General features: G+C 48.8%; 1 protein-coding gene across 1 annotated transcript; it reads left to right on the forward strand.

Moving 5' to 3' along the window:
* The first annotated feature begins 58812 nt into the window (after positions 1 to 58812).
* LOC147107866 (ATP-binding cassette sub-family G member 1) lies at positions 58813 to 115019 on the forward strand. The gene is made up of 15 exons (XM_086007233.1): positions 58813 to 59117; positions 60609 to 60849; positions 84837 to 84954; positions 87864 to 87996; positions 89508 to 89558; positions 91430 to 91575; positions 92477 to 92600; positions 98611 to 98725; positions 100329 to 100477; positions 101441 to 101542; positions 108807 to 108975; positions 109588 to 109688; positions 111284 to 111442; positions 113100 to 113218; positions 114360 to 115019. The coding sequence occupies exons 2-15, from the start codon at positions 60630 to 60632 to the stop codon at positions 114586 to 114588; spliced, it is 1935 nt and encodes a 644-aa protein (XP_085863359.1). The 5' UTR covers positions 58813 to 59117; positions 60609 to 60629; the 3' UTR covers positions 114589 to 115019.
* Positions 115020 to 144179: the final 29160 nt, after the last annotated feature.

Raw genomic sequence — 144179 nt, forward strand, 5'->3', positions numbered from 1 at the left:
TTGGGAAAGGTAGAAAAATAGGCGTTCAGGGTCCACGCCTGAAACAGGTGTTAAACCCTTTGCATATGCAAATAAGTAGCTTAACGCCAGTTCATGATTGGCTTGCCCTGAGGGGCAGTCAGTAAAACCAAACCTTGAGACCGCCTGCGATCTACAAGATAAGTTTTCACATTTACTGCCCTGAATGTGGAGCCTGGAAGAGCTGGAGTGCTCCTCCTGACTCTACATTGAAAGGAAGCTCACCACCTGCTCCCAGTCCCTCCGATCATCGCTGCTTCCGACCCCCTCCTGCCCCCAATCCCAGCCACCTCTCCAAAACCCCAACCCCGCTCCCGATCCCAGCCACCTCTCCCGAATCCCATCCCCCGACCCCGATCCCAGCCACTTCTCCCGAATCCGATCCCCCACCCCCGATGCCAGCCACCTCTCCGGACACCTCCCCCTACTCCCAATCACAGCCACCTCTCCCGACCCCCAATCCTCCAACACCCGGCTCCTGATCCTCCAACCGGAGGCCTCCGATCTCACCCTTCTGACGCTCCTAATCCTCCCAACCTAGCCTGCAGCTGTGTGATGAAATATTCCATTCATCACTCATTGGTATTCTCTGCCTGTGACTGTGGTTGGTTTCAGTTTCATTTCCCTTACCTCAGTTCCGTTTCCTCACCATTGTATTGTACTGTGTGTAGGGCTCCGCCCATACCTGGCCCCTATGTAAGCTGGCCCAGCCTGCATCACATCCAGTACGGCAGACCTCTGGATGGAAGATACCTCTCCTCTGTGTGTTACCTTCTAAGTCAATAAAAGCCTTGTTTTGTTTCGCTAACATCGAGTCTCGGATTTATTGAGGCACATCAAGCTGATCTGTATCCCAACTCCATTTACCTGCCTTGGCTCTATGGCTGAGAAATTTGTCTTGACACAAAATGGGCGTATCGGATCGGCCGCCCGTTATATGCAGCACCAGGTCCATTGCAGTCAACATGGAACTGAATATCAGGTGCTGCGTATAATGGGCGGCCGATTTGATACCACATGTTTCACGCCACCACCCGAGACAAATTTCATGATCCTTTAATACTCTTGGAATGGTTCAGTAAACTTGCAGAGAATGCAGTTATGCATCAGCACTGTGTTCTAACCATTTATTTTCTGCGTTCATAACCATTTGTATTCTGAATTGCCAACTCACCCCATTAGATTGGAGTGATTCAGTATGTCTGGCCTGTGGACAGACTCGATAGGCCATTATTACTCCAGTGATCAACCTTCAGCGATGTGCTTCTGCTGCCCCCTTGTGGATTAACAAGATTAGAAGAAAATGTACTTTTCCCCTTTCGTGAAAATCATAGAATCATAGAATCATAGAAAGTTACAGCACAGAAGGAGGCCATTTCGACCCATCGTGTCCGCGCCAGCCAACAAAGAGCTGTGCAGCCTAATCCCACTTCCCAGCTCTTGATCCATAGCCCTGCAGGTTACAGTATCCCAAGTACACATCCAAGTACTTTTTAAATGTGGTTAGGGTTTCTGCCTCCACCACCCTTTCAGGCAGTGAGTTCCAGACCCCCACAACCCTCTGGGTGAAGAAATTTCCCCTCAAATCCCCTCTAAACCTTCCACCAATTACTTTAAATCTGTGTCCCCTGGTTTTTGACCCTTCTGCTAACGGAAATAGGTCCTTTCTATCCACTTTATCTAGGCCCCTCATAATTTTATACATCTCAATAAGGTCTCCCCTCAGCCTCCTCTGTTCCAAGGAAAACAGACCCAGCCTATCCAGTCTTTCCTCATAGCTAAGATTCTCTACTCCCGGCAACATCCTTGTAAATCTCCTCTGTACCCTCTCTAGTGCAATCACATCTTCCCTGTAATGTGGTGAACAGAACTGCATGCAGTACTCTAGCAGAGGCCTATATAGTGTTTTATACAGTTGAAGCATAACCCCCCTGCTCTTGTATTCTATGCCACAGCTAATAAAGGCAAACATTCCATATGCCTTCTTAACCACCTTATCTACTTGGCCTGCTACCTTCAGGGATCTGTGGCCATGCACTCCAAGGTCCCTTTGTTCCTCTACACTACTCAGTGTCCTACCATTTAATGTGTATTCCTTTTCCTTGTTAGCCCTCCCCAAATGCATTACTTCACACTTCTCCGGATTGAATTCCATTTGCCACTGTTCTGCCCACCTGACCAATTTATTGATATCTTCCTGCAGTCTACAGCTTCCTTCTTCAGTATCAACCACACAGCCGATTTTAGTATCATCTGCAAACTTCTTAATCATACCCACTATATTCAAGTCTAGATCATTGATATATACCACAAAAAGCAAGGGACCTAGTACTGAGCCCTGTGGAACCCCACTGGAAACAGCCTTCCAGTCACAAAAACAGTCATCAACCATTACACTAAGCTTCCTGTCTCCGAGCCAGTTTTGAATCCAACTTAACACTTTTCCCTGGATCCTATGGGCTTTTAACTTCGTGACCAGTCTGCCATGTGGAACCTTATCAAAAGCCTTGCTAAAGTCCATATACACTACATCAAACACACTACAGGAAACTCTTTTTTATCCGGCACCGACGGGACCGGCGTGGTGCCGGTTTATCAAAAAGTCCGGATTACAGAGAGTTATAGTTAAAAGGTACGAGAGCTCCGTACACAGCAACAAATCCAGGCTTCCCTGTTGCTTAGCAACAGGTGCAAGAAGCCCAGCCACAGACCAAGCGTCCCTGTTGCTTAGCAACAAGTGCAGGAACCCCCGATTACACAGCCAAGAATCAAGAAACGGCCACTAATATGAAGAAAAACTTAACTGAACCTACTCCTGAATTTTGCCAGTTAACCGAGATTTCCAGTTGTTTGGGTGCCGGTAAATCGAGAGTTTCCTGTACCTTCTTCTACCCGCCTTGTTACCTCCTCAAAAAATTCAGTCAAGTTTGTCAGACACAAGTATGATAGCAAAATACTGCAGATGTTGGAAAGAAGGGTCAAACCCGAAACGTCAACTCAAATTTCTCTCCACGGATGTTGCCTGACCTGCTGAGTTTTTCCAGCATTTTCTGTTGTCAGACACAACCTTCCCTTAACAAATCCGTGCTGACTATCCTTGATTAATCCGTGCCTTTCTAAATGAAGATTTATCCTGTCCTTCAGAATTCTTTCCAATAATCTTCCCACCACCGAGGTTATGCTGACTGGCCTGTAATTACTCGGTCTATCCTTTTCTCCCTTTTTAAACAAGGGTATCACATTAGCAGTCCTCCAGTCCTCCGGCACCACATCTGAAGCCAGAAAGGATTGGAAAATGATGGTCAGGGCCTCTGCTATTTCATCTTTTGCTTCGCTTAACAGCCTGGGATACATTTCATCCGGGCCTTGGGATTTATCCACTTTTAAAGCTGCTAAACCCCTTAATACTTCCTCTCTCACTATGTTTATTTCATCTAATATTTCACACTCCTCCTCCCTGATAGCAATGTCTGCTTCGCCCCTCTTCTTTGTGAAAACAGACGCAAAGTATTCATTAAGAACTCTACCAACATCTCCCGCCTCCACACACACATTACCCTCATGATCTCTAATAGGCCCTACCCTTTCTCTTACTCTTAATATATTTATAAAACATCTTTGAGTTTTCCTTGATTTTACATGCCAAGAATTTTTTATGCTCTTGCTTTGCTTTCCTAATATCCTTTTTAATTGCACTCCTGCACTGTCTGTACTCCTCGAAAGATTCTGCCGTATTTAGCCCTTCTTCAATTAAAAATGGTAGAATGCATCCCGAAATAAGTGCCTTGCGGGGGTAGGTGCTGGCAGGTGGCCCCAAAAAAATGGCTGCCTGGCCCTTGTCCTTTAATTATCGCCTCCCGGCCACAAAAACGGGCACCCTGACCCTGTCGGACATAACGTCCGGCGGTAGGTCAGGGGGCCTGAGCCAAGTTTGCGGCCATGATCCTCTTGCGTGCCAATCTTTTGTCCTGGCACCCCGCTCCCTGGTGGTCCAGCAGGACCCTGGTGCGAGCTGCACTAGGCCCCTCCCCTTTAAGCAGGGGGGGAGGCCTGCAGTACCGCGGCGCTACTGCACGTATCGCCATGATATTCAATGGGATCAGCCCAAAGGGAGGGGGAACGATTCCTCCATGCTTGGGACGCTGCCATTGAATTTCGGGCGCGGGGGCGCTAACTTTTTCGGGGCGCTAGAAGTTAGCGCCCCAAAGGGGGCACGAGCCAATATTCATATGAGGAGAGATTGGGTCGACTAGGCCTGTATTCACTAGAGTTTAGAAGAATGAGAGGGGATCTCATTGAAACGTATAAAATTCTGACAGGGCTAGACAGACTGGATGCAGGGAGGAAGTTTCCCCTGGCATGCGGGGGGGGGGCGTCTAGAATGAGGGGTCACAGTCTCCGGATACGGGGTAGGACACTTCGGACTGAGATGAGGAGAAATTTCTTCACTGAGGGTGGAATTCTCTACCACAGAAGGCTGTGGAGGCCAAGTCACTGAATATATTTAAGAAGGAGATCGATAGATTTCTAGACACAAAAGGCATCAAGGGATATGGGGAGAGAGCGGGAATATGGTATTGAGATAGAGGATCAGCCATGGTCATATTGAATGGCGGAGCAGGCTCGAAGGGCTGAATGGCCTACTCCTGCTCCTATTTTTCTATGTTTCCCCCCAAAGACTATAAAAACTTAATACCTAGCTCCTTTATTGCAGTTGGTGAGGACAAACGTGTCCTGGTCTAACACAAAGAAGATTCAACAAACTTCAAGTGTTCGTTGGTTTGGCCACCGGGCACTTGAAAACTCCAGGACAGGTCAAGTTGTGTTTCTTATTTAATTCATGTTTTAGTGGTTAAATAATGGATCTCTGTGAGAAATAGTGTATCTGTGTTTGTTTTCTGTTAAGGCAGATTCAAGTCTACGAACCCCACTCTAACACACAGCATGGGAGGTGTGAAAGTCATAAATAATTCCAACAAGGGCAAGAGCCAGCACAACAAGTCTATAGTCAATGTTTCTCACAAGCTTGTTTTGCAGACAGGAGAGATAAAAACACATGTTTTATTCTCGAAAAGTTTAAATTATAGATCAAAAGTGGCATAATTTACAAGACATAAATATTGGACCCAATTCTCACTTGTTATGTCTGTTATTAATGTGCTAATGGCTTCAAAATGGGGTCGGCTTTACCACCTCGTTAACGTGGGTGACATGACCAACTCCATTTTGAAAGTTTGGGTCGATTTGGAGTGCTCCTCCTGGCCCTATAAGGGTGGCCCACTATTTATTTTAATTTGTTCATGGGATGTGGGCGTCGCTGGTAAGGCCAGCACTTATTGCCCATCCCTAATTGCCCTCCTGAAGTTGGCGGTGAACCGCTGCAGTCCATGTGGAGAAGGTACTCCCACAATGCTGTTATACTTCTTTGTAGCAGTTTGTTACAACTGAGTGGCTTGCTAGGCCACTTCAGAGGGCAGAGGGCAGTTAAGAGTCAACCACATTGCCGTGGGTCTGGAGTCACATGTAGGCCAGACCAGGTAAGGATGGCAGAGTTCCTTCCCTAAAGGACTTTAGTGAACCAGATGGGTTTTTACGACAATCCGGTAGTTTCATGGTCACCATTACTGATGCTAGCTTTTTATTCCAAAGTTATTTAATTAACTGAATTTAACTTCCCCAGCTGCCGTGGTGGAATCCAAACTCATTTCTCATTATTAGTCCAGGCCTCTGGATTACGAGTGCAGTAACATAACCATTATGCTACCGTACCTGATGGTAGGGCTAAATCCAGCGGGCTGGATCATTTTATTCATTCACGGGATGTGGGCGTCGCTGGCAATGCCAGCATTTATTGCCCTTCCCTAGTTGACCTTGAGAAGGTGGTGATGAGCCACTTTCTTGAACCGCTGCAGTCTGTGTGCTGAAGGTAGGGAGTTCAAGGACTTTGACCCAGCGGCAGTGAAGGAACGGCGATATATTTCCAAGTCAGTTTGGTTTGTGACTTGGAGGGGAACTTGGAGGTGGTGGTGTTCCCATGCGCCTGCTGCCCTTGTCCTTCTAGGTGGAAGAGGTCGCAGGTTTGGGAGGTGCTGTCGAAGAAGTCTTAATGTTGCTGCAGTGCATCTTGTAGATGGTACACACTGCAGCCACAGTGTACTGCTGGTGGAGGAATGAATGTTTAAGGTGGTGGATGGGGTGCCAATCAAGTGGGCTGCTTTATCCTGGATGGTGTTGAGCTTTTTGCATGTTGTTGGAGCTGCACTCATCCAGGCAAGTGGAAAGCATTCCATCACACTCCTGACTTGTGCCTTGTAGATGGTAGAAAGGCTTTGGGGAGTCAGGAGTGAAGTTCCCTCTAAGCTGCATGGCTCTCTGCCGGTCCCACGCTGCCTGGGACTGGCTTTTCCAGTGTTAAATTTCGTGCGTGCGCAAAACTGAATGGGCTGCACAGCCCCTTAAAGGGGCCATGCACCCCAAAAAAAATTAGGGGAATATTGATCAGGAGGTGAGTCACACGCTGCAGAATAACCAACCTCTGATCTGCTCTTGTTGCCACGGTATTTATGCGGCTGGTCCAGTTGAGGTTCTGGTCAATGGTGTAAGGGGTTTTCTCTGATACTGGTCCCCCGTTACACACAGTTCTTGGACGTCAGGATTTATAAGAACAAAATACACACGGCACAGGGTTTTGGTTCAACCTTTGATTTGTTTGTTTATTGAACACACACACACACACACACAATTACTTCCCCAGTATAAATCCCTACGATTTATATCAGGCTAACAACCCCAAAATACAAACCCCTACGCAAGGGTCATTTGCATCAACACAATATGATACAGTTAAACCCGTCCGCGATTTGACTGTTACATATAAAGTTACCCAGACTCAGTCACAAAGCCCTTACTGTGATCTGACTGAAACACTCAAACTAACTCAGACTCAATCATAAAAGCCCCCTCTATGATTTGACTGAAACATACAATCACCACTTCCAATCGGGTGTCTCTTGGAGTTGACTTTAGGCCCGAATCTTTCTGTTCGCTATTCTGCCATTGGCATCCCACACCACTGTCTTCAAAGTGCACTTACTTTAAACCAAAACCAACTTGCAGTATTGTGGTAAACCACTTTTATCGTTCACTATCGTTACACTATAGTTATCACTGTTATATCGTTACTCTATGGTTATCACTGTTCACACTGTTGTATCACTATACGAGATCGCCTCTTGCCACGCTGCTATACCTGGGCTGACCACTGCTGACTCCGCCCATGACTCCACCTACCTGCCCAGGTATAAAGGTAGTCGACTGGCTGGCAATCCTCCTTGTTGTATCCGATCACCCACGAGGGTGGGCTCTGTTATTTAGCCAATAAAAACCTATAGTTACTTTCTTAACTCGTCGCTTTTCATTGGATGAATTGATAGGTATATCAATTTTATTGGCTAAATTTTAAAATGTCGACACCTGAGCAGTCAAACGACCAGCCAAGCGACCAGCCAGACGCCCAGCTACAACAGCCACAGCAGCCGGCCTGGCTGCGAGCCCTCAGACCACCGTACCTGGATCTAAACCCACAGGCAGCAAACTCAGCCCTCGACTTCGAACACTGGCTGAGCTGCTTCGAAGCCTACCTGGGAGAATCCGGCGTGCCTCAGAAATCCATGCTAAGAGTTCTGAACGCCCAAGTGAGCCCTAAAGTATTCGCACTCATCCGGGACCTTAAAACATACGAGGACGCCATCAACCGGCTGAAAAGACAGTACCAAACCCCGGTAAATTCCATGTATGTCAGACACCTCCTAAGATCCCGCCCGCAACAGCCAGGAGAGCCCGTGGAGGAATTTTTACGGGTGCTACAAGCACTCGGCAGAGACTGTAACTTTAAAGCGGTAACAGCGGCAGAAAATACTGAAGACAATGTCCGCGATGCCTTCGTGAAAGGCCTGCGGTCCGACTACTCACGGCAAAGACTACTGGAAGCAAGGGACCTCGACCTGGACAAAGCTGCAGCCCTCGCTCTCTCTCTAGAGGTGGCCCATCGGGACCTCGAGGCATACTCAAGGTACTGTAACTCGCGACCCTGGGACTTGGGACCGACCCCGACCGCGATACCCCCCGCAGCAACCCCCCTGGGACCTACCTCAGCATCGGCGTCCCGGACCCGATCGAGACCGCCACCCCCGGTACCGGCTCCGACATCGGACCCCCGCGATCGGGCCGCCGGCTGCTTCTTCTGCGGCCAGGCGAAACACCCGAGGTCGCGCTGCCCAGCCAGGAACTCTACCTGCTCAAACTGCATGAAGAAAGGCCACTTCGCTAAGGCCTGCAGAGGTGGATCATCAGAGGCCAGCAGTGCCTCATGCGAGCTGTGGGGGCGGCCATCTTCCTTCAAGGCAACAGAGGCCAGCATCCCCACATGTGAGTCATGGGGGCGGCCATCTTTGATACAGGCAACCGACACCAGCAGTGCCTCGTGTGAGTTATGGGGGCAGCCATCTTCGCCACCATTTTGTCCAACCTCATGGGAGACGCCATTTTACCCACCACGCCCGACCGCCACCGTGCCTCTGGACCCGACTACCGCCTCAACCGCAGACTACAACAACTCGCTCAGCTATACACTAGCCTCCGTCACACTGGACCAGGCCCGCCCGCATCACCTGTCCAAGTCGATGATGGACATCAAAGTAAACGGCCACGCCACGACCTGCCTGTTCGACAGCGGAAGCACGGAGAGCTTCATCCACCCAGACACGGTGAGCCACTACTCCCTCCCTGTCCTGCCAACGCGCAACCGGATCTCGATGGCATCGAGGTCACACGCCACAGACATCAGCGGCTACTGTGTTGTGACCCTGTCGGTTAAGGGTACGGAGCATAAAAATTTTAAACTCCTCGTCCTGCCCCAGCTATGCGCTGCCGTCCTACTAGGCCTAGACTTCCAATCCCACCTCCAAAGCGTCACGCTAGCATACGGCGGACCCCTCCCCCCACTCACAGTCGACAACCAGCAGATTTTAAACCGCCCACCGCGTAACACCTGCGGCCTATCCACCCTCAAGGTCCCGCCACCTTCCCTGTTCGCTAACCTCACCCCCGACTGCAAACCCGTCGCTACCAAGAGCAGGTGGTACAGCGCCGGGGACAGAGCTTTCATTAGCTCTGAGGTGCAGCGTCTCCTGAAGGAGGGCATCATCGAGGGGAGCACCAGCCCCTGGCGTGCCCAGGTCGTGGTCGTTAAGACCGGCAATAAAAACCGCCTGGTCATCGACTACAGCCAGACCATAAACAGGTACACCCAGCTGGACGCATACCCCCTTCCCCGCATATCTGATATGGTCAATCAGATTGCGCAGTACCGGGTATTCTCCACCATCGACCTTAAGTTGGCCTATCACCAACTCCCTATCCGCCCTGAGGACCGCCAGTATACAGCCTTCGAGGCGAACGGCCGCCTCTACCACTTCCTTAGGGTTCCCTTCGGCGTCACCAACGGGGTTTCGGTCTTCCAAAGGGAGATGGACCGGATGGTTGACCAGAACGGGCTGCACGCCATGTTCCCCTATCTAGATAACGTCACCATCTGCGGCCGCGACCGGCAGGACCACGATGTTAATCTGGAGAGATTCCTCCGTACGGCCCAACGGCTGAACCTCACCTACAATAAGGATAAATGTGTGTTTAACACCTTGCGCCTTGCCATCCTCGGCTGTGTAGTAGAGAACGGAGTCATCGGCCCCGACCCCGAAAGAATGCGCCCCCTCATGGAGCTACCCCTCCCCCACTGTCCAAAGGCACTGAAGAGAACCCTGGGGCTCTTCGCCTACTATGCCCAATGGGTGCCCAATTATGCGGACAAAGCCAGACCCCTCATGAAGTCCACATCCTTCGCCCTTACGGAGGAAGCATGCGCAGCCTTCTCCCTCATTAAGGGAGACATTGCCAAGGCCACTATGCACGCAGTGGATGAGTCCATCCCCTTCCAAGTCGAGAGCGATGCATCTGACTTCACCCTAGCCGCCACCCTTAACCAGGAGGGGAGACCGGTGGCCTTCTTCTCAAGGACCCTACAGGGCCCTGAGATCCGACACTCGTCGGTCGAGAAGGAGGCCCAGGCGATTGTGGAGGCGGTACGATGCTGGAGGCACTACCTGGCAGGCAAACGATTTACCCTCCTTACCGACCAATGTTCGGTCGCTTTTATGTTTAATAACAAGCTGAGGGGCAAAATCAAGAATGACAAGATCTTGAGGTGGAGAATCGAGCTCTCCACCTACGATTATGATATCTTGTACCGGCCAGGTAAGCTGAACGAACCCCCCGATGCTCTGTCACGAATTACATGCGCCAGCGCGCAAAGTGATAGACTTCAGACCCTCCACAACGACCTCTGCCACCCCGGGGTCACCAAACTTTACCACTTCATTAAGGCCCGCAACCTGCCCTACTCCATCGAGGAGGTCAGGACCATGACCAGGAACTGCCAGACCTGTGCCGAGTGCAAACCGCACTTCTTTAGGCCGGACAGAGCAAGCCTGACCAAGGCCACCCGCCCCTTCGAGCGCCTGAGCATCGACTTTAAGGGGCCCCTCCCGTCCTCTGACCGTAATGTGTACTTCCTCAACATTGTTGATGAGTACTCCCGTTTCCCCTTTGCCTTCCCCTGCCCAGACATGACCAGTACCACGGTCATTAAATGCCTGAACGACCTCTTCGCCTTGTTCGGGTTCCCAAACTATATACATAGTGACCGGGGCTCCTCCTTCATGAGCGAGGAACTCCGTCAGTTCCTACTAGCGAGAGGTATTGCTGCAAGCAGGACCACCAGCTACAACCCCCGAGGGAACGGCCAGGTAGAAAGAGAGAACGTGACGGTATGGAAGTCTTAAAGTCTAAGGGCCTCCCAACCTCCCGCTGGCAGGAAGTCCTCCCGGCAGCGCTGCATTCCACCCGGTCACTACTTTGCACTGCCATCAGCGCCACCCCCCATGAACGAATGTTTGCTTTCCCCAGGAAGTCGACTACGGGAACCACGCTACCAACCTGGCTGACCTCCCCGGGGCCCGTCTTGCTGCGAAAGCACGTGAGGGCCCATAAAACGGACCCCCTGGTCGAGAGGGTGGACCTCCTGCACGCCAACCCCCAGTACGCCTATGTGGCATACCCAGACGGGCGGGAGGACACAGTCTCCTTACGAGACCTCGCACCCTCGGGCACTCCGGAGACACCACCTTCACCCCCCCCCACCACCCCCCCAATTCCAGACCAGGTAGACGGCATGCCGGAACCCCACGAGCCTTCGCCGACCACGCAGACACCAGCATTAACACCGGATAATGCAACACCGCCGCTGCGACGATCAGAAAGGCTTACGAGGCCTCCGGACAGACTGACATACCAGAACTGGTAGTACACTTCACCCCGCCGGACTCAAGTCTAAACAAGGGGTGAATGTGGTAAACCACTTTTATCGTTCACTATCGTTACACTATAGTTATCACTGTTATATCGTTACTCTATGGTTATCACTGTTCACACTGTTGTATCACTATACGAGGTCGCCTCTTGTCACGCTGCTATACCTGGGCTGACCACTGCTGACTCCGCCCATGACTCCACCTACCTGCCCAGGTATAAAGATAGTCGACTGGCTGGCATTCCTCCTTGTATCCGATCACCCACGAGGGTGGGCTCTGTTATTTAGCCAATAAAAACCTATAGTTACTTTCTTAACTCGTCGCTTTTCATTGGATGAATTGATAGGTATATCAAGTATCTTGACACACTTTTCTTGGCCCCCTCCCGAGCATACGATGGCTGTTTCAAAATGTGTGAATTATCCCTCATATTGTCCATTGATTCGAGATACCTTTCTGACAATGCAACCTTCCCAAAGTGACTGCATGTGCGAAGTTGTTGGTTTCTGTTAGCATTCGTATTCAAAAAGTTCAAGGCCCAGCCCATTGTCTAGGCCTGCACTGAAACTAGTTATTCAGGGGCCATGGTCTAAGGTGAACAATATAACCCCTTAAGGTACATGAATAGGCGAATGTTCTTGTTCAGATTTTAGATTGTCTGTGATCCAGTTGTAGTTTCAGCTGCAATGTTTGAATTAACCCTTTATTGCCGAGCCCTTTTTGTGGGCTCTGTAGTTCTGGGTTTTTATATTTCATAGTCCAATATTTTTACCAATGGGGGGGAGGAATCGATCCTACAATGGTTACCCCCAGGTTGTTGATGGTGGGGAATTCGATGATGGTAATGCATTGAATGACAACGGGAGGTGGTTAGACTCTATTTTGCTGGAGATGGTCATTGCTCGGCACTTGTGTGGCGCAAGTGTTATTTGCCACTTATCAGCCCAAGCCTGGATGTTGTCCAGGTCTTGTTGATTGCAGGCATGGTCTGCTTCATTATTTAAGGATTTGCGAATGGAACTGAACACTGTGCAATCATCAGTGAACATCCCTACTTCTGACATTATGATGGAGGGAAGGTCATTGATGAAGCAGCTGAAGATGGTTGGGCCAAGGCACTGGCCTGAGGAACTCCTGCAGCGATATCCTGGGGCTGAGTTGGTTGCCCTCCAACAACCATAACCATCTACCATTGTGCTTGGTATGAAACCAGCCAATGGAGAGTTATCCCTCTGATTCCCATTGATTTCAATTTTACTGGAGCTCCTTGGTGCCACACTCGGTCAAATACTACTATTGATGTTTAATCAAAGGCTTGTGAATCTTTGGAGTTCTCTACCCCAGAAGGCTATAGATGCTCAGTTTTTGAGTATATTTAAGAAAGAGATCAATAAATTTTTGGATACTAAGGGAACCAAGGGACATGGGGATAGTGCGGGAAGGTGGAGTTGAGGTAAACGATCAGCCATGATCTTATTGAATGGCGGAGCAGGCTTGAAGGGTCGAATGGCCGACTCCTGCTCCCATTTCTTATGTTCTTATGTCAAGGGCAGTCAATCTCACCTCTGGAATTCAGCTCTTTTGTCCATGTTTAGACCAAAGCCCATAATGAAGTCTGGAGCCGAGTGGTCCTGTCAGAACCCAAACTGAGCATCGGTGAGCAGGTTATTGGTAAGTAAGTGTCGCATGAGAGCACTGTTAACGACACCTTCCATCACTTTGCTTATGATTGCGAGTAGGCTGATGGGGCGGTGATTGGCCAGATTGGATTTGTCCTGCTTTCTGTGGGCAGGACACACCTGGGAAATTTGCCACTTTGTCGGGTAGATGCCAGTATTGTAGCTGTACTGGAACAACTTGGCTAGTTCTCGAGCACAAGTCTTCAGCACTACCGCAGGGATTTTGTCAGGGCCCATGGCCTTTGTTGAACCAAGTGTGCTCAGCTGTTTCTTGATATCACATGGAGTGAATCGAATTGGCTGAAGACTGGCATCTGTGATGGTGGGACCTCAGGTGGAAACTGAGATGAATCATCCATTCGGCATTTCTGGCTGAAGATGGTTGGAAACGCTTCAGCCTTGTCTTTTGCGCTCATGGATTGGTTTCCGCCATCTTTGAAGATGAGGATATTCATGGAGCCTTCTCCTCCCGTTAGTTGTTGAATTGTCCACCACCATTCACAACTGAATGTGGCAGAACTGCAGAGCTTTAATCTGATCTGTTGGTTGTGGGATCGCTCGTCTCTATCTATAGCATCCCATGCCGCTGTTTAGGATGCATGTTGTAGCTTCACCAGGTTGATACCTCATTTTCAGGCACGCCTGGTGCTGCATCTGCCATGCTCTACTATACTCTTCATTGAACCAAGGTTGGTCGCTTGGCTTGATGGTAATGGTAGAAGGAGGGATATGCCAGGCTATACAGATTCTGGTGGAATACTATTCTGCCCCTGCTGGCCCACAGTGCCTCATGGATGTCCACTTTTGAGCTGCTAGATCTGTTCTGAATCTATCCCATTTAGCACGGTGGTAGTGCCACACAACACGATGTAGGGTGTCCTCAGTGTGAAGATGGGACTTCGTCTCCACAAAGACTGTGCAGTGGTCACTGCTATGAATACTCTCGTGGACAGATGCATCTGCGGCAGGTAGATTAATGAGGACGAGGTCAAGGAGGTTTTTCCTGCATGTTGGTTCTCTCACCACCTGCTGCAAGCCCAGTCTGGCAAATATAGCCTTCAGGATTCGCCCAGCTCAGTCAGTAGTGGTGCTACTGAGCTACTTTTGGTGATGGACCGCAAATGTAACACCCCTATTTAAGAAAGGAGGGAGGCAGAAAGCAGGAAACTATAGACCAGTTAGCCTAACATCTGTCGTTGGGAAAATGCTGGAGTCCTTCATTAAGGAAGCAGTAGCAGGGCATTTGGAAAATCATAATGCAGTCAAGCAGAGTCAGCATGGTTTTATGAAAGGGAAATCATGTTTAACAAATTTGCTGGATTTCTTTGAGGAGGTAACGAGCAGGGTGGACAAAGGTGAACCAGTGGATGTGGTGTATTTGGATTTCCAGAAGGCATTTGATAAGGTGCCACATAAAAGGTTACTGCATAAGATAAGAGCTCACGGAATTGGGTCATTTTCCAGTTGGCAAACGGTAACTAGTGGGGTGCCACTGGGATCGGTGCTCGGAGCTCAACTATTTACAATCTACATTAATGACTTGGATGAAGGGACCGAGTGTAATGTAGCCAAGTTTGCGGATGATACAAAGATGGGTGGGAAAGCAAGTTGTGCAGAGGACTCAAAGAACCTGCAAAGGGATATAGACAGGCTAAGTGAATGGGCAAACATTTGGCAGATGGAGTATAATGTGGGAAAGTGCAAAGTTATACACTTTGGCAGGAAAAATAAAAACGCTAATTATTATTTAAATGGAGAGAGATTACATGAAATACAAAAAGTTAGCATGCAGGTACAGCAAATAATTAAAAAGGCAAATGGAATGTTGGCCTTTATTTCAAAGGGGTTGGAGTATAAAAGCAGGGAAGTCCTGCTACAACTGTACAGGGTATTGGTGAGACCACACCTCAAGTACTGTGTTCAGTTTTGGTCTCCTTATTTAAGGAAGAATATACTTGCATTGGAGGCAGTTCAGAGACGATTCACTAGGTTAATTCCAGAGATGAGGGGGTTGACTTATGAGGAAAAGTTGAGCAGGCTGGGCCTATACTCATTGGAATTTAGAAGAATGAGAGGTGATCTTATTGTAACATATAAAATACTGAGGGGGCTCGACAAGGTAGATGCAGAGAGGGTGTTTCCCCTCATGGGGAAATCTAGAACACGGGGGCACAGTTTTAGAATAAAGGGTCGCCCTTTTAGAACTGAGATGAGGAGGAATTTCTTCTCTCAGAGGGTCGTAAATCTGTGGAATTCTCTGCCTCAGAGAGCCATGGAGGCTGGGTCATTAAATACATTTAAGGTGGAGATAGACAGATTTTTGCAAGATAAGGGAGTGAAGGGTTATGGGGAGCCGGTGGGGAAGTGGCTTTGAGCCCAAGATCAGCCATGATCTTATTGAATGGCGGAGCAGGCTCGAGGGGCCAAGTGGCCTATTCCTGCTCCTATTTCTTATGTCCTTATGTGGCTGGTCCAGTTAAGTTTCTGGTCAATGGTGACCCCCCAGGATATTGATGTTGGGGGATTCGGCGATGGTAATGACTTTGAATGTCAAGGGGTGGTGGTTAGACACTCTCTTGTTGGAAATAGTAATTGCCTGGTACTTATGTGGTGCGAATGTTATTTGCCACTTATCAGCCCAAGCCTGAATGTCGTCCAGGTCTTGCTGCATGCGGGCATAGATTGCTTCATTATCTGAAGAGTTGCAAATGGAACTGAACACTGCAATCATCAGCGAACATCCGCACTTCTGACCTTATGGTGGAGGGAAGGTCATTGATGAAGCCGCTGAAGATGGTTTGGCCTAGGACACTGCCCTGAGGAACTCCTGCAGTTGAGATGATTGACCTCCAACAACTACAACCATCTTCCTTTGTGCTATGTATGACTCCAGCCAGTGGAGAGTTTTCCCCCCGATTCCCATTGAATTCAGTTTTATTAGGGATCCTTGAAGCCACACTCGGTCAAATGTTGCTTTGATGTCAAGGGTAGTCACTCTCACCTCACCTCTGGAATTCAACTCTTTTGTCCATATTTGGACCAAGGCTGTAATGAGGTCTGGAGCTGAGTGGTCCTGGCGGAACCCAAACTGAGCATCGATAAGCAGGTTATTGGTGAGTAAGTGCCGCTTGATAGCACTGTCGACAACACCTTCCATCACTTTGCTGATGATTGAGAGTAGACTGATGTGGTAGTAATTGGCTGGATTGGATTTTTTAAAAATTCGTTTATGGGATCAGGGCATCGCTGGCAATGCCAGCGTTTATTGCCCATCCCTAGTTGCCCTTGAGAAGGTGGTGGTGAGCTGCCTTCTCGAACCGCTGCAGTCCTTGTGGTGATGGTACTCTCACAGTGCTGTTAGGTAGGGAGTTCCAGGATTTTGTCCTGTGTTTTGTGGACAGGACCTACCTGGGCAGTTTTCCACATTGTCGGGTAGGAACAGCTTGGCTAGAGGCGTGGCTAGTTCTGGAGCACAAGTCTTTAGCACTATAGCCAGGATATTATCGGGGACCATAGCCTTTGCTGTATCCAGTCCACTCAGCCGTTTCTTAATATCACGTGGAGTGAATCGAATTGACTGAAGGCTGGCTTTTGTGATGGTGGGGTCTTCAGGAGGAGGCCGAGATGGACCATCCACTAGGCACTTCTGGCTGAAGATAGTTGCATATACTTCAGTCTTGTCTTTTGCACTTGCATGCTGTGCTCCGCCATCACTGAGGATGCAGATGTTCATGGAGCCTTCTCCTCCTGTCAGTTGTTTAATGATCCACCACCATTCACAACTGGATGTGTCAGGACTGCAGAGCTTTGATCTGGGATCGCTTAGCTCTGTCTATAGCATGCTGCTTCCGTTGTTTATCATGCATGTAGTCCTGTGTTGCAGCTTCCCCTGGTCGGCACCTCATTTTTAGGTACGCCTGGTGCTGCTACACTCCTCATTGAACCAGCATTGGTCACCTGGCTTGATGTTAATGGTAGAGTGAGGGATATGCCGGGCCATGAGGTTACAGATTGTGGTGGAATACAATTCTGCTGCTGCTGATGGCCCACAGCGCCTCATGGATGCCCAGTTTTGAGCTGCTAGATCTGTTCTGAATCTGTCCCATTTAGCATGGTGGTAGTGCCACACAACACGATGGAGGGTGTCCTCAGTGCGAAGATGGGACTTTATCTCCACAAGGACTTTGTGGTGGTCACTGCTACCAATACTGCCATGGACAGATGCATTTGCGACAGATAGATTGGTGAGGACGAGATCAAGTAGGTTTTTCCCTCATGTTGGTTCTCTCACCACCTGCTGCATCCCAGTCTGGCAGCTATGTCCTTCAGGACTTGGCCAAGTCTGTCAGTAGTGGTGCTACTGAGCCACTCTTGGTGATGGATATTGAAGGCCCCCACACAGAATACATTCTGTGCCCTTATACCCCTCAATGTTTCTTCCAAGTGGTGTTCAACATGAAGGAGTACTGATTCATCAGCTGAGGGAGGGTGGTAGGTGGTAATCAGCAGGTTTCCTTGCCCATATTTGACCTGATGCCATGAGACTTCATGGGGTCCAGAGTCAATGTTGCGGACTCCCAGGGCCACTCCCTCCCAACTGTATACCACTGTACTGCCACCTCTGGCAGGTCTGTCCTGCCGGTGGGACAGGACATACCCAGGGATGGTGATGGAGGAGTCTGGGACATTGGCTAAATGGTATGTATCTGTGAGTATGACGATGTCAGGCTGTTACCTGACTAGTCAGTAGGACAGCTCTCCCAATTTTGGCACAAGTCTCCAGATGTTGCTGAGGATGGTCGACTGGGCTGGGTGTGCCTTTGTTGTGCCCAAAACTGGTGCCGAAATGGTTCGTCCGATTTTATACTTATAGTGGTTTGTTACAACTGAGTGGCTTGCTAGGCCATTTCAGAGGGCAGTTAAAAGTTAACCACATTGCTGTGGTCACATATAGGCCAGCAGGTTTCCTTCCTAAAGGACATTAGTGAACCAGATGGATTTTTATAACAATGCAGTAGTTTGACTGGTCATCATTACTGAGACTAGTGTTTTTTTTCCAGTATTATTTAATTAACTGAATTTAAATTCCCCAGCTGCCGTGGTGGGATTTGAACTCACATCTCTGGATTATTAGTTCAGGCCTCAGGATCACTAGCCTAGTAACATAACCACTATGCTACCATTCCCTAAAATATTCTCACCCACCCTGGCCTGCATTACTGAGGTTGGCGTACATCATGTATTATCACATGGTTTTGTATGAACATGCACAGTTCACTCTGGCCTAGTAAACAAGCACCTTGACATCGGGGGTGATTTTGCCAATGGGGGCGCGTTGGAGGCGGGACTGCTGCTTGTCGGGTTTTAGTCCCGCCTCCATTGACTTGTGGCCAACCCACGCTATTTTCCCTTGATTAACCTTGTTAAGCCCGCCCCGCCCAGCGGGCTTAGCAGGCCAATTAAGGGGAAGCCGGTGACAGAGAACGTCAGTGTATGACGTTTCATCTTCATCTGTCAAAAATTTTTGACAGATGAATTGTCATCGTTTGACAGCTTTGAGAAGCTGTCAAACACTGACACTCGCTGTTGTTTGGTGAGTCCTTGGACTCAAGGCTCACCAAACCATTTTTCTGAGCAGAAAGCAGATGGCTGTTGCATCGGAGAATGCAGCAGCCATTCTGTCATCTCTGCCATTGAGATGCCGGAGCCTCCGGATCCCCAACGATTGAAGCCTGCAGGAAGAAACCTGAAGAGCTTGTTTCTGACAATGGCCCTCAGTTTCGTTCTGCTCTATTCCAAGAGTTCATGAAATGGAACGGTATCAAACACACTCTCGTTCCACCATATCATCCAACTTCAAACGGAGCAGCCGAAAGGTCAGTCAGAATAGTAAAAGAAGCTCTCAAAAAGCAAGTGCACCATCTCTTAATCTCTCTTAATGTCTCTTAATCTCTCCTGCCTTCCATCCTATCACAGACCTTCCCTTTTGTTCTTTCCTCCCCTCCCCCCTTTCTCTGCCCCTGCACTTGCTTAAAAACCTGTTCCATCTCCAGCTTTTTCCAGTTCTGACAAAGGGTCATCGACCTGAAACGTTAACTCTGTTTCTCTCTCCACAGATGCTGCCTGACCTGCTGAGTATTTCCAGTATTTTCTGTTTTTATTTCAGATTTCCAGCATCCGCAGTATTTTGCTTTTGTATAAGTGTTGCAGGGTTGTTCGGGACTCGGCATGAAGCAACATTTAGCAAATTTCTTGCTGAAGTACAGAACTACTCCGCACACTACAACTGGATATACCCCAGCGGAACTCTTGGTGAAGAGGAGATTGAGAACATGACTGAGTCTTGTTCAACCAAGTTTGGCCTCGAGAGTTGAACAGAAACAGTTGATTCAGAAATGTTATTATGACAGCAATCAGAAAGAACGCAGTTTCAAACAAAATGATTGTGTCCGTGTTCTCAGTCCCCCTGGCGAGTCGAGTTCACACAAGTGGGATATAGGAACCACACTAGAGGTTGGTGGAACCAAGAGATATTTGGTTGAAATTGGTGATAACATCCAAAGTGTTCATGTAGCTCAAATGATCTCTGCTAGAGATGAACCAAGATGTGATCTTGAACCACTTGATCATGAACACAGACATAAGTTTGACTCCGTTCAGACTTCAGAAACTGAAGTACCAGGTTCAAACAAATCTGAGATAGAAACAGGATCATCTTTGAGTTTGGAACCAGAATAAACAGCCCGAAAATTGGTTGAACACCAAAAACTTTTGTAAGGAGATCAGGAAGGTTCTGCAAACCTGTTATTAAACTGGATTTGTAGTTCATTTGTAGTTGATTTAAAAGAAAAAAAGCCAGGAGTTTTTGTTATGTGGTACATGTAATGCTGGGAAAGTTGGATCCATAATTTTGCTGTATTTGAGAGGGGAATGTGTAAATTTTTTTAAAGGGTAAAGCAGTGTAATGTATTATCTCATGGTTTGTCACATTGTTTAGCATGAGCATGCTCAGTTCGCTCCGGCCTAATAAACAAACACCTTGACTAGCAGCTCATTGTGTCTCTGTCCTTCATTTGTTCTACCCACATATATTACAGCGTACTTGCAAGTTGGGCCATGTCTTGAAGCTGCTGCACCAAAGTAGGAAGGTGCTGACAGGCCCAGGGAACTTACAGTCCTGTATAGACATCTCTGCTCCCCATCAGTTTATGTGATACAATGAGTTCTTTACTGGAATCTGCAAAAAAAAATAAAGACTTGCATTTATATAGTGCCTTTCACAACCTCCCAAAGCACTTTACAGTCAATGATGTACTTTTGAAGTGTAGTCACTGTTGCAATGTAGGAAATGCTACAGCCAATTTGCACACAGCAAGGTTCCACAAACAGCAATGTGATAATGACCAGAGCATTTGTTTTAGTGATGTTGGTCAGGGATAAATATTGGCTAGGACACCGAGTAGAACCATGCAATGCTTTTCTTTTACATCCAGCGGAGAGAGCAGACAGGGGCCTCAGTTTAAATTCTCATCTGAAAGACGGCACCTCTGACAGTACAGCACTCCCTCAGTACTGCACTGAAGTGTCAGCCTGGATATTATCTCTGGAGTGGAGCTTGAACCCACAACCGTCTGACTCAGAGGCGAGTGAAAAGGGGATGGTGACGAAGGGACCACTTACCCCCATCCAATGACGGAGGTTTTTTTAGAGAGGCTATGCCAAGCAATGATACCCCAGACAATCTATAGTATAACTGCAAGCGAAGGTTGAACAGCTGGAAGTCCTGAGCAGAACCAAATGCAGAAGCTCAATAGGAAGCCCAACCCTTTAAAAAAAAAGTACACAGCCTGAGTTACAAAAAGTTAAATACAATCCAGCATCGAGTTAATAAAATAACAACAGAAAATGCTGGAAAAACTCAGCAGGTCAGGCAACATCCGTGGAGAGAAATTTGAGTTGACGTTTCGGGTTTGACCCTTCTTCAAAACTGGAGAGAAAAGGAACTAGATCGAAGGCAGGGCTGCGATCGGACAAAAGAATAAAAGAACCAAAAGAAGTAAAAGAGATTAGAAGCTAGACGAGATGGTAATAGGCTGGGATTAGGTGTAAAGTGTACTGGCAGGGCAAAAGATAGCTGCCAGGTGTGAGAGAGAAACAAAAGGAAAGGGGGGGGGGAGGAAAGGAGTGGAAAAATATAAGTAAAAATGAAATAGGGGCCGAGGTTATGATCTGAAATTGTTGAACTCGATATTGAGACCGGAAGGCTGCAGAGTGCCTAAGCGGAAGATGAGGTGCTGTTCCTCGAGTTTACGTTGAGCTTCCGTGGAACAGTACAAGAGGCCAAGGACGGTGAGGTCCGAGTGGGAATGGAGCGGTGAATTGAAATGACAGGCGACCGGAAGCTCGGGGTCACCCTTACGGGCTGAACGGAGGTGTTCCGCAAAGCGGTCACCCAATCTGCGTTTGGTCTCCCCAATGTAGAGGAGACCGCATCGTGAGCAGCGAATACAGTATACTAGATTGCGAGAAGTACAAGTAAATCGCTGTTTCACCTGGAAGGGGTGTTTGGGGCCCTGGACAGTGGGGAGGGGGGAGGTATAGGGGCAGGTGTTACACCTCCTCCGCTTGCACGGGAAGGTGCCAGGCGAAGGGGAAGGGCTGTTTGGGGTGATAGAGGAGTGGACTAGGGTGTCTCGGAGAGAGCGGTCCCTGCGGAATGCTGAAAGGGAAGGGGAGGGGAAGATACGTTTGGTGGTGGGATCACTTTGGAGGTAGCGGAAATGCCGGAGGATGATCCGTTGAATGTGGAGGCTGGTGGGGTGAAAGGTGAGGACAAGGGGAACCCTATCGTGGTTCCGGGAGGGAGGGGCAGGGGTGAGGGCAGAGGTGCGGGAGATAGAACTGACACGGTCGAGGGCAGTGTCCACCACGGTAGAGGGGAATCCTCGGTTGCGGAAAAAGGAAGACATGTCTGAAGCACTGGTGTGGAAGGTGGCATCGTCGGAGCAGATACGGCGGAGGCGGAGAAACTGGGAGAATGGAATAGAGTCCTTACAGGAAGCGGGGTGGGAGGAAGTGTAGTCCAGGTAGCTGTGGGAGTCAGTGGGCTTGTAGTAAATATTGGTCGATAACCTATCCCCAGAGATGGAGACGGAGAAGTCGAGGAAGGGAAGGGAAGAGTCAGAGATGGACCATGTGAAGGTGAGGGAAGGGTGGAAATTGGAGGCAAAGTGAATGAAATTGTCAAGTTCGGGGCGAGAGCAGGAAACGGCACCGATACAGTCATCAATGTATCGGAAAAAGAGGTGAGGGAGGGGACCCGAGTAGGACTGGAACAAAGATTGTTCCACATAGCCCACGAAAAGGCAGGCATAGCTAGGACCCATGCGGGTACCCATGGCAACGCCTTTGACTTGGAGGAAATGAGTGGAGTTAAAGGAGAAGTTGTTCAATGTGAGAACAAGTTCAGCCAGGCGGAGGAGGGTCGTGGTGGATGGGGACTGGTCGGGCCTCTGTTCGAGGAAGAAGCGGAGTGCCCTCAGGCCATCCGGGTGGGGGATGGAGGTGTAGAGGGATTGTACGTCCATGGTGAAAAGGAAGCGGTTGGGGCCAGGAAACTGGAAACTGTTAAAGTGGCGGAGGGCGTCCGAAGAGTCGCGGATGTAGGTGGGAAGAGACTGGACAAGGGGAGAAAAGATAGAGTCAAGATAGGAAGAGATAAGTTCCGTAGGGCAAGAACAGGCTGAAACGATGGGTCTACCAGGGCAGTCCTGTTTGTGGATCTTGGGAAGGAGGTAGAAGCGGGCTGTGCGGGGTTGGGGAACTATGAGGTTGGTGGCAGCGGGGGGAAGATCTCCAGAGGAGATGAGGTCAGTGACAGTCTTGGAAACGGTGGTTTGATGTTCGGTAGTGGGGTCATGGTCCAGGTGGAGGTAGGAGGAGGTGTCGGAGAGTTGGCGTTCAGCTTCCGCTAGGTAGAGGTCAGTACGCCAAACAACAACAGCACCACCCTTGTCAGCGGGTTTAATGACAATGTCAGGGTTGGATCTAAGAGAATGGAGTGCTGCAAGTTCAGAGGGAGGTAGGTTGGAGTGAGTGAGGGGAGCAGAGAAATGGAGACGGCCGATGTCACGTCGGCAGTTAGCGATGAAAAGATCTAGAGAGGGTAAGAGGCCAGGGGGAGGGGTCCAGGTAGAATGGGAATTCTGCAAGCGGGAGAAAGGGTCAGTTGTGCGGGGGGAAGACTCCTGGCCAAAGAAGTGGGCACGGAGACGAAGGCGGCGGAAAAAGAGCTCAGCATCGTGCCGAGCTCGAAATTCATTGAGGTGGGGGCGTAAGGGGATAAAGCTCAGGCCTTTGCTGAGGACTGATCGTTCAGGGTCAGAGAGTGGAAGGTCAGAGGGGATAGTGAACACACGGCAGGGGGTGAGATTGGGAGAAGGGGGGTCAGAGGAAAGTGAAGGGGAAGAAGGTTCCGGAGGGGCGTTGGTGTCGAGTTAATAAACTTGAGTCACTGGCTGCTCATTCTACTCCTGAGAAACCGAGCACACAAAAACCTGTTCTTCAAAAATGATTCAGGCTGCAAGTCATTTCCTAAATTATTCGAGGAAACTATTCACATTCACTCTGCTGTATCGAGTCCTGTAAAATAATCGGTTACAAAAAGTGCAGTGCTTTTATATTCAACGATTCCGCCCTATACATTGCTCGAACTGTCTGCCTTCATCCCAAGCACAGAGGAACCCATCTGCTGGGCCTATGGGTGATATTTTTCATTCCCCACAATAGCCGTCCTGTGGCCTGAGTGAGATTACCAGTTCAATGCCAAGTTTGGGGCGATTTTGCGCAGTGTGGTCACAGCTATTCGAAAGTGGAGACTGCCTAACCGGATTTCACCATGGGCCCCGACAGCCAGCAGACAAAGGAGACTTTCAGAGGAACAGCAATAGAAATACAACACAATCCATCCAGCTAGTCCCAAAACACCTAATCGTCTCAATTGCCTACTCCATCAAATATCTATCCAATTCTTCCTTGAATTTTTCCACATTATCTACCTCCATTGTCTCTCTGGATTGTCCGTGATCTTTTGACTCAGAGGCAAGAGTGCTACCACTGAGCCACCGCTGACACTATATCATGTTCACAGGAAATTACATTTATTTGCCTGCTCTCTATTATTTGAAACCTGTCCTCTCAATCTGCAAATTTTGACAGCTTTGTTTCTATCACCAGCCCCAAATTACTTATATGTACAGTAAACAACAATGGCACCATAACTGAATGCAGTGACACACAATTAATGACTGCTTGCCACATCAACTCCATTCATACCCTTTCTCTGGTTTAGCTCATTTTCAAAGCACCTCAGAGTCTGCCTCCTACTTCATTCTTTGAAACCTTGTGGATTAAAATGCCATACCTTCAACCGTCTAGACCCCAAGCTCTGAGATTCCCTCCCTATACCTCTCTGTCTCTTCACCTCTCTCTCCTTTAAGACACTCCTTAAAATCTATCTATTTCACCAAGCTTTTAGTCACCTAATATCTCCTTACCTGGCATTGTGTCAAATCCCGTGAAGCGCCTTGGGACGTTTTATTATGTTAAAGGCACTATATAAATGTTAGTTGTTGTTGTACTGATTCCTCTTGTCTCCTCCAACTTTAGGTGGTCATCAACTTCCCTCCACTATTCCTTTCGATCTATAATGTGACAATCTTCTGCACTATATCTTCCAGAAACCTTTCCTCCCAATGTATGTTGTAGAATGCAACCAGCTGGTTAAAAAACACATTTTTCTGCTCAAGAAACATAACTTTCTCACACTTCATGGGGCTACGGAGTATGATAAGTATATCAATTTCTAGCCCCATGTTTCTATACCCCTCAAATACTTTACAGATCCAGGATACACTGCACACATCACTAGCCTAACGCCTGATCCTAAGAACATAAGAAATAGGACAAGGAGTAGGCCATTCGGCTCCTTGAGCCTGCCCTGCCATTCAATAAGATCATGGCTGATCTTCTACCTCAACTTGATTCCCTTAATATCCAAAAATCTATCGATCTCTGTCTTAAATATACTCAACGACTGAGCCTCCACAGCCCTCTGGGGTAAAGAATTCCTCTGAGTGGAGAAATTTCTCCTCATCTCAGTCCTAAATGGGCGACCCCTTATTCTGAGACTGTGACCCCTAGTTCTAGACTCCTCAGCCAGAGGAAACATCCTCCCTGCATCTACCCTGCAAGCCTTTTCCATCTGGGTGGGCAGTGAGTGAGACTCTGGCCTTTCCCATCTGGGTGGGCAGTGAGTGAGACTCTGGCCTTTCCCGTCTGGGTGGGCAGTGAGTGAGACCCTGGCCTTTCCAGTCTGGGTGGGCAGTGAGTGAGACGTTGGCCTTTCCCGTCTGGGCGGGCAGTGAGTGAGACTCTGGTCTTTCCAGTCTGGGTGGGCAGTGAGTGAGACTCTGGCCTTTCCCGTCTGGGTGGGCAGTGAGTGAGACTCTGGTCTTTCCAGTCTGGGTGGGCAGTGAGTGAGACTCTGGCCTTTCCCGTCTGGGCGGGCAGTGAGTGAGACCCTGGCCTTTCCAGTCTGGGTGGGCAGTGAGTGAGACTCTGGCCTTTCCCGTCTGGGTGGGCAGTGAGTGAGACTCTGGTCTTTCCTGTCTGGGTGGGCAGTGAGTGAGACTCTGGCCTTTCCCGTCTGGGTGGGCAGTGAGTTAGACGCTGGTCTTTCCCATCTGGGTCCCGGATTATAATTTACTGCAGTCTGACAGTGTGGTGTATGTAACCTGTTCCACCTTAAGAGAACTTAAGCCTGTTCCACCTTAAGAGATGTACTACTTTCTCTGGCTGCTGTATACGTAATACCGGTGGTGACCACCGGTATATAAGCACTGTGTAGTAATATTGTATTTAGTGTAGTCCTGACCTTCAACCAGTCAAGACCTGTTGAACTTTAATCTTGTAGTCTGTGTTAGTAATTACAACTAGAACACACAGACTTAACAGTGGCGACGAGTCCGATTCTTACCCTGCGGCAGTTTATATCCACGGCGGCTTCGTCCACAGAACGGACGTCGAAGAGAGGCTTCCACCCTCATCACCCTGCTGGAAGACATGTCGCGCGGCAGACATCGAGAAACTAGAGTGCAGAAGACATCCTGAACTCGAAGCCTCCATCAGCGGCTGTCAGCTATCTTCTTTCTACCTCGGTGGTGGGTAAGCCGGGCAGCGACGCGAGCAGAAAGTCGGCCGCGTTGGCTGTACAGACGGGGAGGGAAGACGGAGGAATAAGGGCGGTGAGATCGATCGCGACCGGAGATAAGGGCCGGGCCGCATTCGGGCCGAAAGGCGCAGCATGGGGACATCGATCGCGGCTGGTGATAAGGGCCGGGCCGCATTCGGGCTAAAAAGGCGCAGCGTCTGGGGCAACTGAAGGCGCGAGAGCCGTGGTGAAGCGGAGACAGCATCAGGGGATGGGTGAAGACCGCCAAGCATGGGAAAACCGCCATTTTGTAGGCGGAGGACGAAGACAAGAGCGGGAAGCCGCCATCTTGGATAAAAATAAAAATAAATTGCAACGATGCCTAAACATGGGAACATTAATACCTTTGATAGCGACATCGAAGATTGGGCCATGTATGTAGAACGCATACAAAATTATTATAAAGCAAATAAAATCCCAGATGAAGAGAAAGCACTAACATTATTAAACTTAATGGGTGCGAAGACATACGGGCAATTGAAACACCTTTTATCACCAGATGAACCGGCGGATAAGACGTTCGAGGAGATTGTTACTGTCCTGAAAAATCATCTAAACCCCACGCCGCTGATGCTAGCGGAACGATTAAAATTTTACAGCAGAAGGCAGCTGAAGGATGAAAGCAATGCTGAATATTTAATGGAATTGCGTAAGCTAGCAAAGTACTGTCAGTTTGGAACGAGACTGACAGAGGCGCTACGAGATAAATTTGTGTGTGGTTTATTAAAAGAAGATACACAAAAGCGACTGCTCGAGGAGAATGAGCTGATGCTTGAGAAAGCGGTCACTATGGCAGCAGCACACGAAGCCGCAGCGAGAGGCACGGCAGTAATGCAGCTACGGTCACCGGAACTCAGTACAAATAAATTGGGTTTGAGTACTGTAAAATGTTATCGTTGTGGAAAGACAATGCACGATCAGAACCAGTGTTGGTTTAAAAACCAAGAATGCAGAACGTGTGGCAGGCTTGGCCACATAGCTAAAGTATGCCGGTCAGGAAAGAAGACCAGCAACAAAAAGTCACCGCAAGGAAAATACATAAAGGTACACAAGGTGACAAAGAACAGTTCGACCGAACAGAAGTCAGATTCAGACGCTAGCAGTAATGAACTGGGTAGCTTAAGAGTACACAACGTTGGTAAGGATGCAGATCACCAGACAATTTGGGTCACCCTTCAGATAGCAGGAGTCCAAGTAAAGATGGAATTGGACACTGGATCGGCATTGACGGTCATGAATAAGAAAGATTACAAAAGGTTATTCCAACATATTCCCCTACGGGATACGGAGATTATATTGAAAACATACACGGGGCAAACAGTGTACCCCATCGGAAAGATAGAGGTAAAAGTGGTCCACAAGGGCGAAGAAAGCCAAGTAATGGACTTATATGTGCTACCTGAAGGAGGTCCACCACTACTGGGACGGGAGTGGATTAGGAAAATGAATATGGACTGGCACTCCTTGAAGGCACTAACGGTAGATTCCGGGGAAACAGATGTCAAACCTAAACGATTGTCCAAAATATTGGATGATGCTAAAGAGGTGTTCCAGCAGGGACTGGGAACACTGAGAGGAATTACGGCAAACATCAAGGTTGATGAACATGCACACCCAAAATTTTTTAAAGCCAGACCGGTACCCTATGCAATACGACCTACTGTAGAAGCGGAACTGGAAGCGCTAGAACGTTCAGGTGTACTGTCTTAAGGTAGATTGGAGTGAGTGGGCTACGCCCATTGTTCCCGTTATGAAACGTCCTTCGAGCAACAAGCCAGGAGAACCAGGGAAGGTTCGCATCTGTGGAGATTTCAAAATCACCGTTAATCCGGTGCTTCACACGGTGCAGTATCCGCTTCCGCGGATTGAGGATATTTTTGCTTCGTTGTCTGGCGGGAAACACTTCACCAAGATAGACCTGGCGCAGGCGTACTTGCAGATGGAGGTTGAAGAGGAGTCACGACAATACCTCACGATCAACACGCATCGAGGTTTGTACCGGTACAATAGGCTGGTTTTTGGAGTGGCATCGGCTCCAGCAATTTGGCAGAGGGCCATGGAGCAAGTATTACAGGGAATTCCAGGCACACAATGTTACCTGGACGATATTCTGATTACAGGTGATGGTGATGAAGAACACCTCGCAAACTTGGAACTGGTGCTCAACAGACTGAAAGAGTATGGACTTAGAGTTAATCGGCAGAAATGTGAGTTCTTCCAGAAGCGGATCTCGTACTGTGGTCATGTCATTGACCGGGAGGGGCTTCATAAGTCTCCTGACAAGATAGAGGCAGTTGTAAAGGCTCCCGCTCCGGATAATGTCTCTCAGTTGAGGTCGTTTCTAGGATTGATTAACTACTACCATAAATTTCTACCAAATCTATCCACGGTACTGCACCCGCTAAACGCTCTTTTACAGAAGGGGGTACCATGGGAATGGAGCAAAAACTGTAAGAAGGCATTTCGCAAAAGCAAAGAATTGATCACCTCAGAGGAAGTGTTGGCTCACTTCAACCCGACACTGCCTATTCGGTTGGCTTGTGATGCTTCTCCATATGGTATTGGGGCAGTACTCTCACACAAGTTGCCAAATGGCACGGAAAGGCCAGTCGCGTTTGCATCCAGATCATTGACCTCCGCTGAGCGCAACTATGCGCAGATCGATAGGGAGGCTCTCAGCCTTGTATGGGGAGTGAAGAAGTTTAATCATTACCTGCAGGGCCAAAAATTCGCACTTCTGACAGACCATCAGCCGTTGGTATCCATTTTTAACCCTAAGAAGGGTGTTTCAGTGATGACAGCACAGCGTCTCCAGAGATGGTCCCTTTTCCTAGGGGCACATCAATATCAAATAGAATTCAAAGGTACGAAGCAGCATGGCAATGCTGATGGGCTGTCGTGCCTGCCACTACCTGAAGAAGAAGAAACGACGAAAGTTGACCCTGTTGAGTTATTTCATTCGACCATCATCGAGTGTTTACCAGTCACCAATGCAAGTATTGAAAGAGAAACCAGGAACGACCCGACACTGTCCAGAGTCTACGAGGTGACAGTGAAAGGATGGCCAACACGTGGTGATCCTCTGTTACCGGCATTCTCGGCAAGGCGAGACCAGCTGTCCGTCTGCCATGGTACTTTGATGTACGGGACAAGAGTGATTATTCCTCCCAAGTTAAGGGAAAGAGTTCTAAAAGAACTGCATGAAGGTCATCTGGGGGGAGTTAAGATGAAAAGTCTTGCTAGGGCTTATGTATGGTGGCCGGGTATTGACCAACAGATAGAGGAGTTGACGAAAAGCTGCGCTGGGTGCCAAAAAGTGCAAAATGCACCTCCGATCGCACCACTACACCCATGGGAATGGCCTTCAGCCCCATGGCAACGCGTACATATTGACTTTGCTGGTCCATTCATGGACTCCATGTTCCTAATTGCGGTGGACGCACATTCCAAATGGCCAGAAGTGATCAAGATGAATACCACTACTTCAGAAAAGACAATTGCGGTGTTAAGAACAATATTCGCAAGGGACGGATTGCCAGAACAGATCTGTTCGGACAACGGACCACAGTTCGTATCGGAAGAATTCCAAAAATTCTTAAAGAAGAATGGGGTGAAACATTATACCTCTGCCCCATATCATCCGGCGACAAACGGGTTGGCCGAGAGATTTGTCCAAACATTCAAAAAGGCAATAAAGGCCATGAACGATGATCAGATTCCGCTACAGCACAAGGTGGACAATTTCCTAATGGCATATCGAAACGCCGCTCATGCAGTGACTAACCAAAGTCCTGCCATGATGTTTTATAACAGGAGGTTGCGGTCCAGGTTGGACTTGTTAAAACCAAATGTGCGGAGGGAAGTGGAAAACAAACAGTTCCGGCATATTAATAACAAGACCACTCGAAGTTTCGACGTAGGACAACCAGTGTTGGCAAGGGGCTATGGAAACGAAAAATGGCAGTCCGGAACAATTCGGGCCAGACAAGGACCTCTGATGTACACAGTAGATATTGGTAACAATGTGATAAGGCGTCATGCGGATCAACTGGTAGAATCGAGAGCAAGGGCCGAACCCATGGTTGCGACAGAGACAACTGTGGAAGACGTTAATGAACCTGAAGCATCTACCTCGGCAGGGAATGTACCTGATGATGATAACACCCAATGCATGGGAGACCAACTAGAGGAGTCACCTCAGCAACAGGAATCAGAGACCACTGAAAGGCGTTATCCAAACCGAATCAGAAGGCCTCCTGAGAGACTGAACCTTTGAACTGTTTATACCTGAAGTTATATATGTTATTATGTTATGTTAAATGGGGATATGACTGTTAAGCTAAAAAGGGAGGATTGTGGTGTATGTAACCTGTTCCACCTTAAGAGAACTTAAGCCTGTTCCACCTTAAGAGATGTACTACTTTCTCTGGCTGCTGTATACGTAATACCGGTGGTGACCACCGGTATATAAGCACTGTGTAGTAATGTTGTATTTAGTATAGTCCTGACCTCCAACCAGTCAAGACCTGTTGAACTTTAATCTTGTAGTCTGTGTTAGTAATTACAACTAGAACACACAGACTTAACAGACGGGATGTGAGTGTCCCCCGTGTGCAGCGAGTTAGCGAGAGTTTCAACTGCCAGAGACCACAGAATGGCCAGTGGAGGAGGTGGAAAATAGGCTGGTTTAGCTAGTGGTGCTCTCCGGAGTAGGGAGGTGAGGGACGTAGTTCAGACAGAGTCTTAATCCAGCACTAACATCCTTCACCTAATACAAGATATCCTAGACCAATCTCAACTTAGTAAGCACGCTCAGTGATGAGTACACACAACATGATAAATAAACACCCAATTATAGAATTATAAACATTCCCACTTTAAGTTTAGCTTTTGGGCACTTTTTCTGGTTGCAGATGTTGCCAGTGACCATACTCAGTGTGGCTACGGGTGGGGCAATAACTCCAGGGTTAAAGAACTCCAAGGGGTAGTCTCGAGTTACAAACCGCAGTGTACAATAGGGGGAAACTGTAAATGATACATGGAACTGCACAGAGAAATCAACAGCTTCTGATTAAATAGCAACTTTAAGGATTAAAGCGATGATGAAAATTGGAGTGTCCGATCCTGTGATGTCACCCATGGAGCACACACCGTACCATTCTGGATATAAATATTCAGTCCATCAGTGTCCCTGACACCACGACAGATGGGGAGAACCCAATGTCGTCTGGTTCCTATCTAACTCCATACAGGCAACCGCTGGGTGGAAAAGGGATGAACACGTATTCCCCTCCCAATGTTTGTAGCATGGTTTACACCTATTCTTTGCCACAAAGCCCAGATTTACTCCTGATGACCTTCTCTATATAAAGTATCTGCAACTTTATCTAACCCGGGGTGCTGAGGTTTCTTGTAAAAATCATTTAAGCCTGTACCGTTCAAGGGAAAGTGTGAATGACATCAAGATATTACCAACACACAGAAAATTGTAATGTTTTGAAAAATAATATTCCCCAGGTGACATCACAGAGCAGACAGGCTGGCGTATTCTAACTGGCTGTTGGAGCAGGAACAAACAGATTCATCAAATGTCATTCACTGGGAGAGACATTCACTCAGTTTGATTTAATAATCTGACTGGTTTTGAAGGCAGCTCCCTAAGAAAAGCCACCAGCTCTATGTCACACCGATATATCTAAACACGCTCAGATTCTCAATCTCACTCCTTTCACCATTGCTCCCTGGATATTTACTGTCGGCACCTGCATGAGCTGACTGTCCAGAAAGAGGGGGCTAATTTTACAGGGGGTAAATCTTGCCCTTCTTCCCCCATTGCCCCTCCCAGTCCCGTGTGCCTGGATTTAGAGTATTGTGGTTCCAAAGTTTTGTGCCTCCTCTCGCCCCCAGCCCTTGCCTCCACAGTCCCGGGTGCCTGGATTTGGGGTATCCACAGGCTCCTGACACTGTGGCCCCAGCCCTTGCCCCTTCAAGTCTTCTGACGCGCTTGTGCCGCCTCTCACACAGCCTGCCAACCCTTGCCCCCAAGACTTGTGGGTTTGGGCTACGAGGAGCTCCGAGGCTTTGTGCCTCCATCCCTCCCCGCCTTGCACAGTCTCAGGATCGGGGCTCCTGAAGCTCTGTACCCCCATGGGTGCCTGGTACTGGGGGGCTCTGTATCCCCTCTCTCTCCACCTCCAGCCCTTACCCTTCCTCCTCCTACCCCCCAGCCTGAGGTGCCTGGTACTAGGGTACTGAAGCTCACTACCTGCGCCCTCCCTGACCCCCCCCCCCACCCACAGGTGCCTGGTACTGGGGCTCTGTAGCTCTGTATCCCCTCTCTCCCCCAGCCCTTACCCTCTCTCCCCACCAGCCCTTGGTGCCTGGCACTGGGGTCTATTTACACCCTCTCCCCCACAGGTGCCTGGTTCTGTATCTCTGGAACTCTGTACCCACTCCCCCCCCACCTCAGCCCTCTCCCCCTCTCCCCCCACACTCAGTCTGGGTGAGTGTGCCTGGACTGAGAGTATTGGGGTTCCTACTTCCTAGTTACAATAGTCCTAATTTCTATACCATTCTAGCCTTAGTTCGGTAAAACTAATTCCCAATTGCTGATCAATCTTGATCAGTTAGGCCCACTCCCAGGGCTGAACTCTGGTTCAGAACAAACTCATTTCCATAACAAAATCAAAGCCTGCCAGAATCTCACTCAGTCAAGTTCTTGTAACCCAAAATGCAATCACTAACACAATCCTACTAAATACCTACAAGAATCTCACTGATTATTCGCTCGACTCTCTTAACCACTCTCTCAATTCAAAGTGCATATAGGACAATCCAATTAATTTAATTGTAGTTAAAAGAAATACTTGCATTTATATAGCACTTTTCACGACCTCAGGATGTCCAAAATGCTTTACAGCCAATGAAGTACTTTTGAAGTGTAGTCACTGTTGTAATGTAGGAAACATGGCAGCCAATCTGCGCACAGCAAGATCCCATAAATATCAATGTGATAATGACCAGGTAATCTTTATTGTGATGTTGGTTGAGGGATAAATTTTGGCCAGGACACCGGGGAGAACTCCCCTGCTCTTCTTCACAATAGTGCCAAGGGATCTTTTACGTCCACCTGAGAGTGCAGACGAGGCCTCGGTTTAACGTCTCCTCCAAAGGACGGCACCTCCAACAGTGCAGCACTCCCTCAGTACTGCACTGGGCGTGTCAGCCTATCTCTTGTGCTCAAGTCTCTGGGCTGGGGCTTCAACCAAAATCCTTCTGACTCAGAGGAAAGAGTGCTACCAACTGAGCCATGGCTGACACACCATAATGTAGTGTACAGAGCAAAGCGCAATGATCGCAGCAGAAAGCTGGGAATCCTTGTGGCAAAACACATTGGTTATATTGGAAAAAAGGGACTTATCTGTAGGAGAGGAATAAGTAATAACAAATAATTAATAGAGCTACTTAATGAAATGAATAATAACTTTAACAGGGTGAGGAGCACATCCTAAAGCCAAAGCTCCCAAAAGCCCAAGTGCTTATCCATCACATCTACATGTCTAACAATCATGATAGGTGTCAGCAATGGCTCAGTGGATAGCACTCTCACTTCTGAGTCAGAAGGTTGTAGGTTCATAGTCTCACTCCAGAGACTTTAGCACAAAAGCTAGGCTGACACGCCAGTTGAGTGCTAAAGGAGTGGTGCGGCTTTCAGATGAGACGTTAAACTGAGGCCTCTCAGGTGGATATAAAAGATCCCATAGCACTATTTCAAAGTTGAGCAGGGGTGTAGAATAGAGCTTATCTGTATGATTTGATAATGTTTTAAATGTAATGCTTTTCTTAAAATTACTATGATAAATAATAATGTATGTTAGAAGCATAAAACCTCTGTTATGATATGTATAACCTTAGTTAAAAAGACACAAGGCTGAGAAGCAAAGCATGATGGTAAATTATGCCAACTTGATGTAATTCTATAAAATGGTCTGTTAGGAAAACAAGGAGATAGCGGGGAACAAGAAATTTCGCAACGTTGCAAAAGAAGATAGGGGGCTGGAGACAGTCACCACTCCCTGTCTTCACAAAAATGCAGAACCGGCTAAACAGTGAGCTGATTAGAAGCAAAACGACATCTGTGAGAACTTAGTGTGAAGGTTGTTCTTAGATAAGGATAGCTTGGTATGAGGAGTGAGAGGGTGACTAATATAACAGATACCAGACAGTTAATGAAGGCCACGTAGGCACAAGTGAGAAAAAGGTATAAATAAACAGTTATTGAACACTGAAGGCAGCGCGAAACCAAAGGAAGAGAAAATTTCAGTCAACAGAACACAGCAAGACTAAGAAGCGACTGCGTCGCAGTCACCCAGTGGGCACGCTACTGGGGTTTCGAGGAACGGACTGCGACTATCATCTTGTTAAGTATTACTTCTTTGTACTGGATGTAAAGTGCTTAATAAACCTGTTATACTTATACACAATATATCTGTACCAGGAGTGGTTTGTTATAGTCACGGACAATTTAAATATTAATTACGGATCTTACAGATCTCACAATCTTACAGGGGAATCCCTATCTCTGTAACCTCCACCAGCCCTACAACCCTCCAAGATCTCTGCACTGCTCCAATTCTGGACTCTTGCACATCCCCAATTTTCTTTGCTCCACCATTGGCGATAATTGACTGCCTAGGCCCAAAGCTAGGGTGACCATATTTTCGAAACCGAATCCGGGGACACACAGGGTGGGAGCACAACAAAGTAGACAGGACGGAAAATGTAGGTTGCGCAGCGTAGCAAGGCAAATTTTTTTTAGCAACCTATATTTTAATAGTTGCACATTGTAATGAAATCTGTTCGTCTTGATCCTGTATTCGTTTTGCACTCATGTATATTACCCTCCCCCACTGTGTATAGTTTCACTTCCTCTTTCCCGACTAACCTGGGAGGTTCCAGGTCTTGGCTCTTGGCTCCGCCCCTGACTTCTCTTACATAAAGATCCCAGGATCTGTATGACTCATTCCTGTGAACCAGTCGGCGTGTTGAGATGTAGCTCTGATCTTAGTGATTAAAAGCCAACTTGTTTAAGTCTATAACTTCTAGTTTTGTGGTTATTGAAGGTGTGGTAAACCACTGTTAACCCTATACATGTCTGTGTGGTAAACCACTGTTAACTCTGTACAAGTCCAGGCATGTCTCAGCCCCTGGCTCCACCCCTAAGCCCGGGTATAAAGGTGACTCACCACCCTTCCCCCGGGAGCTCTTAGGATGGATCCACTAGCAGAGGCATGCTCCAGTTCTTAGTCAATAAAAGCCTACTTCGTATAAGTTCAACTCGTAGTCTTTGGTGTTGTTGATAGTGCATCAATTTTATTGACTAATTTTCGACATGGAGCAAATCTTGAAGCCGGAACGTTTAGACCTGGATCCTCAAGCAGCAGATGCAGCCAATAACTTTGAACACTGGCTGAGCTGTTTCGAAGCCTTCCTGGAGGCCTCCAGCACTACCGTCACTACAGATGACGCGAAACGGCTTGTCTTGAACTCACGGGTGAGCCACCGAGTCTACTCGATTATCCGAGATGCCACAACTTACGCGGCCGCCATCGCGACGCTAAAGGAACAATACGTGAGGCCTGTTAACGAGGTCTACGCCAGACACCTCCTGGCTACCCGAAAACAGCGCCCCGGGGAATCGGGCGCCGAATATTTACTGGCACTGAGAGTCCTCGGCCGGGACTGTAATTGCAAAGCGGTGACGGCCAAGGAATGCACGGAAGACCTGATCCGAGACGCCTACGTAGCCGGCATCAGGTCCAACTATACTCGGCAGAGGCTGCTGGAACAGAGGGGGCTCGACCTGCAGAACACGGTGGCCCTCGCTAACTCGTTAGACGTGGCCCTCCAGAACATGGACGCCTACCCCCCATACCAGATGGCCACGTGGATGCCACGGGAGCAGCCATCTTGGGACCCGGTAAGGCCACAAGCCGCCAGCAGCCCAACTACAGCTGCAATGACCAGAGGCCAGAAATGCTACTTCTGCGGCCAGGTCAAGCACCCCAGACAGCAATGCCCAGCAAAGGACGCGACCTGCTCCAAATGCGGCAAGAAAGGCCACTACGCGAGAGTGTGCAGGGCGAAATCGACCCCCAATTCCAGCAGCGCCGCGTGTGAACCGTACAGGCCGCCATTTTGGACCCCACCAACCACGTGTGAGCCGTGCGGGCCGCCATTTTGGGCACCACCAGCCGAGGGGGAGCCGCCATCTTGGACACCATTTCAGGACCAGGCCCCCGACGCGGGCGAATACTACAGCGACCCACCGACCTCGACGATGGCCTCCATCACCCTGGACCAATCTAGGCCCCATCAACTAGCCAGGTCCATGATGAACGTAAAGGTAAATGGCCATGCCACAAATTGCCTTTTCGACTGCGGAAGCACGGAGAGCTTCATCCACCCCGACACGGTGCGACGCTACTCCCTATCGGTTATGCACACACGCCACCAGGTCTTTATGGCCTCAAAGTCCCATACGGCGGACGTCGGCGGCTACTGTGTAGCGACTCTGACAGTGAACGGCGTGGAGTACAGAGATTTTAAATTCCTCGTCCTGCCACAGCTCTGCGCTCCCGTACTGCTAGGATTAGACTTCCAGTGCCATCTGGAGAGCGTCACGATGGCATATGGCGGGCCCCTGCCCCCACTTACAGTCTGCAGCCGGCAGAATTTAAACACGGCGCCGCGCAAAGTATGCAGCCTGTCCACCCTGAAGGTCAAACCCCCCCCGTTGTTCGCTAACCTCGCCAAAGGCTGCAAGCCAATTGCTACTAAAAGCAGGCGGTACAGTGCCGGGGATAGGAGCTTTATTAAATCAGAAGTAGAGAGACTCCTGAGGAAAGGGATTATTGAGGGCAGCACCAGCCCATGGTGAGCCCAAGTGGTGGTAGTAAAGACCGGCGAAAAACAGCGCCTGGTTATTGATTACAGCCAGACAATCAATCGATACACGCAATTAGACGCATACCCACTTCCCCGCATATCTGACATGGTCAACCAGATAGCACAATACCGGGTATTCTCGACGATTGAGCTGAAGTCGGCATACCACCAGCTCCCCATCAGGCCTGAGGACCACCAAGTGGAGACCGATGCATCCGACTTCGCCCTAGCCGCAACCCTTAACCAGGCGGGGAGACCCGTGGCCTTCTTTTCACGGACCCTCCAGGGCCCCGAAATTCGACACTCCTCAGTCGAGAAGGAGGCCCAGGCGATAGTGGAGGCTGTACGGCACTGGAGGCATTACCTGGCCGGTAAACGTTTCACCCTGCTCACTGACCAACGGTCAGTAGCATTTATGTTTAACAACAGACAAAGGGGGAAAATCAAAAATGATAAGATATTGCGGTGGAGGATCGAGTTATCCACCTACAACTACGATATCTTATACCGGCCCGGGAAACTTAATGAGCCCCCAGACGCCCTATCCCATGGGACATGTGCCAACGCACAAGTCGATAGGCTACGGACCCTCCACAATGATCTCTGCCACCCGGGGGTCACCAGGTTCTTCCACTTTATCAAAGCTCACAACCTGCCTTACTCCATCGAGGAGGTCAGGACCATGACCAGGAACTGCCAGGTCTGCGCCGAATGCAAACCGCATTTTTATAGGCCAGACAGGGCACACCTGATTAAAGCCACCCGCCCCTTCGAACGTCTCAGCGTCGATTTCAAGGGGCCCCTTCCCTCCTCTGACCGCAACACGTACTTCCTCAATATTATTGACGAGTACTCCCGTTTCCCCTTCGCCATCTCCTGCCCGGACATGACCAGCGCCACAGTCATCAGGTGCCTCAACGACCTGTTCACCATATTTGGCTTCCCCAATTACATCCACAGCGACAGGGGCTCGTCGTTCATGAGCGACGAGCTGCGCCAGTACCTGCTCGAGAAGGGCATAGCCACGAGCAGGACTACCAGCTACAACCCCCGGGATAACGGACAGGTAGAGAGGGAGAACGCAACGGTGTGGAAGACCGCCATGCTCGCCCTAAAATCCAAGGGCCTCCCAATCTCCCGCTGGCAAGATGTCCTCCCCGATGCGCTCCACTCCATACGATCACTGCTCTGTACTGCTACAAACGCCACCCCTCACGAGAAGATGTTCGTCTTCCCCAGGAAATCCACCTCGGGGACATCACTACCGCCATGGCTGACGTCTCCGGGACCCGTCCTGCTCAGGAAACACGTGAGGAGCCATAAGACGGACCCCCTGGTCGAAAAGGTTCACCTCCTCCACGCCAACCCACAGTACGCCTACGTGGCGTATCCTGACGGGCGGGAGGACACAGTCTCAATTCGAGACCTCGCACCCTCAGGTACCACCCGAAACACCATCGATCACCATCCACTACCTCCACCCACCACCACTACCCACGACGCACCACCGGGGTGTCTACCACGAACTGACGACATGCCAGTGCCATCCCTACCCCGAGAGGACGACACGCCAGTGCTCCGTCCCACGCGAGAAGCGGCCGCGGGCAAAGAACCGCCGCAACGGGCACCATGAAGATCATTACGGCAGACAAGACCCCCGGAGAGACTTTCGTATACGAACTTTTGAAACACTTCACCCCGCCGGACTCTTTTTAAACGAGGGGTGAATGTGGTAAACCACTGTTAACCCTGTACATGTCTGTGTGGTAAACCACTGTTAACTCTGTACAAGTCCAGGCATGTCTCAACCCCTGGCTCCACCCCTAAGCCCGGGTATAAAGGTGACTCACCACCCTTCCCCCGGGAGCTCTTAGGATGGATCCACTAGCAGAGGCATGCTCCAGTTCTTAGTCAATAAAAGCCTACTTCGTATAAGTTGTTGATAGTGCATCAGAAGGCCCATCAATTTTAATCACTAAAGAATACTGGATGGATCGACTCCTAAAACCAGAGCGTCTGGACTTGGTTCCACATTCTGCTGAAGCATCAAATCAATTTGGACACTGGCTCAAATGCTTCGAACTCTTCGTGGGGGCCTCATCCGCTAGCGAGGTAGATAAACTGAGTCTACTGACTACTCGCGTAAGTCATCGGATTTATTCATTCATCCGGGACGCCACCTCTTACACGGAGGTCATCACTATGCTGAAGGCCCAATACCAGAGGCCGGTAAACGAAGTGTACGCCAGACATCTGCTGGCTACACGCAGGCAGCGACCAGAGGAATCAATGGACGATTTCTTACAGGGCCTAAAGGACCTGGTCCGGGACTGTAACTGCAAGGCCGTGACGGCCAACGCGTACTCTGATGAATTGGTCCGCGATTCCTTCATCACGGGCCTCAAATCGAATTATATCCGGCAGAGACTGCTGGAGAAGGCGGTCCTGGACTTAAAAAAGGCAGTGGCCACTGCGCGATCGCTGGACGTGGCCCAGAGAAACTCTGACTCTTATTCTTCCGGCCATGCGGCCCTCACCGCCTCGTGCGTGCCGAGGGGGCCGCCATCTTGGAATCAGCCATCTTCCCCATCCAGGTCTCAGGCCAGCTCTACGCCGCCGGAGTCCCCACACAGAAGTTCACCCAGGAGTCCTACTACAGCGGCAATGTCTCGAGGCCCGAAATGCTACTTCTGCGGCCAGGCCAAGCACCCCAGACAACGATGCCCAGCGAAGGACGCTACATGCTTCAAATGTAAGAAAAAGGGGCATTTTAGCAAAGTCTGCAGGGGGAATCCGATTTCCAACTCCGTCACCGCCTCGTGCGTGCTGTGCGGGCCGCCATCTTGGGATCCGCCATCTTTTCCCGACTCAACGGCCGCCCAGGGCCCAACAGTGGCTTCGATCACGGTGGATCAATCCAGGCCACACCCGTTGACAAAATCCATGATGGACATACAGGTAAATGGGAATTTAACAAAATGTTTAATTGACTGTGGGAGTACCGAGAGTTTTATCCACCCAAGCCTGGTACGGCGGCACTCATTAACGGTAACCCCTACACGGAGCAGAATTGCTATGGCTGCTAAGCCCCACACTTCGGACATTTTGGGCTACTGTGTGGTCACACTGACTGTAAAAGGCACGGACTACAAGGATTTTAAACTCCTCGTGATGCCAGAACTCTGTGTTAATGTAATCTTGGGCCTGGACTTCCAGTGCCACCACGAAAGTGTCACGCTAGCATATGGCGGGTCCCAGCCGCCACTCACAGTCTGTGGCCTATCAACCTTAAAAATCAGCCCGCCCTCTTTATTCGCTAATCTCGCTCCGAACTGTAGGCCCATAGCGACCAAAAGTAGACGGTACAGTCTGGAAGACAGACACTTTATCAAGGCGGAAGTGGACAGACTCCTGCGGGAAGGCATTATTGAATGCAGTACCAGCCCGTGGCGTGCCCAAGTAGTCATAGTTAAAAATAGCAAAAAGAAACGGATGGTAATTGACTACAGCCAGACTGTTAATATTTATACCCAGCTGGACGCCTACCCTTTACCCCGCATATCAGAAATGGTCAACCAGATTGCGCAATACCGAGTCTTCTCGACTATCGACCTCAAATCCGCGTGTCACCAGCTCCCCATTAGAACGGAGGACCGCCCATACACCGCCTTCGAGGCGAACGGGCGCCTCTACCATTTTCTCAGCGTGCCCTTCGGGGTAACAAATGGGGTCTCGGTCTTCCAACGTGAGATGGACCGCATGGTTGACGAGAATAAACTACAAGCTACCTACCCCTATCTGAACAATGTCACTATCTGCGGGCACAACCAGCAAGACCACGATCTAAATCTTGCGAGATTTTTAAAAACTGCCCTAAAGCTGAATCTAACCTACAACGAAGACAAATGTGTCTTCAACACAACCCGTCTCTGTATCCTCGGCTGTGTGGTGGAAGATGGGGTAATTGGACCGGACCCTGACCGATTACGCCCCCTAAAGGAACTGCCCCTGCCACACAATCCCAAAGCTTTAAAAAGGTGCCTGGGATTTTTTTCGTATTATGCCCAATGGGTGCCCAATTACTCTGATAAGGCCAGACCCCTCATTAAATCGATGTCCTTCCCACTATCAGCTGAAGCTCGGGAGGCTTTCACCAGTATTAAACAGGACATTGAAAGGGCTGCAGTGTGTGCAGTGGACGAATGCATTCCCTTTCAAGTCAAAAGCGATGCGTCAGACTTTGCCTTAGCTGCGACCCTCAATCAGGCTGGGAGACCTGTGGCCTTCTTCTCCCGAACCCTTCAGGGACCTGAAATCAGGCACTCTTCTGTCGAGAAGGAGGCACAGGCTATAGTGGAGGCAGTGCGGCACTGGAGACACTACCTAGCCGGCAAACGTTTCACCCTGCTCACCGACCAGCGGTCGGTGGCTTTCATGTTTAATAACAAGCAAAGGGGGAAAATCAAGAATGACAAAATACTCAGGTGGAGGATCGAACTATCCACGTTCGACTATGATATTATGTACAGGCCGGGAGCCCTTAATGAACCCCCAGACGCCCTATCGCGGGGAATGTGTGCCAGCATTCATACGGACAAATTACAGGGTCTCCACAACGACCTCTGTCGCCCAGGGGTCACTCGACTATACCATTTTATAAAGTCCCGCAATCTGCCCCACTCCATCGAGGAGGTCAGGGCAATGACCAGAGCCTGCCGCATCTGTGCCTCGTTTCTACAGGCCTGACCGTGCACACCTTATCAAAGCCACATGGCCATTCGAGCGCCTAAGTCTGGACTTCAAGGGACCCCTTCCCTCTGCCGACCGTAACGTATACTTCCTCAATATCATTGATGATTATTTCCGCTTCCCCTTCGCCATTCCCTGCCCAGACATGACCAGTGCCACGGTCATCAAGTGTCTCTGTAATCTATTCTGCATGTTTGGCATGCCGTATTACATACACAGCGATAGGGGGACGTCATTCATGAGTGACGAGCTGCACCAGTTCTTGCTCTAGAAGGGGATAGCCACTAGCAGAACCACTAGCTACAACCCCCGGGGTAATGGGCAAGTGGAAAGGGAGAATGCTACTGTTTGGAAGGCTGTCACGTTAGCCTTAAAGTCAAAAGGCCTTCCGACCTCCCACTGGCAGGAAGTCCTCCCAGACGTGCTCCACTCCATAAGGTCTCTGTTGTGTACTGCCACTAACGCTACCCCTCACAAAAAGATGTTCGTTTTTCCCCGGAAATCCACCTCGGGCATATCTCTACCCGCGTTGCTGATGTCTCCGGGGACAGTACTATTGCGTAAGCACGTGAGAAGCCATAAAACGGACCCCCTTGTGGAAAAGGTACAGCTCCTCCATGCAAATCCTCAGTACGCCTATATCGAATACTCTGACGGGCGAGAGGACACTGTTTCCATAAAAGACCTCGCTCCCTCGGGGAGCGGAGAGAACGATGGGAGACTACCCGATGAAGACCTACACTACAAAGAGACAGGACGCCCAGAGGTATCTATACCTAACTTTAACCTGGAGGACACTGCAGATAACCTGGAAGACACTGCGGAGGCCCGGACAGCGGAGGAACCAGAATCCACTCCCGTAGAGGCACCCCAACCGGCTTTGCGCCGATCACTGAGAACTGCAAAACCCCCTGACAGACTCACTTATACCAACTTTTAAGAAACATCACCCCGATGGACTAAACCTATAGAAGGGGTGAATGTAATGAAATCTGTTTGTCTTGATCCTGTATTCGTTTTGCACTCATGTATATTACCCTCCCCCACTGTGTATAGTTCCTCTTTCCCGACTAACCTGGGAGGTTCCAGGTCTTGGCTCTTGGCTCCGCCCCTGACTTCTCTTACATAAAGATCCCAGGACCTGTATGACTCATTCCTGTGAACCAGTCGGCGTGTTGAGATGTTAGCTCTGATCTTAGTGATTAAAAGCCAACTTGTTTAAGTCTATAACTTCTAGTTTTGTGGTTATTGAAGGCCCATCACACATATACACTACAAATGCAAAACAAATGTGCATATAATTACCACGGATGTGGTGTCACACTATTGAAGCACATTCAGACACCGTTAATAAATAATACAATAACACTGTTCAAGAACATCAGTTTTTTGTACTCACTGTCTATACGGCCTATTCAGAAAATCTCTTTCTTCACATCACTGCCCAAGTGATTTATTGCCCTCCCTCTCCTTTATGGCCCTCCATGAAATTCCTCTGACCAAATTTTTCATCACTCCTCCCAATATCACCTTCTTTGGTTTAGAGTCCATTTTTTTGTGAACAACTTTGAGATCTGAGAACGGGGGGTGGGGGTGGGAGAATCATAGAATCGTAGAAATTTATGGCACGGAAGGAGGCCATTCGGCCCATCATGTCTGTGCCAGCCGAAACAGAGCTATCCAGCCTAATGCCACTTTCCAGCTCTTGGTCCGTAGCCTTGCAGGTTACGGCACTTCAAGTACTTTTTAAATGCGATGAGGGTTTCTGCCTCTACCACCCTTTCAGGCAGTGAGTTCCAGACCCCCACCATCCTCTGGGTGAAAAAAGACCTCCTCAACTCCCCTCTAATCCTTCTACCAATTACTTTAAATCTATGTCCCCTGGTTATTGACCTCGCTGATAAGGGAACTAGATCCTTCCTATCCACTCTATCTAGGCCCCTCAAAATTTTATACACTGCAATTAAGTCTTAGTGTTTGCTCAGTGAAGGGTAAATGCTGGCAGGGACTGGTTGGGCCGAATGGCCTGTTTACGTGTTGTAATTTCTATGTATTTCAATGTAAAGAGCGAATTTCCCACTCGTAACATGGGAACTGCCCAGGAACATTATTGAGTTCTGTAAAAGGTCCTGGGTGCTGGCCGACCCACAGTCTATTCCCAGCACTGACTGACTGACCTGCCGTCTATTCCCAGCACTGACTGACCCACAGTCTATTCTCAGCACTGACTGACCCACAGTCTATCCCCAGCACTGACTGACTGACCCACAGTCTATTCCCAGCACTGACTGACTGACCCACAGTCTATTCCCAGTACTGACTGACTGACCCACAGTCTATTCCCAGCACTGACTGACTGACCCACAGTCTATTCCCAGTACTGACTGACTGACCCACAGTCTATTCCCAGCACTGACTGGCCGACCCACAGTCTATTCCCAGCACTGACTGACTGACCCACAGTCTATTCCCAGCACTGACTGACTGACCCGCCGTCTATTCCCAGCACTGACTGACTGACCCACAGTCTATTCCCAGCACTGACTGACTGACCCACAGTCTATTCCCAGTACTGACTGACTGACCCACAGTCTATTCCCAGCACTGACTGACTGACCCACAGTCTATTCCCAGTACTGACTGACTGACCCACAGTCTATTCCCAGCACTGACTGACTGACCCGCCGTCTATTCCCAGCACTGACTGACCCGCCGTCTATTCCCAGCACTGACTGACTGACCCACCGTCTATTCCCAGCACTGACTGACTGACCCACCGTCTATTCCCAGCACTGACTGACTGACCCGCCGTCTATTCCCAGCACTGACTGACCCGCCGTCTATTCCCAGCACTGACTGACCCGCCGTCTATTCCCAGCACTGACTGACTGACCCACCGTCTATTCCCAGCACTGACTGACTGACCCGCCGTCTATTCCCAGCACTGACTGGCTGACCCACCGTCTATTCCCAGCACTGACTGACCCGCCGTCTATTCCCAGCACTGACTGGCTGACCCACCGTCTATTCCCAGCACTGACTGACCCGCCGTCTATTCCCAGCGCTGACTGACTGACCCGCCGTCTATTCCCAGCACTGACTGACCCGCCATCTATTCCCAGCACTGACTGACTGACCCGCCGTCTATTCCCAGCACTGACTGGCTGACCCGCCGTCTATTCCCAGCACCGACTGACCCGCCATCTATTCCCAGCACTGACTGACCCACCGTCTATTCCCAGCACTGACTGACCCACCGTCTATTCCCAGCACTGACTGACTGACCCACCGTCTATTCCCAGCGCTGACTGACTGACCCGCCGTCTATTCCCAGCACTGACTGACTGACCCGCCGTCTATTCCCAGCACTGACTGACTGACCCGCCGTCTATTCCCAGCACTGACTGACCCGCCGTCTATTCCCAGCACTGACTGACCCACCGTCTATTCCCAGCGCTGACTGACTGACCCGCCGTCTATTCCCAGCACTGACTGACTGACCCGCCGTCTATTCCCAGCACCGACTGACTGACCCGCTGTCTATTCCCAGCACTGACTGACTCAACGTCTATTCCCAGCACTGACTGACCCGCCGTCTATTCCCAGCACCGACTGACCCGCCATCTATTCCCAGCACTGACTGACTGACCTGCCGTCTATTCCCAGCACCGACTGACCCGCCATCTATTCCCAGCACTGACTGACTCAACGTCTATTCCCAGCACTGACTGACCCGCCGTCTATTCCCAGCACCGACTGACCCGCCATCTATTCCCAGCACTGACTGACTGACCTGCCGTCTATTCCCAGCACCGACTGACCCGCCATCTATTCCCAGCACTGACTGACCCACCATCTATTCCCAGCACTGACAGACTGACCCGCCATCTATTCCCAGCACTGACTGACTGACCTGCCATCTATTACCAGCACTGACTGACCCGCCGTCTATTCCCAGCACTGACTGACTGACCTGCCATCTATTCCCAGCACTGACTGACCCGCCATCTATTCCCAGCACCGACTGACCCGCCATCTATTCCCAGCACTGACTGACCCACCATCTATTCCCAGCACTGACAGACTGACCCGCCATCTATTCCCAGCACTGACTGACTGACCTGCCATCTATTCCCAGCACTGACTGACCCGCCATCTATTCCCAGCACCGACTGACCCACCGTCTATTCCCAGCACTGACTGACTGACCCGCCGTCTATTCCCAGCACCGACTGACCCACCGTCTATTCCCAGCACCGACTGACTGACCCGCTGTCTATTCCCAGCACCGACTGACTGACCCGCTGTCTATTCCCAGCACTGACTGACTCAACGTCTATTCCCAGCACTGACTGACCCGCCGTCTATTCCCAGCACCGACTGACCCGTCATCTATTCCCAGCACTGACTGACTGACCTGCCGTTTATTCCCAGCACTGACTGACTGACCCGCCGTCTATTCCCAGCACTGACTGACCCGCCGTCTATTCCCAGCACTGACTGACTGACCTGCCATCTATTCCCAGCACCGACTGACCCACCGTCTATTCCCAGCACTGACTGACTGACCTGCCGTCTATTCCCAGCACTGACTGACTGACCCGCCGTCTATTCCCAGCACTGACTGACCCGCCGTCTATTCCCAGCACTGACTGACCCGCCGTCTATTCCCAGCACCGACTGACCCACCATCTATTCCCAGCACTGACTGACTGACCTGCCGTCTATTCCCAGCACTGACTGACTGACCCGCCGTCTATTCCCAGCACTGACTGACCTGCCGTCTATTCCCAGCACTGACTGGTTGACCTGCTGTCTATTTGTTTCTCCCTCGGCCCCATGATTCGCCCCCACAGCCTGGCCTCTAAAGCTGCTCCTGATGGCACCGTGTTATCGGCCCAGAGACCCGCCGCATGTCAGTGCCTCTTGGCGCTTCAGGCTCACTCACCCTAACCAGCTCTTTGCCAGAAGCCGCCTGAGACTCAACATTGTAGCCCGGTCTGGGAAGGAGCCAAATTACAGCCTCGTGAGGCAGCGATCGTCCTCAGGCTCGTGGTCCATGGACTCGTCCACTTGGTTCCAGCCACAGGGAGTCAGCCGATCTGCTGGTTCGCAGGATCTAGGCCAAGACTTTTATTTGATGATGTGCCGGTGTTTGTGCTTCAGTGCCTTGAGGTGATAATGGATTTGCGGCGGCGCTTTGCTCATTTTTGTTGCGCTTTATATTTAACCCACGCTGCCTGCGGGAAATGGGGCAGCCCTGGAGCGAAACTGCATCAACCAATCAGATTCACGTTTTCACATCACCAGCCAATGAGATGTGTTACCTGACCCCAGGCGCCGGCTCACACAGACAACACTGCCATCACACCTCCCGTGCAAATACAGCCACCCAATTGGCCAGCACACAAACCACCCCCCCCACCCTGTCCTTTCATTGGTCCAAACCCCCACCCTGTCCTTTCATTGGCCCAAACTGAAGCCAATCTGGTCAAAGCAATTCAGCAGACAACAAACATTGATCCACCATTTCATTGGTCCGTCGCTGCCAATGGGGATGAGTTTCATGAGCTGGGGACTCTTCCGCGGACACTGTTTGTCCTGAGACACAGTCCCTCATCCGGGGACTGTCCCCGGAAAATAGGGACATATGGTCAGCCTACCCCAAGCACTGGAACTCCTTCTCTGAACTTCTCCGCCTCTCTACATCTCTCTCATCCTTTAAGACGCTCCTCCAAACTTTTGGTCATCCGTCCTAATATCTCCTTATGTGGTTCGGTGTCAAATTTTGTTTTAAGTGCCTTGAGATGTTTTACTACATTAAAGGTGCTACATAAATGCAAGTTGTTGTTGTTTTAAAAAATTGTTCTCAGGATCTGGGTGATGCTGGCAAGGCAGCATTTATTGCCCCTCCTAAGCTGCCCTAAGGACATTAAGCATCAACCATGTAGAGTGGGCCTGGAGTCATACGTAGGCCAGACTGAGTAGGGGTGGCAGGTTCCCTTCCTTGAAGGACTTTAGTGAACCAGTTGGATTTTTACGACAATCTGGCAGCTTTCATTATTTTATCTGCTGCCAGCTCACAAATGATCAGATTTACTGATTTCAATTTCCCAAATTGCCATGGTGGGATATGAAATCACAGCTACTGGATTAGAGCCAAGCTGACACTGATCATTTTTATTGTTCATCCCAGCTAATTGCATGCGCCAGATGACACTGCTGCTTGCAGTAATACAGTACTTTAGTCCCACATACTATCTGATCAACCATGCTTGTACTTACAATCATAATAGATGTGCGTCTTTCGGAAGAGATGTTAAACTGAGGCCCCGTCTGCTCTCTCGGGCGAACGTAAAAGATCCCGCCGCGCTATTTCGAAGAAGAGCAGAGGCGTTATCCTCAGTGTCCTGGGCCAATATTTATCCCCTCAATCAACATCACTAAAACAGATTATCTGGTCATTATCACATTGCTGTTTGTGGGAGCTTGCTGTGCGCAAACATTCCCACATTACAACAGTGACGACACTCCAAGAGTACTTCATTGGTTGTAAAGCGCTTTGAGACGTCCGGTGGTCATGAAAGGCGCTATAGAGATGCAAGTCTTTCTTTTTCATTTGCCTCACTTTTCAAATCAATGTACTACAAGAGATAAAAAGAAAAAGTAGGAGTATTGGCGATCTGAAATATGAACATTAAGCTGAAGGGTGCCACCTAATCAATAACTTATCTTTCATCTTTTAAATGCTGACTGGCCTGCCGTGTATTTCTAGCACATTCTGCTCTTTATAGCACTAACAACTTTTAGTGGAGTCTGTAGCACACATCCCCTTCTCTTTGAGGGGTGGGGGGGAGGGGGTATTGGAGGAGGAAATTACATAATCACCAATCCTCGCTTAAGGTTCAGACACTTTCTAATCATGTCTTCTAGTTCAGAGGTCTTACATAGAAACATAGAAGATAGGAGCAGGAGCAGGCCATTCGGCCCCTCGAGCCCGCTCCACCATTTAATGAGATCGTGGCTGATCATCCAAATTCAGTACCCTGTCCCTGCTTTCTCCCCATATCCCTTGATCCCTTTAGCCTCAAGAAATATATCCAACTCCGTCTTGAATATATTTAATGAATTGGCCTCAACTGCCCTGTGTGGCAGAGAATTCCACAGGTTCACCACTCTCTGGGTGAAGAAATTCCTCCTCATCTCAGTCCTCAAGCTGTTCTGTGGTGAGGTACTCTCTGTAAATATTAACAACTGCGGGGGACCGTTTGTAAATATAAATTTATAACTTGGAGCAGAGAAGGCTAAGAGGAGATTTGATAGAGGTGTTTAAAATAATGAAGGGTTTAGGTAGAGTAAATAAAGAGAAGCTGTTTCCAATGGCTGGACGGTCGATAACCAGAGGGCACAGATTTCAGGTGATTGGCGAAAGAACCAGAGGCGAACATGAAGAAAAACATTTTTACGCAACGGGTGGTTAGGATTTGGAATGCGCTGACTGGTAGGGTGGTGGACACAGATTCAATAGTAACCTTCAAAAGGGAATTGGATAAATACTTGAAGGAGAAAATATAGTCAGGATATGGGGAAAAAGTCAGGGAGTGGGACTAACTGGATAGCTGTTCGAAAGAGCCGGCCAACTCGATGGGCCAAATGGCCTCCTTCTGTGCTGTACTATTCTATGATATGATTCTATAACTACCCCCACTCCCCTCTGACCCCAGGACCCCTGAAAATATTAACACTCCATTGAGAATCCCAACAAAATTGATAAAGCCCCAGAGACTTGTGCAAATATTGACACACTAATTGGAAACACCTGCTCTGAGATCTAACAGCTACTCAAATGAAAACATTTCTATCATTACACAAAATATGCATCTACAGCAGCAGAAGTAAAGTGCTAGTGAGTCAATAAACACGGATATCGGATTTACAAAATCTGAAGGCTTCAGGAAATCCCTGGATCCCTATAGGATTCAAGGATCCCTGTTGGCAAACCTATGCTCTAGTTCTGTGCTCATGGTTTAAGTTAAACCATCTGCTTGCATTAAGTATGCCGTTCCACATTAAAAAAAATATGCATCGAGTCCATTCTCCATCTCTTCACAAATGAAGGCCAATTCAATTCTGTCAGGAACCTCCTTGAAACATAAAGAAGGATTGTTTTTTGCAAAAAGGTGTTTGGAAAACTTTTTCTGTGATTCTAAACCAAGCCACAGGGTCTCTAATTTGCATAATTCTGACATAATTTACATAATTATGAAGCAATCACATTACACTGTGACCTTATTATAGGAGAATAGGAACAGGAGTAGGCCATTCAACCCCTCAAGCCTGTAACTTCATTTAATTAGATCACCCCATTTACCTGCCTTTGATCTATATCCCTTGATACCCTTATCTAATAAAAATCTATCTATCTCAGTCTTGCAAGTTTCAATTGATCCAGCATACACAGCCTTTTGGGGAAGGGAGTTCCAGATTTCTACCTTTGGTGTGAAGCAGTGCTTCCTGATTTCAGTCCTGAATGGCCCAGCTCTAATTTTAAGATTGTGCCCCCTTGTTCTGGATTCCCCCACCAGAGGAAAGAGTTTCTCTTTATCGACCCTATTGAACATACTATCATTTTAAACATATGTCTGTTATTCTATGTAATTTGACAAGCTGATGCAAAGTTGTTTCGGTTTTGCATTGATGCAAATTCTATAGTATAATTCAGGGATGAAGTCACTCAAGTTGAATTTTGGCAAGCAGTGTGAGACCGCCTTGAGGTGGTGGTCTCATGCCACTTCAGCTTTGCACAGGCTGTAATACAACTTCAGTTCTGTGCGAAGCAAAATTTTAATAAGTTTCAAATTGGACAGTACAAACATGCATTGCTGGAAGTCAACGTTCCTTGTTCAGTGAGCAGATCTTCTAGTCCCATATCACTCTCAGCAGGTACTGAATCTGGCACTGGCAGCATAAACACTTATGAACACTGCTGTAACAGCTTCGCCATTTTCACAGGTGAGGAGAACATCCCAAAGCCAAAGCTCCCAAAAGTCCAATTGCATACCCATAACATCTGCACGCCTAACAACCACGCTAGGTGTCTGCTGTGGCTCAGTGGTAGCAATCTTGCCTGCTGAGTCAGAAGGTTGTGGATTCAAGACCCACTCCATGGAATTAAGCACAAAATCCAGGCTGACACTCTAGTTCTAGTGCTGAGGGAGTGCTGCACTGTCGGAGGTGCCGTCTTTCGGATGATATGTTAAACAGAGGCCCCGCCTGCTCTCTCAGGTGGATGTAAAAGATTCCATAGCACTATTTCAAACAAGAGTAGGGGAGTTGTCCCCAGTGTCCTAGCCAATGTTTATCCCTCAACCAACACCTGAAAAACAGATTATCTGGTCATTATCACATTTCTGTTTGTGGGATCTTGCTGTGTGCAAATTAGCTGCCGTGTTTCCTACATTACAAATGGCAACAGTTCAAAAGCGCTTCATTAGCTGCAAAGTTCTTTGGGATGTCCTGAGGTCATGAAAGGTGGTATATAAATGCAAGTACTCTAAACTACTTTCATACAACAACTTGCCTTTATATAGCAACTTTAATATAGTTAAACGTCCCAAGGCGCTTCACAGGAGCGTTATCAAACAACATTTGACACTGAGCCACGTAAGGAGATATTAGTGCAGATGGCCCTTGGTCAAAGAGGTAGGTTCTAAGGAGGAAAGAGAGGTAGTGGTTTAGGAAGGGAATTCCAGAGCTTCGGCCAAAGCAGCTGAAGGCACGGCCGCCAATGGTGGACTGAACATCTGTCACAAGAAAACTCCTTCCCTTCCAAATGTCAGTGATATTAGTCCAATCGTCAGAAATTGACAACAAAAAGGCACTGAAAAACTAACGGAAGGTTAAACAGATCAGAGAATGGTTCAACAACTCAGTGTGTTGAGTGGTGTGGTACTGACCCATACAGCCAGGGGTGGGGGTGGTTCTAGATTGAATCCTTGCTGTGTGATCCAATTTTAGCCCAAGCTAGAGGTGCTAAAATCAGTCTGGAAAGGGGAAAAATAAGTCAAGATTCCTGCCCCTATCTCATGACCCCTGTTGAAAATTAAGCTTTGAGGAGCTTTTTATTATTCATTCTCAGAATGTGGGTGTTGCTGGCAAGGCCAGCATTTATTGCCCATCCCTAGCTGCCCTGAACACAACTGAATAGCTTGCTAGGCCAGTTCAAAGAGCATTTAAGAGTCAACCACATTGGTGTTACATAGAGGCCAGACTGGGAAAGGATGGCCAGTTACCTTCCCTAAAGGATATTATTGAACCAGTTGGGTTTTTAAGACAATCCAACAGCTTCATGGTCACTTTTATTGATACCAGTAAGCTTTTTTTAATTTCCAGTTTTTTTCACTGAATTCAAATTCCCAAACTACCATGGGATTTGAACTCACATTCTTTTAATGATTAATTTAGGCCTCTGGATTACTAGTCATAGAATCATAGAAACTTACAGCACAGAAGGAGGCCATTCAGCCCATCATACATGTGCTGGCTCTTTGGTAGAGCTATCCAATTAGTCTCACTCCCCCGCTCTTTCCCCACAGCTCTGCAAACTTTTCATTTTCAAATATTTATGCAATTCCCTTTTGAAAGTTACTATTGAATCTGCTTCCACCGCCTTTTCAGGCAGTGCATTCCAGATCATAACAACTCGCTGCTAAAACAAAATGACCTCACCTTTCCTCTGGTTCTTTTGCTAACTTATCTTCAATCTGTGTCCTCTGGTTACTGGCCCACCTACCAGTTTCTCCTTATTTGCTCTATCAAAACCCTTCATGATTTTGAACACCTCTATTAAATCTCCCCATAACCTTCTGTGCTCTAAGGAGAACAACCCCAGCTTCTCCAGTCTCTTCTCATAACTGAAGTCCCTCAGCCCTGGTACCATTCTAGTAAATCTCCTCTACACCGTCTCCAAGGCCTTGGTATCCTTCCTAAAGTGTAATGCCCAGAATGGGCCACAATACTCCAGCTGAGGCCTAACCAGTCAGTTATAAAGGTTTAACATAACTTCCTTAGTCCAGTAACATTACTACGACACCACTGTTCCCTCTTGGGTGAGGACAGGACCTTTGCCCCTCAGGTCGAAAGAGCTTGGATATGAAGAGTGCTACTGCTCTCGGAACCATTGTGGGTCACCTTTTTCAGGGGAGGAGGAACGGAAACTGGAGGAAGATCAGATGAAGAAAGGGATGCTAACTGTGGTTGGACCTATTCCTGGACACTTCATCTTATGACCTCCTGCCTCTAACTGTCCCACCTCCACACTCTCACCATTGGTCACCCGATATATCCATCTTTGTGGTGCCCCACCTTCCCACACCAATTGGAAAGCAAATCTTCTTCTTATTGTGTCCACGGACAGTCTATACATAGCCCAGCCAGAATTGGACACATTTTTGTGCCTTGTTGTTGAATTCGGCAAGATCTGCAACAGTGCAGGGTTCATCTAACGATGGGCATTGCAGGAGATGTTGCATAGTCTGTGCCTCAGTTCCACATTCACAAGTTGTCGGGCTGGTTGAATATCCCCATTTGCTTAGTGACACCTTTGAGCAACCTACACCGGTCCTAAGTCTGTTAAGGCACTTCCAGGTTGCCCAGTTGCAATTAGCTCCTGGGGGAAGGCTTTCATCAGGTAAAATTTCCATCGCTGGGGGTTGTTCAAGACTGGCGAGCCGGTCTTTCCACAAGGCGATGTGGGCTTCAGATGAGGTTGATTGTAATGGAACAACACTGTTCATGAAGCTCTTTCTTGACTTTAGGCGGCTGGGTGTAGGTGTATGACAATGCAGAGGGTGTCTCTCATCTGATGTTTGACAGAGTCGCTCTTTCTTGCTGGCTACCATTCTTCTTATATCAGGGGGAGCGATACCCACCAGGATATATAGGCTGTTGGTGTTTGTTGGTTTTAAGCAACCTGTGATAAATCGGCAGCTTGCATTCAGAATGGCATCCATCTTCTTGGCATGAGTAGACCTTTCCCATGCAGGGCAGGCGTATTCGGCAGTGGAATAGCAAAGAGCAAGTGCACTGGTTCGCAATGTTTTCGGGCTTGTTCCCCATCTTGTGTTAGTGAGCTTATTCAGGATGTTGTTTCGTACGCTCACTTTTGCCTTTGTCTTCTCGATGTGGTTCTTGAAGGTGAGGCATTGGTTAAGGGTGACTCCTAAGTAGATAGGGTGCTCGCAATGCATCAGTGTTGCTCCACACCAGGTTACTTTCAGCTGGCGTTTGGCTTCACGGTTTCTGAGGTGGAATGCACAAACTTGCGTCTTTGATGGGTTTGTGCGAAGGTGGTTTTCTTCATAGTAGGTTTTTAGTCCCTCCAAGGCCTCAGAAAGCGTTTTCTCCACGGTGTTAAAATCAGTGCTTTGGGCAGTGACACATAAGTCATCAGCATATATAAAACGACATGTGACACCGTCTATAGGTTGGTCATTCGTGTAGATGTTGTACAGCAGCGGTGCAAGCATGCTTCCCCGAGGAAGACCATTCTTCTGAATACGCCACCTGCTGCGCTTCCCACCTAGTTCAACATAGAACCGGCGATTCTGAAGCATGCTTTCTAACAGCTCTGTTAAGTGAATATCTTTTGTCATCTCTAGAATCTTGCAGAGGAGACGTCCATGGTTCACTGTATCGTATGCTGCTGACAGGTCTACAAAAACAGCACCTGTTACCATCCCTTGCTCAAAACCATCTTCGATGTGTTGTGTGAGGTTGAGCAGTTGGCTTGTTGATTTGCCGGGGAGGAAACCTGCTTGCTCTGGAATGATCTTCTCATCTACAGTTGGTGCTATCCTATTGAGTATCAGGCGTTCAAACAGCTTATAGGTGTGGCAAAGCAGTGAAATTGGCCAAAAACTCTTAGGATCTGAGGGATCTTTTCCAGGCTTTAATAGTGCTATTACATGTGCCTTCTGCCAGATATCAGGTAGCTTGTGTGTTGCCAGACAGTGGTTGAACAATTGTAGGAGCCATTTCTTTGCTTTCTGTCCAAAATGCTTTATCTGCTCCATTGCTATGTTGTCAAGATCAATTGCTTTCCCGTGTTTTAGACTAGATATACCAGTTTCCAGCTCTTCCATGGTGAATGGTCTAGTGAAGCCAGGATCATCACTGTACTTCTTCCTATCTAGTTGTGCTCTTGGTTGTTTCTTGTTGATTTTTCCATTTAGGAGCAACTGGTGTGCAACTTGGTTAGCAGACACATTTGGATGTTGGGCAGCTTTCTTGGGATCACCTCCAAGTTTGCGTATGAGAGACCATGACTTCTTGCTGTTTTTTGTAAGATCTGTTGTCTCTATCAAGGTGTTCCAGGTGTTTTGATGTTCTTGAGAGATACTTAACATCACCCTCTCACCGGTAGATATTGTTTCCTCTGAGAAGGGGTCAGATTCAAACATTGAGACATACTCCCAGTAGAGTTCAGCATTCTCCTTGGTGAGACCAGGGATGTAGTGTACTCTGCAACCTCGGGGATCTTCCTTCTAGCTGTTTTTTGGACAGCTTTTGCAAAGAGGTTGTAGTGCTCAGGTAGTAGTTTAGTGCGTGTAACCTTGCGGTCAAGTGCTCGTGTAAAACCGTTCCAATCGGCCTTCTTGAAGTTGAAGCGCCTTTTGAATGGTACGACGGTTGGTAACACTGCTGCATTTACCTGGATGCCAATAGGACGGTGCTGTGTCTGTGGCATTGGGTCTGTGACAAGCTTCTTGCAGAGGCCAGCGATGTCGTTGCTGGCAATGGCAAGATCTGGATTATATTTACACTTCCAGCGGGCACTGTGGAAGGAGGCTGGCAATTTAGGATCGTGGATGAGACTAAGCTGGTTAGCGTCCATCCATTCTTCGACTGCTTCTCCATCGTTGTTAGTCACCTTGTACCCCCATTGGGTACTGTGGCTATTAAAGTCTCCAATGATGATCTGTGGTTTATTGTGCAGGTTGGGTACAGGGTTAGAGAAGCTGAAATCTGTGCCAGGTGGCTTATACACTGAGGCCACTACTACTTTGCTCAGCTCCACAGTTAGAATTTTGATGTTGTCCTCCTTTGTTTTAGAAGTGGCTTCTACAACTGAACCAGCTCTAACAAATACAGCACTGCCATATTGTCGATGAGGTCTTTCAATAGCCAGGACCATTCCTGGTATTTTTGGGCGGTTGTTCTCACTTCCTCTATGTGTCTCCTGCAGGCAGAGAACCTCACACTCCAACTCATTGCATAATGTAGCGAGGATGTTTTGTTTAGCTATAGAGAACCCTTCAACGTTAGCAGATATAACAGTCAATGCCGGTCTTGAAAAAGACCCGTGTTTCTGACATCGACGATACTTCCGTCTTCAGGCATGATGTTGGTACTTGATCAAATTAGCGGTACGAAATCGATGTATACACTGCTTGCTGTGCGTGGTGGTGGTAGAATTGGTTGAAACAGGGCCGCGACGTGAACGCTTCTACCTTGACCCCGGAAAGCAAATAGCCTCTTCATTACCCAATTGGATGATTCTTGACTATCAAACACCCTTTTTTCCCAATGTCTAACATTTTTATAACTTATAAACAAAAGTGTTCAAAGAATTTTTTTTTTAAATATTCTTTTAAATGCCCCTATGATTTTATCCCAGGTTGCTTGCTTGCAGCAGTGTCCAGGAGATTGTTGACTCGGGGGGGGGGGCGGGGGCGGGGGGCGACCATTGACTCGGGGGGGGGGCTGGGGGCGACCGTTGACTCGGGGGGGGTGTTGACTCGGGGGGGGTGCTGGGGGCGGGGGCGACCGTTGACTCGGGGGGGGGCCTTGACTCGGGGGGGGCGGGGGCGACCGTTGATTCGGGGGGGGGCGTTGACTCGGGGGGGGCCGGGGGTGACCGTTGACTCGGGGGGGGGGCGGGGGCGGGGGCGACCATCTGCACAGGACCACATGGCAGAGATGACAGGGAGATGGAGTGGATCTGGACGCTCTCATGGCAGATTTCTGCTCTATGGAACAGGAACTCAGCAACATCAGTAAAAAACCTTCCAGACAAGACTGTTGTGAAAAAATCTCTCAAGGAGGAGGTGCCTGGTAAGATGCACAGCAAAGAAGTCAAACCTGCTCAGAAACAATCTGTCACTTGAACATCCTCCAAGCAGGGCAGCTTAAAGGGCTCTTCTTCAGTAAGAAGCCGAAAATCTTTGCACACCAACTTTTCACTGGATGATATCACTGCCCAACTGGAACAAGCCTCCCTCAGTATGGACGAAGCAGCACGCCAGACCAGTGCCATGACACAAGATATTAAACCTTCCGTGTCCCGTCAGCATAGGAGAACAGAATCAGCTGGAACTGTCAGCGATGCAGACATCCACTCAACCAGTACCTCATCTCGATCCAGTATTACTTCTGCCACATCAAGCCAGGATTCTTTGGATATTGACAAGGTCGCTCGACCGCAGGATCTCGATTTGAACCAGCAAGGTCAACCCATGACAGAGCATGTTCCCTCGAGTCGCCACAATAAACAGGTCAGATGCCACCTTGACTTTGCGGAGGAAGACTTGGTGCTGAGGACTATTGTCGGGCAGGAGTGCGGGAAAGGCAGAGCGAGGCGAGAGCGGACCCTATTGTGATGGCGCCGATGAAGATGGCTACCGTCCTTGCGGGCTCCGTGCGTACCAGGCAGCTAAGTGTCCTTTGCTACTTGGTGTGCTCGGCTCGTTAAGAAAAAAGCATTTCACTGACTGGATTTCACTTGTTGTATTTGGTTATGTGACAAATAAAATTGAAATTGAATTGAAAAAAAATTGAATTGATTAATCTTTAATTCCTGGAGACTCCAGGGCAACCCTGGAGGGTTGGCAACCCTAGATGAAGAGCAAAATAAAGGAAAGAAAGTACTAAAACAGGCAGGGAACAAAAGAGGCAAAGGGTGAGGGAAACAGAAGAGCTTTAGAAACAAAAAGAAAGACTTGCATTTCTATAGCGCCTTTCACAACCAAAGGATGTCACAAAGCGCTTTACAGCCAATGAAGTACTTTTGAAGTGTAGTCACTGTTGTAATGTAGGAAACATGGCAGCCAATTTGCGCACAGCAAGTTCCCGCAAACAGCAATGTGATAATGACCAGATAATGTTTTTATTGATGTTGATTGAGGGATAAATATTGCCCAGGATACCGGGGATAACTCCCCTGCTTTTCTTTAAAATAGTGCCATGGGATCTTTTGCATCCACCTGAGAGGGCAGACGGGGCAGACGCCTCATCTGAAAGACGGCACCTCCGACAGTGCAGCACTCCCTCAGCACCGCACTGGAGTGTCAGCCTAGATTATTGTGCTCAAGTGGAGTGGAGTGGGACTTGAACCCACAAGAAGAAGAAAAAAATGAAAGGGATTGAAAGCAAAAACAAATCTAGGGAGACAGTAAAAGAAACAAAAGGAAGGAGGAAGGGAAGAAAGAGGGCGAAAAAGAAAGGAGGAAAGAAAGAAATGAAGAAGGGGAGAGAAAGAAGGAAGGAGGGAATGAGATAGGAAGGAAAGAAGGGAGAGAGGAAGGGAAGGTGGGGAGGAAGATCAGAACAGGAGAGTTAAAAAAAAGAGGTAAAAAGGAGGGTGTTTGTCTCCGCCCATTTTACCCACTGGTTTGAGTGGATGTGGTGCTGTCGGGACCTGCGAGTGTGGGAGTTGCAGAGCAGTAAACAAAAGGCAGGCGGAGCAGCGAGAGGCAGAGACACACACACACACACACAGACACAGAGCCCAGGCGACTAGAATAACAGCCCCGGCTCACTGGGTACCAGTCCCGTCCTCCCTGCATCCCTGGGACTCTGGACACCAGCAGCAACCCAGCACAACCAGCGCTGCCGCCGCTGCAACAGCACGCACCTCTACGCGAAGCGCTCCAATCTGGTTTGCTTTCAATTCGTTGCCAAAATACTTCAGTTCCTTTTACAAAAAAAAGTAAATAGCAAAGGCTGCAATCGGTTCTGAACCGGCTGCGGGTGAGTTTTTGCAATTTGTTTAATTGCATTGTGTAATACTAATAATGACATTGCAGATGTGTTACAGTAATTTGTCAGGAGACAGTCATTTAAAACGTCGGGACGGGATGCAAGTGTTGCAAGGGACAGTTTTAAAATATGTTTTAATAATGTGACGCATCAAAGAGCCTGCTTTTGAGTATTAATTCCTGCTCAATATTCCGGAGTGGAACGAAGCGGACACTGAACCCAGTTGTTGCTGAAAGTTTCCTGCAATAATAAAACAGTAACACTAAAATTGTATCTTTTAATAAGCATAGGTTTGTCAACAATTGAGCCCTTATTTATCTCTCTCTCTCTATATATATATATGTATATCCAGTATGGTAACATACTATTAATAGATCTGGATGCACTCTTTTCATATTTAATAAAACACTTATTTGTGTTTTTAAATTAATACATTTGTGTGATCCAATTTTTTGTTATCACTGTGCATTAATGGATGTGGGCGCATTAGTTTAAAGTTTTTTGCATTTCCATTTAATACAAGAGTAATAATTGATTGCATTGCTGCATCGTTTGAAAATATTGTGATTATTAGTAATCGGATAGAAGGCTCCCTCGAGTATTAGGCGCCTTTCATCCCCGCTGTTTCTATCCCGTGAAATTCATCCTGAGCTGCTTTGACCGACAGTAACCCCAGCTCATGTTTGCTTTCGAGTTGATAGGAGAGGATTATTATTGCTGTTTTTTTTCCCCACAAGGAGGCAGAAGTGAGGAATGCGCACCTCACTGCAAGTGACTGTTGCTTTTACCGACGTAATGATTCCAGCATTTATTAAAGGGAGAGTGATTTTTGCAGTACAATATTTGGTGTATCTGTGTGCTTAACATAACCCATTTAAGAGGTTTGGAAGTAAACAGGACAGAACAGTGAGTCCCCTGGATAATGGTGTCAGGACCCTTCGTCAAGTGTATTTATAATCATTTTTAAAAAATAATATTTTATATAAACATTATTGCTGGTTATGATTCTGACCTGTGACGCGAATCCTGTCAGGAAAAATGTTTTGTAGGTGGGACTTTCATGGCTTCCTAAAGCCTGGGTTGATAGAAAAAAGATATTGCCTTGGGTGGTTTGGTGATGCAAGCACATCTGTGGGGTAAGGCGCTACCACCATAGATTGGTGAGGCATCTCCCCTCCACCCACTCGGACTAAATCCTGCTGCCATCACCCCATAGAGCGAGATCCCAGTGTCAACCGAGGCATCTGTGGGGTGGGTGGGTAACTGGATTCTTTCTGGAGGGAAGGAGGGGCAATTGAATGATTGGTCGACTCGCTCTTGGGTGCATCAATGTACCTGGTTGAAGAATGCAGATGGGTCGAGGGTTCCTAAGCTCCAGGAATGTGAAGGGATGACTTACAAAGTACACGGATAATAAAAAAATAAACTCGCCATTTTATAAACTATTGGTTCTGATCAAATTTCTTCTCGCTGTCGTGCCAGAACGCTATCCAGTCCGAATCCATGGCGGACCCCAAGTCAGTCTGCGTCTCGGTCGACGAAGTGGTCTCGAACGGGATGGCCGCACAGCACGCCCCCCTGTTTCAGATGCATTTAAAGAAAGTAGAGAACGGGGTGACGGAGGCCCACCGCTTCTCCTACCTGCCGCGGCGGCTCACGATCACTATTGAGTTCAAGGACCTCTCGTACTCCGTCTCTGAGGGACCATGGTGGAGGAAGAAAGGTAAGAAAGAACATTGACTGGAACTCCATGTTGGGCGCAAGCTACACTCCAATGGAAATCAAACGTCATGGGTTACGGTGAATGTACTTGATTATAATGAGGCTGTGTTAATGTTATAGTGCACAAATCTATATTATAATATGTACGTGTTTATACATACATATTGCAGTCCTGGCTCAAAGGCTCAAACTCCTACACTCTTTCCCAATTTTATGACTGGCTTTGCTGCCACTCGCATTTACCCTATCACAGCCTCGGGGCCTCCCAAAAACACTTCACAATCATTTAATTATTCCTGAGACACAGTGACTGTTTTTATGTAGCCAAGCACATAACAAAGCTCCACAAACAGCAAATGAGATAGATGAATAACCAGCTAATATGGTTTTGGTTCAAAAAGGAATGTTGGCCAAGAGAGTTCCCAGCTCTTCATCAACTAGTGACGAGGGAATATAGGTTTTATGTCCCTCTCAACAGGGGTCCCTGTTTAATGTCTCAATCACCCCCTCAGTGGAGCACAGGAATGTTACCCTAGACTATGGGGTGAGTTGTCTCGCGGCTTCCCTTGCTCCGCGCTGTAAATTCGGTGCTCTTTTCCCTGAGGAACGTTGGCTGGCTGGGATGTCGGGAGAGGCCCCGCAGGGAGGTGAGGCAGAGACCCACAGGGAGGTGGCTGGAAGGGGGGTTGCGAGGTGAGGGAAAGGCCCGATGGGAGATGCTCGGTGGGGGGTGGGGGCTGGTGTCGAGGCATAGACCCACAGGTAGGTGCTCGGAGTTGGCGGGGGTGGGGGGGGGCGAGGCAAGGGAGAGGCCCCGCAGGTAGGTTCTCGGAGGGGAGGGACCGAGGCAAGGGAGAGGACCCAGAGGTGAGAGGGGGTGAGGTGAAGCAGATGCCCCGCAGGTAGATGCTCGGGATGGGGGGGGGGGCAGTACGAGGCAAGGGAGAGGCCCCATAGAGAGGTGCTCAGAGTGGAGGGGGGGGGAGTGGGTGAGGTGATGCAGAGGCTTCGCAGTATTTTTGTGGAGCCAGGTAAGTGCTCCTGCTCCTTCTCGCTTCACAAAAATCAATTAATTTTTTTTTCTGACCGTTTCCTGATCAGAATGCCAGCCTGCGATGAGAACGCTCCGCCCATGGTCCCTTAAAATTGCAATCAGGGTTCTAACTGCATCTTTAGGACCTCGGCCTGCATGGGCAAGAGGCCGACCACTTGCTGCAGGCAGGCGGCTCGGCTGCTTAGCAGCAGGCCCCTGTGAAAGTTACAGTGGGCCGATTGCCCCGGTTAGTGAGGCGGTAAGGCTCCTGGCCCCATTTTTAGGTCTGTAACGTCCCATTAACCCCGATCTTCCAAAGTGAAAATCAGCCCCTGCTATATCCCCGAGTCATGGAGAGGAGCTTAGAACCCACAACCTTCTGATTTGGAGGCAAGAATGCTACCAAATGAGTTAAACTCGCATCAGTGAGGAAAGAAAGAAGTTGCATTGATATGGCGCCTGTCACAACCTCAGGCGTCCCAAAATGCTTCACGGCGAATGAAACATTTCTGAAGTGCAGTCACTGTTGTAATGTAAACAAACACAGCAGGTTATAAATAAAACAAGAAAGTCACATTCCTCAAAATCTCCTCAGACCCCTAAGTGCAGCGGCCTGCTGCTGTTTCTAACGTTGGAGTTGACGGACGTATTTCTAAGGGTAGATTTTGCAATCTGCGAGGTTGGCTTGGAACTACGCCACGCACTGATCAGGGATTTGGACTGGGGGCCTTGCAGGATTTTCTTTAATTCCAATAAATGGAAAATCTCGCTGCTGATCTACTAATGCCTGAAAACCCAATTAGTGCTCTTGGTGGGGAAACTGATGGGATCGGGTGGGGAAACTGGCGGGATCGGGTGGGGAAACTGGCGGGATAGGGTGGGGAAACTGGCGGGATCGGGTGGGGAAACTGGCGGGATCGGGTGGGGAAACTGGCGGGATAGGGTGGGGAAACTGGCGGGATCGGGTGGGGAAACTGATGGGATCAGGTGGGGAAACTGGTGGGATCGGGTGGGGAAACTGATGGGATCAGGTGGGGAAACTGGCGGGATCGGGTGGGGAAACTGATGGGATCAGGTGGGGAAACTGGTGGGATCGGGTGGGGAAACTGATGGGATCGGGTGGGGAAACTGATGGGATCAGGTGGGGAAACTGGCGGGATCAGGTGGGGAAACTGGTGGGATCGGGTGGGGAAACTGATGGGATCGGGTGGGGAAACTGATGGGATCGGGTGGGGAAACTGATGGGATCGGGTGGGGAAACTGGCGGGATCGGGTGGGGAAACTGACGGGATAGGGTGGGGAAACTGGCGGGATTGGGTGGGGAAACTGATGGGATCAGGTGGGGAAACTGATGGGATCAGGTGGGGAAACTGGTGGGATCGGGTGGGGAAACTGATGGGATCAGGTGGGGAAACTGGTGGGATAGGGTGGGGAAACTGGTGGGATCGGGTGGGGAAACTGATGGGATCAGGTGGGGAAACTGGTGGGATAGGGTGGGGAAACTGGCGGGATAGGGTGGGGAAACTGGTGGGATCGGGTGGGGAAACTGATGGGATCAGGTGGGGAAACTGGTGGGATAGGGTGGGGAAACTGGCGGGATAGGGTGGGGAAACTGGTGAGATCGGGTGGGGAAACTGATGGGATCAGGTGGGGAAACTGGTGGGATAGGGTGGGGAAACTGGCGGGATAGGGTGGGGAAACTGGTGGGATCGGGTGGGGAAACTGACGGGATCAGGTGGGGAAACTGGTGGGATAGGGTGGGGAAACTGGCGGGATAGGGTGGGGAAACTGGTGGGATCGGGTGGGGAAACTGGCGGGATCGGGTGGGGAAACTGATGGGATCAGGTGGGGAAACTGGTGGGATAGGGTGGGGAAACTGGCGGGATAGGGTGGGGAAACTGGTGGGATCGGGTGGGGAAACTGACGGGATCAGGTGGGGAAACTGGTGGGATAGGGTGGGGAAACTGGCGGGATAGGGTGGGGAAACTGGTGGGATCGGGTGGGGAAACTGATGGGATCAGGTGGGGAAACTGGCGGGATAGGGTGGGGAAACTGATGGGATCAGGTGGGGAAACTGGTGGGATAGGGTGGGGAAACTGGCGGGATAGGGTGGGGAAACTGGTGGGATCGGGTGGGGAAACTGATGGGATCAGGTGGGGAAACTGGCGGGATAGGGTGGGGAAACTGGCGGGATAGGGTGGGGAAACTGGTGGGATCGGGTGGGGAAACTGATGGGATCAGGTGGGGAAACTGGTGGGATAGGGTGGGGAAACTGGCGGGATAGGGTGGGGAAACTGGTGGGATCGGGTGGGGAAACTGACGGGATCAGGTGGGGAAACTGGCGGGATAGGGTGGGGAAACCGACGGGATCGGGTGTGACGCTAGTTTTATTCCTCACCCGATTTTATTCTCCAATGAAGTCAACGGAGAGGAATATTGGGCGAGGTATAAAACTGGCGTTCCACCCAATCCCGTGGGATTCCCGCCCGCCGAGTTAGGTTACAATTAAACCCCCGTATTGAGAATTAAATCATTTCTTGTTTTGGCCGTTCACACTTTGCTTTATAGAATCATAGAATCACAGAAACTTACAGCACAGAAGGAGGCCATTCGGCCCGTCGTGCCCTTGCTGGCTCTTTGAAAGAGCCGTCACGCTCAGTCCCACCCCCGCTTATTGTCCGTAACCCTCATCCTCCAGAACCCGTCCAACTCCCTTTTAAAATTATTTATGGAATCAGCTTCCACCACCTTTTCTGGTAGAACGTTCCAGATCCCAACAACTCTGAGTGAAAACAATTCTCCTCATCTCCCCTCTAGATCTTTTGCCAATGATTTTGAATCTATGACCTCTAGTTATTGACCCACTCGCCAGAGGGAATATTTTTACCCTATTTACTCCATCAAAACCTCTCATCATCTTGAAAACCTCGATTAGGTCACATCTTAACCTTCTCTGTTCCAAGGAGAACAGTCCGAACTTCTCCAACCTCTCCTCATAACTGATGTCCCTCATCCCTGGTAACATCCTGGTAAACCTCCTCTCTACCCTTTCTCGAGCCTTTACATCTTTCCTGAAGTCTGGTGCCCAGAATTGCCCACAATACTCCAGCTGAGACCTAACCAGTGATTTATAAAGTTCTAGTATGATCTCTTTGCTTTTATATTCTATTCCTCTGTTTATAAACCCAAGTAACCCACATGCTTTTTTAACCACCTTATCAATTTGCTCTGCCACCTTTAAGGATTTGTGTATATGGACATCAGGGTCCCTCTGCCACAATGAAAATATATCTGGATTAGATTTGGCCTCTTCAAGCTTTTTTATTTTACAGCTATATATAATTTCCTAAAAAAAATCTTGGAAAAGCATCCTAAAATATGGGGATAATTTGTGCTGTAACCAGGTGCAATGCACCATAATGCAACATAGCAGCTCCTCTCCCCGGTTACTGTCGGTCATTGTCCGATAGTAACCTCCAGCTGAAGCTTGGCAAGCAGTCAGGAGCTGATTGGCTCCCGCGTCGCTGTTGCCGGGGAAAAAGAGAAGCAAGGATGTATAGCGAGAGGGATGGGGCTTAAAAAAAAATGTGCGCGTGGATTCACGAGCTGGTGTTTTTTTAAATTTGCGGGGATGAAAAAAAAATTACGCATTACAGCATTTATACAATTCTAACGTCACGGCATCATCATCTGTGAATGACAGAGAAATGTACTGCCGTACAGAGAGAGAGAGAGAGGGCGGGGAGAAACTTGCTGTGTTTGACTTGCAGGATCAACGGAACTCAGTGGCTGCACCTGTCAATCGTAGCACGACCCCGTTTCCATGACACTGGCTGAGGTCAGGCATGCCACGAGTTCATTCAAGCTCACTATTGTACTCGGCTCTGTACTGGACCACAGATTTATGTTTGGCGTGTCGAACGGACATCTGAATGAAGCCTGGCGTAAAGGAGAACGTTGCAACATTACTGACTTTCTTAATTGGAATTATGATTTATTTTAGCTCTAAATTCCTACTTCACTTACATTGCACATCTTTAAACTACGGGATAATCAATTATTTTTGGGTGCAGAAAAAGCTGACGAATTATCAGGAGTAAACATTCTTATTTAATTGTTACAAAGGCAGTGAAGGTAAGTATCCCCGTGTTAGATATTTTTAAAGGAAGATGCACAGGTCTGTCACCTTAGGAGTCCCGGCCTGCTCGGGCTACAATATTCCGTTGGTTTGAAGGATTTTTTGACTTTTTGAACCTATCGGCCAGATTTCCCTGAAGATGTTCCAGATCAGGCTATTCTTGGACAGAGCGAATACTTGCTTTGAGTGCAGAGAGAAAAAAAACCAGGGATCATCTAAAATGCACAATGGTAGCACAGTGGTAATGTCACTGGGCTAATAGTCCAGAGGCCTGGACTAATGATCCAGGAGACGTGAGTTCAAATCCCACCACGGCAGCTGGGGAATTTAAATTCAGTTAAATAAATCTGGAATTAAAAAAAGCTAGTATCAGTAATGGCGACCATGAAACTACCGGATTAGTGTAAAAACCCATCAGGCTCACTCGTATCCTTTAGGAGAGGAAATCTACTGTCCTTATCCGGCCTGGCCTATATGTGACTCCAGACCCACAGCAATGGGGTCTGGAGTCACATAGAATGACTCTTAACGGCCTAGCAAGCCACTCAGTTGAACCAAACCGCTACAAAAAGCAATAATAATAATAAAACCGGATGGACCACCAGGCATCGGCATCGGCACCGGCTTCGGACATGACAACAGCACACCCAACCCAGTTGACCCTGCAAAGTCCTCTTCACTAACATCTGGGGACTTGTGCCAAAATTGGGAGATCTGTCCCACAGACTAGTCAAGCAACAGCCTGACATAGTCATACTCACAGAATCATACCTTTCAGCCAATGTCCCAGACTCCTCCATCACTATCCCTGGGTATGTCCTGTTCCACTGGCAGGACAGACCCAACAGATATGGCGGCACAGTGGTATACAGTTGGGAGGGAGTGGCCCTGGGAGTCCTCAACGTTGACTCCTGACCCCATGAAGTCTCATGGTATCAGGTCAAACATGGGCAAGGAAACCTTCTGCTGATTATCACCTACCGCCCTCCCTCAGCTGATAAAGAAGCACTGAGGGTTCCAAGGGCACAGAGTGTACTCTGGGTGGGGGGCTTCAATGTGCATCACCAAGAATGGCTCGGTTGCACCACTACTGGCTGAGTCCTGAAGGACATATCAAGAAACGGCTGGGTGCACTGGATACAGCAAAGGCTATGGGCCCCGACAATAGCCCGGCTGGCGCGCTGAAGACTTGCACTCCAGAACTAGCCGCGCATCTAGCCAAGCTGTTCCAGTACAGCTACAGCATTGGCACCTGCCCGACAATGTGGAAAACTGCCCAGGTATGTCTTGTCCACAAAAAGCAGGACAAATCCAATCTGATCAATTACTGCCCCATCAGTCAACTCTCAATCAACAGCAACAAGTTGAAAGGTGTCATCGACAGTGCTATCAAGCGGCACCTGCTCAGTTTGGGATCCGCCAGGACCACTCTGCTCCAGACCTCATTACAGCCTTGGTCCAAAAATGGACAAAAGAGCTGTATTCCAATGGCGAGGTTAGAATGACTGCCCTTGACATCAAGGCAGCATTTGACCGAGTGTGGCATCAAGGAGCCCTAGTAAAATTGGAATCAGGGGGAAAACTCTCCACTGGCTGGAGTCATACCTAGTACAAAGGAAGATGGTTGTGGTTGTTGGAGGTCAAACATCTCAGCCCCAGGACATCGCTGCAGGGGTTCTTCAGGGCAGTGTCCTAGGCCCAACCATCTTCAGCTGCTTCATCAATGACCTTCCCTCCATCATAAGGTCAGAAGTGGGGATGTTCGCTGATGATTGCACAGTGTTCAGTTCCATTCGCAACTCCTCACATAATAAAGCAGTCCATGGCCGCATGCAGCAAGACCTGGACGACATTCAGGCTTGGTCTGTAACATTCGCTGCACACAAGTGCCAGGCAATGAGTATCTCCAACAAGCGAGTCTAACCAGCCCCCCTTGACATTCAATGGCATTACCATTGCCGAATCCCCCGCCATCAACATCCTAGGGGTCACCATTGACCAGAAACTTAAATGGACCAGCCACGCAAATACTGTGGCCACAAGAACCGGTCAGAGGCTAGGTATTCTGCGGTGAGTGTCTCACCTCCTGACTCCCCAAAGCCTTTCCACCATCTACAAGGCACAACTCAGGAGTGTGATGGAATACTCCCCACTTGCCTGTGTGAGTGCAGCTCCAACAACACTCAAGAAGCTCGACACCATCCAGGACAAAGCAGCCCGCTTGATTGGCACCCCATCCACCATCTTAAACATTCACTCCTTCCACCACCAGCACACCGTGGCTGCAGTGTGTACCATCTAAAAGATGCACTGCAGCAACTCGCGAAGGCTTCTTCGACAGCACCTCCCAAACCTGCGACCTCTACCACCTAGAAGGACAAGAGCAGCAGGCCCATGGGAACACCACCACCTCCAAGTTCCCCTCCAAGTCACACACCATCCTGACTTGGAAATATTTCACTATTCCTTCATTGTCGCTGAGTCAAAATCCGGGAACTCCCTACCTAACAGCAGTGTGGGAGTACCTTCACCACACGGACTGCAGTGGTTCAAAAAGGCGGCTCACCACCAGCTTCTCAAGGACGACTAGGGATGGGCCATAAATGCTGGCCTTGCCAGCGATGCCCACATCCCATGAATTAATTTTAAAAAGTGTCACCACGAGGGTGGGCTCTGTTATTTAGCCAATAAAATTGATATACCTATCAATTCATCCAATGAAAAACGACGAGTTAAGACAGTAACTATAGGTTTTTATTGGCTAAATAACAGAGCCCACCCAACAAGGAGGAATACCAGCCAGTCGACCACCTTTATACCTGAGCAAGTAGGTGGAGCCATGGGCGGAGTCAGCAGTGGTCAGCCCAGGTATAACAGCGTGACAAGAGGCGACCTCGTGTAGTGATACAACAGTGTAAACAGTGATAACCATAGTGTAATGATATAACAGTGATAACCATAGTGTAACGATAGTGAACGATAAAAGTGGTTTACCACACAACTTCACTTCACTTCATCTACACCTTCTGGTTCTGGAATTTTTTTTCCTCTACAGTTTTTATTCTCATTTCATCCTTTGCCCCTCCTCTTCTGGCTCCTTGCTGGGGTACAGTTTCACTGGGCCCCTGCAGCATCTTAGCCAAGTGGCCATTCTTCCTGTGTGAACCGAGACAGCGAGTGTTAGCTGAGATTTCCAGTCCTGAAGGAGACATCACAGGCAAACCTGATCCTGTCTGCGCACACACACTCACACACAAACGCTCTCACACAAACACTCTCACGCTTATACACCCTCACACAGGAACATGCTCGCACATTAACACACGCACACACTCACACCCAAAACGCTCACACACAAACGCTCTCACACAAACACTCTCACGCTTATACACCCTCACACAGGAACATGCTCGCACATTAACACACGCACACACTCACACCCAAAACGCTCACACACAAACGCTGTCACACAAACGCTCTCATACTTACACACCCTCACACAGGAACATGCTCGCACATTAATACACACAAACGCTCATACACAAATACTCTCATGCTTACAGTCAGCCACACATGCACATGCTCACATATTAATACGCACACGCTCACATGCACACACACGCACATGCACACAAAAACACTCTCGCACCTCCAGCATGGTTCACTGGACAGCGATCAATAGCGATTATACAGAGATCATACGTTTCATTGAACTGGCATGTTGGAGAGTGACTCTGGATCACACTGAGGAGTTTAAGTCTGGTTAACCAAGGCTTATCCAACCTAAAGTATAACATACCAGAAATAATTATAAAGAGCCAGACATGTGCCCTCTTGTATTTAAATTTTATTTTTTTATTTTTTCCCCTCTTGTTCCTGCTTCCAGTATCTCATCCAAGAGGCCATTCTTTATGTATGAGCCTAGAGTGTCAGCAGGCTATTGGACTGCAAAAGCATCGCAGTCAAGCCCAACACTGTTTCTCATGCAATTTCCACATATGCATATATTCTAGCAGGGGTCCAGAACAAGAGGGTATGATCCTAAAATTACAACTAGGCCATTTAGGAATGAAATCAGGAAGCACTTTTTCACACAAAGGGTAGTGGAAATCTGGAACTCTCTTCCCAGAAGTCTGTGGATGCTGGGTTGTCAATTGTCAAGACAAGAGCGATAGATTTTTGTTGGTTAAGGGTACCAACAACAACAACTTGCATTTGTATAGCACCTTTAACATAGTAAAACGTCCCAAGGTGCTTCACAGGAGCGTTATCAAACAAAATTTGACACCAAGCCACATAAGAAGATATTAGGACAGAGGAACAAATGCTTGGTCAAAGAGGTAGGTTTTAAGGAGCGTCTTAAAGGAGGAAAGAGAGGTAAAGAGGCAGAGGGGTTTAGGGAGGGAATTCCAGAGCTTAGGGCCTAGGCAACAGAAGGCACAGCCACCAATGGTGGAGTGATTAAAATCGGGAATGCGAAGAAGGCCACAATTGGAGGAGTGCAGTTATCTCGGAGGGTGTAGGACTGGAGGAGCTTACAGAGATAGGGAGGGCTGAGGCGATGGAGGGATTTGAATACAAGGATGAGAATTTTAAAATTCAAGGGATAAGGGACAAAGGCGGGTAAATGGAGATGAGATATAGATCGGCTATGATCTAATTGAATGATGGAACAGACTCCGAGGGATGAAGGGCCTCCTCCAGTTCCAATATCTTTAGGAATTTTTTGTATAAAGTCACTGTACTCGGGCAGCAAATGATGCTTTAGACACAGCGTGTAGAAATTCACAGGATATATGGCGGGATGTCACCTGCACTGAGTCATGTGTCTTGTCCCTTTTAACTGCTTGATTTTGGAAGATTCATGGTGTTGTGACTCAATGTTGCTTTTACTGCTCTGTCGCTGGGTTATAATAACAGATTAGGGAAACAATCTTCCTTTAACTTTACACAGAGAAGAATATACACCCCTTTGTCTGTAATATTTAAATTATAGACTTTAAAAGACAGCAGACAAGACTCAGTTTCTTGATTAAGAAAATATAGGCCCTAATTTTGCTAACACTACCACCAAATTATAGTCCTTTTACACTGCAGATAAAATTACTGCAAGTCTGAAATAAAAACACAATATTCTGGAAATACACAATAAGGATATTTTAAAAATAATTTCCAGTGTAACCCCTTGACAAAACTGATAACTGTAAAGATAATTAAGTCTCTTAATAAGGTTAAATAAAAAGGTAGGGGAGAAACAGATATAAGAAGGGAGAGAGAGAGAGAGGTAAGAGATGGTGAATGAGGTAGATTTATGCACACCATCTGGTTTCCACTGTGCCTCTCTCAGTACAGTGACCATCTTACCCTGCTCCTTTTTCCTTTTAACTTTCCAGCCGTGAGTCAGTTAGGCTGGGCACAGCCACGCAGTGCGTAGACCTGAGGGGACGATTCCATTCTCGCCCGAGAGCGCAGTGCGGGTTATCACGGGCTGCATTGCGCTTCCAGTGAGCGCTTCCCCCTCTCCCCGCACCCTCCATTATCCCCTCACCTCCCCCAGCTGGGAGTACTGGAGTTCAGAATCAAGTGTGAATGCCTGGGACCAGCTCCTAGTATTCGCCTAACACCGATGGCACATTTCCATGGGCCTACAATGCTGCCGGTTCCCCAAATGCCACGGCACTCGGTTGGCGTGCACTCCTATATAATAAAAACAAACCTTTTCTTTAAATGTGCTGTTAAGGGTAATCATTAAAATCATAGCAGCGTAAATGAGAGGGATCTGTAAAATGGGATGTCGTCCTTGACTGTGTGATGGGTGTCTGCCTACAGTCCTGCCAGCCATCTGCCCTCACTTTATCTCTGACTCGGGCTCCTGAGACCTCAGCCCATTCATTATCCTTCATCGCTTTTCTCTTGCCCTCCGGGGCATTATTGCCACAGTTTGTTATAAATGACTCCCAGCTGCATCTGCTCGTTGAGTGATATGGCAGCTGACAGGCAGGCAACCACTCTGTGCCCACCTTACTGAACACTGGAACACGAGGAACAGGAGTCGGCCATTCAGCCCCTCAAGCCTGCTCCACCATTCAATTAGATCATGGCTGATCTGTACCTCGACTCTAATTACCCGCCATTACTCCATATCCCTTGATACTCTTATTTAACAAAAATCTAGCGGTCTCAGTCTTGAAAGCTTCAATTGACCCCTAGCATCCACAGCCTTTGGAGGGATAGAATACCAGATTTCCACTCCCCTTTGTGTGAAAAAGTGCTTCCTGATTTCCTTCCTAAATGGCCGAGCTCTAATTTTAAGATTATACCCCCTAGTTCTTGAATCCCCCCCATCAGTGGAAATAGTTTTTCTGTATTCACCCCATCAAATTCTTTTAACATTTTAAACACCAGTTGGTAAGATGTTTGGATGTACTGAGACTCAGTGCGAATGTACCTGTTAAACAGCCCCTGTGTTTCTCAATCCCCATTTAAAACAATTATGATTTATTTATTCTTGGATTGTGGGCGTCGCTGACAGGGCCGGCATTCATTGCCCATCCCTAGTTTCCCTGAGATTTGATGGAACTGAGTGGCTTACTAGGGCGGTTATGAGTCAACCACGTTGGTATGGGTCTGGAGTCAAATATAGGCCAGACCGGGTAAGGATGCCAGATTTCCTTCCCTAAAGGACATTAGTGAACCAGTGGGGCTTTTGCAACAATCCAACAGCTTCATGGTCACTTTTACTGACACCAACAAAGCCTTTCATATTGCAACGGCCTTCTACGGACTAAAATATATACAGAACTACATAAAATGTACAGCACAGAAACAGGCCATTCGACCTAACTGGTCTATGCCGGTGTTGATACTCCACACGAGCCTCCTCCCATCTTATTGGGTGACTGCTTTGCGGAACACCTCTGTTCAGTCCGTAAGGGTGACCCCAAGCTTCCGGTCGCCTGTCATTTTAATTCACCGCCCCATTCCCACTCAGACCTCACCATACTCGGGCTCTTGCATTGTGCCACGGAAACCCAGCGTAAGCTCGAGGAACAGGATCTCATCTTCCGATTAGGCACTTTACAACCTTCCGGACTCAATATCGAGTTCAACAATTTCAGATCATAACCTCGGCTCCTATTACATTTTTACATATATTTTTTATCCACACCTTTGTTTTGTGCCCTTCCCCCTTTTTTCTCTCCCACATGGCAGCTGTCTCTCATTCTGCCAGCGCATTTCACACCTAATCTAGAGCCGTCTTTTGTCTCCACTAGTCCTACCACCATCTCGTCTCGTTTTGAATACCTCTTAATGTCTCTTCACTTCTCTTTTGTTCTCTCATCCCCATTTCCCAGTCCCCAAACTGGCCTTTTAATCTGTTTCATTTCCTGTGTTTTTTCAGTCCTGACGAAGGGTTTCGACACGAAACGTTGACTCTATTTTCTCTCCACGAATGTTGCCTGGCCTGCTGAGTTTTTCCAGCATTTTCTGTTGTTATTTCTCCTCCCATTTTACTTCGTCTCACCCTATCAGCATATCCTTTTGTTCCTTTCTCCCTCACGTACTTATCTAGCTTCCCTTAAATGTATCTATGTTATTCGCCTCAACCACTCCCTGTGGCAGCGAGTTCCACATTCTAACCACCCTCTGGGTAAAGAGTTTCTTCTGAATTCTTTGTTGGATTTCTCAGTGATTTCTCCAAGTTTCTCTCCTCATTCTCTTAATAATAATTTATATATTGATGACTCCCCTCATCACCGATTCCCCAACCAGAAGAAATTGCCTTTCCCTATTCACTCCATCAAAACCCTTCATCATTTAAAAAAAAAACCTCCATTAAATCTCCTCAGCCTACTCTGCTCCAGTGGAAATAGTCCCAAGTCTCTCCTCAGAACTACAGTACCCCACGCTTGTCATCATCCAGTGTGTATGTTTTATGTATGCTTGTATTTTTAAATAGGATATTGTCTGGTGGAGGAGATGAGCCTGACTGTAGAAAGGATGACACGATTACTGAATCATTCCAAATCAATGGCTCTTTCTCAACCAAGGTTAATTCAATACTCATAGAATTACAACACGGAAACAGGCTGTTTGGTTCAACCAGTCCGTGCTGGTAGTTACCCTCCACACGAACAGTAGACCTAATCCCACGTGCCCGCCCCATTCCCATATCCTTTTATCCTCCTTTCCTTCAACCGCCTGTGTAATCTATTATTAAACGTTGTCATGGTCTCTGCTTCAATCACTGACTCTGGTATTGCTCTCCACAGCCTCGCAACCATCACCCTGTCCTAAATCTCATGCATTTAATTTTAGATCTATGACCCTCAGTCCCTGGAAACAGGCGCTCGGATTTTAACTGGGAGTGGGATTTCGACCGGTTGGGGGCTGGTGGGGATTGGGCAGGGCGAGTGCTAAACCCCCTGTCCTTGGCAGCGTGAGGCCTCCGACGATTTTAACTCCTCGTGGCAGCTGGCCAGCGGGCAGGAGAAGCGATCCCGGCCGCAAGAGGACGCCCGGTGGCACCAGAGAATGGCTCGCGGGCAAGAAGGTAAGTGGTGGGGTTGGCGGGGGTGGATTTTCAGGGAGAGTCTCACAGGCGGCAAAGGTTTGCAGGGGTTGGGGGGGGGGGCTAAACTTTCCTAATGGGACCCTCCTGCTCCTCCTGGCCCAACAGCCTTAAATGGCTTCCAAATACTCTTCCTGTTGTCTTCAGCTGACGAGAGCGCCACAATGGCGTCTTCACTCAGGCCACAGGTAAAATTGCAGTCGAGCTGTGGTGGGGTAGGGAGGCGGGGTGATGATGTCATTGGACCCTGATCTGCATATTTAAAGAAGGACTCATTAACCTACTAAAACCATGACTGCTGCCAACACCACAGGGAGCATGGAATACCTGTTAAATGCTCATAAAGTGCCGCTGTTGTTTTTTTTCTCCCTCTTGGATCGGCCACAGGGACCATTTTAATGGAAAAGGCAAAATACTGCAGCTGCTGGAAATCTGAAATAAAAACAGAAAATGCTGGAAATACTCAGCAGGTCAGGCAGCCTCTGTGAAGAGAGAAACAGAGTCAACGTTTCAGGTCGATGACCTTTGGTCAGGCCCTTTTAATTGGCAATGCTTAAAGGAAGGGGGTGGGGGAGTGTGGCGTCTGCAGAAGGGCCCCTTCTGAAGCAGTGCTGTGCGTCTTGGAGCCTTGCTCAGATGCTCCCAGCTGAATTGTGGGGTGGATCGCTCCCCTCCCCACCACCGCATTTAATTCGAAACCAGGGCCTTGACGAGCCGAGTACAGGTGCCCCGGCCCTGAGTGCTTCGGAGCCGTATCGTAGTGTGTCAGGCGGAAATTGCTGGTGAGCAGGCCTCAGGATAAAGCACCCCATGACGTGAGGAGTCGCGGCCCGAAAAGCTTCAGCTCCACGAGCATTATCGGCCACACACAATAAACTCATTACTGCGCACAGAGCTGCTAAGCAAATAGGGCATTGTTCTCCTCATTCCTCAAATATAACATAACCCAGTCGAAGGCTAACATATGCACCAGTCCCTTTAAACTGCCAGAAAGATAGGTGAAAGTTTAATTACCATCTGTTCGACCCTGGCTCTAAACCGCGCTAAGTGCCGCCAAGTTGCCAGGCAGTGTGTCAAATCTGATTAATGAAATCTGAAGGACCTGTTCAGACTGAGCATGGGCCACTACACAACAACAGGCTTAAAGGCAGGAGCGAGAGGGACCTGCCGCCTTGCTTAGTGTGGGGTCGCAGAATTAGCATATAAAGCATTAAGACCTTGCTGGAGCAGCTGAGAGAAGGGAATGAAAAGGCCATTCACATTGATTTGTGTTCACAAAACATTGTTTGTTTACAGTAAAGAAACAGGCAGAGAACAGGTCCCCCAAAAAAACCCCAGGACACCCCAGGGGAAAACCATGACATCTGATTACCTCACTTCTTCCTCCTTAAAGGGATATGCTCATCCTTGGTAAAAATTATTGTATAACTGATCCATATAGGCCAGAAGGTCCCAGATTTTGATCCGTGCTGAGTTAACTGTTCTGAACTGAGGCGTTGCAATTGGCTACACTACCTGACGGCAAAGAGGAGGGGAATATATAAAATCAACCCAAGGTTCCTGCTCCTGATCCCCACCGAGTAGCCCCGCTGGGAAAGGATGCATGTGTGGACCTCGGGTGCGAACGGCCCTAGGTTGGGTTGCGATGCCTCCCCCCCGCCACCCGAGGTTGGTTAGCTTGCTGACACTGTCAGGTCTCTCACTTGAAGAAAGGTCACAAGGGTGAGGTACTGGAGGGAGATGAGTGCTTGTGGAGCCATAACAAAGCTCACATCAGCGTCTTCAGCGCCGGAGGGGGTAAAAGGGACATATACCGTGGTCCTTATAAAAATACAGCCTCTCTTGAAACACTGTTAAATAAAGATTTGCATTTATATGGCGCCTTCTCACGACCACAGGATGTCCCAAAGTGCTTTACAGCCAATGAAGTACTTTTGAAGTGTAGTCACTTATGTAATGTAGGAAACGTGTCTTTCGGAGGAGACGTTAAACCAAAGCCCCTTCTGCCCTCTGAGGTGGATGTAAAAGAGCAGGGGCGTTCTCCTTGGTGTCCTGGCCAATATTTGACCCTCAACCAACATCATTGAAAAAACATTATCTGGTCATTATCACATTGCTGTTAGTGGGAGCTTGCTGTGCACAAATTGGCTGCCGCATTTCCTACATTACAACAGTGACGACACTTCAAAAAAAGTACTTAATTGGCTGTAAAGCGCTTTGGGACGTCCGGAAGTTGTGAAAGGCGCTATATAAATGCAAGCTCTTCTTTCTTTAGAAGAGCCAATTGTACAAGTCAGCCCTACCCTCAGAGTGTTTAGTGGGCCATCTACAATTTTCAGAAATTCAGCGCACCCAAATTTCTGGTATCCGCTGACAGCCAGTGTGATTCCAGTCTACAAATCATAGGCAGTCCACGGCTGAATTTCCAGCATGGTGAACCACCAACAGTATTTACTGAGCAGGCTGCCTTGGACTGCTCTGGAATCTGGCTCGACCTGAAATTTCCCACCCTACAGTCACAATGTCCTGTTGCTTTGGAGATATTCAGCCTGTGGGTGTCACAGATTCAGTTATGAAAACGCTACTTCACATAACACAGATGGTATTGCTGCAATAAGAAACCCAGTGGTTCCACGAATTTTCAATCTTTGGTTACATACTGAATGGCGCGAGTTGACTAAAGAAATTATTATTTAGAATAATCCAGAGATTCATTGCACCTGAAAGCAAAGTATCTGGGTGGTGCAATGGGTTATCATTCTATCCCTTTATCTTTGGGACCTGTGTTGTAAGAAGAAAGAAAGAAATACTTGCAATTTTACAGCGCCTTTCACGACCACCGGACATCTCAAAGCGCTTTACAGCCAATGAAGTATTTTTGGAGTGTAGTCACTGTTGTAATGTGGGAAACGCGGCAGCCAATTTGCGCACAGCAAGCTCCCACAAACAGCAATGTGATAATGACCAGATAATCTGTTTTAGTGATGTTGATTGAGGGATAAATATTGGCCAGGACACCGGGGATAACTCCCCTGCTCTTCTTCGAAATAGTGCCATGGGATCTTTTACATCCACCTGAGAGAGCAGACGGGGCCTCGGTTTAACGTCTCATCCAAAACACGGCACCTCCGATGTGCAGCGCTCCCTCAGCACTGCACTGGAGTGTCAGTCTAGATTTATGTGCTCAAGTTCCTGGAGTGGGACTTGAACCCATAACATTCTGACCCAGAGGTGAGTGTGCTACCCACTGAGCCACGGGCTAAAAGTCTCCTCTCCCTGTTGGCCTATTAGGGTTCTAGATATAATGGTTTCAATTTTAACCTCCCTCACCCAGCAAGAATGGTGTGCGGGCTGCGTCCACTTATCAGCCTGAGGTCGCATTGTTCTCCCGCCCGACGACAACTTATCTCAACAACAACAACTTGCGCCTTGACGTAGTAAAACATCCCAAGGCGCTTCACTGGAGTGATTATCAACCAAAACTTGACACCGAGTTTGGTCAAAGAGGTACGTTTTAAGGAGAGTCTTAAAGGTGGAGAGAGAGGCGGCGGGGGAGAAATTGGGTATGTAGTGCCACCTATTAGCGCCTAAAGAGGGCAGTCAGTGGCTGTAGCGCCACTGGTCGCGCCTACCGCGATATTCAGCGGGGGCGCTAATGGTGGCGTTAGCCTGTTGTGCTGCGCTGCCACCGATGATGTCATCGGTGTGCGCAGTGCCCCATTAGCGCCCCGATCGCGATATTTGGTAGCGAACGCCGCTGTAGCGCCGTTCGCTACCCGCACCCGGTTCACGGGGCCTTACTGTGCCGGCAGTGGCGCAAGTTAAGGTGGAGGTGCGGGGCGGCCGCCTTTTTCGGCGGCCGCCTGCCAGCACCTCTGTCCCCGGCCTCCTGACCCCACCCCTGCAGCATTGCCGGCTGTTTCCCGAGAGCCCGGCACTTCTCCTTGGTGCCGGGCTCTTTTGCCGGCACTCACGATCGGGGATCGCGCTGTTGCAGGCCCCTCCCCCTTAACAATGGGAGGAAGGCCTGCAGTACCACAGCGTGCCGTGCCGCAGCGTGTGGCGCTGCGGCACGTTGCGCTGCGATACTCAGTTTCAGCGCCCCAAGAGGGACGCGGAGCGCCTCGAGCCTCGCCCCGTCTCCCTCTAGGGGCGCTGAAACTGAATTTCTGACGTTCGTTAATGCTCCGAACGCTGCGCAAAAATCAGCGCCCAGGCGAACTTGGCGCCACTTTGGCGCCTCAACCCAATTTCTCCCCAGCGAGTTTTAGGGAGGGATTTCCAGAGCTTGGGGCCTAGGCAGCTGAAGGCATGGCCGTCAATGGTGGAGCGGCTTTGAAGTCGGCTGAGGCAGGCTGGGGCCCAAATTAAATCTTAAAGCCGTGGGCCGATGACGTAATTTTAACTTCCGTATTTTGAAGACCCGCATAGCGCTGACCCCAATATCCCAACCATGGCAGAAATCCACGGATGGACAGATGAGGCCAATGTAAGTTTGGAAAAATAATCTTTTTATGGAATCCTTATGGGCTAGGAGGAGCAGAAATGCTCCCCCCCGCCGCCCCCCGCCACTCCACGCCCCCCGCCACTCCACGCCCCCGGGCCCTGCAAGGATACCTTGGGCCTCTGCTGCCCCAGGCTTCTACCCCCCCCCACCCCTTCAACTGCGATCATTCCCAAACCCCCTCCTTCCTTATTTACCTTGTCAGGGAACCGATTCCATGGGTCCCCGGCAGTGGCCTAACCTTCTGCCACTCTCCCCTCTTGCCCTGCTGGCATTTGACATCATTCCCAATGACATCAGGTGGGAATCAGGTTCGAGGAGAATTCCAATGAGGCCTGAGAGTTAAAATCTTCTGGGTCTCACACCCCGGGTGGCCATTGGAAGCCCCACCCCCTGATTCGTGTCCCAGGCTAAAATTGACTCCAGTGAGTGAGAGGCAGCCTCAATCCATTTTCTAGTGGATGTGAGTGAGTGCACACCACAACTCGCTATTAAAAGTGCAACAGGGAGTGCTGATGTGAGGTTGGGATTTCAGTGCATTGTTGAGGCAGAGTAGAGGGAACCTTTACCCTGTATCCAACACTGCTGGACCTGACCTGTGAGTGCTTGATGCTGACACTAGGTGCCTGAAATGGAAAGTATTGCATTCCCCTGCACTAACACCCCACACCCTGTAGACCACAAACATTCACTAGAAAACAATATATAATTACTAACAGATCTCTCATGGCATTGCTCACAATAAATCCGAGTTTCACAATGACAGGAAGGAGGCACAGCAGGGGGCTTTCTACAGGATGTAGAAATAACGAAACTACAGGACAGAACAAAGGATTCTCCAGAATTACCCGATGATGGTATCAATCGAAGTCCAAAGTCCATTTTATTTTTCCCTTGCCATTTCTTTACCATCAGTTACTCCCTGAAGGTGTTGATTCCTTGCTGGGATACCATGCCACGGGTGGTAGTCTTTCTCCCAGTAACTGTTATTCCTATGTGAGTGCTAGGCTATTCGTCTACAGGGGCATCACAGCAGAACCTAATCCTGTCCCTCAGCTAACATCCACATGTTTACCCTTCCAGCAGGAGGGGGAGAAGTCTGGCCTATTTTCTCTTCCAGTGTCAGCTGTGGCTCAGTTGGTAGCACTCTCGCCTCGGAGTCAGAAGGTTGTGGGTTCAAGTCTCCACGCCAGGGACTTGAGCACATAAAGCTAGGTTGACACTCCAGTGCAGCACTGAGGGAGTGCTGTACTGTCAGAAGTGCCATCTTTCAGATGTGTCATTAAACTGAGGCCCCGTCTGCTCTCTCAAGTGGATGTAAAAGACCCCTTGGCACTATTTCGAAGAAGAGCAGGGGAGTTATCCCTGGTGTCCTGGCCAATATTTATCCCTCAATCAACATCACTAAAACAGATTATCTCATAGAATCTTAGAAGGTTACAGCACGGAAGGAAGCCATTTCGGCCCATCATGTCTGTGCTGGCCAACAAAGGGCTATCCAGCCTAATCCCACTTCCCAGCTCTTGGTCTGTAGCCCTGCAGGTTAGAGCATCCCAAGTGCACATCCAAGTACTTTTTAAATGTGGTTAGGGTTCCTGCCTCTACCACCCTTTCAGGCAGTGAGTTCCAGAACCCCACAACCCTCTGAGTGAAGAAATTACCCTCAAATTCCCTCTAAATCTTTCCCCAGTTACTTTAAATCTGTGCCCCCTGGTTTTTGACCCCTCTGCTAAGGGAAATAGGTCCTTTCTATCCACTTTATCTAGGCCCCTCATAATTTTATACACCTCAATAAGGTTTCCCCTCTGCCTCCTCTGTTCCAAAGAAAACAGGCCCAGCCTATCCAGTCTTTCCTCACAGCTAAGATTCTCTACTCCCGGCAACATCCTTGTAAATCTCCTCTGTACCCTCTCTAGTGCAATCACATCTTTCCTGTAATGTGGTGACCAGAACTGGTCATTATCACATTGCTGTTTGTGGGAGCTTGCTGTGTGCAAATTGACTGCCATGTTTCCTAGATTACAACAGTGACAACACTCCAAAAGTACTTAATTGTCTGTAAAGCGCTTTGAGCCGTCTGGTGGTTGTGAAAGGCGCTATATAAATGTAAGTCTTTTTCCATAACTGAGGCAAGCTGAGGCTATTTTTTAATACGCCCTCGCCACAGCCCCCGGCTGAGAACAGCTAACAAGCACCAAGTAAAGCTCAAATCTGGGACCTTCTTGAATTATATGGTTCGACAACTCACTGTGTATACAGTGTGAGTCATTGAGCCAATCCTTTACTATTCAGCGAGAACGAGCTAGTGCACAAGCTGTGCTGAAAACAAGCAGGTCAGTGAACTCTAGTAAACCTGTAGCTGACTGGCTGAGGCCTAGCGATTAAAGGATGTCACGGCTTAATTGGATTTTTCTGTATAATCTACAGCCGAGCGGGCCGGTATCTTAAACTGTTGGGCGTCCCTGGCTGCTGAAGGAAACTTTGACACTGTTCTTTGTTGTTCACACAAGGCTGCCGAACTTGTGTCTGCAGTTTCTTCATATTCCTCAAACTCCTCTTCTACCTCCCAGTGGCCTTCCATTTACTTCGGCCATGAAGCACCTGGGATTTTTATTTTTTCTCCTCATCTGATGAGAACTGTATTGTGAAAAATTTCAAAGATGCTGTGTTGCTATGGTAATGAAATGATTGTGTTGTTGAGTGATCTACCATGCGATGGAGTCTTAAGTCACAAAAAAAGAGAGTTGCATTTATATAGCACCTTTCATGTTTGCAGCATGTCTCAAAGTGCTTTACCGTCAATGAAGCCAAGTCATGTTGTAATGTAGGAAACGCAACAGCCAATTTGCACACAGCAAGATCCCACAAACAGCGATGAAATAATGACCAGATTATCTGTTTATAGGTATTAATAATTGAAGGATAATTATTTGCCAGGATAATGGAGATAACTCCCCTGCATTTCTTTAGACAGTGTCACGAGATCCATTACATCTGTCTGAGAGGGCAGATGGGGCTGCAATTTAATGTCTCATCCAAAAGATAGCACCTCCGACAGTGCAGCACTCCCTCAGCACTGCACTGGAGCGTCAGTCTAGATTATGCGCTCAAGTTTTTGGAGTGGGACTTCACAGAATCACAGAAACCCCACAGTGCAGATAGAGGCCATTTCGGCCCATCGAGCCTGCACCGACACATATCCCACCCGATCCCCGTAACCCCTACACCAACACATATCCCACCCTATCCCTGTAACCCCACGTATTTAATTCCCCTAACACTAAGGGTCAATTTATCATAGCCAATCAACCTAACCCGCACATTTTTGGAGTGTGGGAGGAAACCGGAGCACCCGGAGAAAACCCACGCAAACACGGGGAGAATGTGCAAACTCCACACAGACAGTCGCCCGAGGCCGGATTCGAACCCGGGTCCCTGGCGCTGTGAGGCAGCAGTGCTAACCACTATGCCACCGTGCTTGAACTTGAACCTACAGCTTTCCTTATTCAAAGGCAAGGGTGCTACCAATCGAGCCACAGCAGACACCTGCAAATCCTGCACAAGTCAAATGTCTGATCTTGACATTATTAGGGGGACAGGGGTGAGGGCGTGTGTGGGGAGACGGGTGGGAGATTGGTGGGGGGAGACGGGTAGATTGAGTGGGTGACACTTCCGGGTGATTTTCATCCAACACTCCCAGCAAAAACCAGGCGGGGAGGCACTTAAAATCAGCTTGGAGATTTACACGCCGACCTCCCTCTTCGTTCCTGCTGTCTTCTATTTAAGCAGGTGGCAAGGACACCCAGCGGGGTCCTTCTTTAAATACGAAGATTGGGATCTGATGATGTCATCGGCACTACAACCTGGAAATTACTGCCGGTATTAGTGTACAAGCACAGTGGGCTGGATTTCACCAGCCCTGAGGAGGCGGGTATGGAGGCGGGACTGCCGGGAAAGTGCCCTCTTGCCAGGAGGCAGGAAGCCATCCCGCCCCGGGTCCCGTCTCCTTGGCGGCGGGAAAGGGACTAAAGCCTATTAACTGCCTGTTAACAGGCAGAAAATAGGATTATCCCCATTTTTCGTCCTGAAGTGCGGGCTTCTCGACCTGGGGGTACCCCGCCGGGGTGTAGGAGGTGAGTAGGAGGTCTGCGGGCGTTGGAGGGGTCTAAAAGTGCGATGTAGAGGTGAGTGATGGGTGCAAGTGTGGAGTGGTAAGTATGTGAGGTGAGTGTAAAATGTTAGAAATGTTAGAAAATGTTAACTTACCTTTGTTTCTCCCTACAGCCTTCAGCCGCTGTGGAGCCGGAGTCCCCGACATCTCCATTGTAGATTTCACAGACTGGCTGTTGCACCCTCCGATGCAACAGCCAGCTGAATTCTGCAAAGTATAAAGGTTTGATGAGTCCTGAACACAAGGGCTCATCAAACTACACAGAATGTCAGTGTCTGACAGCTTCACAGAGCTGTCAAACGATGACATTTCTTCTTTCAAAAATTCTTGACACATGACATGTCATACGTTGACGTGCTCTGTCACTGACTTCCCCCTAATTGGCCTGCTGAACCCGCTGGGCGGGCTTAACAAGTCAATCAGGGGAAAATCCCGCTGGTTGGCCAGAAGCGGATGGAGACGGGACTGAAACCCGGCAAGCAGCAGTCCCACCTCCAACACATCTCCATTCATAAAACCCAGCCCAGTGCGTTCATATGGCATTCTTCTGTCAGCTACTTTAACGTAGGCATTAACCTGGTGTCAGCTGTGGCTCAGTGGTAGCACTCTAGCCTCTGAGTTAGAAGATTTGTGGGTTCAAGCCCTAGCCAGACATTTGAGTTATCTCGGCTGACACTCCAGTGCGGTGCTGAGGGAGCGCTGCACTGTCTGGAGGTGCCATCTTTCAGATGAGACATTAAACCGAGGCCCCGTCTGCTCTATCAGGTTGATGTAAAAGATCCTATGGTACTATTTTGAAGATGGGCAGGGGATTTATCCCTGGTGTCCTGGGCCAATATTTATCCCTCAACCAACATCACTAAAGCAGATTATCTGGTCATTATCACATTGCTGTTTGTGGGAGCTTGCTGTGCGCAAATTGGCTGCTGCGTTTCTTACATTAGCACAGTGACTCCACTTCAAAAGTGTTTCATTGGCCGTTAAGTGCATTGGACATCCTGAGGTTGTGAAAGGTGCTATAGAAAAGCGAGTCTTTTTCTCTTTTTGGTTGTGTTATGAATTGGTGACCTGCTTAAAAATGGAATAAGTTTACGATTTTGCTACAGATAGCTCACAGAGGAATTCCTGCCCTCTGTCGGGGTAGAGGAAGGGGGAGCTTTAGTCTTTGATCGCCTGTGGGGATTGGAGAGGAATTTTCCAGATTTTCTTCCTCCTTAAAATGCCGTGGATTTTTAAAATTCGCTTTTTCGCCACTTCCAGGAAATTGCATGGCTGCGGGGAGGGGAGGGGATAGGAAGTGCCAAGTCACAGTGTGCCAGGCATCGCGAGTGTGGGGCAGGCTCGATAGAGCAGCTGGTCTTTTCCTGCCTGTCAGTTTTGTATATTCGTACTCTGCAGCTGACCTGTGCTCTACCAGACCTGGAAGTGCTTGATACCGGCACTGGGTGTCAAACATAGATAAGTGTTCCAGCACTGCCATCTATCACCTTGAAAAGGAACAAATTAACCAATTTGTTTTAAATATCTAAGTGTATTAACATTCATGTTCCATATATTTCTGCCTTAATAGGCTACAAGACTTTACTGAAGGGCATCTCAGGCAAGTTTAGCAGTGGAGAGCTCATAGCTATCATGGGTCCCTCGGGAGCTGGAAAGTCAACGCTCATGAATATTCTGGCAGGGTACAGGTAAGAAGAAACTAGGCCAGTCGAACTGTATTGATGAGAAGCCCAGCAATTATTTGAACATTACAACTACTGTACTTTCCTTAAAATATGCTGCACACAGAACCTGTCTCCTGATCACTATCCAGTGATCCCTGCTGGAAAGTGCACGTGTTATGGGTAGACGGTGATGCCTTATGCTGTCGAATAACCTGCCAGCCCTCACTCTCTGGTCTCACTCATCAGAAATGACCACTTGACTGAGGAAGCGCAAGGACTGCCAGCATTTGCATAGGCCACGCGGCGGAAAGGAGGCAATGATTTCAAAAGAGGGAGAAAGAAAGGAGGGGGGAAAAAATGAACAAAGGCCTGTGGATGGCCAGGGGTGCTAATGATGTCACCGCATTGACGTAAGAAAACTACTAGGCACTTGGTCTAAGCGTTAAACAAAGCTTTAATCAACTGTTTTACAACATGGAGGTCTAGTTGTGTCCTTCACTAGTTCCTGTTCAAAATGTCCTGTGCAAGCTGGGCCCGTGCCCGAGTATTTATACCCTCCCTGGACAGTGCCACCCGCAGGCCGCTCAGTATTATTTCATAAGTCTTTCATGAATGACTGATTCATGTCACACATTATTACAACAACAACATTAACTTGCATTTATATAGCACCTTTAACATAGTAAAATGACCCAAGGTGCTTCACAGGAGCGATTATCAAACAAAATTTGACACCGAACCACATAAGGAAATATTAGGGCAGATGCTTGGTCAAAGAGGTAGGTTTTAAGGAGCGTCTTAAAGGAGGAAAGAGAGGTGGAGAGGTGGAGGGGTTTAGGGAGGGAATTCCGGAGCTTACACAGGCCATGGCTTGTATTAAGTGCACCGCCCCTTGACATTCAATGGCATTACCATCGCCGAATCCCCCACTATCAACATCCTGAGGGTCACCATTGACCAGAAACTTAACTGGACCAGCCACATAAATACTGTGGCAACAAGAGCAGGTCAGAGGCTGGTTATTCTGTGGCGAGTGTCTCACCTCCTGACTCCCCAAAGCCTTTCCACCATCTACAAGGCACAAGTCAGGAGTGTGATGGAATACTCTCCACTTGCCTGGATGAGTGCAGCTCCAACAACACTCAAGAAGCTCGACACCATCCAGGATAAAGCAGCCCGCTTGATTGGCGCCCCATCCACCACCTTAAACATTCACTCCCTCCACCACCGGCGTACCGTGGTTGCAGTGTGTACCGTCTACAAGATGCACTGCAGCAACTCGCCAAGGCTTTTTTGGCAGCACCTCCCAAACCCGCGACCTCTTCCACCTAGAAGGACAAGGGCAGCAGGTACATGAGAACACCACCACTTCCAAGTTCCCCCCCAAGTCACACACCATCCTGACTTAGAAGTATATCGCCGATCCTTCATCACCGCTGGGTCAAAATCCCGGAACTCCCTACCTAACAGCACTGTGGGAGTATCATCACCACATGGACTGCAGCGGTTCAAGAAGGCAGCTCACCACCACCTTCTCAAGGGCAATTAGGGATGGGCAATAAATGCTGGCCTTGCCAGCGACGCCCAGATCCCATAAAGAAATTTAATTTTTTTTTAAAATACTGTCGCTGTAAAAAGTAGGTGGATCTGAAGTGAAAGCTCACGTGCATGAATTTTGTTTACAGTCAACAACTCTTGTTCAATTTGCCTTCCAACTCGGCCTACATAAAATATTAGTTGCTCCCTTATGTTTACAAGAGAATATATAAAACACTTATGGACGTGTGATTTACACACTACATTTTACAATAGGTGTATCTGTGCTGTTAGATGTGTTATGTTGAGGGGTTGGGTGGTGCATTGGGCTATTCCACTGGCCTTTCACCTCTGGGGTGAAAGTCTCCTCTCTCTGCTGACAGGTAAAAGGCCCTAACGTCAGATGAGGTGAGGTGGCGTCCGTTCAGCTCCTAATGGGCATGGGCACCAAACTGGCACTGATTGCCAATCTCAGAGAGGCTACAGCGATGGCTGGTGTAGGAAGTGGAGATGTCACATTGGTGCAGTAGGTAGGGTTGCCAAACTCTGGCTGGACGTATTCCAGGAGGTTTGACATGAATCTTGTCATTCATGTGGAAATGACTTATGACTGGGTGACCTGCTGGTGGCGCTGTCCAGGAAAAGTATAAATACTCGGGCATGGGCCCAGCTTGCTCAGGACACTCTTTTACAGGAACTAGTGAAGGACACAACTAGATCTCCATGTTGTAAAACAGTTGATTAAAGCTTTGTTTAACGCTTAGACCAAGTGCCTAGTAGTTTTCTTACGTCAAGGTTTCATCACATGACCTCCCTCCTCCAACCGCCATTGGTCACCTGACATGTCGATCCTCACGGCGCGCCATCTTCCCCACGACCAATTGGAAAGCGAACAGACTCTTCGTTATTCGGTTGGATGGTGCTTGACTGTCAGTCAAACAGTCTTTCCCCGCCCCCCCCCAATATTTTAATAACTGATAAAGATAAGTGTTCAAAGAATTTATTTAATGCCCCTGTGACTTTTCTCCTGGGTCGCTCGCAGCAGTGCCCTGGAGATTAATCTTTAATTCCCGGAGACTCCAGAACAATCCTGGAGAGTTGCCGACCATAAGCAGTAGGGGGTGGGTGCGGGGCGGGGGGAACGTGGGAGGGGGAAGTCTCTTCAGAGATTGAGGTTAAGAGTTCAGGGTCCTTGTTGGAGCAAAGTAGAGGGAACTTTATTCTGCATCCAGTCACTGCTGTTCGTGACCGGGGATGAAAATGTGCAAGAGCATTCTGTTCCCAGTGCTGACTTCCAGTGAGATTAAAAATCCTGTGAGAAAAGATATTTATTGCAAATAATACTTCTTCAGTGGCTACTCTTTACCAATCTACCTTCATTTTTGCGATTAATGTAGAGAAACCGGAATGAAAGGCCAGGTCCTGATTAATGGACACCCTCGAGATCTTCGATCCTTCCGGAAAGTGTCGTGTTACATCATGCAGGATGACATGCTGCTCCCTCACCTCACTGTTCAGGAGGCAATGATGGTAGGTCTATGATGCGGTGACTCTGTACAACAGCAACACCAACAATAACAACAACTTGCATTTATACAGTGCCTTTACCACACAAAATCGTCCCAAGGCGCTTCACAGGAGCGATTATCAAACAAAATTTGACACCGAGCCACATGGGATATTAGAACAGGTGACCAAAAGCTTGGTCAAAGAGGTAGGTTTTAAGGAGCGTCTTAAAGGAGGAAAGAGGTAGAGAGGCAGAGAGGTTTAGGGAGGCCTTGGGGCCTAGGCAGCTGAAGGCACAGCCGCCAACGGTGGAGCGATTAAAATCGGGGCTGCTCAAGAGGCCAGAATTGGAGGAGCGCAGATATCTCGGAGGCTTGTAGGGGCTGGTGGAGGTTACAGTGATCGGGAGGGGCGAGGCCATGGAGGGATTTGAAAACAACTAGTTGCTGGCTCCATCTCTGAGCAGAGGAAGGTCAGAATGAGAAAAGATATCTCAGCCGAGCAAGCTCTCCCCATTGTTTAGATTCCCCTCGTTCTTTTGCATCTCCGCACTCCCCAGGTGCCGGGGCTTTCCTCCTCTGCTCCCCACTGACTGGAATTGTATTTATTGAATGCTTTCGCAGAGTCTGATGAATCTTCTTTTATTTTAATTGAGACACCCAGATGAGGAAATGAGGCCCAAAGTGCAGGATGCTACTTAGGCTGAGAGCTGCACATAGGAGCATAGGAACAGGAGTAGGCCATTCAGCCCCTCAAGCCTGTTGCACTATTCAGCTAGATTATGGCTGATCTGCACCTCAACTCCATTTACCCACCTTTGTATTATATCTCTCGATGCCCTTACTGAACAACAATCTATCCATATCAGTCTTGAAAATTTTAACTGTCCCCCAGCATCCGCAGCCTTTTGAGGGAGCGAGTTCCAGATTTCCACTACCCTTTATGTGAAAAAGTACTTCCTGATTTCACTCTTGAACGACCTAGCTCTAATTTTAAGATTATGCCGCCATGTTCTGGATTCCTCCACCAGAGGATATAGTTTCTCTGGGGCTAAAATTGGGCCGCACAGTGCTCAAATGGAACCCTAAAGGCCCTAAAATGGCAGGCAGGAAGCGTGCGCGCCCTTCAGACCAGAAGTGCGCTGGCCGCCATATTGGGAAAGGACAAACAAGAGGCGTCCTTTACCCACGCCAGAAGCAGGTGTTTGGCTATTTGCATATGCAAATAAGGAGTCTAATGCCTGTTTCAGGTCCTTGCTACAATATTGGTTTTCCCCAAGGCAGCGGTGGGACATTTTTCTACATTAAAGGTGCTATATAAATGATGGATGCGCCAAGTGACAGTGTAACTCAGGCATCAGGTTCCATTTGAGCGCAGGAATAGCAAGCTGTGTGAGGTCCCGTCAGGAGGCTGTCTTCTATTGGGTTGAGTTTGCATGCTCTACAATATAGCTTCATTCTACTGGCTCGGTACTGATCTGAGAACAGTGGCTGTTGCCCAAGTCTTATTGTAGTTTTGTGCTTGCTGTGTTTCAGGTCTCAGCCAACCTGAAGCTCCAGGAGAAAGACGAAGGTCGCAAAGAAATGGTGAGTCCCATCTGAGATTTTGAGGCAGATCCTCCCGAGTGTTTTCATTTTTTTTTGTTACTTTGGCGACCTTGCACAGGACACATCGTAAACCTTCCCAGCAGAGCAGCAGATTCGCTGCGATGGTGAAAGGACAAAAAGAAAAGCGTCAAGGAGGAGGAAAGGACATTCGGCTCATCGTAGCTCATCCCTGGAGTACCCCACGTCAGTCTAGCATTCTGCCGCATTATGAACACCCTCGTGTTATACCAATCAGGAAAGATTGAACAGGCTGGAGCTCTCTTCTCCAGAAAAGAGAAAGCTGAGGGGTGACCTGATCGAGGTCTTTAGGATTATGAAAGGGTTTGATGGGGTAGATGTGGAGAAGATGTTTCCACTTGCGGGGGAATCCAAAACTAGAGGCCATCAATATAAGGAAGCCACGAATAGGGAATTCAGCAGAAACTTCTTTACCCAGAGCGTGGTTAGAATGTGGAACTCGCTACCACAGGGAGTGGTTGAGGCGAAGAGCAGAGATGCATTTAAGGGAAAGCTAGATAAACACATGAGGGATAGAAGGTTATGTTGATAGGGTTAGATGAAGAGTGGAGGGAGGAGGCTCATGTGGTGCATAAACACAGACATGGACCAATTGGGCTGAATGGCCTATTTCTGTGCTGTACACTCAGCATAATTCTATGTAGTGACTCCACTACCTTACTCGATAGATTATTTACAAAATGATTTCTTTTTTCAAATTCTCAGTTTGTCAGGAAGTTCTCCCCTCATGCACCATCTGGATGGATGAGCTAAGACTGTCCTTCCTCATCCGTGCTTACCTTATGATCTTGTTTTCAAAATTGTCATTAAAGACGGGTGTAAGGGTGGAAGATGTCTGTGCGTGGATTCTTTTAACGTGGGGTGGCCGTTGCACACCAGCTACCACACAGGCTTGACAGAGCAAGGTCTTGGTCCAATGGCAAGGGATTCCAAGACGATTGGAGACCAGGCTCTGCTACATCAGCCTAGCACACGCACACAAACATACTCCTACTGTCCTCCTCCCTCCTTCCTGCAGGTCATCTCTGCCTGGGTTTCCTAGGCTGCAGCATGGTCCTCCTAATCCCGCTGCTGGTCCACGCCGCACCACTCCTAGGCCTTCACCTCGCTGCTGAGTTCGTCCTGGCTCCTGGGCCCCGTCCTCGCCCCTGGGCCTCGTCCTCGCTCCTGGGCCTCGTCCTCGCTCCTGGGCCTCGTCCTCGCTCTTGGGCCCCGTCCTCGTTCTTGGGCCCCGTCCTCGCTCCTGGGTCCCGGCCTCGCTCCTGGGCCTCGTCCTCGCTCCTGGGCCTCGTCCTGGGTCCCGTCCTCGCTCCTGGGCCCCGTCCTTGCCCCTGGGCCCCGTCCTCGCTCCTGGGCCCCGTCCTCGCTCCTGGGCCTCGTCCTCGCTCCTGGGCCCTGTCCTCGTTCTTGGGTCCCGACCTCGCTCCTGGGCCCCGACCTCGCTCCTGGGCCCCGACCTCGTTCCTAGGCCCCGTCCTCGCTCCTGGGCCCCGTCCTCGCTCCTGGGCCCCGTCCTCGCTCCTGGGCCCCGTCCTCGCTCCTGGGCCTCGTCCTCGCTCCTGGGCCCTGTCCTCGCTCCTGGGCCCCGACCTCGCTCCTGGGCCCCGTCCTCGCTCCTGGGCCCCGTCCTCGCTCCTGGGCCCCGACCTCGCTCCTGGGCCCCGTCCTCGCTCCTGGGTCCCGACCTCGCTCCTGGGCCTCGTCCTCGCTCCTGGGTCCCAACCTCCTTACAGTGTGTCTCCTTCTAGTGAGTGTGCCTCGCGATGCGCCTCCTTCCCGCAGTGCGCCTCCTTCTAGCTGACCTCTTGTGATATCCCATCTGTTCTTGATAGGTGAAGGAGATTCTAACCGCTCTCGGCCTGCTGGAATGCGCTAACACTCGGACCGGCAGCCTCTCTGGAGGCCAGCGGAAGCGTCTCTCCATTGCCCTGGAGCTGGTCAACAACCCTCCGGTCATGTTTTTTGATGAGCCTACCAGGTACCTTTTTTTTCTAAATTATAACACAAGCGCCTAGAGAATCAATACAGTTTAAGCAGTGCGGGTTGTGGTGGAAATACGAGCTGGCAGCTTAAGCAGTGCGGGTTGTGGTGGAAATACGAGCTGGCAGCTTAAGCAGTGCGGGTTGTGGTGGAAATACGAGCTGGCAGTTTAAGCAGTGCGGGTTGTGGTGGAAATACGAGCTGGCAGCTTAAGCAGTGCGGGTTGTGGTGGAAATACGAGCTGGCAGCTTAAGCAGTGCGGGTTGTGGTGGAAATACGAGCTGGCAGTTTAAGCAGTGCGGGTTGTGGTGGAGATACGAGCTGGCAGTTTTGGACTGGCGTTATTTTGCAGCCATTGAATTAACACCGATTCGGAAAATCCGGTCCAAGCACAATCATGAAAGGAGTTGGTAGACGTTGCTGCGGAGAAGCGCTTTGAGCTGAATGGTGCGCCTCCCAGTGGCCAAAATCACCAAAATAATTTGGCTAACTGGTCACTCATTTCTTTGCTATCTGCGGTATGTAAAATGGCTGCTGTGATTAACAATATAACGATTCGCTTGGGTGTGAAGTGCTTTAGAACCTCCTGAGAGATGTGATAAGGTGCTATATAAATGCAAATTCTTTCTTTTTTAAGGTAAAGTGCTAAATGTAACAGAATGAGTAACCACTGAATTACTTGGAGTTATTAACGTGAAGATGAGACTCCTTATAGGCTTACTCAAAGCAAACTTGTTCGCCATATTCCTGACTCGACAGGTAGTGTCCCAGAGTGGTGGGATGCAGGTTTGTACCTGGGATTTCCCACTGTGGGGCAGTGCAAGCTATTCTATCAAAGAGATAGTCTAATCTTTACCCTTCAACTTGCCTAATGTCATCATCCATTCCTTTGCTTGCAGTGGCCTGGACAGTTCATCCTGTTTCCAGGTAGTCTCTCAGATGAAATCCTTGGCTCAGGGTGGGAGAACTGTCATCTGCACCATACACCAGCCCAGTGCCAAACTTTTCGAACTGTTTGACAAGGTAAGAAATGTACTTTCTCTCCTTTATTTGTGAGAGGAATTCCAGTGGTTTTACCCCAGCATTTTATGTGACTGATTATCACTCACCAACGTTGCACAGGAGTGGTGCTCCTTCAATTTATGTTAAAATACTCCAGAAGTGTTTTTATTTTTCTCTGCTTCTCCAATTCTCTCAACTCCTGCCTTGAAGGCACTGATTTGGGCTGCGGTAGGTGTTTGGCAAAGTGGCCATTCGTCGTGTGTGAGCCTTGGCCTTGAGTGGGAACAGGCATTTCGACCGTATTGGCCCGTCCTTCCCTAACTCCACACCCAAACGTACGCATTCAGCAGGAGTCGCTGGAGGAATGGGAATCCTGGCTGATTACTATTGATTCTGCTTCCACCACCCTTTCAGGAAGTGCATTCCAGATCACAACTCGCTGCATAAAAATATTCCTCTTCATCTTCCACTTGGTTCTTTTGCCAATTATCTTAAATCTGTGCCCTCTGGTTACCAACCCTCCTGCCGGTGGAAGCAGTTTCTCCCTATCTACTCTTATCAAAACCCTTCATAAATTTGAACACCTCGATTAAATCTCCCCTTAACCTTCTCTGCGCGAAGGAGAACAGTCTCATCTTGTGACCTTGCTTGACGAGAAAAGTGGCTTTGTCTCCACGCCTACGCGGAATCACTTGACATTTGCTCGCCTCAGCCGAAAATCACGAACCCACCGCACTCTGCAAGGCCAGGTTGGAGCTCGAGACGCTGCTTTGCTGCACCAGTCCAAGGGTTAACTCTATTCACAGATGCCAGTGATAATCCTGCTCGTGATGCACATGTCTGCATCACACTAAGGCCGCATCACCCTTTAAAGGAATGGGGATGACCGTGTATATTACTACAAGTTAGGTCCAACATTGCCTGCTAAAGTTGAGCAAACCGGCAGGAGAACGGGGAACCTTTCCAGAGTGAGAGAGACAGGAGCCATCTTACACAAGCTCGTGACGTATCACACTCCCCCGCAAAAAAAACCTCTGTCTGCAGTCCTATTCCCTGCAGACGCTGCTTGCTGACTCGCCATCTTTTCCTACAGGAGAGCAAGGGGTGAATTTTATCAGCTAAGTACGTTTGCTTTATATGCAGTTCCTGGCTTGATACCCTGATTCACTGCCAGGAATGGTGCCAGCGAAAGGGGATGCACGCTGGTTTTGCAGGTGGCGCTTATCCCTTTGGCAGTGACCTGCTGAATCTTATACCAGCGCTGTGTCTCAGTGTCTCATGCCTCGTTGGAATAAGTTACGCTTCATAACAAGTAGCCAAATCAGTGACAGCGGGCAAACATCCAGGCCAACTGGGCGCCAGCTTCTCCTTAATTGAGAAAGCTCGATGAAGAACCAACCGTCCATAGTTTCAGGACAGCTGGCGGGTTTGAGAAGAGTAGAGGAGAGAAGATCAGGCAAATCAGAGATTAGATCACAGGATTGGGTTTAAAATGCCCGAAGGTCATAGAAAGTAAGGGAAGGCTGAGGGAGGGGAGGACCTCTACAGGATTGAGAACCCAGGAAAGAATGAGTTAGAGTAGGAGTGAGGCCATATTTCCTGAACAGCTGTTGTGCACCAGCATCTGGGGCATTAGGGACATCATTAAATGGAAAGCACAGCGGGCGGGATCATTTGAATACTCGGTAAATGATTTTGCGATGCCTTCTGAATCCTTTTGTAGGGGTTTCGCTGGGTGGAATCCAGCTGTGAAGACCACCTTTGGAAACTGGGTGGTTGGAGTTATGGAACTGTGCCCTCAGATTGCAGGGACTGCACGGGGAGAGCAAGCAACGTCCTTAGAACACTGTGGGAGCTGGAGGCCATTTGGCTGCCTTTTCAGACAGCAGTCACCAGACCAGAATCACTCTCTGAATTTATTCTGCTACTGGCCTTTAAGGCCGACGGCAGTGCAAACAACCTGCCCCCCAGCACTCCCCCCACCCACCCCATATTTGAGCCAGCGGCGATTCCAGAGCTGTCCGGCACGTGAAAATTGGCTGAACCCAGGACAACCAGTGAAGTTTAGGTCACGTTGGGTGCATGCGAAAAACGCACCGTCCGATTTCCACTGAGGTGACGTGGTGGCTGGAGGAAGATCGCGGCTGAAAAGTTTGGTGTCTTGCATCCATTCGCAGCCATTTCTGCAGGGATGGGGCACTTCGGTGTATTGATTACAGAAGAACATAAGAAATAGGAGCAGGAGTCGGCCATTCGGCCCTTTGAGCCTGCTCCGCCATTCAATAAGATCATGGCTGATCTTCTACCTCAACTCCACTTTCCTGCACTATCCCCATATCCCTTGATTCCCTTAATATCCAAAAGTCTATCGATCTCTGTCTTGAATATACTCAACGACTGAGCCTCCACAGCCCTCTGGGGTAGAGAATTCCAAAGATTCACCACCCTCCGAGTGAAGAAATTTCTCCTCATCTCCATCCTAAATGTCCTTATTCAGAGACTGTGAACCCTGGTTCTGGACTCCCCAGCCAGGGGAAACATCCTCCCTGCATCTACCCTGTCAAGCCCTGTAAGAATTTTGTAAGTTTCAATGAGATCACCTCTCATTTTTCTAAACTCTAGAGAATATAGGCCTAGTCTACTCAATCTCTCCTCATAGGACAATCCCCCCATCCCAGGAACCTGTCTGGTGAACCTTCGCTACACTCCCTCTATGGCAAGTAGGTAAGGAGACTAAAACTGTACACAATACTCCAAGTTAGTAGATTGAAGAAAAGTTGGTTTTGAGGGGCTGAGAATAGAACTTGGGAAACGAAACTGGGCAACAATATTGGCAAACAACGATGTGGAACAGCAATGGAAAACATTTATAACGGTGTTCAACAGAGTGCAGGAAAAATATATTCCGCTAAAAGAAAAGAACAAGCTAAACACTAATGAGACTCCATGGATGAATAAAGACATAAGAGAACAATTGAGGGTTAGGAAAGAGGAATACATTAAGTACACAGACAGCAGGGGAGTACATGATAAGAGAGAATACGAAAGAATTAGGAGAAAAGTCAAAAAAATAATTAGGGAGGCAAAGAGGAACTATGAAATTAAATTGTCAAGGAACATAAAACAAAATAGTAAAATATTTTATAGGCACACCAATAAAAAAAGGAAGTTTGGGATGGGAATAGGGCCATTAAGGGATAGTCAGGACAATACTACAGGTAATGACAGAGAGATGGCAGAAATATTAAATAATTATTTTGCTTCAGTATTTACCAGGGAGATAGAACAGGTGGACATGACATTGGATGATGAGATTAGTAATGAGTCAAGTGCATTTAAAATAAAAAAAGGTGATAAAATAAATTAATAAATTAATCAAACTCAAAGAGTATAAAACCCCTGGTCCGGATGGATTGCATCCACGCATTTTAACAGAATCTAGGGAAGAGATAGCAGAGGCATTACTACGCAAATTTAATAAATCGTTCGAAAAAGATATAGTGCTAGAGGACTGGCGGATAGCTAACGTAATACCGATATTTAAGAAGGGGGATAGAACATGTCCAGGGAATTATAGACCAGTCAGTTTAACATCGGTGGTGGGAAAAATAATGGAATCCTTACTAAAGCAGAGAATAGAAGAACATCTTGAAACCAAAAATATAATAATGAATAGTCAACATGGATTTCAAAAGGGAAAGTCTTTCTTGACCAACTTATTGAATTTTTTGAAGAGGTAACAGAGAGAGTAGTTAATGATAATGCAGTAGATGTAATTCATCTAGATTTTCAAAAGGCCTTCGATAAGGTACCCCATAATAGACTGATGAACAAGGTCAGAGAATGTGGAGTCAGGGGACAAGTAGCAGATTGGTTTGCTGGTTGGCTTCAGGACAGAAAGCAGAGAGTGGGAGTAAAGGGTAGCTAAGTGGCAGAAGGTAGGTAGCGATGTTCCACAAGGATCAGTGCTGGGACCACCGCCGTTCACAATTTACATTCATGATTTAGACGTAGGAATCAAAAACACAATTTCTAATTTTGTGGATGACACCAAATTGGGGGGGGATAGATAATACTGAGGAGGACTGCAACGAGTTACAGGAGGACATTAATAAACTTGCAGAATGGGCATATAATTGGCAAATGAAGTTCAACACAGATAAATGTGAGGTATTACATTTTGGTAGGAAGAATAGGGAGGTCACTTATCACTTGGAGGGTGCGAGTCTAGGTGGGGTAGAGGAACAAAGGGATCTCGGAGTACAAATACACAAATCACTAAAAGTTGTGATGCAGGTTAGCAAGGCCATTAAAAAAAGCAAACCAAGCACTAGGGTTTATTTCTAGAGTGATAGAATTGAAAAGTAGGGAAGTTATGCTAAACCTGTATCGACCACGCTCAGAGTACTGCGTACAGTTCTGGTCACCATATCATAAAAAGGATATAGAGGCACTGGAGAGGGTTCAAAGAAGATTTACAAGGATGATACCAGAAATGCGAGGGTATCAATATCAGGAAAGGATGAACAGGCTGGGTCTCTTTTCTCTTGGAAAAAAGAAGGCTGAGGGGTGACCTAATAGAGGTCTTTAAAATTATGAGAGATTTTGATAGAGTGGATACAGAGAGAAAGGTTCCACTTGTGGGGAAGAGCAAAACTAGAGGCCATCAATATAAGATAGTCACCAAGAAATCCAATTGGGAAGGTAAAATGCATCCACTATCTCTAGCCACCTCTTTCAAAACCCTAGGATGTAGGCCATCAGGTCCAGGGGATTTATTGGCTTTCAGTCCCATTAATTTCTCTAGTACTATTTTTTTACTGATACCAGTTTCTTTCAGTTCCTCATTTTCACTGGACCCTTGGTTCCCTACTATTTCTGGGAGTTTTTTGTGCCTTCTTCCGCGAAGATAGACACAAAGGGCTGGATTTTGTCAGCCCCGAGGAGGCGGGTATGGAGGCGGGACTGCCGGTAAAGTTGCAGAATTTGGGGGTGGCTGGCAAACCCGCCCCCATCCCGCCTCCGTGCCCTCTTGCCAGGAGGCGACAAGCCGTCCTGCCCCGGGTCCCGTCTCCTCGAGGCGGGAAAGGGATTAAAACTTATTAACAGGTAGTTAACAGGCAGAAAATAGGATTATTCCCATTTTACCTTCCCGAGTGCAGGCTTCTCGACCTCGGGGAACCCCGCCAGGGTGGAGGAGATGAGTAGGAGGTCTGCGGGGTCTGAAAGTGCAATGTAGAGGTGAGTGATGGGTGCAAGTGTGGAGTGGTAAGTATGTAAGGTGAGTGTAAAGTGTTAGAAAATGTTCACTTACCTTTGTTTCTGCCTCCAGCCTTCAGCCGCTGTGGAGCCAGAGTCCCCAACATCTTCATTGTAGATTTCACAGACTGGCTGTTGGATCCTCCGATCCAACAGCCAGGTGATTTCCGTAAAGCTGAAATGTTTGATGAGTCCTGAACACAAGGACTCATCAAACTACACAGAATGTCAGTGTTTGACAGCTTCACAGAGCTGTCAAATGCTGACATTTCTTCTTTCAACAAATCTTGAAAGACGGCACGTCAGACGTTGACGTGCTGTCATTGACTTCCCCCTAATTGGCCTGCTGGGCCCACTGGGCGGGCTTAACAAGGTCAATCAGGGGGAAATCCCGTTGGTTGGCCAGAAGCTGATGGAGGCGGGATTGAAAGCCGGCAAGCACCTCCAAAAGCTTCCCACTGACAAAATCCAGCCCATTATAATTTCTCCTGTCTCAGCCTGTAAGGGACCCACATTTACTTTTGCTAATCTTTTCCATGCTATTCATGGGTTATTGGGGCAGAACTGTCAACGTGTGGAGAATTACAGGAGATTCATGATCAGCAAAAACAACACAGATCACAAACCCATTTAAGATAGGTGGAGTGAGGCGGAACAAAATAGGCTACACTTTTTAACCCAAAATGAGTAATGATCAGTCCCAGTGACTGAGACTTGGCAGGGTGCGGAATGCCTGTTATTCATGTATTGCTTTCCTTTTGGTTTTATCCAGCTCTACGTCCTAAGCCAGGGGCAGTGCATCTACCGTGGAAATGTTTGCAGCCTCGTCCCATATCTCAAGGAGATTGGCCTGCACTGTCCGACCTACCACAACCCTGCCGACTTTGGTATGAACTGATGTTACACACAGCATGTGATGCTTTTCTTCGAAATAGTGCCGTGGGATCTTTTAGGTCCACCTGAGAGGGCAGTTTAACGTCTCATCTGAAAGACGGCACCTCCGACAGTGCAGCACTCCCTCAGCACTGCACTGGAGTGTCAGCCTAGATTTTGTGCTCAAGTCTCTAGAGGAGTGGGACTTGAACCCACAACCTTCTAACTCAGAGGCACTGAGCCATGGCTGGACACCTAGGCCTAATACCCCCCACGATGGACGGGAGATGGTCAGGGATGGGGGTGGGGGGGGGGCGGGTTAACAATTAAATACGGAGAATGCAACCCAAACATGCTGGCGGATATTGGGGCGTTCAAGTGTCCCACCTCTCAACGGTGGAATTAACACACTTAAATTGGGCTCCCACAGTGCAGTTTCCAATCTCCAGCCTCCCCCAGCCCCGATCTCCAGCCTCGATCTCCAGCCCCGATCTCCAGCCTCGATCTCCAGCCTCGATCTCCAGACTCCCCCCAGCCTCGATCTCCAGCCCCAATCTCCAGCCTCCCCCAGCCCCGATCTCCAGCCTCCCCAGCCCCGATCTCCAGACTCCCCCAGCCCCGATCTCCAGCCTCCCCCAGCCCCGATCTCCAGCCCCGATCTCCAGCCTCCCCGAGCCCCGATCTCCAGCCTCCCCCCAGCCCCGATCTCCAGCCTCCCCCAGCCCCGATCTCCAGCCCCTCCCCCCAGCCCCAATCTCCAGCCTCCCCCAGCCCCGATCTCCAGCCCCAATCTCCAGCCTCCCCCAGCCCCGATCTCCAGCCTCCCCCCAGCCCCGATCTCCAGCCTCCCCCAGCCCCGATCTCCAGCCCCTCCCCCCAGCCCCAATCTCCAGCCTCCCCCAGCCCCGATCTCCAGCCTCCCCCAGCCCCGATCTCCAGCCTCCCCCAGCCCCGATCTCCAGGCTCCCCCAGCCCCGATCTCCAGCCTCCCCCAGCCTCCCCACAGCCCCAATCTCCAGCCTCCCCCCAACCCCAATTGCATCCCTGCCCCCCAGCCCTGATCGCATCCTCTCACCCCCCTCCTGATCGCGGCCTCTCTCCCGAGGAGGGACCATCCCCAAGGTTCCACGGTACGGCCTCCTGCTACTGGTGTTCCCTCCCAGTCGCTGGCCAGGCCATCTATTTGGCCGGCTGCTATGTGGGAAACAGAACAACAAGATGTCAATGAGGTCCTGTCGTTAAGATCGCAGGACCTCTGTGTCCCCGGCCTTGCTGGGTTCTTGGGCTGATTTTGGCCTCCCTTGTAACCTCCCCGTCTCTCCATAGTTATTGGGGCCCGAGTGTTAATAAAGAATGTGGCCGGAGGGAGTTCTAGTGGCGAGTCCTGGGCCAAGAGAGAGCCCAGCTTAGCCAGATTTAGAAACCAAATCCCACTTGGCATTCTCGATGGCTTTTTCACTAAAATTAATAACAGGAAGAATTTAACCTCCAGAAAAATAATATTGGTCACTGGCAACAGTCAGCTGCCTCTTCGCTGTAGCAGCTGCAAGCGTAATCGATTCTCTCGCGTGAGACAAGATGGTGTCACATGCTAACGCGTCACGCTTGTTTCCATAGTGATGGAGATCGCGTCTGGTGAGTACGGCGAGCAGAACCCCAGGTTGGTGAAAGCAGTGCAGGATGGGAAGTGCGACTCCGACTGCAAGCCACATGAAAACGGAGAGCAAGAGCTGAATCCTTTCCTCTGGCACAGGCCATCTGTCGAGGTACGGTCGCCCCTAACAGTGAAGTATTTATTACTAGAAAGGTTTCAGTACATTCACTCTTTTGGTCTCCTCACCCCCACCGCCCAAAACCCTCAGTCAAATAGCCTTCAATTATTTGTTGCCCTGTTCCTAGACCTCTATCAGTATTGCTTAGTAATGATATGAGGAAGGAAGTGTGAACTATTACCTCTGTTTTCTTGTAGACAAAAACACCCATCCACCCCTTAAATTAAATTTCTGTATAACTTGTACTTGTGATGCCCCAATGGCACATTGTGTTGGGGTACTATGATGCCAACTGCACGGTGGTGCGGAAGGACCTGATCCCTACATGTTGACCCCCTGGTCTCGAGGAGTGAAGAGGCAAGGGAAAAAGCTATAGGACCAATAAATCTATTAAATCATTTGATATAAATAGAGCCCATTGCTGCTTATGAGTGTTACGTTAATTTGAGCAGGCACAATCCAGTTCCCAGTGGGCATGAGCCCACAGTGTAAAACTGCTCCTGACTTCACTCCAACTCACATTGAGTCGCAATCCCAAACAGAGAGGATACCTGGTGTGATAATATCTTGTACAGTAGAGGGAGCTGCCCTGACGTTGGGGCAGAATAGAGGGAACTTTATGTTATAACCAACCTATGTGACACATAGGGCGAGTGATTTATTTTTATTGCTTAGAAACCAACATTTTCACTGTGTTGGACTCAGACAGCACTGGAATTAAGTATGGAAATTAGTTTGATTTATCACAGGGTTTATTACCACATGGAATCACAAGCCCTATCTCTGTACCTCTCCTGGCCTTGTTTGATGGTGGGACTGGAAGGGAATGCCATTTCTGAGCCACATCATCCCTTGTCTTGTTAAACAGTCCCTGTTCTAATGAAGGGTTGGAACCAAGGGTCGAGTGGCAGGGAATAATAATCAAACACAGCTGAGCGTTTTCTTTCTGTTCTCCAGGATCCGTCTCCCTCAGAAGGTTGCCATAGCTTCTCCGCCAGCTGCCTGACCCAGTTCTGCATTCTCTTCAAAAGGACTTTCCTCAGCATCATGAGAGACTCGGTAATAACAGTGCTTCCACTTACTGGGTAATAACAGTGCTTAAAGTTCCTGGGTAATAACAGCATTCTCAGTTGCTCAATAATAACGGTGCCTCAGTTACTAGTTTATAACAACACTCTCATTTGCTAGGAACATAGGAACAGGAGGAGGCCATTCAGCCCCACGAGCCTGTTCCACCATCCAATTAGATCATGGCTGATCTGTACTTAACTCCATCTACCCACCTTGGTTCTGTAATACTTGCTGAGCAAAAATCTATCAGTCTCAGTTTTGAAATTTTCAATTGACCCAGCAGCAACAGCTTTTTGGGGGAAAGAGTTCCCGATTTCCACGAGCCTTTATATGAAGAAGTTCTTTCTGACATCACCCCTGAATGGCCTCGCTCTAATTTTAAGGTTCTTGATTGCCCCACCAGAGGAAATCATTTCTCTCTATCTACCCTATCAACTCCTTTGATCATCTTAAACACTTCAGTTAGATCTCCCCTTAATCTTCTGTATTCAAGGGAATACAAGCCTAGTCTATGGAATTTGTCCTCATAATTTAATCCTTTGAACCCTGGTATAATTCTGGTGAATCTGCGCTGCACCCCCTCCAAGGCCAATATATCCTGATGTGCGGTGCTCAGAACTGAACACATTACTCGAAATGGGGTCTAACCAGAGCTCTGTTCAGCTGTAACGTAACTTCCACCCCTTGTATTCCAGCCCTCTTGAGATGAAGGCCAACATTCCATTAACCTTGTTAATTATTTTTTGTGCCTGTCCACTTGCCTTTAGTGGTTTCTGTACTTGGGCCTCTAAATCTCTCGGCTCCTCCACAACTCCTAGCTGCTCACCATTTAGAAAATACTCTGATCTATCGTTCTTAGGTCTCATGCTTTCCTACATTGAACTTCATCTGCCTCAGTTTTGCCCACTCACTTAATCTATCAATGACCCTTTGCAATGTTTTGATATACGGCTCTCTAGCCCTTCATCCAAGTCATTTATAAATATAGTGAGAAGCTGAGGACCCAGTACAGATCCCTGTGGGACACCACTAGACACATCCTGCCAATTGCAGTACTGACCCATTATCCCTACACTCTGTCCCCTAGCTCCTAACCAATTCCCTATCCAAGCCTTCAATTCCATGCACCCTCATTTTTGTTAACAGCCTCTTATTTGGACCGTTGTCGAATGCTTTCTGGAAGCCCATATAAATAACATCTATAGACACTCCCTTATCTACCATGTTTGTTACCTCCTCAAAAAATTCAACTAGTTTCACTAGACATCTTGCCCTTTACAAATCCATACTGTCCCTCTCTGATCAGCTCATATTTGTCCAAATGCTCAATTTACTGGATAATAATTTGGTTATAATGGTGCCCTCAGTTACTAGTTAAGAACCAGACTCTTGGTTATTGGATAATGCCAGCGCTCAATGTTCAAATTTCACTCTTCGCTTGGCGTCTTATCCAGGTGGGTTAGGAAGAAAGAACTTACATTGATAAAGCACCTTTCCTAAATGCATTGATTTCAAAATCCTTATCCTCAAATCTACCCCTCACCCCATTGCCTCACCCACTGCCCCCTCTTTCTCTCTATCCCAGCTTGCACCCTCTGCTCTTTTGAGGACTCCCGTTTGCCTCCCTTCCCCCTGCTCCACTATCAGTTGTAAAGCCTGCGGCCATCGCAGTCCCCCTGCTCGTTTTCTAAGCCCCTCTGTCTGACTGACTCTCTCCTCAACCTCAAAAGCCTCCTCAAAACCTGTTAAAAACAATTAACACAGCGCAGATATTGTAAATCTGAATTAAAAGCAGAAAACAATGGAAACAGTCCTCAGGTCAGGCAGCGTCTTTAGTGAGAAGAGACAAATTGACATTTTGGGTGCATGTCCTCTACTTGACTGAGATGATCTGTTACATCATTCCACTCGTGATTCCTCTCTGTCTTATTTTTACACACACAATTAATTGATGTCCGATAGACTTGCACGCGGGTGATCAAGAACAATTCAAATTCTTCTGATCAATTAGGGTTAGAGGGTGGGGGGCGGGGGTGGGTGGCGGAGGCAAACAGGAGGAGTGAGCGGGGAGGTGAGGAAGGAAAGTGAGGGAGGAGCACTGAGAAATTGGCCAAAAACTTGTCAAATCTTTGTAGATAAGAGGTTTGTTTCTTTGAAGAGAAGAGTTAATAGGATTCCTGCTGATGTGACATAGGGTCGTAACAAGTAAAACCCACGATTAAAACTTGTGATAAAAGATCAAGCTGTGATTGGTCTGCTCAGCCATTATCCCGTTAAGGAGGGTCAGGGACACCTGGGGCTGGATTTTGTGGGGGGTCAGTGGGCGTGATCGGTGGCGGGTCGGGTGGGAAAGTGTTTTTTTTCCCCAGTGGGTCGGGACCCTGCTGTAAACCCGCTGCCACGCGCCTTTACTAAATGTCGGGTCGTCTGCGCTGAGCAGACCCGACACACAGCGGCGGGGGAGGCAATTAAAATGATTAGTGGCTTGTTTACGGCCACTTATCAATGCTTTTTTTCCAGCTTTTTGGATTTGACAGGTTGCCCACCAGTTTCCCACTGAGCCTAGACCTTGGCCCCGATTTTCTGGCTGCCGTTGGGCGGCTTTTCATGCGGCCGGGGGCCGAAAATTGGCGAAAAAGCGGGTCGGGACACCCCCGCCTGATTCCCCGCCCCGTCCGACTTTCGGACCGCCGTTTCCACGCGCCCCGCTTCAGTCCCGGCCGCCGCTGGCAGGACTGCTCGGAGCACTAATCACCAATGATCACCTTGTTAAGGAAGATTTTCCGGGGCCGTTGCGACTTTGGGGCTTTCCCCACATGAAACACGCCTGCGGGGAACCCCGCCGATGAGAGCTGGTGTGAAAACAGCTGGCTTGCTTGCTTGCAGCAGCAGGTCGCTGAGGGCTGAAGAGATTTAAATAGGCAGCATTTGCAGGCTGCAGGACCTTGTTGATCAAGGCTTGGGGGAACTTTTTGAAGCCTTAGGAGCAGCTGTAGAAAGTTGGAGCCTCACACACTTCTCCAGTGTGAGCTCCTGGGAAGCCCCTCTCACCACCCTAACTCAGCGCCCCCTCAACGGAGGCATCTGCCAGAAGCATGGGAGGCCTTTGGTACCTTCCCTTCCTGGCATTAGAGGATCTCCAACAGCAGAGGCGGCAGCAGCAGAACCAGGAACAGCAGGATGAGCACCAGGAGCACCAGGCTGCTGCTCACTCACCTGAAGCTGCACAGGCCAGAAGGGGCCAGCGCTTGGAAGTGGCTTGAGAGCACCTTGCTGTGCTTTAGGGGGCCAGTGGGACCCGTTTCTGCACTGGCAGTCCTACTCAGAAGGACTTCCATGAAGATCTGGTTTCTCTGTTCAACAGATGGCCAACGCTCCTCAAGAGATGTCATTCTCTTATGAGCACTCACCATGTTTTCCGTACCCTGGCGAGTTATCTCCTGCATGGAGGTTGCCAACCTTTCCATGGTGATGCGTTCATGCGCCAATGACTCCACAAAGGCTCTGCTCATGGTCACTATGGACTCCTCCATTCGCTCCACACTCGCAGCGACCCTGGAGACAAAACCTGCCAGAGACTCCTGCATCTGTGCATGGAGATCCATCACCTCTTCTCTTGCGGATGGACCCAGAGGCAGAGGGTCGACATGCAGCGCAGCTGAGCTGAGCTGGCAGAGTCCTGCGCCCTCCGACGAGGACTCTTCACTGCTGTCCCTGTCTCCAGAATCTGCTGAGGCTCACTTGTGAGCTGTGAAACACCAGGTGACAACACTACTCTATGTCCCGAAGGTCCCCCTGAGGTGTGAGTGTCTGCGCTGGTGCTGGGTGCGCTTACTTCTGCTGACGCTGCACCCTCAGAGGTTGGAACTTCCTCTGAGGAGTCTGGCTGCACAGCCTCTTCCTCCTCCACAGTGAGGACGGGGGCTCTGGATGGTTCTGTGGGGGAGTAAAGGAAGGAGTTAGAGATGTAATGCCAAGGTTCTTCTGGTGACTCCCAGCGAGTTGGCATCTTCTGACACCTGCATCCATGCAGCATTGGTCTCAGTGGGAGGCCTCTCCTCCCTGACCTAGGGAAGAGGACCTCCCTGTGGGCCCTAACCCCATCCAATAATGCCTGCAGTGAAGCCTCGTCGAATTTGGAGGCAGCTCGGGGCCTGGCACTGGCCGCAGCTGCTGCAAGCTCCTCTGCCAACCTGTATGGTTTGTTTGGGAGCCTTCAGAGGATGCAGTGCTTGCTATGGACCTTGAAAGCACCACGAATGATGACATCATACTGTGGGGATTTCTGACTCGAATTGGACAATTAGCAAGACTTCCCACATGCTGGGAATTAATTGGCCACTTGAGGGAAAATTGCGTGGAGCTGGCTGACACTTTTTTATGTGTGTCAGAAACCCCACATTCGGGGAAATCCGACCATTCCCCACACAAGCCGAAAATCGGGGCCCTTGCCTGTGAAGCTGAGGCGGGAGGCCATTGAATCAGCTGATGAATTGACAGCTTCAAATGTCAAGTCAAAGCTCCCAGCTGATTGAGGAATGTTCCCTTAACCACTAACTTCTTTAAACTGCATTTCCACTACAGATTCAGGATGGTACAAGTCTTTATACAAGTCTCCATCCAGTCTGACCTCATTACCTTTCCCACCATTGACAGATCGCTTCTGGCATCTATACTTCACCTGCCACCTATTCCATCAGCATGGGTGCCCTTGAAACTCTCTCACCTTGGTCCTCAGAATCCCACCGCGATCAGCCCCAACACCAGGCATCACCAGGCATGCCAGCAGCACCAACAACAACACCAACCTTCTCCGCAATCACCTGATGCCGCACAGGACACAGAGCATCAGCACCCGACCACATTGCTGCCCAGGAGGCCAGCGAAGATTTACTTCACTTGACGCTGTACACCCTGGCTGCCACATGATGCGCCAGGTTGGCACCACCCCACACCAACACCATAAAGCATCCCTACAATGCCCAAGCTATTCCTTTCACACTCATGACCATTGCGGGGGTACCGTTATGTCTCACCATTCACTGCAACTCACTAAGCCACTGCCAAAGGTGCACACAGATCTGTCCAAAAACACAGAGTTGAGAATAAAGGTTTCAATGTTTGACACCACATTAACAGAAACTTTACATGAACATTGCTTAAAACACCAAGGCCTAGAAATTCGGTATAGCCGCGTTGGGGGCGCTAGTCCTGGCGATGCGCAAAGTTTAGCGCCAGGCGCAATTTAGCGCCACCTAGTGCGATATTGGGTTGCAGCGCCCCTAAAGGTGATTGCGGCGCTAAATCAGGCGCTGCACGCTACTCTTAAGGCGCTAACCCGGCGGCGCAACCCAATTTCGCGGCGGTGGGGTGCAGCAAGGGTGCTGTCAATAATCACTTTCCCTGAGACACAGTGGCGCCGGCCAGCTCTTAAAGGGGCAGGTCAATTGGCATCACCAGACACACTCACTGCCTTGTAGGCCTTCAAAGCGGTGGAAGCCTACCTGTGGCGCACCAGCCTAGCAAGACATGGAAAGGGTGAGGCAGAGGACGGAACGCCTCACTGATGGGGCACTGGATGCTTTGGTTGGCGCAGTGGAATCAAGGCCAAGGAAGATGGTCGGAATGTGATTTATGTTTTGGACAGTCTCCCGGGTGTGAGAAGCAGTTATGTGTCAGTGTATTAGTTTTGCTTTCTGTTGCCATAGCTTTCTCATGTTTGAAGGAACCACATTTTGTGTAATGAAACACTTTCTTAATTTACAATGGCCATGCCTGCTATTTACATGCATCTTGCCCTTCACAGACTTGGGGGTATCAGACCGGTTCCATTCCTGTTCTTGGAATGGCAGCAAGCATTCCGTGAGAGGGGCCTAGAACCTACTTCTGATCAGCCTCTGACGCGCAGCCTGAGAAGAGCCGCTTGCGTAGAAGTTCAGGCCAGCAGGCATCTTCTCAGCCACCGACAGAGACGTCCTGCACCTTATCTGAGGCTGCAGATCTGGCTGAAGCAGCTGGCACAGCTCAGCCACCACCTCCTTTCTAAATCGCAGCCTTCTGACACACTGCTCCTCCGGCATGTTCATGTAGGAAAACTGCTGTCGGAAAACCCTGCCAGCGTAAGGTCTGCTGTGGCAACGTCTGTTGGCCCTCCTCCGTCTGGCCATGCCCGCCCCCCTCTCCGAGCGTCTCAGTGCCCTTTCCAGATGATTCAGCAGCAGGACGTTCCCCTCCAATGCAGCCCCCATAATAAGTGCCCACAGGAAGGTTCCCCGTTGCCAAGGCTCACCAACAGCAAGGTGATGGTCAGAAGGCTGAAGATCGTCTGCCTGCGCTGGCTCAGTGGTCAAATGGCTCTCAGTGTGCAGCTCAGCAACTCTTTGTAGCTCTCGAGGAAGTTGTGCTCCAAAAATGGCTGCCGCTTTTAAACCACACCAGTCCCCTTTAAATAACGCTCCTCCAGCACGAGAGTGACTTGGTAAGGTTCCAGGTAAGCTGTCACTATTAGCGCCAGGCGCTACGGAGGGGGGCGCCACTGAATTTCCGGTCCGGGGCGCCCAAAAGGCGTTGCACACTCAAATGACGTCATAATCAGCCTGCGCCCATGAGCGGGTGCTAAGATTTAACGCCGGCGCTAAATGCATGCTCAATATGGGGCGAGGCGCTAGGCGCCCTGCACCCGCCCGGAAATTGGCTAGCGCCCCACTTCTCGGCCTCTTTAGGCATTAATCGGTGGCGTTAACAACCGAATTTCTCCCCCCAAGTGCCTACCCTTGTGTGTTAGTTGGTATAATTGCACTAGGATGAGGGTGAGTGTGAGGGGTGGCTAGTGAGATGGGGATGTGATAATGTGGATAGAGGGATGGGTGGAGGTGCAAGGTAAGTTGGTGCGAGTAAGGATGTGCAGGAGTAGGATAGGGAAGGCAGAGTGATGGGGATGTGATGAGAGGCACAGCAGGATGAGGTTGAGTGTGGCTTTGTACTAACGTTTTGTGATCTACTGATCTACTGCGGGAGAAGAGAGAGGAAGAGGAGGCTACCCACTGACTTTAGTTTGTAAGGGATCTGTTCTACAGAGAAATACATTCTCCCCCCAAATGTTGACCCAAATTGCACCCTTTCAACACATAAGTTGGGAGTTGTGGTCCTGAAATTGGGGCTAAATCTTGTACAGAGCTCATAACACTATTAGAAATGTTTATGATGTGTTTTTTTTTAAATGGACCTATAGCACGTCCTTTTTTCTCACCAGGTTCTGACTCACCTACGCATCACCTCGCACATTGGGATTGGGTTACTGATAGGTTTGCTGTACCTTGGCATCGGGAATGAAGCGAAGAAGGTGCTGAGCAACTCAGGCTTCCTCTTCTTTTCCATGCTCTTCCTCATGTTCGCGGCACTCATGCCGACTGTCCTTACCTGTGAGTATCTCTTCACTGAAGGTGCGGCTGCTGTAGCTGAGCGAGAATTCCTAAGGCTTATGCCACTGCCTGAGTATCCGGCTGTAAGATGCGCACCAATTAAAAAAGAACATTTATATAAGTTTTTAAAAATGACAACCTTTCTACAAGGGTAATGGGGGACGAACTATCTCATGCTACTTTTGTTGCAGTTCAGAGGCACAGTTCTTGGACGTGTGATGTTTCCTCATCAAACCTTGGCTGTCAGCATCTACCCTGGAGAGAGGGAATTGCTGCAATTCCTCTTCTAACAATCAATGGCGAGAATGCCTGTTTCCTCCATAACTAACGAGGGGCTAACAAAGTCATAAAGCTGCGCGTTCTGCTGATTACGTTAGCGGGTCGCTATCTATGGGGTTCAAGAGGGAATTCCCCCTTTTCCCGTTGTAAGAAGAATTTCAGCCCTGAGCCCAGTGGTTAGCATCCCACAGCCCAGAGGCTCAAGGTGATGCCAAATCAGCCAAGAGCCATAGGTGAAAGGTCGGTGGGCGGCAAGTGGTCCCTGAGCCGGTACGTAACGCCAGGGTCAATCTGCACTCTCTTCCTGACTGTTGTGCTGTTCCTTCCCTGTAGTTCCGCTGGAGATGGGAGTATTTCTTCGGGAGCATCTAAACTACTGGTACAGCCTGAAGGCCTACTATTTGGCTAAGACGATGGCGGATGTTCCCTTCCAGGTGAGAGAAGAGACATTGGTCCTCGGTGAAACCCATTTCTTTGATAGCACAAACGTTCTCTGGATTACCAGTCCAGTAACATAACCACTACACTACTGTACCCTGCTGCTCCTATCTACTCTGTCTTATCCTTTCATAACTTTAAACACTTCTATCATATCGCCCCCTAATCTGTGCTGTGCCAATGAAAAAAGACCCAACTTTTCCTTGTCTTTCTTTGTATTTGTATTTTCTCATACCAGGCAGCATCCTGGTGAATCTGCATAATGCCCTCTCTAAAGCATCAATATCCTAGTGTGGAGCCCAATACAGCACTCTGAGGTCTTTTTAAGGTGTATAGGCTCATCATTACCTCTCAGCTTTTATATTCGATGCATCTTTAGATAAATCCATAATGATATTGGCTTTTATTTTACGGCCTTAAGCCAGGTAAACACCAGGTGTGTTGTGGTGCTGCTGCACTAGAATCACAGAACAGTACAACACAGAAGGAGGCCATTCGGCCCATCGAGTCTGCGCCGGCTCTTTCGAAGAGCAATCCAGTTAGTCCCATTCCCCCGCTCTTTCCCCATATCCCTGGAATTTTTTCTCCTTCTCCTCCACTAATCAGAAAGATCCCAGGTTTGATCCCAGGTCTGTGTGGAGATGGCTGATCTCAGCCAGGACAGTGGTGGGGGCGATACGAGGGATAAATCCGCCAGGATACCTGTAGCCAATCATTGTCCGGTCACACGTGAAGAGTGGCCACTTGGGCAAGGTGCCAGAAAGCACCTGGAAAGAAATGGTGTTGACATTAGTGAATAGGGTAGAGTGAATGACCAAAGCACAGCTCCACAGAATGACAGGGTATGGGGCCCGCACCCACCATCCCCCATTGCTGAGTTGATGAATCACAACTGTATACCAGAGGCCAAGGAGGAACAAAAACAAGAGCAAGCCTCTGTATCTCCTAGTGACCATGGCCGAACAGGCATACGCCGAGGCCTGAGGGGAAGTTCAAACGATCACAGGACAGATGTGATGAATAAGAGGGTATGTGGCCCATCTTTGCTCATTAATCATAGAAAGAACCCACAATCCTCTCACCATAGCAGTCAGATGTTTCTTAAATGAGTCCCACTGCACTATCCAGGAGTCCATTCTGCACATTCATCACACGTGTGAAAAACTTCCAGATATCAGTACTAAATTTACCTTTTTACTCATTTGAACCTGTTCCCCCCTCATCCTAGTCAGTCTAAGTTTAGTCAGTCAGACAGTGCTCCAAATCTACCTTTTCTATATCGTTTGATACCATCTATACCTCTGTAAGGTCACCTCTCAGTCACATCCTTTCAAGGCTCAGTAGGCCAAGTTTCTCCTGTTGGTCCTTGTAACTCCTTCCTCTGCTGCTCTTGTCTCTTCCCTGCTCCTTCTCAGGTAGAATAATGCTGCGCCTCATTGGAAGGGGGAGAAGAGAAGAAAACATGGGGGTGGGGGGGGGGGGTTGCTGGTGGGGGCCTTCCCCTTTACCCAAAAACAAAGGACGTTGAGACTAACTCATGACAACGGAATAATGTTGAGAATTGACCCTTTTGTTTTTGTTTTGTGCGTAGGTAATGTTTCCCGTCGCCTACTGCAGCATCGTATACTGGATGACATCACAACCGTGCGACGCTGTCCGCTTCGTTCTCTTTGCTGCTTTGGGGACAATGACGTCACTGGTGGCGCAATCTTTGGGTCTCCTGATAGGAGCAGCATCCACATCACTTCAGGTCAGAGATCGCAGTTTAGCCTTTTACAAATGCTGAATCCCTTTCAACCACTGTAGTGTACTGTTCTCTTTCGATTTTGGAAGACTCCCTCTATCATCCGTCCGTCCATCCGTCTTATCTATCTGCCTATCTATCCTCTATCCATCTATCTATCTATCACTCTGTCTGTCTATCTATCTTTCTATCTATCTATCTATCTATCTATCTATCTATCTATCTATCTCTATCTATCTAACTGTCTATCTGTCTATCTATCTATCTATCTATCTATCTATCTATCTATCTATCTATCTAACTATCTATCTATCTATCTATCTATCTATCTATCTATCTATCTATCTATCCACAAAAGTCCTGAATTTAGCACATATCCATCGCATGTCACAAGTCTGACATCACGAAATAGATGTGATTTACTAGGCATCACACTCTAGACATCACACTCTAGACATCACACTCTAGACATCACACTCTAGACATAACATGCCAGATTCCACACTTCAGAGATAAAAGAAGGAAAGCCAATCGTTGACCCAGGGCCTGAAATTTACAAGCAGTTGCAGCTGCTCTCTGACAGTGTATAAGTCGCAACAGTTACCCGATTTGTCTTCTTAGAGCAGTGACCTTAAAGGCATAGGCTAGCAGATAAACATCACTATCAGGCTCAAAACGTCCAAGCCAGCCCATACGTAATGCAACAAGGGATCTGGTGGAGAGGCAAAGAGGTTTGGGGAGAGAATTCCAGAGCTTAGAGCCTAGATGGCTGGAGACAAACCGCCAATGGTGGGGCGAAGGAAGTGGGGGATGCCCAAGAGGCCAGATTTGAAGGAACGCAGAGTTAGAGGAGGTTTTGTCGGGCTGGATGGGGTTACAGAGATAGGGAGGGGTGAGGTCATGAAGGGACTTACTCAGCAAACATCTACCACCATTCAGTAACTAAGGGAGGGCTCACAATGATCAAAAACACTTGCACGCTCTGCGTTCTGTCTTGCCATTTTACCAACAAACACACATTTATCACATATATCAATCTATCTATCCATCCATCCATCCAAGAGGACCACCACTCAGGCAGGACTTCTGGTTCAACTGAATCCCAGGGACCAAGGCCAAACCAATTGATAAAACATTTGGGAACATGGCAGAGTTTTAGAGCAGAGAAGGTTACGGGGAGATTTCATAATCTTCAAAATTATGAGGGATAGAGTAGATAGGGAGAAACTTTTTCCACTGCCAGGAGGGCCAATAATCAGATGACATGGATTTAAGGTCATTGGCAAAGAAACCAGTGGGGAAATGAGGAGATTTTTTTTTATGTGGCGAGTTGTTATGATTTGGAATGCACTTGCAAAAGGAAATTGGATATATACTTATAAAGGAGAAATGTGCAGGGCTATGGAGTAAGGGTGGGGGAATGGGACTGACTGACAGTTCTTTCAAAGAGCCAGCACAGACATGATGGGCCGAATGGCCTCCTTCTGTGCTGTATGATTCTATGATAGGTGGCCTTCCTCTTCTCACCATCTCCATCATGGTTATATTCGCGAGGCATCAGATCCCTGTTGGCATCCCCTGTAGGTGGTGAACATTGCCCGAAATTTAGCAGTCTGTTGGCATCAGCAGAAACGTAAATTGACCCTTTTCTTTCTGTCTGTAGGTGGCGACGTTTGTAGGTCCGGTTACTGCCATTCCGGTGCTGCTATTTTCCGGATTCTTTGTCAGTTTTGACACTATTCCCAAGTACCTCCAGTGGATGTCGTACATATCTTACGTCAGGTAACCCAAACACAGAGTGGGGCTTTTTGTATAAAAGAAGAAATATCACTATCAGCACCCCTTTTTACAAAACAGCAGCTGAAGGCATAGTAGACTTAGTTTAGAGTCCTACATAAAAATTTGGGCAGTTGGCTTTGGTTGTGTGCGATGGTAACATTCCCTCCGCAGGAGGGGTCTTGATGGTAAGACAGGAGTCCTAATGACAAGACTAGATGGGCCCTGGTGTGGAGACTGCCTATTAGAGGAGCCTTATGGCAACATGTCCCTATAAGAGGGGCTTGAACGATGAGAGTGCTCTATAAATGGGATCCTGATAGTGAGCTGTTGTCTATAAATATCTGGTTAGGAAAGGGATTGGTGCTTAGAAGGACCGGTAGAGTTTGAGATGATCAATACTCCATAGGTTACAGTGGTTCCTGTGTTGCTTGAGGAGGACGACAGGCTAAGGTTGAACCATGGATGTATAAATATTCTGCATTTTTACTCGATTGCCCTTGTGATCAGGGGAGTTTGACTTGGTTACTCAAGAACTACGAGAGTTTAAATTAACGGGGTAGGATCCATCATAGCCCTGTCATGATATAGAGCGTCAACTGTGGCTCAGTGATAGCATACTCGCCTCTGAGTCAGAAGGTTGTGAGTTCAAGTCCCACTCCAAGGGCATGAGCACATAATCTAAGCTGACACTCCCAGTGCACCACCGAGGGACAGCTGCATGGATGAGATGTTAAACCGAGGCCCCTGTCTGCCCTCTCAGGTGGACATGCAAGATCCCATGGCATTATTTTGAAAAAGTGCAGTGGAGTTCTCCCTGGTGTCCAGGCAGATATCTATCCCTCCACCAAACACCTAAAAAAACAGATTGTCTGGTCATTATCATATTGCTGTTTGTGGGATCTTGCTGTGCGCAAATTGGCTGCCACATTTCCTCCACTAAAACAGTGACTACTCTTCAAAAAGTACTTCATTAGCTGTAAAGCGCTTGAGGTCATGAAAGGCGCTGTGCAGGTTAGATTCTTCATGATCTGCAGAAGAAGTGGGCTTGATGGGCCGAATGGCCTTTTCCCATCCCATCGCTTTTGCTACGTTCTTGCATTGTTCCTTCACCTAGACACTGACAGGAACCCTTGTCTCCCCACAGATACGGCTTTGAAGGGGTCATCCTGTCCATCTACGGTCTGGACCGCGAAGATCTCCACTGCGAGAAAGACGAAACGTGCCACTTCCAGAAGTCGCAGGCCATTTTGAAAGAGCTCGACGTGGAACACGCCAAACTCTACCTGGACTTCATCGTCCTCGGGATCTTCTTTGTCTCCTTACGCCTCATAGCCTATTTTGTATTAAGGTATAAGATCCGGGCTGAGAGGTAAAGGTAAACCAGGGCTATGCCACTGGGTGCCAATGTTAGGCAGTTCAGGTTCTCTCACCGCAGTGACATAGTGCCCATTTGCACCTCAGGGACACTCCGCCATAGAATTAAAATGGCTAAAACCCCTCTGGTGCTGAGCTCTCGACAGATCCCGGTTTCAGGTCTGGTTACCTGATCATTTCCACAGTCAAAATTCAACAAAGAAACCCCACTCGGACGGCCAAAGTCCTGTTTTCAAACGTCTGATCTTGACGTTGTGCCCAATTCTCGGCACGTGACATGCTCCAGCAGTTGATCCCCCGCGGTCACCTCGGGACAACTGCAGCCGCACAAGAGCGGCCAACAATATCGATATAAGTTTCCGGATGTCGAGAGAAAATTGTCTTTTTTTGTCTTGTTAGGGAAAGGGCGGAGGTCAGGAGAAAGGCTGCTGGCCAGCTTTGCTTCGGGTGGGGGGGGGGTGGAGGGGGGGGAAACATTTCATTCAAAAGTCATCTCCTCGCCCTATGGCAGCAGTATCGTTACAGTGATGCGTGTAATTGCGCACCACCCTTGGCTGCGAGTTTGGTCTCTGTGCAGCTCTCTTGCTTTCGAGTGGGCTAAGGCCTCCACCTTCAGTCTGGTTTTTTGGACTTGGCCATCGGTAGCAAGCAGCGCAGAGATTCAACCCGCACCACAAAGAGGATTGGATTCGTCCCAAGTCAGGAACTTTCGGTCTGCATCTTCCAACGCGCAGATGCAGGATTTAAAGTCAGTGGAGAGTAAAATGAGGCAAACGTTTCGATCCCACCAGTTTCCTGCTGAGTTAAAATTACCCGCTAGATTCCACCTGTCACAAGGCCGAAGTGTGCGTCAGTTTCTGTATCAATGTAATCGTCACCTTCTGTATCCGAAAGGGTTTTCATCAGGCTGCGCATTGGGAAAAGCTATAGATTCTTCACGGTCCGTAGAAGGAATGGGCTAAATTACCTTTTCTCTTTCCATTTGACTTGGGTCTTACTTGGACAAGCAGTGGGAATCTTACCTGGGTTCTGGGTTCTTGGTTGGTAAATGACATAGTTTTATCTGGTCAAACACTAGGAGTAACCCCCTATGTGCAGATTTGGGAGCCCTTGAACCAACCTCTCACCAACCTCTACCGATACCCCCTCGACGGGTAAGTGGGCATCTCCTTAGGAGTTCAGTTCTTGACCAGTAAGGGGGTGGAAACATAGAAACAAAGAAGATAGGAGCAGGAGTAGGCCATTCGGCCCCTCGAGCCTGCTCCGCCATTCAATGAGATCATGGATGATCATCCAAATTCAGTACCCTGCCCCTGCCTTCTCCCCATATCCCTTGATCCCTTTAGCCTTAAGAAATATATCTAACTCCTTCTTGAATATATTTAATGAATTGGCCTCCACTGCCTTCTGTGGTAGAGAATTCCACAGGTTCACCACTCTCTGGGTGAAGAAATTCCTCCTCATCTCTGTCCTAAATGGCTTACCCCTTACCCTTAGACTGTGACCCCTGGTTCTGGACTCCCTGGCCATCGGGAACAGCCTTCCAGCATCTAGTCTGTCTAGCCCTGTTAGAATTTTATAAGTTTCAATGAGATCCCCTCTCATTCTTCTAAACTCCAGTGAGTATAAGCCCAATCGACCCAATCTCTCCTCATACGTCATTCCTGCCATCCCAGGTATCAGTCTGGTGAATCTTCGCTGCACTCCCTCCATGGCAAGAACATCCTTCCTCAGATAAGGCGACCAAAACTGCACACAATACTCAAGGTGTGGTCTCACCAAGGCCCTGTACAACTGCAGCAAGACATCCTTGTTCCTGTACTCAAATCCTCTCGCTACAAAGGCCAACATACCATTTGCCTTCTTAACCGCCTGCTGCACCTGCATGCTTACCTTCAGCGACTGGTGCACAAGAACACCCAGGTCTCGTTGCACTTCCCCTTCTCCCAATCTATTGCCGTTCAGATAATAATCTGCCTTCCTGTTTTTACCACCAAAGTGGATAACCTCGCATTTATCCACATTATACTGCATCTGTCATGCTTCTGCCCAATCACCCAACCTGTCCAAATTATACTGTAGTTTCTCGGCATCCTCCTTACAGCACACATGTGGGGAGGAAGACAGCGGGGCAAGTGGGGAAGAGGTGATTGGTCTGAATCGGTTTCTCAATTGAAATTTGAAAGAGCCATAATGTATGCCCTCCGTTCAGTGCCGTCCACATCAGCCCCTGCCTGCTCTTAACATTCCATAATAGGCACTCGTACGATCTCCGTTTCAAACTGCTGGCTGATCATTTAACAGAGACAGAGCTGTTCAGTTTATTTTCAATCCCGTGGACTTGCACCTGAGACAGTGGACGCCTTCGCTTTCAAAAAGCTTTTCAAAAGCTTTTGGCGACAAACTGAGCGGCGGCCATTTTAACTCTTGGCGCTGGTGTAAAACGGGCGCTATCGGATCGGTTGCCCGTTGCGTAACCCTCCCCCCTCCCCACCCCACCCCCACGATTTTCCTGTTCGTCGAAGTCAGCTGTTCAGGAGTTCCTGCAGCGGATGATTTCCTCCCGAATTATTCAAACACTGCCGAGTACTAGCGTAAAACTGCGTTCTGTTTTTCAACACTGAGTAGCTTCTATTTAAAACACTTTTTTTGAAAATGATCACTCTCTATCACGTGGGAGTGGCGATTCTCCGATTGGAAGAAGGAGTTATGAAATTGGACAAGGTTTCAAGATGTGCTTATTTGTGTTAGGCAAGGTCATTGAGGGTTGCGGAACCAAGGCGGGTGGATGGAGTTTAGATGTAGATCAGCCATGATCTAATTGAATGGTGGAACAGGCTCGACGGGTGGAATGGCCTCCTCCTGTTCCTATGTTCCATACACAAGAACAAATAGAATTTATGGGGGAGAGTTCTTAAACCTTGGCTCTTGCCAAACTCCCCGGGCTTAGGTAGCTTTGAGAGAGAGCATGCCTTCCGTAACATGGAAGACTGTGATAGAAAATAAAAACTGTAATTCTGAAATAAAAACAGAAGTTGCTGGAAATACACAGCCGGTGCGTCAGCATCTGAAAAGGAAAAGAGACACGTTAATGTTTTGGGTGTAGTGTCAGTTTGGTTTCAGTGATAACACCTCTTGAGTCAGAAGGTTATAGGTGCAAGCCCTGCTCCAGGATGTCAGCACGTAATCTAGGCTGATGCTTCAGTGTAGTACTGAGGGAGTGCTGCACTGCCGGAGGTGCCGTCCTTTGAATGAAATATTAAGCTGAAGCCCCATCTGCCTGTTCAGGTGGATGTCGAAGATCCCCTGGCGCTATTTGAAGAGCAGAAAATTCTCCCAGTGTTCCTGGCCAAACATTCCTCCCTCAACCAAACTCAAAAACTGCCCAGTCGTCTCATTGGCGTTGCTGTGTGCAAAATGGCTGCCTACAATATGACGCAAAGTATTTAATTGGCTGTGGGACGTCTGGAGAACACGAAAGATGCCAGATAAATGCAAGTTCTTCCTTTAGACCTTAGAGGAAGGGCCAATGTGAATTTTTAGCATTTCCTGTTTTTTTTTTAGTTTCACTCAGAAGGGCCACGGGATCAGCTGGTGTATGGAATAGGAGGTCGCAGTGCAGAGAGGGCGCTTAGCGTTGAGGATGATTCCTGGGCAAATTCACTCTACATTTATCTCAGCCCCGGGAGTGCTTGAGGCTGACATTGGATGTCAAGAGCTCCGACACTGATGTTCTTCACCTTTTAAGACCAGGGCAGTGGGAGAGCGGGGATTAATTTTTGGATTGCCCTGGCAAAGAACCAGCACAGACATACTGGGCTGAATGGCTTCCTTCTGTGCTGTACACTTCTGTGGTTCTTCAAAACTATTACGTAGAATTTACAGCACAGAAACGGGCCATTCGGCTCAACTGGCCTGTGCCGTTATTTATGCTCCAGACGAACCTCCTCCCACCCTACTTCATCTTACCCTATTAGTATATCCTTCTATTCCTTTCTCCCTCATGTACTTATCTAGCTTGCTCTTAATAACTACGTTGCAGAAATGGAACTTAGAAACCCCAGGGACCAAATGGAAGAGCTTGGATTAAATTTAAAAAATCCCTCACACAGAGTGCAGAGAAAGCACCAGGTACACTTTCAAGAAAAAAATGTTAGTTGTGCATTTAACATTCCTCCTAGCATTGGGTCACGCACCCATAGGGCATAACCATAGTACAGAGCAGCCATATTCCACCTGCTGTAGGTCAGTCTGCCGTCACTGCTCAAGTGAAACTTTGTCTGAGAATGGCTAACGGTGAGACACAAGCAAAAATCAATGCAAACAAAACGTTTATTTAAGGTGAAATGTACTTTGTATTTTTCATGTTTGGAGTGATGTTATAGAAATATTCTTTGCCGTGCCCCTCCCCTTCAAGAAAAAGGGGGGGGGGGACACGATTACATTACTGTAAATAGTTTAGGTACTTTAGAATGCAACATATGTTACTTGAATCTCTTTGCACGTTGCAATGCAGTTGTGTCGTTGTAGACAGAGCATTGTCTTGTCAGAGGCTTGCTGTCCTGTCTCATGATGAAGCCACATCTGCTCAGGTTGATTGGCGGGGAAGAGGGTGCTGGGTGTAGTCATGTCACTAGTTCCCACCCCAATAGGCCACTGATGGCAGGATGAAGCCTTTGTGAAAATTACTGTTGCGTCTATGCGGAGATGTGGCATTTTGGGTTTGGTGTCTTCTCATAGACCTTCCAGGAGCAAAGGATTTAACCGATGAGAGGCTGCTAAGTCTGGTTTTCATGCTGGACCATGATCTCTTGTCATGCAGAAACCTCCAGCCCCTCCTCTTGGGTGCCACAGTGCTCAGTCACGTCTTTGGACCACTGGCCAATAGACATCAATTGGTGGTCGGATAGAGTAGAAGTCAAGCAAGTAGCGACCGCCATGCTTCAACAGGGCAATGCTCTTAGAACTAAGAGCATGCCATGAATGGCTCCTGGACCTGCATCCTCAGGGGATTACCTCACAGTTTAAGATTCAATTACTTATGAAATCTGCTCCCTTGGAGCACGGTTAAACAGTCACTGTCTTTGTTAATAAAAAAAAAGTCCATAAAAAGTGTTTGCCAAACCTTTCCGCACCCTCTGAGTGAGGATAAACGTCAGAAGAACCTTGTGCCCTCTTTGTCGCGAAGACGTGCTTCATGTTATTGTGCTGGAAAACAAACAGCAAAAAAAAAGGTTTGCCATCATTCTTCTCATGTAGACAGTGCCTCCTTTAATCAGCTGAGGATGCAACTTGCACATAAATCCAGGGTCTAGTTCTATCCTTCAGCCCTTTGTTTATCGGGGTTTGTGTTATCGATGCATGTGGCATATTGTCATGAAGAAATAAATATATTATTTTACTAGCTAAAAATACGAAGAGTTCTCCAGATAGAAAAATGAGAGAGCGAGCTAGGGTTGCCAACTCTGGTTGGGTGTATGACTGGAGGTTTCATCGCGTGTCCGCCCGCCTCCAACCGCCCCACCCTCACACTCCCACCAGCAATCGCCTAAAATGCCCATCCTCGCAGTTTGCCGCCTTCCCCCACCAACTGGAAGGCAAACAGACTCTTCATTACCTGATTGGATGATTCTTGACTGTCAAGCAGACTTTTTTTTTCCAATCGCAAATATTTTTATAACTAATAAATAAAAATATGAAAAGAAAACACTTTTTTAATGCCCTGATGATTTTTCTCCTGGGTTTCTGCTCGCATGCAGTGTCCTGGAGATTAACCTTTAATTCCTGGAGACTCCAGGCCAATCCTGGAGGGTTGGCGACCCTAGAGAGCGCACAAGTGTTCAAAGCCATTTTGGGCCTAGTACTGTTCGGTCAATTCAGGCTACAAATGTTGTCACGGCAACAGCATAAACCAATGAAAGGCAGTATTCCTTCTCTAGGCCTTCACGTATACTGGCCAGATAAACAATGGTCCTCACTGAAGTTACTCACAAATACTTGGGGCATTGAAATAAGACTCAGTAGGGCTGCTTGGGCAGTATTGCGAGCCATGCGCTTGCTTCTTTCGAAGCAATTTAGCTCTTATTTACCCAGGATCTTTGGAAAGTTTTGGTCATTTATATAGCACATCTGTCAACTTTAAACAGCTGGAACAGACCTAGTGACAAATCTGTCCCTACTTTTAGACATTCGTGAACAATTTTAGTACGAAATATGTTTTAATGCTTTTTTGAGATGTCAAGTGTATCTCAGTACTCAATTTATATGTGTCGGGCAGGGTGGGGAAATGGTTATATGTGCTGATGTTGGCCAGTTCTATCACTTTTGTTTGCTTAAAATGGGAACGATTAAATAAAAATCAATATTTTTAAGAACCATGTCTCTTTTTATGCTGCTTTCAAAAAATGCCCCATCTTTTATGGCGTTACTCTTCACAGCATGGAGTGTCGACATCTGAAGCGATAACCTGCCTTTTTGCTATTTCCAGATGCTCACAGATCGGCCGTGCATGTCCAGCATTTTATGTTTATTTCAGATTTTGAGCATTTTTCATTTTTTTTCCCTCTCCCCCTTAGGTCTCTGATCTTCGTCGTGTGGTCTAAGCATGTGCAATGTACCCAATCTACCAGCATGCATTAGTACCACTTAGTCAGATGAACTACTGGAATATTTTTCTTAATCTTCTAGCATTTTGTGCTTAGTTGCTTTGAAGAAAAGTTTTATTCAAATAAAGTTTATGTTGTGTGTTTTTTTCCCTTCTAAACAGAGGCTATGATACCAGGGATGAGGGAATTCAGTTATGTGGAGTGACTAGAGATGCTGGGATTGTTCTCTTTAGAGCAGAGACGGTTAAGGGGAGATTTAATAGAGGTGTTCAACATCATGAAATGTTTTGATAGAGTAAATAAGATTAAACTGTTTCCACTAGCAGGAGGGTCAATAACCAGAGGACACAGATTGAAGATAATTGGCAAAACAATTCCGGGTGGAGATGAGAATTTTTTTTGTGCAGCGAGTTGTTGTGATCTGGAATGCACTGCTTGAAAGGTTGGTGGAAGCAGATTCAATAGTAACTTTCAAAAGGGAAGTGGATAAATACTTAAAAAGGAAAAAATTGCTGGGTTATGAGGAAAGAGCAGTGGAGTGGGATTTATTGGTGGCTTTTAAAAGGCACAGTAACGATAGGCCGAAAGACAACCTCCTGTGCTGCATGATTCTATGTGTAGATGTGTGTGTGTGAGAGAGAAAAAAATGACTACTGATTATACACCTGTTAAAGTTTTTGCTTTATAAGCATTTTAAGCTGAGAGAAAGATAGGGCTGGATTTTCCCAGCGGAGGCGGGATCGCGGCGGGAGAGGTAGTTGGCGGTTCTGGTCCTGCTCCCGGCTGCAGCCGCTCTGACAAAAAGATTTTCCGTTAATCGGGCTTGTTAAGCCCACCCTGTGGGGTTCCCGGCCAATTAAACGGAAGCGGGTCTGATTAATTCATTTGATTGCTGCAAACACTGAAAAGCACTGCACAAAGGTGCAGGGCTGCACCCAGGCTCTCCCATGACTCCCTCCATATGCTTATGGAGGGAGTCACAGCACGCAGGGAGGTTCTATTCCCTTCCCATGGGCGGAAGAGACCTCCCCAGGATACCAACCCTGTCTGGTTGCACATTGCACGGGAGGGCACAAATAGGGATGTTGTGGCATACCGATCACAGAACGGACACAATCCGCTTTCCGGTCCGTAGACTATAAATCAGGCGTCATGCCTTTTAAGAAGGATCACACCTTTAAGAAACTCGATCTGCAACATAGTTAAGCCCAGAGCAGGGGAGGAGCAGTCGAAGCTGTGCACTGATGAAAGAGAGTTGTACTTTGTGTAGTCTCTGACTCCATTCTGTGTTCAGCATGCAGCCTCAACAATTAAACCTTTTCTGTTGAACCTCTCCAAGTTCAGTATTTTTTGCTAGGAGTACGTAGACTCCTACATTGGTGACCCCGACGCTCAGGATGACTCCTAAGCGTAACCATGGCTGACACAAACGCAGTTTCTGTGAAGCTGCCGGAGTTCTGGGAGAACCTGGCCACCGCCTGGTTCCTTCAAGCCGAATCGCAATTCCGACTCCGCGGCATCACCGCCGACGCAACGATGTACGACTACCTCCTCGCCTCCCTGGGCAGCTCCACAATCACGAAAGTCTGGACAACACTACAAAACCCTCCGGAGGAAGGCAAGTACACACATCTCAAGGCTGCGCTCATTAAAAAATTCACAGCCTCCCAATTCGTGCGCAACTGCCACCTCCTCGACCTCCTGGGCCTTGGTGACTCCACGCCATCAGACTTGCTCTCACACATGCTTGCTCTGACCGACGAGAAACCGCCCGGCTCCCTCTTCCGCACGCTCTTTATCCGCCAACTACCTCCCAGCATCCGCCCGGTGATCGTGGCGTCCAGCCTCACGGACCTCGAGGCCCTGGCCGACGAAGCCGATAAGCTCCTGTCCGCCAGCTCCAACCACGCCATCACCCCTCGACCTGGCCTCCGCAGCGTCGGCGCGCGCTCCACCCTCTATCGCGCGGCCACACAGCTCGGCCACGAGGCCCCCCAGGCCCCCACGTCCCCCAAGCCCTCTGACCCAGGGCTACTGCTACTTCCATACCCGGTTCGGCACATACCCGCCGCTGCAGCCATCCCTGCACGTTTCCAACCGCCCCCACACCGGCCTACACGATGGCCGTGGGGCAAGCAGGCGCGCTGCTGTATGTTACGGACAGCGCCTCCGGACGCCGTTTCCTATGCGACACGGGCGCGCAGCGCAGCATCATCCCCGCGTCCGCCCTCGAGATCCAGCGAGGCGGCTGTGGCCCTGCGCTGGCTGCCGCCAACGGCACCGACATCAGGCCGTACGGCACCCGTACCATCACCATCGACCTCACAGGCCGCCGCTACCACTGGGAGTTTATCACCGCCAAGGTGCTCTCCCCGCTCCTCGGTGCGGATTTCCTGTGCGCCCATGGCCTGTTGGTCGACATGCCTCGGCGCCGCCTCGTGGACATGAAAACCATGCCACCTGTCCCGGGCGCCATGGCCCCCCCCAACCCGCCGAAATGGCGTGACAGTGCCGCACCCGCTCAACGGACGACTACTCAGCACTCCTGGCTAAGTTCCCAGCCCTCACCAACCCGACCTTCTCCACGAAGGTTGCTAAGCACGGGTTAGAACACTTCATCCCCACCACAGGCCCACTGGTGTATGCCCATGCCCGTAGGCTGGACCCGGCCAAGCTGGAGATCCCGCGGGCCAAGTTCGCCACAATGGAACAGCTCGGCATCATCCACCACTCCAACAGCCCTTGGGCCTCCCCACTCCACATCGTCACCAAACCCGACGGGGGATGGCGCTCCTGTGGGGACTACCGGTGCCTAAACAACGCCACCACGCCGGATTGGTACCCCATACCGCACATTCAAGACTTCTCGGCTAGACTGGCCGGCCGCTCAGTCTTCTCCAAAGTCGACCTGGTGCGCGGTTACCATCAGGTGCCAGTCCACCCCACGGACGTTCCCAAGACGGCCATAATCACCCCTTTTGGGCTATTCGAGTTCCTCCGAATGCCCTTCGACCTCAAAAACGCGGCCCAGGCCTTCCAGCGGCTCATGGACTCAGTCCTCCGGGACCTGAAGTTCCTCTTTGTCTACCTGGATGACATTCTGGTAGCTAGTTCCTCCAAGCAGGAACACATCGAGCACCTCCGCACCCTGTTCCAGCGGCTCAGTGAGCACGGGCTCATCATCAGCCCAGCCAAGTGCCAATTCGGCCTCAGCAGGATCGGCTTCCTCGGCCACCACATCACGCAGGACGGAGCCATTCCCCTGCCCGCCAAGGTGCAAGCCGTCCAGCAGTTCCCCCGGCCTACCACCATCAAAGGCCTCCAGGAGTTCTTGGGGATGATCAACTTTTACAACCGCTTCATTCCCGGAGCGGCCTCCCTCATGCGGCCCCTATACGAAGCCCTCTGGGGTAAGAAAGACAGAATGGCGATCGAGTGGTCGGCGGACATGTTGACCGCTTTCGACTCGACCAAAAAGGCGCTCGCCGACGCCACCATGCTCGCTCACCCACAGCCCAATGCCAGGGTGGCCCTCACCACGGACGCCTCCGACCACGCGGTCGGCGCCGTGTACGAACAGTGGGTCGACGGGGCCTGGCAACCGCTGGCCTTTTTCAGCCGCTAACTGCGCCCCCCGGTGGCCAAATACAGCGCCTTTGACCGCGAGCTCCTCGCACTGTACCTGGCAGTCCGCCATTTTAGATTTCTTCAGGAGGGCCGCCCCTTCACCGCGTTTGTCGACCACAAACCCCTGACATTCGCGATGGCGAAATCTGCGGACCCGTGGTCAGCCAGGCAACAACGCCAGCTTGCCGCGGTGTCCGAATTCACCACGGACATCCGGCATGTCTCCAGTCGAGGCAACGTGATGGCCGACTGCCTATCCCGCCCCACCGTCCATGGCGCCCACCTGGCAGTGGACTATGCTCAACTGGCAGCGGAGCAACGCACCGACCCCGATCTGCTCTCCGCGCCCACAACCCTCCCAGGACTGCGACTGACCGACGTCGCCTGCGGCCCGTCTGCCATCACAGTCAAATGTGACACCTCCTTGGCGCAACCCCGCCCCGTAGTCCCGGCGTCCTGGCAAAAATGGGTGTTCGACATCGTCCACAGCCTCTCACACCCCGGCACCCGCGCGTCCATTAGACTGGTGGCCAACCGATTTGTCTGGCGCGGCCTGCGCAAAGATGTGCGCATCTGGGCCAGATCCTGCATAGCTTGCCAGCGTGCCAAAATCCACCAGCACGTCAAAGCCCCACTCGAGGAGTTCACCATGCCAGAAAGAAGGTTCGACCACGTCCACATCGACCTCGCCGGCCCCCTGCCGCCATCACAAGGTCACACGCGCCTGCTGACAATCGTGGACCGTACCACCCGCTGGCCCGAGGCCATTCCACTGACGTCCACCACCACCGCCGACATTGCGAGGGCGTTTATCGGTACCTGGGTCGCTCGGTTCGGCGTCCCCTCCGACATGACGTCGGATAGAGGCCCGCAGTTCACCTCTGATCTGTGGGCCGCCATCGCCCGAAACCTCGGGGTGGCCGTTCACCGCACCATGGCTTACCACCCCCAAGCCAACGGACTGTGCAAGCGATTCCACAGGTCCATGAAGGCGTCCCTCCACGCCAGCCTCAAGGACGAGGCTTGGATCGACCGCCTCCCGTGGGTGCTACTCGGCCTACGCTCCGCAGTCAAGGAAGACCTGCAAGCCTCGGTGGTGGAACTCGTGTACGGCCAGCCGCTGCACGTACCCGGAGAGTTCCTGCCCACCGCCACGACCCCCTGGTCGGCTGACCAGCAACGCCGCGCTTTCGCCAACCGAGCGCAACAGTTCGCTCTGGTACCCACCGGTTGGCACGGTGAACCAGCAAACCGCGTACCACCTAGCCTGCATAGGGCCAAATTTGTTTTCGTGCACCATGACACCCACCGAGGACCCCTACGGCCCCCATACGACGGACCCTACAAGGTACTCCAGACGGGGAACAAGTTCTTCCTCCTCGAAGTGGGCGGCAGAACTGACAAGGTGTCGGTCGACCGGCTCAAGCTGGCGCACCTAGAGCCCGATGAACCCGTTCAAGTGGGCCAACCCCCACCACGGGGCAGACCGCCTAAGAGCCCGACGCGTCCGACCGCCCCGCTCCCGACACCAACCGCCAAGAGCCGTTCCGGCCGTGCCATCAAGCCACCACGCCGGTTCATACACTCCCTACTAGCGGATTCTGGGGGGAGCTGTGTGGCGTACCGATCACAGAACGGACACAATCCACTTTCCGGTCCGTAGACTATAAATCAGGCGTCATGACTTTAAGAAGGATCACACCTTTAAGAAACTCGATTTGCAACATAGTTAAGCCCAGAGCGGGGGAGGAGCAGTCGAAGCTGTGCACTGATGAAAGAGAGTTGTACTTTGTGTAGTCTCTGACTCCATTCTGTGTTCAGCATGCAGCCTCAACAATTAAACCTTTTCTGTTGAACCTCTCTGAGTTCAGTATTTTTTGCGAGGAGTACGTAGACTCCTACAATGTCATCAGGAGGACCAGGCTGCAGTGACGCAAACCTTTCAATGACCTCAGCAGATCACAAAACATTACTGCAAAGCCACACTCAACCTCATCCTGCTGTGCCACTCATCACATCCCCATCACTCTGCCTTCCCTACCCTACTCCTGCACATCTTTACTCACACCAACTTACCTTGCACCTCCACCCATCCCTCTCTATCTACATTATCACTTCCCCATCTCACTAGCCACCCCTCGCGCTCACCCTCACCCTAGTCCAATCATACCAACTAACAACACACAAGGGTAGGCACTTGGGTGTCTTATGCAATGTTCATGTACATTTTCTGTTAATGAGTTGTCAAACATTGAAACCTTTATTTTCAACACTTTGCGTTCTTGCACAGATTTGTGTGCACCTTTGGAAGTGCCTTAGTGAGTTGCAGTGAATGGTGAGACATAACGGCACCCCCCGCAATGGTGATGAGTGTGAAAAGAATGGCTTGGTCATTCTGGGGATGTTTTATGGTGTTGGTGTGGGGTGGTGCCAACCTGGCGCATCATGTGACAGCCAGGGTTTACAGCATCAAGTGAAGTAAATCTGGCCATGGTGAGGCCATCCCTGGCATCCCAGGCAGCAATGGGGAGATAGAGAACCCGGCCTACTTACCTGACGTGATCTCCGAACGACGTGAACTCAGTTAAAAATGTGGGAAAATAGAAAAAGGCTGGCAAAATAGTATTTAACAAGCACTTAACAAGCAGTTAAGTATCTTAAATGCCTCCCCTGTTGCTTGGTGTCGGGTCTGTTCTGAAATCGCAGACCTGACACTCTGGAAAATTACATGGAGGTAGGTTCGCAGCGGGTTCCCAACCCGCTGTCAATCATTTTGATTTTGACAGCGGACCCACCTCCAAACCCGCCCTCTGAGCGCCGGCAAAATTCAGCCCATAGTGTCTCTTTTGCAGGTGTTAAACTTTATCTGCCATTGTCCTGCACAATTACGAGTTTATTCTGATGCACGTTGTACTCCCTGGCTGCCTCCTCAGATTAAAATGAACTCCTCCAAATGTTTTATTTTAGTGCGAATTTGACTCGCTTGCAATGAATCTCTGAATCCGCTTTATTGATGGAAATCAGAAACATTAGAGGCCCCAACACTGATCCCTGGGGCACCACCCCCACCACCCCCCTCATTGCTCCCTCAACTCCGGGCAAGTACCCACTGTAATGATCAGTAACATGTCATCCTAGGATGGCACACTAGGTGGAGCTGTATGTATATAAGAGTGGGCTACCCACGATGCACTAGGCTACCCACAAGGCAGTAGTCAAGATGGATGCTGTACAGAAGTCCACATGGCTGAATAAAGTGACTAGCTCAAGCTAGCTGTTCATAATGAAAATGTCTATTTATTTATGGACATAACATGGTACCAGGATTGGTAAAATCTGCTGAATATTGTGAAACGCGACATGGAGACTTTGAAGCCACCAGAGGATTTGAAACTCACGGGGAATGTCGACTGCAATTGGCGGACTTTCAAACAACAATTCGAACTCTACATTGCTGCCATCAGGTTCGGTACGAAGCCAGACGCAAGGAAAATAGTGTTGCTGCTCACGGTTGCAGGCCCGCAGGCGATAGAGGTATTTAATACGTTTGTATTTGATCAAGAGGAGGACAGAGAAAAACTGGACGATGTGCTAAAGAAATTTGATAAACATTGTTCTCCCAAAAAGAATGAGACCTATGAGAGATACGTGTTCCATTCACGGACACAGCAGCAAAATGAGATTTTTGATAGCTTTGTGACCGATCTGAAACTGAAAGCACAGACATGTAATTTCTCTGAACTGAAATCATCCATGATTCGTGGCCAGATTGTGTTTGGTATTCATGATAAAAAGGTCAGGGAACGTTTGTTGAGAGAAACCGAACTAACATTGGAGAATGCTGTGAAAATATGCCATGCCAGTGAGCTAGCTCAGAAGCACGCGAAGACTTTCAGTGAAATTAATAATAATGCGACTGTAATGAGTGACTGTGATGCTGCCGGTGCTGTGTCCTACAAGGGGAAGCAACGTGGGCAGAACAGAAATGAAAAGCAATCAGAGGAAGGAATTTTTAATTGTAAACGCTATGGTTACAAACACCAATCACGACAATGCCCAGCGTTTGGGAAAATGTGCACAAAATGTAATGGAAAGAATCACTTTGCCAGACAATGCTTTTCAAAAGTAAAAACAAAGAAAGGGCAACAAGTCAATGTGATTGAGGACACTGATTTAAGTGAGACATTTTCTGTAGGAATGGTGTCATGTGACAATATCAAAATGGATACAGAAAATGTGCAGCCCTCAGGAATGGACATTGCTGAACATAAAGTTAATGCAGTAAAAGAGGACAAATGGATAATGTCACTGCAGGTAAATGGAGCATTAGTCACATTGAAACTAGACACTGGGGCAAAAGCAAACTTAATCAGTATGAGTGACATTAAAAATATGAAAGAAAAGCCCGAAATACAGAAAAAGTCAGTACTACTGAAGAACTATAATGGACAGAAAATAGATAGCTTAGGTGTATGCAGACTTAAAGTGACAGTCAAAGACAAAGTGCATCATCTCATGTTTTCTGTTGTGGCTGAAGGACTTGATTCACTATTAGGTGACAAAGCTTGTGAGGACTTAGAACTGGTCAAGAGAGTCTACCGTATAAACTGTGCTATAAGCAGACCAGATGACTCAGTGGATTCTGTTGTGAGTAATTTCCAGGATGTGTTCAAAGGATTTGGAGTTCTACCATTCACTTACAAGATCCAGCTAAAGGAGGATGCTCAGCCAGTGGTACATGCTCCATGGAGAGTTCCAGCACCCCTGTGTGACCGGCTCAAGAAAGAACTGGACAGAATGACCATACCAGGAGTCATCAGGAAAGTCGAAGAGCCAACAGACTGGGTTAACTCCATGGTATGTGTAAAGAAAAAGAACAATGATCTAAGAATATGCATGGATCCAAAGGACATAAATGCAAACATAAAACGTGAACACTACCAGATTCCCAAGCGAGAAGAAATCACCAGTGAAATGTCAGGTGCCAGATACTTCACAAAGCTCGATGCCTCACAAGGATTTTGGCAACTAAAACTGGATGAAGAGAGCACCAAATACTATACCTTCAACACACCATTTGGCAGGTATTGTTTCCTCAGAATGCCTTTCGGGATAATATCTGCATATGAAATCTTTCATAGAGCGATGGAACACATAATTGAAGGTCTGGAAGGAGTTCGGGTCTGTGTTGATGACATCATCATCTGGGGCTCCACACTGAAAGAACACAATGAGAGACTGACTAAAGTGCTACAGAGCATACGCCAAAATGGACTGAAGCTCAACAAAGCCAAGTGTCAGTTTGGCATCCAGGAAGTCACTTTCCTAGGAGATAATCTATCTGGTAAAGGAATAGAGCCAGATATGGAAAAAGTAAACGCCATACTCAACATGCCCCAACCCATTGACAAAAAAGGAGTGCTACGCATCATGGGGATGATAAACTTCATTGGAAAGTTCATTCCTAACTTGTCAGCCAAGACAGCCTGTCTGCGAGACCTGCTACATAAAACAAATGAGTTCGCATGGACAGAAAAACATGAACAAGAGTGGATGAACCTTAAAACAGTGCTGACAACCACACCTGTATTCACCTTCTTTGACCCAACAAAGAGAATCAAAGTGTCAACGGATGCATCAAAAGATGGCCTAGGCACGGTCTTGCTACAAGCAGAGTGTGAAGATTGGAAGCCTGTTGCCTATGCCTCCAGGTCTATGACTGATTCTGAGTGTCAATACGCCCAGATTGAAAAGGAATGTCTAGGCTTGGTAGTTGGACTAGAAAAGTTCCATGGCTACATATATGGACTTCCCACCTTCACAGTTGAGACAGACCACTGCCCACTGGTTGCCATCATAAAAAAGAACCTGAATGAGATGTCTCCAAGGATTCAAGGACTCATGATGAAGCTGCAAAGATATGACTTTGAACTGATCTACACACCAGGCAAATACACAGTGTTAGCAGATGCACTATCCCGAGCACCCACAATGAGTCATGTGAGCTCTACTGAAGAAGACGTGGATGTTCATATGAGTATGGTCACTGCTGCGCTGCCCGTGTCAGACACAAAATCAAAGCAAATAGCAGAAGAAACAGTAAAAGATACAGGGCTAGATTTTCAGTATAGGCAGTTTTGGGGCGCTAACCTTAGCGCCCGCCTGAAGTTAGCGCCCGCCCCAAAGTAGCGCCCCGTTGCCGGGAATTCAGTGGCTTCGCCCTAAGAGGTTGGTGGAGCGCTAAAAGAGGCGTTCCACTACTCTCTTTAGGCGCTAAGCCGGCGGTCCAGAGGGATAGCGCCCAGGCGGGGCGCAGCACGCGTGCGGTCATTTTTGCACTGACAGCAGACCCCGTGGTGCCGACCAGCTCTTAAAGGGGGAAGGGACGAATTGGTCTGCTGCCACGCCCTGCACACTGCAGCCTTGCAAAGAGGCCTCAACACTACTGCTCAGCCCCAGGGAGTCATGGCAACGCCAGAGAAGGCCCGTCAGCATGCCCTGCGCTTCTCAGAGGGTGATCTGGACATAATGGTCACAGCTCTGGAGGTGAGGCGCAAGATCTTGTTTCCAGAGAGTGGGAGGAATCCAACCCACCACGACTACACCAAAGCCTGGAAGCAGATCGCCCAGAGGGTGACGTTCACCGGCGAGGCCCCCAGGACCCACACACAATGCCGTAAGAAATACAACGATCTGACCAGGATTGTGAGGGTGAGTAGCCTTTCCAGTCTCCTCCTCATTCTTGCATGTACACCTGACATGATGGGCAAAGGGACCTGAAAGTCCTTTTGGCCAGCCCTCAGCCAGCAGCATTGGGACAGTCATGAGCATCAAATGGCCATTCGGCACTCTACACTTTGGCCAAGCTATTCCACCATGGGAGGCAGTGGACAGTACATCAGGGCTTCACTCTGTCCAAGCTATTCCACCATGGGAGGCAGTGCACACTACATCAGGGCTTCACTCTGTCCAAGCTATTCCACCATGGGAGGCAGTGCACACTACATCAGGGCTTCACTGCGCACTTACAGCCCGTCCTTTCTCTTGCAGGCTAAAGTAGCGTTTAATCGCCAGGCCCGTGCCAGGGGTGGCCGCGCCAAGCTGCAGAAGCTCACTCGGCTGGAGGAGCGCGTGTGTGTGCTCATGGGAGCCCGTGTGATTGTCCCCACAGCGTGCGGTGTATCCGACCCTCCACTGCCCGGCAATGGTAAGGACCTCGCCTTTTGGCCCTCTCGCGTCGCACTGGCCCATCCGAGCTACCTCCTTTGCCACTGTCCCACCAATGCGCTGAATCCCACCAGTCCTAACTCCCTCGCTGACGCCGTCTCCTCACTCTGAAGCTACTCTTGTGCATTCCTGCTTTCAGCTGGTGACGACCAGGACCCTGAGGCTGCCAGTGACAGCACCTCCAACCAGGAGGAGGAGGAGGAGCAAGCCGGACCTTCGGGGGAACAGTCACGTCCCGCAGGAGAGGAGGAAATGCTCGACACCTCCTCACTGGACGAGTGCCTGGAGGAACTGTCGCAGGGCAATGCAGCTTCTGGGACCAGTGGCGTCCAGCCACCCAGCAGCCGTGCGCGTGGCCCGCGGCCTTCCCCCCAAAGGGGGGAAGGATCAGAGGGGAGTGCTGCTGCTCGGCACACTCGCCGTCACCAACGCGGCAAGGGTCCCCTAGTTCGGCCCCCTCCTCCCCAGCGGGAGAGTCGCGACTCCAGTCCGGACACCTTCACTTCGGAGGAGGTGCGGAAGCTCGATCAGATGGCCGACGACTCGGACCGGCGCCACACGGAGCTCATGAGCGTGGTGGGGCGCATGCCTGAGGCCATCGAGTCGCTGGCGACCAGTGTGCGCGAGTTCGGGGCAGCAACTGCCGCGACTGGCCGCATGCTAACTGATGCCGTCAAGACCCTGGCGGATGTGATGCGCGTGCACACCAGGACCACAGGGCCACTCACTGCTGCCACACGCGCTGTCTCAGGCAGGCATCGCCAGGGCAGGCGCCGCGCTGGACCATCCCAGCAAGCCGGCCGTCGGCTGATTGCTGCGGATCCTGCAGTGCGGGCCCGGCCGAGTGCCACCGCGCCACAGCACCAGCCAGCGCATCCCAGACGCCAGCTGGCCCACATTGCGCCATCCGTCGCTGCCATTCCCCCTCTGGGGCGTCAAGGGCAAGCGGCTGCAGCTGATGGTGGCCAGGCTCAGGTGCGCCACTCAGGAGACGGCCCCTCGAGGCCCAAACGCCGTGTAGGCCGCCCCCCAGCGGCATCTGGCGGAAGGGCATCTGAGCCTCAGGCGCCTTCCCCCAGCCTCGCAGCAGCCACTGGGCAGAGCTTGCGAAGGAGCAGCAGGCAGGGCAGGGGAGGCAAAATGCTGGCCAAGGTCTCGCCCTCGCGGGCCACTCAGTAGAGGGTGTGGCCAGCTTTCCTTTAATATGGCGGTGGCCATCTTTATTTTGCCCATGGTTGTGCTTTTGGAGGGCTTTTTTTTTGCGTTAGGCCGACGTTGAGGCCCGGTTTCAATAAAGGTGGAGTGGCTCCTCCCCAGTTTGTGGGAGTGAGTCGTTTGTTGGGCTTTTTGTGGGGCCCGTTTATTGTTTTTGGGGATTCATGTAGGAAGGGCTTTTCATTTTTGTTTAATAAAAAATTATCTTTATTCATGCAGTCTCCATGGTTGTTCTTCTTAGTGTTTGTTGGCTTCGCCGGCTGAGGGCTTGCGGAGCGGCTGCATTCATCTTCCCTCATGGCCCCTGGCCATTCCCTGACAGGGGGCTTAGAAGTACCGTGTAATAAGGTGGCGTCGTGCGGCCCTTGGCCCTGGTCGCTCCCTCCTGGGAACGTACTCCTGCTCCTCCTCCTCCTCCTCCTCCTCCTCCTCATGCTCCTCCTGCTCCTCCTCCTGAGGTGCTGGTCCAACGTCAGGTGGCAGTGCCTGAGTCCTGCGGATAGCCAGGTTGTGTAGCATGCAGCAAACCACCACAAATTGGGAGACCCGGTCCGGCGAATACTGGAGAGCTCCTCCGGAGCGATCAAGGCAGCGGAACCGCTGCTTGAGGACCCCAATAGTTAGCTCGATGATGTTGCGGGTGGTTTGATGGCTCTCGTTGTAGGCCTCTTCAGCAGCGGTCCTGGGCGCGCGGAGCGGGGTCATGAGCCAGGTGCACAAAGGATAGCCTTTGTCCCCGAGTAGCCATCCTCTTGGGGGAGGCTGTGCCTGGAACATGTCATGCACAGTACTCTGCCGCAGGATAAAGGCATCGTGGCTGCTGCCTGGGAAGCTGGCATTGACTGCCATGATGCGCTGCTTGTGGTCACAGACCAGCTGCACATTCAGAGAATGGTAGCCCTTCCTGTTGCGATACTGCTCGCCATGCTCCAGAGGGGCCCGCAAAGCCACATGCGTACAGTCAATGGCGCCCTGCACCAAGGGGAGTTCCCCGAGTCTGGAAAATCCCAATGCGCGCTGATGCTGGCTCTCCAGGGCCATGGGGAAGGAGATGAATTGGCTTCTCCTTCTGAACAGTGCTTCGGTCACCTGGCGGATGCAGCGATGCGCGCCGTACTGGGAGATGTTTGCTATGTCCCCAGCAGCGTATTGGAAGGAGCCGGTGGCATAGAAGTTCAATGCCACCGTCACCTTCACTTCCACTGACAGAGACGTCCTGCACCTGAGCTTTGGCCGCAGATCTCGGCGAAGCAGGTGGCAGATCTCTGCAATCACCCCCTTTCGGAATCGGAGCCTTTTAACACATCGCGCGGCACTCATGTTTAGGTAGGAGCGCTGCTGGCGGTATAGCCTGACTGGGTAAGGCCTACGTGGCCGACGCCTGTAGCCCCCTCTGCCTCTAGCCAGGGCTGCCCCTCTCACAATGCATCTGCGAGCCCTACGGACATGGAGCTGCAGCTCCGCGTTGGCACCCCATGCAACCCCCATCAAATCCTGGCAAACACTCTAATTTCCAAATGGCCACTTGCAGCGCTGTTGCCTGAGTCCAAAAATACCTGGCTCTTGCTGCTTGAAACCAGTTAGCTATCCTCCTTGTTGTGTCTCCAGAAATGCGTTGCACAAGACTGTTTTCTGAAAAAAGGATGGCCTTTATACTGGAGAGGACGTTCCCTTTAATTAGCGCCCCCCGGGGCCCGCGCTGGTTGTGTTGCGTTCCTTTTTCCAAACGCTCCGGCCGCCCGCCGCACAATGGGGCGGTCCGACTGAAGTTTGCAATCGGGGCGGCCAAAGGGCGTTGCACGAGGATGTGACGTCATTTTCTGCGCGCGCATCCGGGCGGGCGCTAAACTTTGCGCCGGCGCTAACGGGCAACTTAATTTGGGGCGGGGCGCAAACTGCGCTGCGCCCGGGCGCTACACGCATAGCGCCCGGAAATCACTTCTCTTAAGGCGCTAACTGCTGGCGCAAGCAACTGAAAATCTAGCCCACAGTGTTACAAACAGTAATAGAGAACATTCATCATGGTTGGCCAAAAGGTTCCTGTCCAAAGTACTATCACTTAAGGTCAGAATTGAGTGTCGCAAGTGGACTATTACTAAAACAGAACAGAATAGTCATTCCACAGGCTCTACGTCAAGACATGCTCAAAAAAATTCATGAGGGGCACCTCGGAACTGAAAAATGCTAAAGGAGAGCAAGAGACACTGTTTATTGGCCTGGCATAAATAAGGACATTGAGAACACGATAGGCAAATGGGAGACATGTCAGAAACACCAAAACAAACAAGCAAAGGAACCAATGATAGTAGCTGACTTACCAACAGCACCATGGCAAAAGGTTGGTATGGACCTTTTTCATTTGAATGGTAAAGACTATCTATTAGTGATTGACTACTATTCTAACTATCCTGAGATGGCGCTGCTCTCAAGCACCACAGCAAGCAGTGTCATAATGCATGTGAAATCCGTCTTCGCCAGACACGGAATTCCCAGTATTGCCGTTAGCGACAATGGTCTGTGCTTCAACTGTAAGGAGTGGCAACAGTTTGCAGCACATTATGACTTTCAACACATCACATCCAGTCCTCTGTATGCTCAGTCGAATGGTAAGGCAGAGAAAGGTGTTCAAGTTCTCAAACAGCTACTGAAGAAAGCAACAGAAAGCAAGTCTGATCCTTATCTCGCCCTGCTGAGCTACCGAGCCTCACCTTTAGACTCTGGTTCTTCACCTGCTGAACTCCTAATGGGTCGCAAGTTGCGTAGCACGCTACCCTGCTGTGCAAAAGAAAAGCAGAGTAAGGAACTGAGACAGAGACTTCAACTGTTAAAGCTGAAACAGGAATCACACTATGACAAGTCATCCAAAACTCTGAAACCATTGACAAGGGATGATGCTGTCAGGATTGAGGATATAGATGCATGGAACAGGAAAGCTACAGTTCTTGAGGAAGTAGGACCAAGGTCATACACTGTTAGAACTGAGGAAGGACAGATTCTCAGGAGGAACCGCCGTTCCCTCCTGAAAACACAAGAAACTATCCAAGAACAAATCGATGACAATGCCGCAACTGAATCTTGTCACTCACCACCAGAACAATCTAACACAAACACACATACAGGCTCTCATGAAAACACATCAGGCTTACCTGTGCTGAGAAGATCCACACGTGAAGTAAAAAAGCCTGATAGACTTAATCTTTGAGTACAAAGAAAAGTATATTGAAAATGTATTGACTGTTGTGAAGATGTTTATGTCGTTATGATTGATTGATATTGATTTTGTTTAACCTCAAAGAAAGGGGGATGTAATGATCAGTAACATGCCATCCTAGGATGGTACACTAGGTGGAGCTGTATGTATATAAGAGTGGGCTACCCACGATGCACTAGGCTACCCACAAGGCAGTAGTCAAGATGGATGTTGTACAGAAGTCCACATGGCTGAATAAAGTGACTAGCTCAAGCTAGCTGTTCATAATGAAAATGTTTATTTATTTATGAACATAACACCCACTGATTCCTAACTGTCAGCCAAGCTTTGATCCATTCCCAGGTTTTACCTTGATTGCAACTGCTCTGAGGTTAAGCAGCAGAACTTCGTTCAAAGTAGGTATGGTGATAGACGATGTGGGGAATACAGAATGTTGAACCTATGCGCTAAACATGAATAATAATAAACTAACATCACATCAAAGTCAGTACAATTACGAAGATTACCAGCCGTACACAGGGTGAGCTTTAATTGTAATTCATCAAGAGCCCTTGAAACAGCAGGTCGGCAACATGGCATTGTTTAGTTTTAGGAATTTACTTCCACAGCAAATTGGACCTGTCAACCTTAACTTGCAGTGTAGAAAAAAGCAATTACATTTCAGCAATAACATTTTTATAATGAGGCAAAATGGTACAGGATCTTTGTACAAGCAGCAGTATCAGTCACGGTAAGTCAGAGAATGTGCCATTTCATACGGGCGGTGTGTTGTTCCGTGCAATGCACATTGGCCTCGATACTCGTTTTTACGCAGCGCCTCTGACAAAAGGATTTTCCGTTACTCGGCGAAAAACAGATGAATGGTTCGACTTGGCGTACGCCGTGCCCGTGCTCAGTCCACGCCGCAAGCGTGCCACGCACCATATTGGTTAGGGAGCCATGTGGCCATCCAGGCGTCTGCCTGAAGCCCGTAGCCTATGCAAATTGGGGGGTGGGGCCCAACACCTGTTTCAGGCCCCTTTCCGAAATTGGTATGCAACGGACCGCAGCATGCGCCGTGCGGTCAGCCGCCTGTTTTCTCAGACACACAGCAGCCAAGTCCAACGGCCCTTAAAGGGACAGGCAGAAACTGGATAGCGCCGGCACGAACTGAGCGCAGGGAACAGGTAGGCCCGTGGCCTGATCGAAATTGAGCTTCAGGCCTCATTTAAATTAGAGCTGTGGACACCTGCTGCTCCAGCCCCATAACCTCTCTGTCACAAAGACAGCTTACATCCACCTCCGTGACATTGTTGCCTCCACCCCTACTTCATCCCATCTGTTGCTGAAACCCTTGTCCATGCTATTGTCACCTCCAGACTCGACTATTCCAATGCTTCTCTGGACACCCTTCCATACGCCACCCCCTGTAAACTTCAGCTCATCCAAAACGCTGCTGCACGTACTCGATTCTACACCAGGTCCCACTAGATAACTGCGAGTTGTTGTTGTTACTGTTCATTACCTCTTTGAGATCTTCTTTCAGTCATCGGCTTTCAAGGTTGAAAAGCTTAGTTTTCTTCAGTCTCTCCTCATAACGCAATCATTTTATTCTAGTGATCAGTCTTGTAGCTCCACTCTGCGTTATCTTGGTGACCAAAACCCGCCGCAGCACTCAACACATGCTCTCACCAAAGCCCAATACAGTTAATGAAAGAACTTGCATTGATATAGCACCTTTCACAACCTCAGGACATCCCAAAGCGCTTTACAGCCAATAAAGTACTTTTGAAATGTAGTCATTGGACGTGCAACTGAGAAGGAAAACAGGGCCTTGGTTTAATGGCTCATCTGAAAGACAGGGCCTCTGACAGTGTAGCATTCCAATAGTACTGCACTGGAGTGTCAGCCTAGATTATATGCTTAAGTCTCAATAGGGGACTTGAACACATGACCTTCTGATTCAGAGGTGTGAGTGCTGTCACTGAGTCAAGGCTGGTGACTGGTTACTGTATTTTTTTGATGATATAGATCAGTGTCCTATTTGTTTTGCTGATTGCTCCTCTGTTTTGATCGGATGTATTGAGATTCAAATCTACTGAACCCCTACTCTACTAGATCTCCTTTTAGTTATTTTGACGCCATTCAATTGGGTAAGGTACCTTGGATTAGAAGAAGGAAAATGAGTGAGAGCTCCCTCCTTGACTATGACATGAACCCTTGGCAGACGTGTGCATGTTCCGACACTGGGTGAGGATAGGGGTGGGCACCGCTGTGGCATCCTACAGAGTATTATAAACTTGCCCGTCCGTATGAAATAGCACATTTTCTGACTTACCATGACAAACTATCATCATCAAGGCTCAGTGGGGACGGGGTGGGGGGGGGCGGGGGTTGCGGGTGGGGTGGGTGGGTGGGGGGGGGCAATTGCCAACTGTGGAACAATAGCCCAGTCAATATTCTCAGGAGAGGAGAGGAAAGGAGACATTTGGAGAGTAAATAATGACAGAAAGAGATTGAGATGGAATCACTCTGGGTCATACTCGAATACCTACTGACCAATATCAAAGAGCTATTGGCCAGAGGCTGGAGATAGTTTGCTTGCTTGCTCTCTATCTGTTGGAAGCAGCTGGAAGACCAATCGAGAGGCAATGGAGAAAATAATAAAATACCTTGAAATGAAATCAAACAAAAACATCGTGGGGAGCTATTGTAAATGTTAACTAGAGTGTTCTGCTGCCATGACAACTCTCCAACCTTCAGTTGGACTACATTGGAATGAAGTTAAGAGGGCTTTTAAAGCACATTTCTGGGAAAGCGAATGACAATAGAAATACAATGCACAACTCATTTCCAAAGGTGAAGGTTTCTACACAGAGTCAACCGTGTCTGATGGAAGCACATGGATTGGCTCCGAGACAATGACCATCAGTTAGTGTCATCATTGGCAGTGGAACACACCGCTGAATAAATGGTACAAATAAGCAAAGGTCCTCGAATTGCAAACACTCATCTTCATTTAGACCTGCCTTCCAACAATAAAATAACACCAACACACAAAACAAACCTCAAGGATGGCATTGTGCCAATTTGAGCATAAGCAATGGAAAATGACGCCCAATTATTCAAGGAAACATTACAGTCGTGATATTATTCTGGTTCTCTGAGTCATAAATGCACTTGAATCTCAGAAGTATCAATTGACCTTTAATTTGTTGATTCCATTTCTGATCAAGTTTTCCATTCAACCATTGGATGCATTGTGTAAATATTATTCTGTTCTCTAGTTCTACATTCAGTTGTGGATATTTTAATAAATTCCGTGATAATGTGTTGGAGAGGAACTACAGTCATCGCAAATACACAGAGAGAGATATCTGTATAGGTGTCTCTTGGTCACCTCTCTTATATTTTATGTGTTCAAACTGCTGGTCAGACGTCAACTAGAAACAGCTATTTTTGTGCAAACTCTCCCTTCATTACGTGCAGCAATAGCAGCAATGGAGTGTTGTCGAACGGGAACTGAGAGATGCTGTTATAATAGTTAGATTGCTGTAAAATGTGATAAGAACCCAAGCATCTTTCAGAAGAGGAAGAGTCCATTAGGCCCAATAACTGCCCCATTTTCATCAATCAATGACACCTATTATCATCTCACCATATCACATAATGCCTTCTCCTTCCAGAGATGCATCTGATCATCTCTTGAATCCCATTTAACTAATTTATTGGGTGAAGGACTTTGAAAAAGCTTTGAGATGATCAGGCACTATATAAATTCAAGTATCATCATTATAGCTCCTTTATGGCCTTCCCTCGCACTTATTCCACAACTCTATTACCCTTTGGGTGAAAAGCTTTCACCTGATTTCCCTGCTCTGCTTATTTGCCGACCCTAACCTCCTTGAACCATGGGAGCAATTTTAACTTACCCCACCCGTCGGGAAGCTGACGTGATCGGGGGGAATGTCCGGTTTACACCCTGCCTGATTTTACTCTCCATTGAAGCCAATGGAGAATATTATTGGGCGGGGTGCAAAACGAGCGTTCCCCCAATCCTGTGGGTTTCCCTCTCGGTGAGTTAGATTAAAAATACCGCCCCCCCCTCCCCCATTGTTTCTGATAGTCACTGGAAGCTGTCACTAAGAAGACAGAAGAGAGCAATGATTGGGAGTCCTAGTTAAATACAAAGGGTTTGCCTGTGTTTTTTTTTATTCGTTCCTGGGATGTGGGCGTCTCTAGCAAGACCAGCATTTATTGCCCATCCCTAATTGCCCTTGAGAATGTGGTGGTGAGCCGCCTTCTTGAACCGCTGCAGTCCGTGTGATGAAGGTATTCCCACAGTGCTTCAAGGGAGGGAGTTCCAGGATTTTGACCCAGTGACAATGAAGGAATATGTAAGGGGTGGTGTGTGGGGTCTGCGTCACCACTGACTTCTGAGTGGTTCGAATTGCTCCCACTCCCTTGGTTCTGGACCTTGGACTTATTTGGGGGTTGTGATAAAAGTGCAGTAGACAACTGGTTTTGGTGCAAGAACTTTGAATTTTATTTGAGAAAGAAAATACAACACAATAATCTTAACACTCTAATAAAATGGGGAAACATTTCGGCATACACGAGAGAATTACAGTAGAAAAATACCTCACCCCTCTCAATCCCACCTTACTAGCTAAGTTGGACTCTAAAGGACCAGGGATAATGCTCACCAAACGCAGGAATAGTTTGTAGAGTGGAAAAACTTGCGAATCTTCGGTTTTCTTCCAAGTTGGTTTTCTTTGGTCATGGTGGCCCAATATTACCCGGTTGGCTGATGGTAATGTTCGGTTGGTTGTTTCGTAAGGCCCTTGTTGCCGCGAGGTGTCTGATGATCACTGAAACTGTTGCTCTGGTTTCTTCTTGTGTTTGAACTGCTTCCAGAGAGAGAGAACTTCTGCGAGACTCCTTCGAACTGCAGAGAGTGCTGAACTCGAACTTGGAACTCCCTGTACTTCTTGAACTCCCACCTTGCTGAACTGTTTTCAACTGTTTGAACTGTTCTGCTGAAACCTTCTTGACGAGTCTTTCGAACTTCTTGACTTCTCTGTCTTTAGAAAACAGGCTTTCAATTATACTAATTGGGGCCTCCTAATCTGATTACGCTGTTTAAAGTGGTTTCGGGGTGGTTCCATGGGTTGTTGAAGTTTAAAAATGTGAGAAGTAGTTTTGGGATGGCTTTACTGAGCTCTTGAGCTCTTATCTAATTGTAGTGAATTGTCCTCAAGCTTTTGAATTTCCTGTGGGGCCTGAGATTCTTTGTAGGTTGGCTAAACGATTTGTATTATGCATGATTTTGATGGGTTCTGTGAGGCTGTTCTTCCGTGGGTCTATTGTTAGCATGTAAATCTTTTGATAGGGGCTGAGTTACGTTTGCAGTTCCCCCAGACAGTTTGATTATCTCGAATACTCAAACTGGCTGCTGCATAGGTAGATCCCAAATTCTTTGTTGCAGCCTCTTTCCCAAACATGCCTGAACATGTTCTTTTAAAATGCCAAGTCTGTTTCTGACTTTGAATCTCCTTGCTAGGTCCAACATGCCCTTTTATCACTCCTGAAGTTTTTAGCAAGGGTCTAAAATCACTTTAATATGGTTTTTCTTTCGTAATGGGGGATCTGTAAATTTAGAGAATCCTACAAATGGCGATATATTTCCAAGTCAGGATGCTGTGTGAATTGGAGGGGAACTTGCACGTGATGGTGTTCCCATGTGCCTGCTGCCCTTGTTCTTCTAGGTGGTAGAGGTTGCTCGTTTGCTGTCGAAGAAGTCTTGGCGAGTTGCTGCAGTGCATCTTGTCGATGGTACACACTGCAGCCACGGTATGCTGGTGGTGGAGGGAGTGAATGTTTAAGGTGCTGGATGGGGTTCCAATCAAGTGGGCCGCTTTGTCCTGGATGGTGTCGAGCTTCTTGAGTGTTGTTGGAGCTGCACTCATCCAGGCAAGTGGAGAATGTTCCATCACACTCCTTACTTGTGTCTTGTAGATGGTGGAAAGGCTTTGGGGAGTCAGGAGGTGAGACACTCGCCGCAGAATACCTAGCCTCTGACCTGCTCTTGTGGCCACAGTATTTATGTGGCTGGTCAATGGTGACCCCCAGGATGTTGAGGGTGGGGGATTTGGTGATGGTAATGCCATTGAATGTCAAGGGGCGATGGTTAGACTCTCGCTTTTTGGAGATAGTCATTGCCTGGCACTTGCGTGACGCGAATGTTACCTGACACTTATCAGCCCAATACTGAATGTTGTCCAGGTCTTGTTGCATGTGGGCATGGACTGCTTCATTATCTGAGGAGTTGTGAATGGAACTGAACACTGCAATCATCAACGAACATCCCCACTTCTGACTTTATGATGGAGGGAAGGTCATTGATGAAGCAGCTGAAGATGGTTGGGCCTAGGACACTGCCCTGAGGAATTCCTGCAGCAATGTCGTGGGATGAGATGATTGTTCTCCAACAACCACAACCATGTTGCCATATTATGTTATTCAGTGGTATGTAATGCTCGTGCAAGATACCCTAGTTGCGTATACATATATACATAGGAGGATTAGGATTAGGTTTAATCTCAGATGATTAAAGATTTTGGTTTCTTTTTACTTAATGAAATGGTTAAAAGTTGTTCATTCCCAGGATGCTTTAGGGTTTGATGTGTTAGCTGACAGTATGGGTTTAATTGTTTGCTGAAACACAGGTTGTGCAAGATTTGTGTCTCTTGTCTTGTTTTCATGCCCAAGTTAGGAAACAGTTAGCCAAGGCAGTTTTGAGATAAGGAGATGGAACAATGAAGGCAGATAAAAACAAGTTAGCATCTTTTGCTTTGTAGGAGATACATTCTTTCTTGGGGTCTTGTTCACAATAACACTGTCATGTCATAATCAATTAGCAATGACTGTATTCCGTGTGAAGTGGCCTATGAAGGTCTTGAGCTTTCTTTAACAATTTGTAGAGAAAAGCAGGATTGGAAAGGAACTGCAACAACAATTCTCTACACAGGGAAAGATCATGCAGTAGTATGCTTTATTTCTCTGTATGCCTACTGTTTAAAGATATTGTGCGTGTCTGGACTTGGTCGAACAGAATAAACGGATTTTTGTTCCATCCATATTTTGAGTCAGAAATCGAACTTGTTACACTCATGAAACTACAATCACATAAAGGTAGCATGACAGCACACCACACTGAGGCTCCAGTGTCTTGGAGTGATAATATATAGGCCTGAGCCCGTGACTTCCTCATCACAGCTATGTCATCATAGCGAGGCACCAACACAACCAAGATACTTTCTCACAGACTGAGAAACAAAATCAGAGAAAGAATCTGGTAGGGATTGCTTGCCAGTGGGGAACTCGCCGCCATCACATGCCCTTGACTGGGTAAAACCCCCAAAAAGCAGAAGGATAGAAAAAAAAACGAGCAGAAAACCGCGTAATATTTATGCAGTGGAACCAGGAGCTTAGCATTTAGCTGGTCCATTTTTTCACAAGTAAAGCTTTACTGAATGACTGAATGTGTTAAACAGATAAGGCAAAGGACATGGCTAAGTGATTAACCAATATTCTGTAGTCTGTATTTTTAAGGAAATGATTCCTCAAATGATGGCATCATAATTTAGATAGTCCATTGAGAGCAAGACAACTGGACCATAAAGCCAATGGCCTTCACTAGACTACATAGGATTACATAGGATAT

This window comes from Somniosus microcephalus, chromosome 14, assembly GCF_052327205.1.
Source record: "Somniosus microcephalus isolate GS21.2 chromosome 14, FLI_Smic_1.0, whole genome shotgun sequence".
NCBI lineage: Eukaryota > Metazoa > Chordata > Chondrichthyes > Squaliformes > Somniosidae > Somniosus > Somniosus microcephalus.

Coding starts and splice junctions, on each gene's coding strand:
- LOC147107866 (XM_086007233.1), top strand. CDS start 60,630: ATGGCGGACCCCAAGTCAGTCTGCGTCTCGGTCGACGAAGTGGTCTCG. Junction 111,443..113,099: donor CAGCATCCACATCACTTCAG/GTCAGAGATCGC, acceptor TTCTGTCTGTAG/GTGGCGACGTTTGTAGGTCC. Junction 113,219..114,359: donor TCGTACATATCTTACGTCAG/GTAACCCAAACA, acceptor GTCTCCCCACAG/ATACGGCTTTGAAGGGGTCA.